A 113,465-nucleotide genomic window follows, 5' to 3' on the forward strand; every position below is an offset into this window, starting at 1 on the left:
GGCCCAAAACCACAGACAAAATAATGTAGCATGTACCTTTTTTTTTCCAGTAAAATGTCAGGTGATATTACAGGAACACAACAGACCCCAATGTAGTCAAGGGGGTCTGTTGAGTGCCTCTAAGTGAAGGCTCTATCCATGGCCGGCATTCCATGCTTATGTTCCCATGATGGATCAGGAAAACGAAACACCTGAGAATAAAATTAACCTAGCTTTTTCACTGTATGCTGACTCAAACTATGGAACAGCTGGGTTATAGCAGTCAGACCCTCCACCAATCACGTACTGCATTTCCTACTTATAGTGCAAGTCACAGGCACTTAGTCACTACTCCAGAGCAGTGGGACCCTGGGAAAGCTGGGTTATAGCTGTTAGTAGCTGCTGCTGAACAGTGGGAAAGCTGAGTTACAGCTGAACTGAGTGGGGCTATGACATACATTATAAAAGTGGTGGTGAACCTGTGGCACGCAGAGCCCTCCCTGCTGGCACGTGCCAGTGGCTGCTCACCATGGTAGTATTCACTCAGTGGCGCTGAGACGTCAGCGTGCATCCGGGATCCTCCTTCCCCTGTCCTGACGTTTCCTCTATGGTTCCACGAGAGCAGTGGGAGGAGGCGTCCAGTGGCCGAGTGCACCTGGGATCAGTTCCAGCAGCAGCGCCGAGCAGAGGAGCAGCGGCACTTCGACGAAGAAGAAGGGGTAAGTATATGGGTCTCAGGAGGGGCACTATTACTGCTGAGGCTGATACAGGGGATACTATTAATAATAGTGTCCCATATATTGGCCCCAGTAGTAATAGCATTACTACCAGGGCCACTGTGGGGCGTCACCATTACCGCTATATGTACAGCATTTATACGCAATGCCACTAAGCAACACAGCAAGAAATACAAAATATTAAACAAGTCAGACTGCGCATGACAGTGTGCATTAGGTACACTGTCATGCGCTGTGAAAAATCACTGTCATATGCAACCATACACCAACTCACACAGCTGCAAAAAGCTGCATACAACAGACTGATGTGAGCCTGGCCTTAGGAGATTGAGGCCGCCTGCACTCGGGCAATCCAGATACAGCATGAGGATCCCATAGTGGAATGGGTCTCTGACCCTGGCCAGCGACCCCCGAACCCCCCCCCCCCCCCCCCCCCCATACCTTCACTTTCTGTATTGAGGATGACTGCAAACACTTGCTGTCGGTCATGCCCAGTACAGATTTTTTTTCCATATTTGTTTTTCCCGCGCCGTCACAATGTCAAGTGCACTTGAGCTGCGGGTCGGACAGCTTCCATTGACTTCAATGGAAGCCGTTCGTGTGGAGTCTGCACAAAAATAGAGTATGCTGCAATTTTAAATACGCTTGCGGAAATCACAATCCGCTAATGTGAGCGGACATGCGAATGCTCTATTTTTTCAATGGGTTAAGAATGATGCAGATGATCTCGCAGGTGACTATTGCGGATTCCGCAATCGAAATCCAGTCGTGTGCAGGCAGCCGTAAGCAGTGTTTATCTAGGCAGTTTAGCTTGAACCCCCGCTTCACCCCCTACAATTTCTCTTTATGGCTGCATGAAGAAAATGTGTGCAAAATGCACAGTGCAATCAGTCATTCCATCGACATCTGCCCTTGGGATAGTCAGGACATCCCCAAACACATCTAGTAGACTGCTCCTACTGAAATCATCAGGCTTGGCTAACATTCATGCAATCCACATGGGCCCCTGTAGCCGTTTACAGACAGCTTCTCTTCCTAGCTCATGCATGCACACTTAAAAACTAGCGTGCCCGATCCTTCTATCCACCCGCATCTGAAGAAGCCTTAGTACCTACTGGACTAGAACGGCTTCCTCCACCCCCTGCCTAGGTATCACCAATGATCAGGTTCTTGTCTGATGAAAGATGTGAAGATGTGTTAAATGAAGTTTCTAAGTTTGTATTTTATTAAATTCCAAAAGAAATAAGAATTTTAAATGGACAAGGATGCAAATTTCCTTTTTCTTTTTATTGCAGGAATTAATGAAAGTTACACTTCAAACTGATGCAAGCAACATTAATAACCCAGGTAACAAACAACAAAAGTACAAATAAAACAACATGGAAATGAAAACGCACAGATGGTTCCAGTAGGCAGACTGGCATTGTGAAGGGCTAAGAAGCTGTCAGTGGGAACCAGTGACCGTTTTGGCTCAGGATTTACTGTGAAGGTGTGAGGTCATGATCCTTTGTAATACAGCAGTTAAAAGCAATGAAAAACATAAAATGATCACTAAACTAAAATTCTGAACTATAGCCAGGAAGACGGACTGCTATAGTCAGTAACAATATCCCAATTGTACTCTAAGGCTATTAGAAATAACCCCAGCACTACATAGGATGCCTAATGAACAGTCCTCTGGCAGTGGAGCTGTTAGAGCAGCAACATTTAGCACTTGTAATATAATGTACCTGCCTATATTGTAGTTTATCGCATTGGAACTATATAACAGACAGTCTAACAAATCAAATGGTCAGCTTTTTAGTGGGACATTGGCATATTGGTTTCATGATTTCACTAGTAGAGGGATTAATAGTTGGAAATGTGAAACTTATTGTAATGTTTTCTAATCCAGCACAAAACAGAGGAGATACAGAATATGTCCTTTAGAACAATTTAGAACATGCCTAAAAGACACGAAATCTGATAACATATTTAAAAGTATTAGAGTTCGGTCATAGCAAAAAATCTTTGACATAACATCTGCCGCATACGAATTTCTCTGCTAAATTATCATTAGGAGGGAAGCATATCTGCATAGCAAGTGTATGTGAAACAGGATTTCCACCCAAATTAAAATCATATAGAAGTAAATCATAAGTTAGAGCAGAAGGCAATGTTTGGCAATTAGGACTTGCAGTATTTACCTACACAGATATTGGTTTTGCATCTGGTTTTATTGAGGTGGCCATTTTTGAAAAAGTGCCATCCAGAAATGTAGCCATATTTGTTGGCACCTTTAACCCTTTGCAATCCAATTTTGATTAGGGTTTCCCAGGGGGCTTTCTCTTTTTGCCATTATACAATGGCGCCATCTGCTGGCTAGAGACAGTACTGTGGTATGTGACATGCTGGAGCGGCCCCTGACAACAGAGCGGCCAGTAATCTACAGTAAGAATACCCTACCGGACGTCTTCCGACATCAGAGCTGTACAGCCTTCAATCAGAATGTCTTTATACGTCAGACAATGGATTGGAAAGGGTTAACTTGGCGTCTCAGCAAACTTGCTTTGATATTGATAGAACATGGGGATAAAATTACAGATAGTGAAATGTCTGATAAGCCAATTCCAAAGTGACAGCCAATATGGCTGCAATTCCGGTTTGTCACTTTTGTAGAAACGGCTGCTAGAACTGAATAGTGTATTCCAAATAATTTTGTAAGGCTAGTTTCACACGGGCGAGGGCGATATCAGGCAGTGATTCAGAGCCCAATATTGCACTTTTCACCATGAGAAAGCCCTGTGGATGCGAGGAGGTTTCATGTGAAAACAGCCTTGCATCACTACAGGGATTCCCCTCATCCCCCGTGAAAGGATTTCCCTGCCAGCGATGAAGGGATTCCTCTGCCGCAGAGATCTCATACTGCTTTCATTGGTGCCGCTGCCCCCATTGAGAGCAATGGGTGACATCACAAAAAGATAAAACATGCTGCGATTTTTTTTTTTACCACGCAACATCGTACGAGTGAAAACACTGCAAATGAGAATGAAACCACTGAAAATGATTAGTTTCATAATTCTGCGTTTTCACTCACCATCACCCATATGAAACCGGCCTTAGTAGAGCAAACAATTTAGCAAATTAATTTGGTCACTGCACTATTCTATTAGGATTTACTAATATATGGTCCATTTTTTATATTTCGGGTGTGATACATTTTTTTAACCAATAATAAATCAAGCTTTCCATAGCCAGAAATGGTTATTTTTGATAATAGGCTTACAGATTATTGGCACATATTCTTTTATTACCCAAATTCTCTGCAAATCTGTGACATTTGAGATGTAAAAGCGAAAGTAAAAAACAGGTTAAGTACAAAAATACATTAAGATTTCTTCTAATCCTGCTTAGCAGGAGAGCGTCTCCAGCTTCTAACTTATAAGGATGCTATTACAAGACCCCTTCCTTCCATATTATAGATGCTAGAATAGTTCTACATAAAAACAATCAAGTAATGGCCTCTTATTTCTATAACAAATAACTATTTCAGCTGGTCTGGTTATTCATGTAGATACTGGATCTCCTAATATAGCCGAGGAAAATTTGGCAAGTTTTACTGCAAACCTACAAGAAATAGATGGTAACATATATAATTATGTAATAAAACACCTTGATATACAGTATACCTCCACAGACGGACAGAGAGACACACGCACATACACCATGAGTTCCAAAAGTCACAGCGCTTCATTGGTTAACCAGAAAGAATACAAGAGCAATTAGCAGCATATCTAATTCTGTGTTCTTGACAAGCACCCAGCAAACATGAAAGCCAGATCCTGCTGACTCTTCTAGAATCAAGAAATCCTGTTGGTGAACTTTTCCTATGTACATAAAATACTGAAAGATTTCACCGCTAGAGCCAAAGAAATGACTTTAAAGGCCGGCCCTGCAATTGGCTTAGGTAACAGTCGGAAAAACTAGGCTTCCTAAATGACATACTAGACCTGTAACAGCAAGCAGACATAAGGCATCAGAGTTTATCTACATCATACTGCGCTCTTCCCCCTTACATAACCATGTTATAAGGCACACTGCAGCAGTGTCACTGGTTGGGTTTCTAAGAACGAGCTACAAAACCCGTAACCCTTGGGAGCGAGAAATAAAAAGTAGGTTTTGTGCTTTAGCAGTTTACTTTTTTCCTACATGTAACAAGGGCACCCATAGGACGACATAAAAGTAAAGCTTCTATGTTTGGTGGCTACCTAATCGGTCACTAGTAACGCAAGTTACCTAAAGCCTAGTTCATAAGCAGGGAGTTTACTGTTGCAGGGGCTTAAATAAGACCATTAAATGGGTTGTAAACAGCAAACTGATTGATTTTAATTAATTATCGAGTCTACCAATGATGAACACATTAGGGGTTGTCCGGGTTGGAAAACGCAGTTTATATCCTATTACATTCCTGCAAAGCCCACTGATTGAACTGGAAGGAGTGTATTGCTTGGTTTGCCAAGTGACTGCAGTGCTTTTCAACACCCACTGCAGTGTCCTCTCACAGATTCCAGCAGAATACTGGGGGCTCCAGCTAAGGGATCCCCATGGTCAGCTTATCGTTGTTGAACATTAACAAAAAGATACTGGCCAAGGTGGACAATGTGAGTGCCATTCCCATGTATGCACATACACCTTCATTTTATTGTCAGGGAGGAGTTTTTGGATTTACAAAAATTTTAATAACCAGTGTGTTGCTTTTGACTTACAAACCTTCCTTACACGTTCCTTCCAGGAGACATGATAAAAAACCACGATGCATCTTGTATACTAGAACAATAAGACGGATGCTACATTTCTTTACCTTGGGATTACTGTATGATAAATCCACTTCATGTATAAAACAGTAGTTTGGCCTTCTTTTACAGAAATTCTAGATGCTTTTTTTTTAATAGAAAACCAAATGCTGCGACAACTATAGCCAACATATTTTCATGACATTTTCATAAACTAGCCTAACAAGGCTGTAAGGGACCTAATGTTACATTGAAAAATAAATTAGAATGACAACAGTTTCATTAGAGTATTTTTGAGGCCGCTTGTAGCGATAGGTTGTTTCACCTTTATAAGCCTCGTGGCCGAAAACTGCGGCAATTTGATGTAAAACTGCAGCAGCGCCGCACACAATTGCTATGTATGTCAACAGCCTCAAAGAGCCTAATTAAACTATCGGGCCGGCAAACTGCTATTTTGTGTACGAGCAACCTGACAATGAAAGTCTTCCGCTATGTTAGCAAGGCAGATTTCACAGTGGATTTGACATGAACTCCGCATCCAATTCGCATCAAAGTGTCCCATTGCTTTTAATTGGACTCTGTGCCACAGACTATGCGGCACACATTTTAAATTTGCATCATGGAGCAAAATATAAAAAAAAAATTGCGATCTCCGTTCTTGATGGGAAAACCCCACACGGTAGTATCCCTTTGAACTGGATTAAATCTGCATGCAAAACGAGGCAGCTGCATGTGGATTCAGTCCAGTTCAATTTTAAGGTGGATCCTATGTTGAATCTTTCTGATGCAGAATCCACTGTGTGAACATAGTAAGTTCGATCTAATGAGCGCACAGATTTGTATAGCAAGACTGGCTGCTTCTTTGTATCCCTGGTAATGGTTTTACATATGCATGAAGTCACACGCCACCTTTGGTGTTGGTTTTCTTACCAAACGAATATATAGTGTAAATAAGTGATTATATAGGTAGTTGGAGTGTATTGCCTATGGAGGATGCCCATATACATTTTTAAGACGACTATATGTAGGTTTAGGCTGTGTTCACATCTGTATTTGATGGTCTGGCAAAGTGGTATTTGACGGAAAGGCTGCATGCATTACTTTTTGCCATGTCAAAATGACGGGACGCCTTGGTGAAACCTCAACTGATTCCATTAGAAGTTATAAATGGTATTCACAGGGCAGAACTGAGCAGAGGCATATCTGCAGAAATGAGGTGAAAATGAAAAAAAAAACAGAACACGGACTACATTAGAACAGCACTGCCACGTGGAAGAATTTCAGAAGTGATGGTTTACCTTTAGGCCGCATGCGGAAACCGGTCCTGGCAGCAGCAGGTTCCGCGCGGATTTGCTTTTTATTTCTTCTTTCTGTACTGCGGATGGTCCGCACGGCTCACCATGGGACATGCGCAGTGGTCCTTATGCAAATATATAGGGGGTGCTAGGTCTTTGGAATTATTCTCCTTTAGGTCTGATACAGTATTAAGCTACTACTGCTTATTACCATGAGGTGATCAATAATGTAGATCTGCTTTTAATACTTTCATTAAATGGGTTGTCTGATATTCGGGGAAAAAGGTTTGCCACCACTTTAGTCTAAGGCTGTGTCTGTTTTTACATAGCTCAACCCATTTACATTGATGGGGCTTATCCCAGACACATAGTATGGATAAAAACGTCTGCAGGCTCTTTTTTCCCCAAAATCTCATATGCTCTTGAAGTTCACTTAGGAGTCTTCTTCCACAAAAAAGAGTCGCATCTACATGTAACTTTCAGGGGGTTACTTTGGGACTATTGTATGATATACTATCAATAAGAAAGTACAGAAGAAAAAGTTGCACTTGAATCAGTCAAAAACTTCACATGCCAATTACTACTAACAGTTCCATGACAAGAGACTATGTGTAGCTCCAGGAAATCCCATAGAGAGGTTTCATTTTACTACATAGTGCAGTGTAGTGTTGTTCACAACGTTCTAGAAGAAAACGATGCATGATCCTGCTCAGCTATGAAGTATAGGAAAGCTCCAAGTTAATTCCATATTACTTTACCAACAGAGTCATGATGGCCGCACTCCTCAAAAAGCAGTAAGCAGACTAATACACATTGGTTTATGGTTTTATTTATTAGTTTCATGGGGTCTAGTGTCCAATGTGACTAAGAAAACAAGAGGAAAGACTATTAGTCACAAGGGCCAGTTAGCCATATCCACATAAAGGCATCCAGGAGTGTTGCTGACTATTAGTATAACAAATGATACAGCATTTGATAAATTAGACAAGTAAATGACAATCAAATAGTAGTAGTAATTCAGTTTGCAGTCAAGGTACCTCAGATAAAGGGAAACATATGTCCAGATTAGTCTCAGAATATAGATATCGGACATCTCTAAAATGTTGGAAACACTTGTGGACATGAATATACTGAAATACATATGACACCCTTTAGAAAATGCTGCTGGCTGTACATGGGTGGCTTCCGGCAACAGAAAAATGCTGCTGTTTTTCATACAGGTTTTTGACCCAAAGCCAGAAGTGAATTAGAAGAGAATGGGAAATAAAAGGACTTCTAGTTCTCCTTATCGCTGGATCCACTTCTGGCTTTGGGTCAAAAGTAGTATGAAAAGCTCCAGTGATCTTTCCTACAAACTTAGGCTCACTCACACAAGCGTATTTTGGCTGCATATTCCGTATGTATTTTGTATGTACGTAATACACTGTGCTAAAACCTCATGGATTTACATTCAGATCTGTGTTTTTCACATGCGTGTATTACATGTGTGAAAAAAAACACAATGTCCTATTTTGGTGCATAATATAGTCACATTATAGTCAATGGGTGCATAAAATACACGCATAATATGCAGCCAAAATAGACTGTGTGAACGAGCCTTTAGAATGCATCTAAAACTCTCTATATTTCATGTAACTGCGAACGTTTTATTCAGACTGTTCTCAACGATTGTACATGACCAACCCATTGAATGTAACAAGTCAATCCGATTGATGATAGAATGGAAAATAAACACGACAGTGGCAAAAAAGTAGTAGCAAGTCTGTTGTATTGTAGCAGAATAACAGCATCACATGATTGAATGGCTTCAAGCAATGGTATGCTGCTAAGTGTTTGTGTTACATTGGCTAATGTCATGTAACCTCAAACACAATCATGGTGCTGAATGCATACTAGTAAGAGAATACCAATGTTATATTAGCAGAAAGAGATGCCATCTTTGTAGGCCAGGGCTGTTACCGCCATATATTCTGTTAGGGGTTATCTTAGCAGCATTAAAAAAAGAACTAATAGCATGCTAACAATGTGCAGAATGTACTTTAAATGTGCATTAACTATGTAGATCATTAGGAGAGTAAGGCAGCTTTCTCACGGGTAAGAAACATGAGCACCTTCTTGCGGTGAGTGACTGCTCCCAAGGACAGCTGCTAGCACCAGGGTTACCGTAAACATTACAAGGGGCATGGGAGGCGTTCCACCAGCAGCAGCATTTGATCCAATACTCAGTAAACACTCAAAATCGATTAAAAGGTACAATATTAAGAGAATATATATCAAAGATCTAGAACCGTGACAGTGTGATGCACCCAGCTCCTCCACAATGGAGCCTCGGAGCACTCTGTATCAACTCCAAACTTCCAAGATCACCTGACATACAAAGTAGATCCGTGGATGCAAACATTCTCAACAGAAACAAAAAGTTATAGATTCACTTGCATTTGGACCTTTAAGTTTCTGTACAGGAGTAATTTTATGTAAACTCTTCTAGAGCGATGGTAAAATATTGGCTACTGGCACACGGCCACAACTTCACACGGTGTTCCTAAGCAGCAATGGAAAGTCCAATCGAGTGCCTGCACTATAGACATCATCTCTATAGTGGTTTGATAAAGTATTCACCTATGAGAGCTGCACCTTAGTGATATGTACAAACTGTGCGCTGTTTTCCATAGCAAGCAATCCCTTCGCCGGTTGTTAGTTAACGGTCATTCTTTGCCCTTCTTTAATACATGAGGTCCTACATGCTGTGCTCATATGAAACCGCTGCTGTTCACCTGGTTACCTATAGCTATAGTATCCTTGCTCTCACATGCATCTACATCATCTACCAGAAAGGGATCTAACTCTACCCACGTTTGCATTTTCTGTATGTTAAACAGCAGGAATGTCTAGTTATTTTAAACCAATAAAATGAAATTGTGGTTTTTATAGCAGCCAAATAAATGAATATAAAAGACTCCTAAAATGGTTCTTGCATACTATAATGGCACGCAATATGGCGAGTAAAGCACATCATTTAAATATGGTAAAAGCTACTGTACCTAGATCACAGATCCTAAAAAGGACACTTCTTAGAAACAACTAGGATTACATCAAAGTATGTATTTAGGGGGTTGTATCATAATGGCAAGTTATCACCTATTTACAGGATAGGGGATTACTTGCTGATCAGTTGAGACTCCCCACCAGTGAGCTGAAGGACCCTCGCAATAAGGAGGAGACCGAATGGAGCACTGGTCGCAAAAGAGTGCCAACACTCCATTTACTTTCAATATGACTGCCGAGATTTCCATCAGCATGGTGGAAATAAATGGAACAATGATGGTGCATGCTCAGCCAGCGCTCCACTCATTCTCAGGTTAATGTAGGGGGGTGTGGGGGTGACCCTCACAGTAACAGATAGGGGATAACTTGTAATTTTGGTACAACCTCTGTAATGCCCCCTGGAGCAACTAAGCTAATTAAAAGAAAAGCTACGTAAATATCTCTATGGGAAACAATGCAGCAAACATACAATCTGCCTTATGTAGAAAACCAATTGAGACAAAAGGCAACCATTCATATCACCGCTTTCATCTCATCCATGGTAGACAATGGAACGTCTCATGGTCCACTCCTTCCTTGCTCTATGTAGACATGTGTTCCTGCAATGCGATTCCCCAAAACCTAGTGAAAATCTGTCCATTTTGGAGAATATTGGCTCTGGCCACAATTTATGACAATTATCTAATGAGAACAAACCCTTTACATGTAAATAGCTGAACTTCAAAAACACAGTAATTCTATGTACTCTGAGGTAAGAGTTTCAAAAGTGGCATCAATTCTTTTCTCCATTCCGATTGGCTGCCCAATCCGAAACCTGGCAAATTCTGCTGTTAATGTTTAATTTATTCCCAAATGGATCAGCATACAGGTATTTTGGAGGAATGAAACTACAGGTAAGACCGACAGGTAAGACTGCCTTTATCATCATTACATATCTGCAATTAGGATTCCAACTTTAGGTTTTGTTTTCCTTTATGCTACTTGCAGTCTGTGTTCACACAACGTTGCAGCCTGCCCCCTGAAGTTGCATCCAAGGGTTCCATCTAAACCTTCGAAAACAGAATTCCTATGACTCTGCTTGAGCAGGTTTCCGGTCCTCTCTGGCATAAGTGCCGGACAGAGTTATATAGTCAACTACGCTATTCTGTACAGTACAAATACCAGAAACCTCCTGAGGTGGAGAGCGAAGCTTGCAGCTGCTTTGGTCTCCACTTTAGTAATGACAACCTGTGGTTCCATCCAGAGTTACATCTGGATGCTGTTTTTGGCAATCCAGACAACCCTCGGCACATATAAACGCTGTGTGAATTCAGCCTAAGAAAAATGTGGTTTTGAACCTACAGTTCTGTGGCAATTAACCCTTAAACGGATGACCTGTGTTAGTTCACACTAGTAGCTAGGGATGTGTTGCCTGACAACACATTAGTCTGCAGGTAGTGCATCGATGACAACCTGCTTTTCTCAAAGGACGCGGATATTAATTTGGAAAGGCACAGCAAAGGCGGGGAGAATCAGCTTAATAGCATTTCTCCCAATGACCCGTATAGTCTGGGTTTCCTAATGCAAGGGAAATCTACTTCTGCCACCCCGACCTTTCTTAACCATGAGGTACATTTCAGCAAACAATTCATTTTGCTAATGTTGTGGTGGTAGGAAATACCGGGGCAGTGGTGAACCGGTACACCTGTGTGGGTGTTGCAGTATTGATTCCATCACTTCGGACTACTGTCTGCATTTTAAAGGAATTCTTTTTGTTTCCCAAGCATCATCTAAGGCAGTGTTCCCCAACTCCAGTCCTCATTGACCCCCAACAGGTCATGTTTTCAGGATTTCCTCAGTGTTGCACAGGTGATGTAATTATTGTTGGTGCTTCAAACATTGCACAGGTGTTCTTACTATAGGATATCCTGAAATCATGACCTGTTGGTGGACCCTGAGGACTGGAGTTGGGGACCCCTGATCTAAGGGTTATGGCATCTTCTCACGAAGTAGTAGGAGATGGCGGATAAGCAAACAGTCCATCAATACTGTGACAATAATGTTGCAATTATTTCCCTACAATTATATTTGACTGCTGAGCCTCTGTGTATGGACAGCAGGTCAATGTTTTTCACTAGGGAATAATGTGGACATAAAAAAATAAAAAAAATTGTATTGATTTTCCTTAATGATTCCACAGCAAAATAAGTTTCTTCCAAAGCGGGTAATGCTATAAATCTCTGGTTTACCAGGAGCTCAAGGGTGGTTTTAAACACAAGAAGAAATTGACTGGTGACCTTACTCCAGTCTTTATTAGCAGTGCATTGGTGCCAAATGTGATGATAAGAGCAGTCTGGTGTCATGCCCTAGCGTGGATTTGTGATTTTTCACCAGTTTCTGGCACTAGTTGCAGTCAAATTTACACACACCCTTCCAGTGGAGCCCTGCCTACTTTTTTTCTGGTTATGCAAAAAGTTGCAACTTTTTGGCTTTTTTTTTTTGCAAAGTATAACTTTGGCATAAAAAAGCTGCAGATGTTTGCTCGAGTTATGCTGCATCCTCCACAGTGTTCTTAGGCAAATACCCCAAATTTTCAACAGGACTTTTTCCAGAATATTTAGCTTCGTTTTTTTGTCAGAAACTGCCGTGGCCAGATATGCTGTGGGCTGTCAATAGCAAGTTATGAAACACTACAAACAATGCAGGTTTTCTGTGGCTTTTCCCCCTCACTTTTGGACATTTTTTTGTAGGGGCTTCATGGCATTTTTTTCAAAATGCAGCATGTTCTTTTCCTAGGCGTTTTACTATAAAGGGAAAAAAATGCCTTAAAAAAAAGTACATTAAAAAAGCCATTAGAAACACAAAATTCATGGAGTTTCTTACAAGCTGGGAAAAAAAATGTGTGAAGGAAGCCTAAGGGTACTATTATACATAGCATCTTTGTAATGCATTTAAAAGCGCATTTGGAAAACGACTTGCAAAAATGCATGTGCTTTATGAGAATGCATATCCGCAGTTTTCCAAATGTGTTTTTAATGCCTTTTTGGACAGCAGCCATGGGGCATAAATCTTGTGTGGCTGATCCGCAGCATTTGCAGTAGCAGCATAACAAATGAAATGAAACAAAATATCCACGAGCTATGAAAAAAATCCAGTGCATTTTTAGTTCGTTGTGGATTTTCAGTAGACTATTAGCAGGAGAAATTAGAAGTCCTATCTGCTGCTTTATGCTGTTGTCCACTGAAGGCCAGTTAGCCAATCTGCTGGTGCTCAATACCACTGGGAGTTAGAACTACTCCCCCACAAGTTGCTTTCTTGCTCAAGTTAAGCAGAAAAGTTTTTCTTTAACTTTGTATACAGGTTATATATTCAAATAAAATTCGCTGTTCGTGCTCCCCTGCACTAAGGATATTGTGTACGTGTAAGGGTCAGGGTATCAAAAGCATTATCACGTTCATTTGTGGATGAAAAGACTCCTACTTTCAACAATATGTTAGGTCTCCAATTCTTTAAATATTATTGCAATCCCGTAACCTTTGCCACTCTGGAAAATCGTCGGATACCACTGAGAATTATCGCAGCGGGATGCAAGCCATGCCCCTGCAGCTTACCTCCTCCCGGCTTCTCGTTCTGCTCTGGTGCACAGCTGCACATGCGCAGACCAGAGCCGGCGCGTCACCAGTGATGTTTCTGTGCGAGTCTCTCACAGAAATAGAACATGCCGCGATTTGTTTACCGCGTGAGTTTTCACGTGCTAAAATCACGGCTGTCTGCATAGGATTGCATTATCTAATACAATCCTATGGCAGCGGGCGAAAATTCTGTGTGAAATCCTGCTGCGGAATTTCCGCCCGTGTGCATTTGGCCCAAGTTAAGTACCCAAGCTGTGCGACTCTTGTGGTGTGGCATCCCCGCAGGACAGATGCCCCATTTTGACCTGCAATAAAAAATCCCAAGCATATCTGTAACTATACTTGTTAATAAAAAAATAATATATATAGCAATGACTCTACTATTTTCCCATTAATGGAAGTGAACGTTCCATGGATCAGACAGGAGTACATAGGGACCAATAACACATGAAATGGTCTTCCAACAGGCTTACTATTGAGTAACTTTGTGCACTTTACAGATGTTAAGTTTAAATTGTCTGTGCTAACTTTATGTGACAAGTTACCGCATGGTAAACCATTAAAAAGTTACTATCAACACAACACTGGCTATTTGAGGGCACAAACTGTGGCAGAGACCATGGTCTTAATATGTTGAGTAAATGTAAGCTTTGCTGCACCTGCACAACTCTGAAGGCTCCCTTTCCTTTGTGAACAGACGTATGTTACGCACATTAACCAGGTCAGGCCCACACATTACAATGATCAGAATGTTCTTTTATTGTGTTGTGATGCCAACTAATGTCTCAGCTGCAAAGTCTAGAACTGCAATTTTGGAATATAGAATCTCGAAAAAGGAACCATTAATAACATTTTGAAACAAATGTATTTGCCAACAGCAGTCCAGAGTCCATAAAGTCACTAATGCCCATTTAAGTGCATGGATACCTTGCAACCAACCTGTATCATGACACACACATAGCAGCAAGCGTTACATAGTAAAATACACATTTTCTACTATACCCTAAAATAATATTGTGCATTACACATATATGTAAACAGAGCTTTGAATTGTCACAAAAGTCATAATACATCTGTTACAAAAATAAAGCCTTTTTGTCTAGATTAGTAAAAGTAACTGTACCATTACTCTATGAGTGGAAGCCATTAGCTATTCACAAGGTGCCATACCATTTATGGCATTTTTGGGCCTGTCGAAGAGAAATACATAGGTCAGCTCCAAATGGGTCTTAGAAATGTTAATTGTATGTTCTTCCTGATTAAGGAATCAAATAATGCTGGATTGGCGATGACTGACAAGGCATAGTCAATCTGTGCTGGTCTGCGTAAGTTCATGATTTCTGTAAAATGGCCCATATGTATTTAACATATTCAAAACACAATTATTGCATCTCCTTATTAATTACCAATTCACTAAGTTATTTGGACCCTAATTTCATACAAACATGAAAGTTCCCACTATGGGATTATTTGACAAGCTCCCCGCCGCTATATAGCCTGGAGCTTAGGCTCAGAGTTACAAACCTGACCTATGTTACTGCACAAAGAGGAAAAAAATAGCATTTTGACATTGCAATAGTGAGCACAAAATAAGCTTGCATGAAGAAAAAGATGCAAATCCTCATTTTTCTCAAAAAATGAATAAAATATACTCCATGTCAAAATACTGAAAAGGACAATAACCTGAAAAACAGAATACAGCACACATACCCGATAGGCTGGAATTCCACACTGCGTTCCACTGCATGCATTTAATACTCTGCCCACCTGTGACAGCCAATGGTAATACAATGTTTTCACCAAGACCGTGCAGCTATTGGTTGCCATGGTTGGATGGGGTTTCGAATGCATGTGGTAGAGATACCGGTGTTTACTAATCTGCAAGAATAGGAATCACTCATCTGTCTATGAAGGCCCATTTAGACACAACGATTATCGCTCAAAAGCCATCTTTTGAGCGATAATCGTTGTGTCTAAGCGTGCGTCCATCATGCACTATTCGAACATTGCTAACGTTTAGCAAGCTAAAAGTCAGCAATGACTTATCAGCACCGTGCGCGGAGCTCTCAGCGGGAGACGGTGGATACTATTCTTTCAGCTGGTATCCGGCTTGGAGCTCTCAGAGATCCGAGAACAAAACAGCGGTCAGCGCTCCTGCTGTTCTCGGAGCCATCAGCTCAGCGGGATACCAGCTGATCGCTGCGAGAACGAAGCAGCTGTATGCAGATGACAGCGCTCCCGCTGTTTTCTACACACAGCAGCCGCCTTCATTTACATGCTAATAAACTCTCAAGTAGCCAATTAACTACTTAAGAGCTTATGCAAAATGATCGCTCAAAACTGTCACTCAAACTGCCGTTTGAGCGATTTTTGAGAGATCTTTCCATGTAAATGGGCCCTAACACCCTAAAGTGGATGGGCACTGTTTATCTGGTCTCTCATTACAGATAATTTAAATCAGATTTGTCATAAGAGTACAGTATTCTGTTTAAGGACAGCGTATTATAGTACGGTAGTTGGTCCTCTGGGTTAGAACACAGCACAGAAAAAACATGGTGATTTTTATATAATAGATGCTCAGAAAGAATATAGCAGACTCTTGCTGTACTCATCAGGGGTGCAATGAAGAGAGTGCAGACTGCATGAAAGATTTGTGTTAAGGAGAGATACAAAAGTGTCTACTGAATGATGACCGTTACACAAGTATGCTCACTTTTACACACTGTGCTTTTCAGAAAACCCCAAAACGTTTAGTCCGGTGTTAGCCAGTAGAGCAAAGTGTGATTGTTCTCAGTGAGAGAAACCAAGTAATCTTGTAGACATGATACCTCTTAATGGCTAACAAAAATACATGATGTTATAGTGAGCTTTCGAACTTACACAGGGTTCAAGAGTAGGTTGGAAAGCTCGCTATAACATGATGTATTTTTGTTAGCCATTAAATGGTATCATATCTACAAGATTACTTGGTTTCTCTCACTGAGAACAATCACATTTTTCAGAAAGCAGTATTAAGTCCAATTTAACACAAGTGTCAGCGCAATTATGCGCACATTTGCGCAACGGGTGTTGCATATCTGTGTGCATGTATTTTACAGTACTCTTTGTGCATGCAAAAGAACACACAACCATGCTCCAATTTAGTGAAATAGGTAGTTAAGGTAAGTAGCTAAATATGTACTATTTTTGCGCGCAAATTTGCAAGAAAATAGAACATGTTACGTACTTATATGTACAAATGAAATATACGGACAAAATACGCTTATGTGAATGAACCCATTGAAATCAACGTGTTCTATACACTTCGTATTCACTGCGCAAATACATTTGTGTACGCAGGGTATTCCCTTCTCAATCATGGAAGTGAATGGGAGTTGAAGGGACAGTATCAACAAATCTTTTGTATTAATTAAAACCAGCCTCATGGGCCATTCACACAACGGACAGGAGGGGACCCATTGCCTTGTATGGAGACTGCTCTAGACTTGCTGTGACCTGTGCAGGGAGGGGAGTAGATAGTCACAGCTTTCACCTATTGTAAATGGTGGCTCATGTGTTATCTACATGTAGGTGTTACCTATCAGTGTAATCCTGCCTGTGATGTTAGTGAGATGACTGCTGCAAAGTTTTCTCTATAGATCAGGAAGTGTCAGATTATTATTAGGCTGTGTGGTCAGTGTGAAAAACTCAGGATTTTAGTTTTTATTTAAATACAGATTGTGACCGAAAGTTAAACATATTTTCTAAGAATTTTTGGTGATTTTTCTTTTTAACACAAAAATGTGATTTATAGAATGGGTCATTTTTCAATGACAGTCCTTTTAAGTAGACCCCGTAATACAGCAAGTTATGTGGTTCTCCCACCTTCCAAGTCACAACAACAGTGTACCTCACTGTACTCAACTGTTTTAGCAACTCCTTACAGCCTGATACAGAGAAGTACTGATTGGTTGAGATGGGAATACCCTTTTAATATCCAACACTATCAATTGGGACGGCATGTGTCACATTAACACTGAAGATTATGATGCCATTCTGTAATTTATTATTGTAAATGTAAGTGAATATTTCAATAAAGTACTAATAGTTCCCATTATAGACCACTAGTTCTCAAGCCACGGTACGCTTCAGACACCCACTTGTCCATCAATCATAGTACTATTCTTTAGTGTACAGTGATTTTCTAAAACCCAGCTATACCACCATGATTAGTGAACAGAGATAATCCAGATAAGCTCTGAAAGAAGAGAACTACTACCTGCTCAGAGTTTCATCCTGGCCTACAGAGGATGGACAAAGGACAACTCTTGCTTTGTAAGGCGGCCTCTTTCTGCCTATATGCATTTGCATGTGTAGCCTATGTTTGTGGATTTCTGTACATACTGTCCTTGTGTAATCTGGTGTGTACATATACTTTGAGATGTGTGCATGTTTGTATACTTTTTGATATGCCTCCTAAAAATCAGTGTTAGGAGCTGTTCACATATTGCTGTTTTCTTAAATTTTCTGTGTTGTAGTTTTTGAAAACTCCAGTAAACACAGTGACCAAAGCATAGTTTGTGAATAGACCCCCAAGGCTACAGCCACACTTGTGGAATTTCCGCTACAGATTTTGATGCGGATCTGAGACAAAACTCACATGTGATACTGTGATTCATGCTATAATAATGCTTTACAAAGCTAGGATTTCCATGTATCTACTCCACACTATGACTTATGTCTGTTTTGTTATATAGTTCGGGAAAACTTATAATAGTAGTACCAGAATAGACTTATCAGCTTCCCACAGGATACGTTATAAAAGCCTGAAAGGTGGGAGCTCTCCGCCGAAACCCCCACTGATAATAAAATTAGGGTCCCACAAAACCCTCTTATCACTGCAGGCCTACTGCACCCACCAAAGTGATGAGATTGAATGAAGTGGTGGTCGCACATGCGCGGTGCCGCTCCCTTCACTTCAACAGGGCAGTCCTACTGAAGATGAATGGATCATAGCTGCACATGGGCGACGGCTGCTCCATTCAATCTACTGCGCACTGCAGTAGGTGCAGCAAGTCTACAGTACAAAAGGGGAAGGGGGGCAGGACTCCCGTTCGCAGGATCAGTGGGGGCCTCAGCAGTGAGACTTCAACGATCAGATTTTCATCACCTAGGTGATTAAAGTCTATTCTTATACAACTCTAATAAGCAGACCGAACATCAAAATCTGCATGTGTACACTGGATTCACTGTTGAACTCACCTCCTTATTTGCAGGAGGCGAAATTCTCTAACAAACAAACATACTCCGGATTTAAAATCTGGACCGCAGGTTCATTTATACAGCTAATTATTTTCCACAGCTTGTGGGTGAGATCATCCACATTGCTTGTGCTATAAAATACTGTGGGCTTTCCAAAGGCAATTATAATGTGGGAAATGCTCAGTGTCTGCGCTATATGCATGTGTACCCAACACTGATTCTTATGACAAATTAAAGGGGGATTACTAACAGACATTTCTGGGCCGATTTCCTTTTTATTTGATGGTTTAAGTAAGGCTGTGTCAAAGTGAAGTGGACCAAAGGTATAAAACGGCCCGAGACTCTTAAATTCCAAGTTGGGACACTGTCTATAATGTAAATAAAAAAGGTAAAAACAAAAGAATGCAATGATTTGGAAATCTCATAGAACAATATTTTAGTCACCATAGAACAAAACACATCAGAGGGTGAAAAGGATACATTCTTTGATTTCATTTAAAAAAATTAACTCATTTAGAAATTGATGGCAGCAACACATCTCACAAAAGTTTCATATTGATTTCTGGTGCATTTCTGAGCTCATGCAGAGATTTGCATTATAGAATCCTTCCTGTTTGAATGCAGTGCACATGAGGACCACAGATCTCGAACACTTAATATCGACCGTTGGCCTTGTCCCTTGTGCATAAAACTTTTGATGAGGTCATGTATCGTAGATGGCGGGATATTCAAAATCTTCGCAATTTTACGCTGAAATTTTTAGGCGCAGTTTTTCACAGATTGGTGAATCTCTAACCACATTTGTTTTCGAGAGACTCTGCCTCTCTAACATGCTATTTTTTTATACACAGGTAACTTGGTAGAAAATTGACCTTCCAGCTGCTTTTCATTAGTAACTCTAGGCTGGGTTCACACGGGACGGATTTGCAATGTCTAAATGTTGGGAGTCTGATCCCTGGGATTCCACTATATATCTGAATATGGGTCCATTTATACCCCTTTCTGTCATCACAGCATGAATAAAGAGTAACTAACAGCTGAGCCATTTCTATAGGTTTTCAATAACTTCAATTGCATTTTTCTTCCATTCTCACAATTATGGGATCCCAGCATTGGACCCCACATATTAAATATTTATACCATTTCCTGTACTTTGATTATACTGTAAGTGGCTGCATTAACTGTACTGGGTGATGGTAGTAACCGTACTATATGTAGGTGTAGAATCAACTATTATATATATGAGGCACCATTAAGCGCACAATAGGTGCATATTATATGGCATTATTAATTGGAGGAAAAACTGAACCTCAACAGTGACGTCAACTTCTTGCGTTGCTTTTTACTCTCATTGTTTGTGGTTGGTTTATGCATTCATTTACGCTGATGGCAACATCACAGTGTATTATGCTGCCAGATAATTACATTTGCTTAAAGGGAAGATGACCATTAATTATACTGTCCAAACTACATGCAGCATGTTCTAGAGCAGGAGGAGCTGAGCAGATTGATATAGTTTTATGAGAAAAGATTCAGCATAACTTGTACTTTCTTCATTTACATCTCTACTTATTCTAAGCTTAGAGGTCCAGTGGGCGGAGCCATCAGTGATTGACAGCCATTTCTGTAGGCACACCCATACGGGGAAGCACTGGATAACATTTTCAAATGTGACAGGTTCTCTTTAAGACTGCGATAGAATGTAGCTTTAGGGGTACTTGGTATTAATTTCTTTGACTACAGGGTACTAGGCTTAGAAATGTTGAGAAACCGTGGTATTGATTATGGATTGCAATGATAAAATTTGCTCTCCACTATTCTGAATTACTGGATGTCCATTTCATATTTCTAAATATGATAAACGGCCAGTAGGGTCTGTTGCCCTCTTAAATGTTAGCTTGTTAACCTGATAATTTCATTGGGATCTGCCAATTGGCAGCATTAAAAGAGAATTCCCTTTAATTTCATAGTGGTACAGGGGGACTGCCACACTGCATACCTGGTACCCAGGAGATCCAGAAATGTGTGGGAGTTGCGCTGTGGAGAGGGAGACAAAATCCTATATTTGGTGGAGTTTTCTACATACCCATAGATTCTGGATGCAAGTCCTAGCTCTCATTAGGCAAATGTAAGGTAGCGCTATCCCTAATGCTCCAGAAAACCTTTTTTTTATCCTCACCAGTTTTTTCAAGTTTAAGACATCCTTAGCAAGCTACCTTCTTTATGCAGCTAAAATGTCATTCCTCATCACTGGAAGTGTCAGGATCTCCCTTTTTTGGGGGAGTGGTTCACTCAACTACCACTCTTAAATACCGTAGAATGGAGAAATTGATAGCCACAATATTGGCCTCCCTTGACCGATATTCTAAGGTATAGCGAGACTGGATGGTATTTCAGTACTCCAATGCATATCACACTATCCCAGATTGAACTGCGCTCAGCGCTTTTCCAGTCTCCCTCTTCTCCAGGGACGACTTCACTCATGTATTTCTGGCCTGCTCTCCACCACTCTAAGGCTGTCTCTGTCCATTGACGTTGCGCTTTAATGCCACGGGAGAACACTAAAGTCATCGCAATGAACCTATAATAATGATAAATTCATCGCTGAAAATCGTGGCATGCTGCAATTTTTAGACTCGAGCGGAAAATCGCGATGGATTTCCTGCTCTTGTACATCGGTCTGTGCTTTCCGTAGTTCTTCTATGGAAAGCGTTTCAAGCATGATCCGCGTGTAATTTATCGTGGCGGATCACGCTATGAACTATCGCCCGTGGACAAGTCAGCCTTCTATAATACAATAAACTCTGATCCTGTGAAGTCTTCCTCTTTCTCTCTCCCATGTCTTTACTTGTAATGCATAATTTTTTGCCTAGACTTAGGCCTCATTCCCACAAACGTATTTTCACTGGGCGATGTAAGCGCAGTGAATGGAGTCAATGAAAGTACATCGATCCATTCATATTAGCATATATACATGGCGTGTAATAAGTGCGTGAAAAACCCCAAACAGCATGTTCTATTTGACTGTGCATTACGCGCATACAGCCCTATTGTTTTCTATGGGTTGCGTAAATACATATTTGCCTTGACATAGGCAAATAAGTCATTACCCTTATTATCTTCTGATGACAATTTAAATTAATTATTGCTTTTTTTTCTTACAAAACCCAAAATTATACAATATTGAGCCAGTAATGTGACCCCGCCCAAAATCAAGCAGTTATCTTTCATAACTTTACATGGCAACCATTTTGAGTTGCGCCAAAAAGCAACACTAAAGACCTTTAAATGTGTGTCTACAGCAGCACCATGGTTACTAGTAAGGACATGATTACTGGGGCATTTATATATACACACAACACACTAGTAGAGGGCCAATGCTGTTTGGTTATCTTTTCCAACCGGTAGTGGCCCGCTCGTTAGCAGACAGTTCTAATTCTGGTCATTATAAGGGTGTGTTTAAACCGCTCAATCACAGACACATTTGTACTCTATCTTAAATTTCATGGCAAAAAGGAGCAGGTAGTGAGTGAAGTTTCTGAGATCAGCCACAGGTGCCAAAATGTATGCCACCTAGGTACATCATCATTCGTTGGGATGAGCCTTGGGCCTTTTAGTATGTACTATAGAAGGCCTGACAGAGGACTAGAAGGTCAAGTACCGCTGTGGTATAAGAGGACATGTTAGGAGCTTTGGTAATCTGCTTATTTAGTGTTATGTCATGACTCACGTTGAATCCTTCTTAATTACATTTATTGTGTTGCAAAATATGAATCTGCTTATTCTATGTATGGTTTAATGATAAATAGTGAGGCATATACTTATACTGGCACTGCTTAATAATGACAATTGGATCCTGCGGGGCGCACTGCAACTACCACGTTGCACTTATTCCAGCTCCGTGATACTTTCTATAAAGAAGTTATGAAAACCTTGCCACATTTCATAATTGAAAAAGCCATACCCTGTTTTTCAGACACTTAAACTGAGTTTTCCAGGCAGTTAGTATAGATGACCTATCCTAAGGATAGGTCATCAAGAGTTGGTCAGCTGCCGTCTCCCAACCAATCAGCTGCTCAGACACTTGCTGTCAGGGCCACAACACACTGGGTAAGGCCTCGTTCACACAAGTGGTGTTTTAGCACATTAGAGGCAAGCAAAGAAAGGGCTTCTATTAGAACCACTGGTTTACTATAGAACCGTTCAGATGAAGGAATTTTAGATGCACTAAATACTCGCACCCAACAAAGATAGAACATGCAATGCTCGCATCTAAAGGTCCGTGGTGCATGAAAAGATAGGACCTAACCTATCTTTGGTGCGTGCTTTCCATAGACTCCTATGGGAGCTGGATAGCACACGCCTCCAATAGTGTGAACGGGCAATTTCCCGTTTAACTACCCGGCAATTTCCCGGGTAGTTAAAATAGCTGGAAATCACCCGTTCACGAGATCTTTATTGCAGTATAGCCACAATCTTTTTACGTGCCTATGCTGCACTAAAACAGCCCTCATGTGAACGAGGCCAAAGGAGCAGAAGCAGGTAGCTCCGACCACTATGTAGTGGTCAACACTGGTCAACTGCTGGCCCCTAAACAGGGGGTCAGAGTGATGTGCTTCTGCTCTATATCCTGTGTGCTGTGGCGCTGACAACAGGGGCTGGAAGAGTGAATCTGCTCGGGACCCTGAGCAGCGGACCCAGCTGATCAGCTACTGATGGCCTATCTTTAAGATAGGTCATCAATACAAATGCCTGGAAAAGCCCTTTAAGATAACATCACATGCGAAGGCACTATATGCCACACAAAAAAAATATTTAAAAAAATAAAAATTAGTCGTCGGAAAAGGTCTTCCCATTTAGATTTGGATGGAAATTTGCAGTATATTTCACTTAATACAATGTATGTTACCTGCAACAATTCAGTGCAGGCTTTCCTAAAGATGTTATGGGTGAAGGTACCCTTGGGAGGATTAAGTAATAGAAAGACCAGCGGTTTCCATTTTTAAAAACTTAAACATAAAGGCAAATTTCTCCCAAAGTACATGGCTACTAACTTTGTCACTTGGCACAAGCACTGTGATATAAGATGTTGGTCTGCTATTCATAGGACTGCAAATGAACCGAGTGCATTATCATCAATTAGAGTGATCATAAGCCACTACATTACTCTCAGGTTATTATAATTCTACTTGTGATAAGGCAACAATGCATGAAGCTAAGGTACAAACATCATGGGCAGAGCAGCTAGACTCAGCCCTTCATCCAGTCAAGTCAACATAAACTAAGTGTATTCCAAAAAGACGGAACCCGCACTTTTACACAATTAACTTACTTTAAAAAAAAGTAGAAAATGTATAGACTGTGATGACTTCTAACAAGCTGTAATCTGTCTTACTGCAGTGTCCAGCACCTCACCGCAAAGGCATGCTCTACGGCCTTGTGAGAACATCGGATGATAGTATTTGGCGTAGACAAGAAAAGGCATCGACCAAGTGCTAGGGATCACAACTGGACCACATCTTATAGTATTGCCCAATATTGATGTATTTATAAGAGCCCTATTATTTACTTCAGTAAAACAGAAAAATGATGAACACAGTATAAAGAAACATACTAGAATAAGAGTTATCAAAATAAGGACAAAGACAATTGTATAAACCGACAGCATACATAAATGTCCATAGCCACTATTGTAGTCAATCTAACCTGCACAAACTAGTTTTATATATGAAGCTCACTGTATACAGGTAAAGTTACCTTTTCACGGGACAACTGCCTAACTATAGCTTTTCCACTTATATAGGAGTGAAAGTCATTCAAATGAATGGAGGCGGAGCAGGTCGGATTTGTTCCAGCCCTCCCGCCTTCAGTCACTCAAACATTGAGCGGCTCCTGTTTACACGGACCGGCAGCCGCTTGGTTCTTAGTACTGCTACAAGCCAAGTAATTCCGACAGGCGAGCGGTTTCTCGCTCAGTGCCCTGTCAACAGTCGCATGTACACGGGACAATTATCGACGGAATTCACTGTTTCCAGCGAGAATTCGGGTACCTACAGTGTAACATATTGTATCTGCATACATATAATACACACTTACATATGCATCTTTTTAGATAGTCTAACCTGCTCCTTCATTTATTTTTCCAATTACATAATTGCAACCTCTTCCATATACTCTCAAACAGACATACGATAAACTCAAATTCTAGACCATATCCTTCACTTTCCAAGAACCGAACATCTTTCTATATGTAGCGTATAATCAAATCATCTTGGACTTGTCGACTTCACATACCAAGAACGTTATGTGTGAAAGTAAAAAAATGGTACCTGCCATGTCTACCAGCAACCTGTGTATCATGTCTAAATGTTGAGGTTAAGATAACCATAGCCATTCGATAACTGAAGAGCTTATAACTAGAAATGGGGAAATTTCATACAAAAAGAAGAGAGAGTTTTATCAGAATTAGTACAACTGAAGTGAGTTGTCCCAAACAGCTAATCTGACTGTAGCGCTAACATTTCAGCCACCTTTTTGAAAAAAAAATAAGCAGGAATATGATTTGTTGCTATAGCAATCTATTCCACTTTCATTTGCTGGAATTTCGATATTCCTTCAGACCTGATAAACACTACAGACTACCAACAGGTCTGCTAAGTGCATGCAGGAAGTGTCTGACAAGAAAAGGGGCCTTGTTGCCTATAGCAACTAGAGCTTAGCTTTCATTTCTTAAATACTGCACAGTTGTTGGTTGCTATGGGCAACAAGGCCAGTTGTTCTATTAGACAGATTCAACCCCTCATAAGTAATACAAATGTGCCACGACTGATATTTAAAGCGACCCTTCGATTTTGGGACAAACTTCTGCCCCAGGACTGGACGGTGAGTGGTGAATATTACTTGCAGCTGTTCTTCTAGGCAGTCTCTCCAAGCTGCCAATTCCATGGTAGTTTTTGGGCATCGAAGATAGCCGACGTAATCCTCAGACTACCTAATCTCCACAGTGCATTGGCAGTGTTAGAGTATCTGTTCTCTCATTGGCAGCAGCTTCTCATGTGAATAGTACTGGCCCATCAGAGGCAGTGCACGGTGTGCTTTAGGTAGTTGGAGAATGGCTGCAGCCACCTTGGACAGGTGAAAACAAGGCCCAAAACTGGTGGATCAGATAGACGGCAGAGAAGAACAACTGTGCCAGGACAACAACTTCACTGGCACAGACTTTTGTCCATAAATTGGAGGGTTGTTTTAATAGAGCATACAGGATGCATTTTAGGTTTAGTGGTTCTTGGCAATGCAATATGAAATTCTACTTGGCAATCAAAATGCCTAAAGTACAATTACTTACAGTATTCAAAAGTGTCTATGTGAAAGTTTCAAGAGCTCAAAAGAACGGCATATTCAGATGTAGTTTTCCCTATGGCATAAATCAAAGTAAAATTGACATTTTGAAATAAATGCCAAATTCTTAATTAAAATGGGATTTAATTTTGTTCAAAAAGGTTTCCAAATGCATGAATCGAGACCAATGACATAGCCAACTAAGGCCTAGAACAAAATGCACAAAAGGTTTACCATCCACGGAACTAGATGAGAATGTTGCCTCATACACACTTGCTGACTAGAAGGCGAGCTTTGAGATATACGGGCCTTTCCTCTACTTGCCTATCTGTAATTTGGGGAGAAGGTTGTACCATAACACATTTTTTACGTCAAGCAGGAAAAAGCAACTCTGTTGAAACGCGCAATATCCATTGTCTGGGCCATCTTTGTCCATTGAAAGTCCATGTAATATTTACTTAGCAATAATAAATATGTTCCTTCATCCACCGAAGTGAAAGAGATGATAAACAGTGGCAATAGTATTTTTTTCTTGCCATCAGTCACATCAGGTTTTCATATATAATGTAAGGAATGGGATGACAAATACGTGTGAACATACCTTTAGTGATCCTTCAATTAAAAAAAACACTACTGTATCACTTGACAAGCACTCCAATCATTCACTTTTTTTGCTCTGCAGGGGGCTTTTTGGAGTTTCTAAATCATGCACACAAAAAGATATAAATGTGAAGCTTGAGGCCATTTACTTACAGATCATTTATTGCAGCAACAGCCTCCAGGTGATTTCCAAAGAGCAAATAACTGGTGCAAAAGAGGAAAAAAATATCCCCTGGAAAAGTTCTAAAGCTTTGTTCGGTTTATGCATTGCTCCAGATGTACAGAAATACAACAACATGATGCAGAACACAGTGAAAGAAGGAAGAGAAAGGTTTACAGACAAAGCTCACTGACCATGACAAAACTAAATCCATAGAAGAAGTAAATGACATAGGCCATCTACAGGAGGCAGCACGGTTCAAACCCCTTCACTCCCGCAGATCTGCTAATTTTGAGCAATGTTACAAAAGTATAAACTGACAGTTTTCTATTGAACGGGAAGTATCAGATTTTCGGACTAGACACAGTTACTCAATATTTCATTAACAGGTCAAAACTAAAAGTACTTGACTAGATTTAAAGAGATTACATGGGACTAAATATATTTAAGAACCTATCCTCAGGGCAGATCATCAATATCAAATTGTGGGGGCAAATACCCCCTTTAAATTAGGCGTTTGAAGACAGAATACACTGCAACACAGGCAAATGCCACAACCTCTTCTCTAGTCTCTGAAATCTCGATAATTGGTCACGCGGTGTATGTGCAGCTCAATTGTATTCCAGCTAATGGAACAGAGCTGCAATACTAGACATTGCTGTTACCAAACATCCATATTTGGCTTAGTGTGGAATGAACAGGCTGCGGCATTCACCTGAATGCCGCAGCCTCTACAAACAGAAGTTGGGGATTGGGAGCGAGACCTCCACCAATCTGATATTGATGACCTATCCAGAGTATGGTCATCAATATTTTAGAATCCCCTTTTAAGCATAGGTTCACCTGAAATACCAATTTACTACTTAGGTTTATTATCTTCCATGTACCTTGAGTTACAGCTCGTATAATCATCTAGAACTGCACTGAGAATTCTGTAGGCCGCTCAACTAAATCCTTCAAGTCTCAAGCTTTGCACAAAGCCTCTTCCAGTAATGTGCAATCTCTCTTCTACAGGGAACCGTACAGTAATATGTAGTGGGGGGCAAATACTCTTGGAGTGCAAAACAAAGTACTGCACTATAGCAGCTCAGCAAAATGTTGTTTTTGCTTGTTTGAATCATATTTAGGGAGGAGTAAAGTACAGTTTCAGTTGACAAGCTGTATGAAGTGAACAGCAGAATTGTGAACGCACCTCTTGGCTATAATATAGAATGTAACTCTGGATCAGTACACTATAAGTAATACTATGTATTTAAAGGGTTACATTATATTATTGTTTTACTATATCTATATGTAAACAGCGAAATGGTGTTCAATGGTGAACTTACACTTTAGGCACTTTTAATTAGGGTCCACTGTTCCCCCTATAAGCCAGAGTGGAGAGCACTGTATAGTTGGCTGCAGCTTCTCCCAGCTCATTTAAAGAGTAGCTGCAATATACAAGATTATCCCGATGGGAAAAAAAAAAAAAAAAAACTTTAATTTTGTAGCCCATCACAATTTCTGTTTCTGAAAATCCATAAACTAGACAAATCCGACTTCAAACTACACCTGTTGTTGCTAGATTAGAACCTGTTCACATCTCATTTGTAACATCCGCTTAATGTGTATGTTGGGAAAGCACTTGGCATACACACTAAGCATCTCCATTAGAGTTCCATTAGCCTAACAAAAGGCCAAAGGCAGAATGAATAGTGTTGTAGACTACATTATTACATTCAACACTATAGAGGAAGAAGAAAAGGTTTTTTGTTTTGTTTTTTACAGTGGAAACCTACAGGTCACGGATGCCAATGTATGGCATCCATTGGAGGCATATGTATAATGTATATGTTCCAGCATATACATTGGATGGAGGCTATTAAACGGGTACAGAGCCTCATCAGAATTGTTTTTCTTCACGCTTCTTAAAGGAGTTTTCCCATTAAGCTAAATAGGGCTGAAATGATGCATGATTGTAAAAATGGGTTTTTAATAAACTTCTATTTTGGGAATTGCATGTTTGAAAGTTATAGACTTGTCTCTCCTCCATAGGTCTCCTCTGCTTGAAAATGTAGTTACTGCTGGCAACATCCACTAGCAGCAATCCAGTTTGGTGGGCATACATGCGAAGTACAGTTTATACATAGAGGAATTGTAGGAGATCAACATCTTGTCGGTGACCCATAAATACCCATCCAAACTTTCGGAGGGAGTAAGCTGTACATGGGAACATAAAGAGTACTAAAAAGTGAGTTCATCATTAAAAAACAAAACAAGGGTCCTTTCAAGAAGTATGTAGTCCATGCATCATTGAACCTATTACCTACATGGGAAAACCTTTTTAATGAACAGTGTATCAACATAATCAGAAACAGCAACTATCCGGTAAAGCTAAGTGAATGTTATTCCATAGGAGTGAGTCTAGACGGCTGAGGATATCAGTGCAGCATCATGTGTTTCCACATCACGCCCATCATGGCACCAACATGCGCCCACTTGATAGGTTGCAATGTCATAGAATGCCAAGTGACAGCAACACTGATACTTGCCATTTGAAAACTGACCATCTAGTCACAGCCTTATGAAGTTATACCTTGTGTGGTTCCCATTGGCAGGCAGTGTTCCCTACAACTGAACCATGGCAATGAATACCAATTGAGTTCGTACCAAGTGTGAGGTGATAAAACGCTAATTCTGCAATGTAACAATCTGTAGTTAATAACTTACTGATGGCTAAATATATAAGGGGATAAAGATTTTATCTTTGGATTACTATATTGGTTATAAAAAGCATGACAATTATATTACTTTAGTTATGTATGTCAAAACAACTTAATAGGAAAGAAGGAAAGGAAAACATGAATACACAAACCAAGTAACTTTTTGGTATCAAAATAGCACATTAAATTTAAATGAATATGAAAATAAGTATTCCTTGGGTATATCTTTCTATCTAGAATCTCTATTATATCTAGAAATACACTGCCTCACAGAGAAAACGCCACACCATGAAGGTTTTATACAATTTGTAGGGTGTGTTAAGACCAACTAGTTGTGCAAATTGCTGAAGCTTCGGGTCAACCACGTGATCTCCGAGGATGACAATGGGAATACCAGTTTGTGAAGCTAACTTTAGTGGTGTTGTCAACTGATAAAACGCTTTATATAGTATTTTTGGGTCCGGATTAGGCAGCGAATATGCTACTGACAGCCATTTCAGTGAATAGACAAGTTTGGGATACGCACAGCTGGTTGGTCTTTGCATTGTAACATGGCAGAAACGTAACGAGATTCAACAACTTTGAGTCGAATCCGGACACGGCACTCAGCAACGCAAAATGGGCATCATCACAGTGGCACTGGGGCATTGGGACGAGCGCCACAATGTACAGATCAATGCATGTGGTGTCATGCAGTAGCGGCTCCACAATCCTCGCCTGGCGACATTCTGCAGGGTGTACTGACGGATTTTAACTCTCCAATATTGGCAATGACAAACTTCTCAAAAATTGGCAGATTACATGCCATCCATTCTAAAGACTGCCCCATAAGCCACACCATTTTAGTGAATATCAGTGTGATATTCAGCAACTGTTTCAACAATGATGATCGCCGAGCGAGGGTCTAGAGGCGATGTGTCAATCGGAAAGAATATTGCAACATTTTGGAGCAGCACATTAATCTTCAACATGGAGTCATGGTGTGTGGTGACGTCACATCACCAATCTCCTCTTGGATGCATGAGGGTCATATTGACGGTATGTCATTATGCTGATGAAGAGCTGCAGCTTAAAGTTCTACCATATGTTCAAAACATACAGAACACCATTTTAAACAACATAACATATGGTCCCACACAGCGAATTTTAGCAGGCATGCTTTGCAGGATGTCCAGATGATCTCCAGATCTCCCGCTGCTTTACAGCGTTGCTTCAGTTAATTGAGTTTTGTGGACCTTCATTTACGTACCGCTCTTTTAACAGGTTCTGTCACAGCATTTCAATTGGGTTGCAGTCTGGACTTGGACTGGGCCATTGCAATACCTTGATTCTTTTTTCCAGCCATTCTCAAGTAGATTTGCTGGTGTTCTTCGGATCATCACCCTGTTGCATAACCTAGTTTCAGCCAAGCTTTAGCTTTTGGATAGAGGGCCTCACATTTGGCTCTAGAATACTTTGGTATTCAGAGCAGTTTATGGTCAACCCAATGACTGCAAGGTGGCCATGTCTTCTGGCTGCAAAACAAGGCCAAATTGTTGAGCATTTAACATTCTAACTGAGGCCTTTAGAGTCTGAGATGTAGCTCTTGGGCATTTTGCAATTTCTCTGCCACTGCATAGTCTGATCTTGAGGTGAATTTGCTGAGACTTCCACTTCTGGGACGATTGTCAACTGTCTTGAGTATTTTCTACTAGTGAATGATCTTTCTTACTGTAAATTGATGGACTCCAAATTATTTGGAGATGGCCTTATAACCCTACCCAGATTGAAGTGCAGCTTTTCTAAGATCATTGCAGATGTCTTTTTTTTTTCATGGCATTGTGTTAACACTTGCATAAAAGCTCCAGACCACCAAACTGCCAAACGTCTGCTTTTATAGAGATGTCCATACTTACTGATAATCAATCCAGGGCGTTTGAGTAGCAACACCTGGCTGCTACTTACCCTCAACTCCTAAGAAGCAGTGAGGGTGTGCTTAATTTTTCACACACTGCTTCTGCATTTTGGCCTAATCTTTGTTTTGAGTTTCAATTCATTTCGAGCATTTCTTCACAATATGGCATTTTCTCTTGTGAGGCAGTGTATTTTATTTATTTTTATAATAATTTAAGCTGCTTATCCATGTTTAAAAAAAATCTTACACTGGACCTATGTACATGGTGCATAAAACCAGCCAGATGCATATGTGGTGTTGTTAAAGGTGTACACGCCAATTATACATAGAGGATTTCATCTTTAGAAGCCTATAGCTATTTTAGTAGCATGTTATGGTGGATGAATTTTTAATATCTTCAAGCCTTTCTTAGGGAGCAGTTACATGACCACATTCAGTCCATTTTACATCTATACATTGCCCAAAATGGGAGTGAATACTGTAGAAGCTTTTTACTTCTTGTTTTTGGCAAGAATATGCAGATGAAACATGGACTGAATATACAACTAAACACGGCTGTAGTGTACTTGATGCATATTACTTATGGCATGCACAAGCTATTGATGAAATAAGAATATTCTATGGTTAGGTTCACACCTACTGATACCGGCATGGTAGAAAACTGCAGTAAAATAATGTGTTTCATATTGACACTGCAGTTATTGCCTACTGAGAAAAATGTGAAGAAAATGACATTGCTCTGGTTTAAAGGGAACCAGTCAACGTGGTTCTGCTACTCTGAGTGAGGGCAACTTAAAGTAGTGACTGACCTGACAATTTCAGCAATCTGTCACTTCGGCCTCCCTCACACAGGCATTTTTGTACAGTGCTTAGCACTGCTTTTTTAGCACAGCGCTAAACGCCGTACAATGCTCCCATTCATTTCAATGGGGCTGCTCACACAAGGCTGAAAATGCAGCCATTTTCAACACCGCGCTTTGACAGTGTTGCAGGTTTTATTTTTGGCCATTTTCAGCCCTGTGTTGCCCATTGAAATGTATGGGTAGCAGTTTCAGCAATGGCGAAAACGTGGCACAATTTGGCACCGCGATTTTGGCAGCACTAAACGCCTTAGCTACACCGCCTAGGTAAAAAAAAAAAAAAAAAAAATCAATACTCACCCTACAGGTGATGTCGCTGTCCCCGGCGGCGCTCTCGGGACTCGTGAGATGGCAGGGGAACTTTTTCTCTGGTGCGGGAATTCAAAATCCCCGCCTCCAGCGAGAGATTACTCTGATTGGCCGAGTGGGCTGTCACTTAGCAGCGCTCAGCCAATCACAGCTAGCACTGGATGCGTTCAATCACAGCCATTCATTAATTGAATGGCTGTGATTGGACGCATCCAGTGCTGACTCTGATTGGCTTAGCCGGCTGTCACTCAGCGGCACTTAGCCAATCAGAGCAACCGGCCAGCTTCACAAGGTTCCGACAGCGGTGCTGGGGGACAGCGACTTCACCAGCTAGGCGAGTATTGATTTATTTCTTTTATCAGCAACCTTGGCTGGGTTATCAGCTGTGCTCAAAACGCAGCCAAAAAGCTGACATAACGCATGCCAGCGCTGCTGAAACCGGGCATAATCTGCAGTTAACGCAGCGTTGAAAAACACTGCGTTTCTGCAAACGCCTGTGTGCGGAAGGCCTTATGGTGCAAACACAGGGCAGTAAAAAACCAAGTAGCAGGTACCAATGCAATATCCGGCCAAACAAAGTAGTGCCTGTGAACTATGGCATGCTTATCTGCTCCGTATTACATCGATTCTTGAAAAGTACTTCTCCATCACAGATACAGTGTTCAGTAAAGTAACGTGAACACTTCTGACAAGGTGTACTAAACAAATGAGGTTGGTCCATATATGAAAATAAAACCTTTGATTCAGACATGTAAAGCATAAACAGCAAAGCATTTCACTACTCACTGACAAGAACACAGTACTTCCCGTAATATTTCTGGGGAGACGTCACTATTTGGACACGATCATCTCATAGTTAAGGCTTTCATTTATTTTAATCCCAAAGTAGCCACAGGGGCCAGCAGAGTTCTGCAGGCCTCTTTGGCATCGCTGGGTTTAAATTAATTTATGCTTATTGCACTAAAATGAGAGCAAAATAAAACATATATATATATTTTATGAGACAAAATAGGAAAGAAAATGTTTTTGTTGCTTAAAAAAAAAAAAAAGAAAAAAAGGAAAATAGTAAAAACAACTATGGTGGCAGAGAAAAGGTTCTGAAATAATTAAATTAGTGTTATTAATCTAATAAATACATTTATATATATATATATATAAAAAAGTACTAGAAAAGCTTACAATACCCACACAACCATGTATACGTTACATGACTCTAGAAGAGAAGGTGTCTTCCCACATCCTTTTGAAGTAGTTTCCAATGTTATTTGGAGGGTGAAAGTTAAGACACTCCCATAATGTACGGGGATGGACAACAGTTTGCAGCATACTGAGTAAGGGGATAGTTAACAAATAGTTTAATGAGTGGGATGTGGGATTTTTCAGGGGTGTTTCCTTGCTTTTTGCGCAAGAATAAAATGTATACATAGCAAGAGAGATACAGTTTGAGAAATTAGGCCATAGTATCTAGACTAAGACCCAAGAAGGGCCATGTGCTAAGCTTTTCCTATCCCAATGCCAACATGTGTTGTTGCACTGCAGGGGGTAAGTGGCAATATTCTTGTTGTAATAGCTGAAGTATATATCCAGTCACTTGCATGACCATAGTACAAGGCACATGCAATACCTGCTTGCATCTTGTTAACTAAAACGTCCCAGAACGAATAAAAGGGAAGCTCTGAAGTACATGACCTATGAAAATGAGGTTGACATAGAAGGCAAAAAAAAGTGGGACCTGAAAATGAAACAGATGGTGCCACAAATAGAAATCCTAGTTTTTTTGCACAACATCCACCTACTTCGTATCCACACAGTCGCACACGCATGTATACACATATATGTAACCAATAATTAATTATACACACGTGTGATACATATAAATATACCTGGGCACACAAGGGCTGGTTTCTACATTTAAACACCTGTGCATCTAGGAGTTTCACCAGTCACTCCGATATCAGCAGAATGGGTTGAGAGGTCAGCAGTAAGTAGATCAGGGGTTAGTCATGGTAGCTAAGACAATATTATACTGACAGCCTTGTAAAATGACTACAGCGAGTAGAATAGAACGTTATGCTGTATACCCACGTACCGGAAAACAGAGCCCAAGTGTGTACAGATATGCAAACATACTCCCATACATCCCTACGGTATTTCTTTTTTTCTCTTTTTTTTTTTCTTGCAAAGACAGCTAGTGCTGCAGAGCAATTTGAGGTAAAGGCATAAAAGGGTTAAAATATTGGAAAGTAAAAGAAACACAAAACGTAAGCAGTGCACCCAAGTGGAGGCTCCATTACAACGATCTAGCAGTTGGCTGGTTTCATATTGCATAATAGTGCTGTGTTCCACAAAAATCTTCTATTCCCAGGATCAGCCCTCCCCTCAAGCATTGGGCCTGGGCTTCAGTGCAAGCCAGAAGAAAAGGCCTGGGAGAGAGGAGGGCAGGCGAATGTGAACCACTCTACTGGGCCCTGAAAACCCACATGAGATCAGGTTCCTTGTTGCAAGTCAAACCTGTGCATTTTTAGGGTCAATAGTTGGTCTCACGCGAAGTACATGGTACGTAAGGTATCCTGGTGAATTTGCACGGCCTTAGCAAGGGCTTGTGGGTCCCGGCCATTGCTTTGTCCAGATACGTGGCTTCCTTCAGCACTGCAGAATACAAAATAGAACTTGGCTTTATAAAATATCGTGTGGCTAATTTAGCACTAAATATCAAGCATTACTAAAATCAGGGGAAGAGGATGAATGGAACCCTTCTATGCTAAGTATAGCAGCTCAATCACTTCGAAAGACATTGGAATAGAAAAATCTCAATTTATTAAATAACGGGAGGGACGGGGGCGGAAAAAAAATACAGCCTTTTATTGTTCATTTGCTTCAATATACAGAGAAATCCGAAAGATGATCCTCAGATGTTTTTTTTAGGGATATCAACATCATTTTCAGGTTAATTTGCTTCTCTATATTTGCAACCTGGTTTACATCAATACATCTTGAACAAGAGATCAAGTTACAATTCATAACATGCTGGAGAGAGTTAGAAGGTCAGTGTATCAGTCTGATGTTTCCATGGAAACCAACTATTGCTTAGAAACGTCATTGGCTGATGGCGGCAGCTCCATTGCCATGGATACTGACCAGCAGTATGTAACGTAGGGAAAGATTCTGGAAGACTAGACCAGCCTTGTACCTGATCCAATCACAGCTCTCGTCTTCCACTTTATTATGGGATTGGAAGGTCATGTACGGTCATTTACTACACTTTGACGTTAGATCTTCAGAAGAAATATCAAGTATAAGAAAATCTAACTCTGCAATGGATATCTTCAAATTAGCCAAATACATGTGAACAGCCATGTCATCATTCCACTGCGTCCCATTGTGTGACTCAATGTAAATTATTGGGGTTTTCCTGGGCTCACATATTGATGAGCTATCCTTAGGACAGGTCATTTGTATGAGAGCAGTGGGAGTCCAACACCTGGTCTTCTGCCGATCAGCTGTCTGGGGAGGCTGCGGCGCTCCAGCCTCTTCACTGTATACAAGGCACATTGCCGTAAATTTCGTAGAGGTGATGCTTGATATTGCAAATCAATTCAGTTCACTTAAATGGGACTGAGCTACACAAAGGCCATGTGACTGATGAATGTGATGTCACAAGCTAACCTAAGCGCCGTGGCCTCTTCAAACAGCTGGATTAGTAAGGTGCCAGGAATCAGCCCTCCACGAATCTTATATTAACCACTCCCAAGGACAGGTCATCAACATTCAAGTCCCCAAAAAACCTTTTAACCCTTTGCAATCCAATTTTGGAGTCAGGGGTTCCTAGGGGGCTTTCTCTTTCTGCCATTATACAATGGCACCATCTGCTGGCTAGAGTCAGTACTGCTGTATAGGACATGCTGGAGAGGCCCCCCGACAACAGGGCGGCCAGTAATATACAGTAAGAATACCCTGCCGGATGTCTTCCAACATCAGAGCTGTATAGCCTTCAATCAGAACGTCTTCAGACGTCAGACAGTGGATTGGAAAGGGTTAAGCTTAGCAGCTAACAACTACAGGAAGACTACGATTCTGAACAGTAGAACCAAGATGATGGCAAAACTGAAAAATAGAGAACAGCGAACAAATACGAAGAAAGAAGGTTGTGGGGGTTAGTTATTTTACCTGTCATGTTCTTTGTCCACGAGATGGTACCTAGCTCTGAATGCCACAAGATGAGCATAATAGGCAGGTGCAGGGATGGAGACTGATCGCGTGCATCGCACATATGTGTGGCACAGCTGGTAGGTCAGCAGCTGGAGTTCATCAGCAGTGAAACAGTTATCATCCCACAAGACATGATAGTGAGAAGGCCTGCTAGTACCCTAAAAGACATTTGGAATATGGGACACAATGGAAAAAAAATAAAATAAATAAATAAAAATCGCAGAAAAGCAAATAAAAAATTCTGATTAGTTCAATTTTTTAGAATTCAAGATTAGCGACTGAATTAGTCATATCTGAAGGGCTGCAACTAAACTGGGATGTGTCTGGTTATTTAACAATAAGACATGCAACCAGCATGGAGACCTTACATCCTAGTTAGAAAAGTGGTGCAACCTCTTCTAGTGGCCTGGAAAAAGGCACTACATAGCACTGTTTATTTAAGGGGACCAGTAATATAATAAAAAAAACCCTAGGGGTTAATCCGAGTCAGTTTACACAAGGAATGCAGGTGACCTAGCAACCAGTTAGGACGTTTTTATCCAGCTGCACAAGATGGATAAATGCATAAGGACTCCGATGAGACAGGTAGCCTCGGAGCGGACATGAGAAGTGACAAGTCCAGAGACTCCTTGTGCCAGTACTCCTTCTCTACGAAAGGTACTACAGGAGTCAGCAAGCCCAGAGTAATGCTGACTATTAGGCCTCATGTCCACGGGGAAAATCGGGCATGCTACGGATTCTCCATGGAGAATCCGTAGCGGGTCCCTCCTGCCCCGCGGACATGAGGGCTAAAAATAAGAATTACTCACCTCTCCACACGCTCCGGATCCTCCCTTCTTCCCGGCCTGATCTTCTCTCCGTCGCGGCCGGATCTTCTTTCTTCGGCCCCGCGGATGTGCTCGGCACGTCAGCTGCGTGCCGCGCGCATGCGCCGGGCCGAAGAAAGAAGACCCGGCTGCGAAGAAGGGAAGACCCGTACCGTCCGGAGCAGGTGAGTGTAATTCAGGCGCGGGTCTCCCGCGGATCCGGACGGCTGCCATAGAAACCTGCGGGAGCCGTCCCCGCGGAGACCCGCACGAAAATGGAGCATGTCCGGACTTTTTCCTGCACGCAGGACCCACGCCTGCAGGAAAAAGATGACATTCGCAGGTATTTAACTACCTGCGGGTGTCTAATGCATCCTTATGGGGTGCAGATCCGCGTGCAGGAAAAACGCTGCGGATTTAAATTGTTAATTTGCCCGTGGACATGAGGCCTTAGTCTGACCACTATTGTCCGTAAGACGAGATATTCTCTGCTGGATGTACATCTCTTATCGTAGCGAGACTCTGGCTGCCCCTATCCGCGTGTCATCCTGGATACGGACACCGTGGGAAGCTGACTGCAGGAAACTGCAGGAGGGGCAACAGGGGAGCTACCGACAGGCAAGGTTTAACCCGGTCCGAGCAGATGTGAGGAGCGATGACTTCATAGATTCCCTGTGCAAGTACTCTCTCTCCATGGAAGGTACTATGGGAGTCAGCAAGCCTGGAGTAATGCCGCACTTAGTATGTGACTCTGACCGTTCCCTGTCCGCGCGCCGTCCTGGACACGCGCACTGTACCAGGGCTGCCTGCAGGGGGGACTGCTAGAGGGGCAACAGGGGAGCTAGCAGCTGAGCAAGGCTTCAACCTGAGCCAGGACCCACGCCGAAATAGGGCACATTACAATTGGGGAAGTGGGGAGCATTTTCCTTCAATCACAGCCCTGTCCCCACCGGACCCTCTGCACGCAAAAAAAAAAGTTAGACCAATGAGCCTGCAGGCAGCAACACATCTTGCCCACCAATCTTTAGTGGCGAAAGAACACTGCATAGTAAATACGCGGCAGCAGTAACCAAATGCCGCCTGGCTACATACACCAGGCCCTGTGCACACTGCAGCTGCCCAACACTGCCTCACTGCAGCCACCCATAATGCCGCACCGCGGCGATCATCATGCTGCATAGCGCAGCACTAACGCCACCTGGCGGCTAGCACTAACGCTAGCAGTAATGCCGCATAGTGGCCAACCAATAATGCCACGCAGTGGCCAACCAAGAATACAGCACCGCAGCCCATGGCTAGCAACCAACTAGCAGCTACACATAATCATGCAAGCGCTGTGGCCACGCATAATATGAAGCAATGCAGCGGCCTGCTGGCCAACAGGAAAAAAAAAAAAAAACAGCAGCAGGCCCCTACACCTCCCTGCCTGCATCAAGGAGGGGCCAGCAACACAACAAGAAGGGAGAGACTCGCCAAAGAACCCACCCCAGCACCAGGGAAGATCCTGCACCTGCCACCAGGCTGACAGGTCTCCCCCTGCAACACACATCGAGCAGTTCATGAACCTTGCAGAGGGAATGAGGCTAGTAACTAACGCCCACGGTCGCGCGTCAGCAGCAGGCTACACCATTGCTACGCTGGTGGGGGAGGAGAGAGGTGTGGAGGGACTATGGTGGATACTTGGGATACTTACCTTCCGCCGAGGTAGAACGTGCTCCTCAACTCCAGCAGAGCTCATATCCCCCCCTTCCCAATCGCCTGCCCCTGCACGGGAAGGGGATGCGGACCGCCCGGAAGAAAATAAGAATGGGGGAGCTTTATGGCTGGCGGGCCACATGCAGGTAAACCTGGATGTTCCTCCCTTCCTTCTCTCCTAGTGGCAGTAGCTATACCCAAGGTCAAAGCGGTGGCCCCCAATGATACGGATGAGAAATACCACAAATTGTAAACTGAAGGGCTAATGATTACATTGTGGGCTATGTACATAAATGGTGGATTTTTGCCAATTAATATACAACCCAGAAAATCAGGAAAACTAATTTATAAGGTTTTATAGCTTGGGTGAATATAGTCTGCCTAAAGCCTCACTATGCTTTCTCGACCTCCCCAACAGATACCTGTGATAGCAGAAATACAACATAGCCGAACTGCCAGAGCTTCTATGGCTATGACAAGTAAGGTGAGGGATATTTATTGTTGCTGATTTGCCAGGCATACCGCCGGTTTGGTCTGAGTGGATGTTAGAAAGCATTACTTGATTTAATCTAGTGGCAAGAAAAGTTAGAATTTTGTAGTCAACATTGACGAATGAAATTGGTCGGTAGGAGTCGTAGTTTATAGGGTTTTTGCCGGGCTTTAACAGCGTTGTAGGAAGAAGGAGGGACAAATTCCTCCAAAAGTGCTTGTTGTAGTGCAGTGGTGGCGAACCTATGGTAGGCGTGCCAGAGGCGGCACACAGCCATTGGCTGCTCACCATGTTAGCGCCCCTAGCTTCGGACTGGGAGACCAGATACAGCAGGACGGACCAATGGCCCTGGCAGGTGAGACATGTCCCTGGCGGCATACTCCCTCACCTTTCCCTGAAGGTCTTCACTCTGCCTTTTCAGTGTCCCTAGCGCACTCCCTTCTTCACTGCAGTGGCAGCCCGACATCTTCCCTGCCTGCTCCGCGGCTGCGACTGGTCCCCCGCTGTCAGTCCCAGCGGACCGGCGCGCTCCCTTCACTGCAGCAGCAGGCTGGCATATTCCATGCCTCCTGCGCCGCTGCCAGTGTCTGGCGGCGGGACTGGTCCCCCGCTGTCAGTGTCCCCACTGGGTTGGCGCGCGGGAGAAACATGTACAGTGGCGGCATGCAGGCTAACAGAGGGAAGGCCAGTGGCGGCGGGGGCACATGATCAGACACAGCCAGCATTGAGTGGAACAGCGGGGAGCACTGTGACAGCGGCCACAGGGGAAAGGGGGGCCCGGGAGCGCACTGTCATGAGCGTGACAGGCTGGGAGCACAGGGTCAGAAGCGGGGGTGGCCGGGAGCGCTGTGTCATGAGTGTAAGGGGGTACTGGCGTAACCCTGGAGGCCAGGCAAAAAGCTTGGCACAGGCTGCTGCTAAAACCTGCTTGCAAGTAGCCAATCAGAAGCTAGGGGTGTGACAGGGGCGTCCCTGAATGGAAACCCTGTCACACCCCTAGCTTCCGGTGGTGACAAGATATACCATTACCGGAAGATGGGGTACGTATATGGGTCTCGGTGGGGAAGGGGCGCTGTTACCACTGGGGCTGCCGTGGGGAAGGGGCGCTGTTACCGCTGGGGCCGCCGTGGGGAAAAAGTGCAGTGAAAGTGAAAGCGGGGTCGAATCTTAACAGCAAGATGATGTCTGATCAGTATAAGAAAGGAGGCTGCACTGCATGCATGTGAGAGTGCTATATATATAGGAGACATCCAGAGTGTGACAGGTAATCAAGTGAGGGGTGCAGGGATGGAAAAAGGTTTTCACCAGAGTGGCCCTTTGAATAAACCTTAGCATATTTAAAGTTCAAGAGGCAGAACTCCCTCAATATGGCAGTCTGAGTCTGCATTTTAATGTTTTTGCGATACATATTCTTCCCTGCACAAAACTGAGAACTGCATATGTAAAGACATGATTCACTGTAATACCTTTACTCATTCTGGATTAAATCATAAATAATTGTTTGCTATACCGACACAAACGAAGCCAAAATCACCTGTATTCCAGCATGGCTGCAGAGGTAAAAATCAAACTCGTAAGGATGTGTTATATCTGTATCCACAGTGGTACCAGCTGGAATATTTCCACTTCTGCCAACCTGATGCAAAGAAAAAAGGGAAAAAAGAAAGTGAGATAACATGGAAAACTGTGTACAGTTTTGGGCAGCGGTACTCAAGAAGGACATAGCAGAACTTGAGTGTGTTCAAAGGTGGGCAACTAAAGTAATAAATGGAATGGCGGACTACAATACCCAGAGAGGTTATCAAAATTGGGCTTATTTAGTTGAGAAAAAAGATGGCTCAGGGGTGACCTAATAACTATGTATAGATATATCAGGGGACAATACAGAGATCTCTACCATCATCTATTTATACCAGGACTGTGACAAGGGGGCGCCATCTACGTCTAGAGGAATGAAGGTTTCTGCACAGATATAGAAGGGGGTTCTTTGCTGTAAGAGCAGTGAGACTATGGAACCTGAGGACGTGGTGATGGCAAATTCAATAAAAGAGTTTAAGTGGGGCGTAAACTCCTTTCTTGAGCAATACAATATTACAGGCTATATAGTCACTAATTACTTCACAGAGGTGTCGCTGATCCAGGGAGTATTACGATTGCAAGACCTTCATTCGAGAGGGATTTTTTTCCCCTTAAAGGAGACTGGCTTCTACCACACTGTAGTTTTTTTCCTTCCTCTGGATTAACATTGTGTCTTTTTTCAACCTACCATACTATGTTGCTCATGCTTACATACAGTTTAATGGCTTAAGACATTAGTGACATTAAGGCTTCATGTCCACGGGCAAAAGAAGAATTAAAATCCGCAGCGGATTTTAACACTTCTCCTGCCCGCGGATCCGCATCCCATAGGGATGCATTGACCACCCGCGGGTAGATAAATACCTGCGGATGGTCAATAAAAGTGATTTTAAAAAAAATGGGGCATGAAAAAATCTGGACCATGCTCCATTTTCGTGCAGGTCTCCCGCGGGGACAGCTCCCGCAGACTTCTATTGAAGCCTATGGAAGCCGTCCAGATCCGCGCGAGACCAAAATCGGAATTTACTTACCTGCTCCGGATCTTCCCTTCGCCGCGGCTTCATCTTCTCTCCGTCGCGGCCGGATCTTCTTTCTACGGGCCGGCGCATGCGCGAGGCACGCAACCGACGTGCCCTGCGCATTCGACGGAGAGAAGATGAAGCCGCGGCGAGCGGAAGATCCGGAGCGGGCGAGATGTAAGTTTATTCTTATTTTAAGCGCTCATGTCCGCGGGGCAGGAGGGACCTGCTACAAATTCTCCATGGAGAATCCGTAGCGGGCCTGATTTTCCCTGTGGACATGAGGCCTAAGAGTTCTACATCAAGATATAGCAGGGCTACATCAAGTACTTACACTTTGTGATGTATATGCCCTTTTAAAAGAGATGCAACTACACAGTTGTGGGAATGGGGAGCGAGAGGGCTTACGGGCTGTGTACATTACATTTTAATGGAGATTCAGCATGTATGTAAATTAACACGGAAAAGAGGTATACCAACGTATGCAATTGTAAGCATACCTCCACATTTTTATCAGTGTATACGTTAAATGTACAGCCATACGTTTCCCTACTTTTGTGTCAGTATTTCCATGAAAGAGTATCAATATTTTTTTTACTATGAAGTATTTGCTTTAAATAAAGTTTTGCAGTTTAAATTATTTAACAGCTATTAGAGAACAAAAACATATACATTAAATGTATGGAAAGTAAAACTTTGTTTCCATACTGTATGACTCTTACTGACTATGCTGTAAAAAAAAACTCAGCATGTCAAGGATACAATGGCTAGAATAGTAGTAATAGAGCTTAGTAGACTCGTAGCTTTCAAATGAGATTTCCTTTAGGCAAAGGAAATATGGTTTTCTTAAGTTTAGATTTTATTCAGGTTTTATTTGTGGTTGTGAAAAGTGTGAATATTTCCCTAAGCAGTGAAGGGGTTAAAGGCATTCATAGTAGGAAGATTTGGTGCACTTTAGGCCCATACACCGAACAAAAGAAAGAAAGAATTCTCTTATCTATTAAGCTACCTTTGGCCTATGGAGTCTCTGTCTCATAGCCGTCCAGTGGTTCACTCTTTACTGTTACTACTTCACACAATTCACTTATGAGAAAAGAAAGATGGGCACAAAATCTTATAGAATCCCTACTTTTAACACAGTTTGGATTTCCTAAGGCTGTACTTTTTCTAAAAGCACGATTGTGGCAAAACAGGGCTGCACTTACACGTCTTTTACGTAATGTGATAATGGCTTGGCAAGCCTGAAATACTATGCTGTGATTAGATCAGGGTTTCTCAACCAGGTTTCTGTGGCTCCTTGGAACCTATTTAGGGTTTCCCAAAAAGACAGCAAAACATGTCACTTTAAAGGGGTTGTCCCACGATAGCAAGTGGGGTTATGCACTTCTGTATAATGCACTTTGTAAAATACATTGTGCATTAAATATGAGCCATACAGAAGTTATTCACTTACCTGCTCCGTTGCTGGCGTCCCCGTCGCCATGGTGCCGTATAATTTCAGCGTCTAATCGCCCGATTAGACGCACTTGCGCAGATGGGTCTTTTCCCTTCGGCTCGGCAGCAACGGCGTTCTGGCTCCGCCCCCTTGTACGCGTCATCGCGTAGCTCCGCCCCATGACGTGTGGCGATTCCAGCCTCCTGATTGGCTGGAATTGGCCCGTGTGACGGGGCGGAGCTACGCGATGACGCGTACAAGGGGGCGGAGCCAGAACGCCGTTGCTGCCGAGCCGAAGGGAAAAGACCCATCTGCGCAAGTGCGTCTAATCGGGCGATTAGACGCTGAAATTATACGGCACCATGGCGACGGGGACGCCAGCAACGGAGCAGGTAAGTGAATAACTTCTGTATGGCTCATATTTAATGCACGATGTACATTACAAAGTGCATTAATATGGCCATACAGAAGTGTATAACCCCACTTGCTGCCGCGGGACAACCCCTTTAAGGCTTTGTTCCCACTGTTAATCATCTTGTTCCATTGGGTTTTAATCCTGTGTCAAAAATCACATTCCCGCCTTCTTACATATGTAAATTTAATAGCTAGAGAGGTATTAATAATGTAGTAATCCTCATCATCTTCATCTTAGGACTATATGATATTTTTTATGTTTTGTTGTTTTTTAGCAGGGGGGGGCGAGTTCACACACAGCAAAATTGCTGTTGAATTTCACATGCCAAAATTCTGCAGCAAAGTACAGTACAATGTAAGTGAATGGGGTTTTAATAAACACCATTTACTCACACGGAAAAAAATCTGCAATAGAAAAAAACAGTCCTGCTGTAGATTTTTTAATCGTCATCATGCTCTGTCACTATGAACACAGGAGAATTTTTGTGCAGATTTCCATGAAGATAAATTCTGCAGTGTGCATATACCCTTACTGCTGTCAGTTACCCCGCCTGCATCTACTCTAGAATACAAAGAAAGGAGGCGCTACACTGGACCAAATTTTATCACATTGACCACTCCTCTTTCTCAGACCACCAGGTAAGCTTTAATTAATGTAAAAAAAATTTTTAAAATCTACGATGCGCCTCAGGCCACTCTCACAAGCAGCAATTTTGATTGCAGTGTTTTGATGCAATTTACTGCCATTTCCAGACAGTGTTTTTTAATGCACCCCATTGTGATGGGTGATGAGGTATGTAAAAAAAATAAATAAAAAAGCAGCCTTTATTGCTCCATGTTCATAAAATATAGAGGATCTTGAGCAACTCTCCTCACCCGTAAGAGCTGACTCCATGGGAGAGAATTTTCTATAGTTCTTGGATGGTGGCTGTCAAAGTGGAGGATGCTGTTCCTGTCGGTGGTCTTAGTAAATAAATCAACACTCAACCTATCCCTTGCATTGATAATTAATGTATCCAAGAATTGGATACTTTTAGTAGATTAATTTAACATAATTGGAGTTTAGGGAGCATTGAAACCTCACCAAATACTCAATGGAAGCCCTCCATAACACAAAGAGGCCATCAATAAAACAAAACCACGACACCATCGACCAATATGAAGAAATTTTTCTTCAAAATGGCGCATGTACATATTCGCATAAGTAGGTGCGACATTGGACCCCATGGCAGTGCCCTGCCGCTGCTCGCAGCACACCCCCCGATGTTGGCGATGTGTTTATGACAGGAGTACTATGTTCTATGTGCCTCTTTGGCAGCCGCGCCTATGCATGTGCAGTTGGCCCTTTTTGGATCCTTTAGCCCTCCATACTTACAAGTTTGATCATGTGACTGCTGCATGTGATGTGTCACATTGAGATGCTGTTTGGGATCATTTTGGCATGGAGGTAACTAATTAGCAGTGGAACACAGTTGTTTTCTTTGTTAATTATGTTCCAGGTGTAGTATATATTATATATTATTAGTTTGGGGGCGGTTACATGTCTGTGATTGGTGGAGTCCTTTGTGTTAAGTGTTATTTATACTGTGTTAATCAGATGTGTAGTCAGGCTTGAGAAAGACTGCTAAAGTCGAAACGTTGCCTGTATATTTTATGAACATGGAGCAATAAAGGCTGATTTTTGATTGAACACACCGCTGATGCTACCACTTTTTGCAAACATTTAACTACTGAGGGTACTGAAGGTTCATGGTCCCCACTGTGGCTTGATACTTCAGCTGATTTCTTGCATCTGAAGTGAGTGCTGCAGGATTTCCTTTGCTTTGGACTGAGAGCATTATACTGTGAGTAATCACAGTAAAAAAGCGCATGTGTGATAGTGGTCTTATAGTCCAAAAAAAGGCAGTACAGTAAAACCTCTATTTTCGTTGGCTTCTACTTTCGCCGGTTTCCAGTTTCGCTGATTTTTCAAGGCACAATTTCACTTCTAGTTTGGCTGCTTCTACATGACCTCGCTGCTGATGCGATCCATGGATGCTCCAATCACAGCCATTCATGGATTGCTCAAATTACAGTCATTCATGGATGAATGGCTGTGATTGGAGCATCCAGCGCTGGCTGTGATTGGCTGAGTGGGCTGTCACTCAGCCAATCAGAGCAATCTCTTACTGGAGGCGGGAGATTTCAATCCCCATTACCGACGGCACCTGCAAGGTGAGTTTTGATTTTTTTTTTCTCAAGTACTGTAGCTAGGGTGTTTAGCGCTGCCAAAAACGCGGTACTAAGTTGTTTCGCGTTTTCGGCAGCACTGAAACCGCTGCCCATTATTTCAATGAGCGACGCAGGGCCAAAAACGGCCAAAGATAGAGCATGCATCGTTGTCAAAGTGCAGCGTTGGAAATGCTGCGTTTTGACACTTGTGTGAGCAGCCTCATTGAAATGAATGGGAGCGTTGTACGGCGTTTAGTGCTGTGCTGAAACAGCAGCACAAAACGCTGTACAAAAATGTGTTTTGGTGTGTTTTTTGGAATGTCTAAAGCAAATTAATTGGATTTACATTGATTTCTATGGAAACAATTGCCTCGAGTTTCATTGGCTTCAAGTTTAGTCGATTGCTTGCGGACGGATTGCCAACGAAACTAGACGTTTGACTGTAATTACTAGGCCAACACAGACCTCTAGAACGGTTTCAACACTTCTCACTTACCCTTTCAGTTCGATCTGCACAGAACAACCTTGTATGATGCCTCTTCTGTACCACAATGTAGGTGATTCCAGGCTGGTAATCCTTCTCCAGACTAATGCAGGCTTCTCTAATTGCTAGCAGCTCATAATACAAGACCTGCTTAACCAGAAAAACATTACAATTGTACCACTTGGGCAGTAAGGACTGAGAAAACCTATATTACTTGGCTGTACCAGGTTTACACTGGTTAAGGGAATATTTCTCCATACACTTTACTCCCACAGCCTACCCGTACACCTATTTCTTGGTACTGCTCTGGAACGGACATTTTCATAAAATTTACATCATGTCACAATGATTTAATAAGTGAGGAACTATACAGCTTTGCTGAAAATCCAACATCCACACACCATAGTCTTCTACTCATGTCCTGAGGGATCTCAGTGATTTATGGCAGTGCAGCTTGGTGGTAATGGTGGTTCATGCAAGAACCAAAAAACAGTTCCACTGACCTGTCTGAACTGTCCTTCCGAAACTCCGTCACGGTAAAAGATGATGCGTGTGGGCTTGAAGCGCGTAGACTTGTAGAATTGGATAAGAAGTTCTCTCACCATGGAAGCAAGGTCATGGATAATTTCCTGCCGCGGTCTCTGTACCCGCACTGTCGCACAGTATCGACTTGGGTGGGCATCCATACTGCCTACAACCTAATACACATCTGGTGTTAAAAAATCAAACTAAATAAATCTTCTCAAATCACAGTATTGTGGACAAAGTAGAAACTTGAAAAATCACCATAATAGTGTACTTACAGCAGCAATTGAAGGTTTCTTGCCATCTCCAGCAGGTGGATGAGTGACGTCTGCGCCTAAGAAAATGACTGGTTGTTGGAACACAGACGGCCTAAATAAAAATATACACATGTATGAAGTAACATATAATGACTTGTAGGAAGGAAGAAAATTTCTGCTTCATGTTTCCACTGCTTTTCATCGTTAGCCTTGTCAGGACGCCTTCCAAATTGATAGGGATCTTTTCTAAAATGGTTGACCACCCCTGCAACTCCCCTGTAATCCCAACGTCAGGCGTCAAGCCGATTTTAATATAAGCTTTCAGTAGGCATGGACAGCCATGTAATACAAAGACCAGCCAGGCTGATCAACGTTGGAGCCTGTTATATGGCAACTCTCTTGTCCTGGCTCAGTTATATGGCAACTCTATGGTAGCTCATAGAGTGGGGGTCCTGACAATCTTCATAAGCCAACCACTTTAAGCTGCTGGCACGTCCCATTTCACTACAGGGGAAAGGACGTAATACACAACACCCATGGTAAACAGAGGTGAGTCCTGTGCATGGACAGCCTCTATGGCACCCAGGTTTCCAGGCATCCCTTTTAAAGTTTTTAAAATAATGTATAAAGATAGCAATGGCAAACGTAACCTATATTAAATAAAAATCCAAGAGTGAAAAAGTTAGGGGTGGTTTCACACTTGTGCTGGGGGGGATTCCACTTCCTTGCACTGTTCAGGGAGCAGGAAAAAAGGAATCCCCGCAGCTGAATAGTTCCGTTTCCGGACGGAGCCAAACAGCACCTGCAGGACCCATCGACTATAATGGGGTCCATCAGCCTTCCATCCAGCTACCCAGTTTTGGTTTCGTATTTGCAGCTAGATTCAATGGAACCACAGGCCAGAGGTACCGACACAGATGTAAAACCACCGTAAATCTCACTTTCAGCAGAGTCACCACAAGAAAAGAAAGTTATGCTTTTTACCGTTGATGTGGTACCAAGATATTGTTAATCCCTCCCAGTTTGACGTTGATTTTTAGGCACAGATTTGAGAGAGTTTGAGGAGATGTTTTTATTACATTCTTTACTTGGACGCACTGTGTAGCCATTCCCAGTAATGTGTCTCCAACTCGCTTTACCTCGGCTAGAGGGAGAAATAAAGGCCATTACTGAATTTAATGGAAAACAGAGTTTGTTTTCTTTACTCCTTTGCCACAAAAAGACTGCTTCCCAGAAAATAAGACACTGTCTTATATTACATTTTGCCCTAAAAGAGGCTCAGAGTCTTATTTTGTGGGATATCTTATCCTACTTACCTAGCAGGCGCCGTCTGGGTCTCTCCCGCTGGTCTCCGCAGGCTTCCTTTCAGTTTGCAGCACCAATAAATTAAAAAAAAATCACTTGCTGGTAACGGGGTTCGTTAAACCCGCCTCCAGCAAGCAATTGCTCTGATTGGTTCACGAGTGCTGCGGCTCAACCAATCACTGCGGCGCTCGATAAACCAATCAGCCATTCAATGCAATGGCTGTGATTGGTTCATCAAGCGCCGCAGTGATTGGAACTGCAGAGCCCAGCAGGAGGGAACCAGACGTGTCTGCCAGGTAAGCATGGTTTTTCTTTGTTTCTCATGTAGTGTAGCTACGGCTTATTTTTGGGGTAGCGCTTGTTTTGAGTTTCAGCCTGCATAAAAATAGTTGTAATTTCATTCACTTGTCGTTAGGTTTTAATGACTCATGCTGCAGTGGACAATGGCTTTTTCTTTGCACTAATTAAAAACCTCCTATTCCTCACAGTAACATATACCCACCTGAGCAAACAACATATACAGGGTTTACTTAGCTAATGAGGGAAATGGCGAGGATTTCAAATGATAATCTTTATGTGTAAACGCTCAACATTTGAAAGCAAAAAAGTTGTTGAGTTGTTCGATCAAACGACAATTGTTGCGTGTAAATGGGCCTTTAGTCTGCAGTCATACTGACTGCAGGGAAGGCTTTCTGTGTCAACCCATTGTCTTCCACAGTGATATGATCAAAAGTGTCAATGGGTTGCCATGGCAGCCAAGGGCCTAACAATGGCGACAAGGCCTGCCAAACCTAGATTAAACAATAATAAACACTTCAATACAGTAAAGCAGTGCATTATATAAATGATCAGAAGGGTAGTCTATTTAAATTCCCTATTGGCACCAAAACATTTCCTTTTGCTTACTTAGCTTTTTATGTTTGTTCAAAATAAAAAATAAATAAATAAAAAAAAATCTCTATATAAAATTGTATCACATGAGTAACAAATTGTACAATAAATGTAATGCATTACTTATCCCACACATTGTGCAGTGCTAAAAGTGCTCAAAAGGTTGGGTGCACCCCAAAATTACACAACTGCTTCACAAAAGGTCTTAAAATGTTATTAAACGTTTTTTTGTCCCTTTTTTTAATGGCTGTGAACTATAAAACAAATACATCTTTATTAGTCCTCAAAGATTACATACCATATACTGGTGTCTTTCCTGGCAGTATGACTATAATCAGCTGGAGACCAGAATATGTATTTTTGAGGTGTCTGAACATTGGCTCCACGCTGTCCGCGCCCTGCGCGTATTTACAGAAGCATGGCTGGCCCTGGATGGGCATCCCAGCATCTTTTGAAATCTTTCTCAATTGGTCAGTGAATCCTCTGTGAGAAACAAAATGAAAGGGTCAGAGATGATTAATGTATGCTATCAATACTACAGCTGTCATTCCAGAATCAGCACAAACATAATAGTACCGGATACAAACAGACTCGAATATTCATGGTTAGCACATATGGCTAAATTGAAATCTAGTAGCTCCAATACTGTTGCAAGTGAATACTGCACCTTAACCTTGCACAAAATAGGACTTCCTTAAAACACTGTACAAGTCCAAGAGAGCAGAAAGTTTGTCCGCCTCCTCTCCAAACATCAAAATTGGTCTTTATCGTCTATGAACTATATACCTCCATAAGCTATGGAAGTAGTACTGGTCAGCCTTAAAAGTTTAATTACAAGTGATTTATAACATTTAAATAATTACGTCAAATAAAAATTCCTAATTTCTAATTTTTTCCATTACTTTACCATAACGCTGTTGAAAATGGACAGTTCATTGCTATCTGTTACCTCTAAGCCCAGCCCATGAAATGCCTTACTTCAAGATTTCTTCTCTGCACTGTCTCTGCGTTGCAAAGCATGCGATGGCCCACATTTTGATCTCCACACCAGTGTGAAACTGTTTTCCCCGCATGTCCCAAACCCCGTGGCTTGGAGTGGCTACTGTGCGATTCTTCAAAGGAAAGATAGAAAGAGAAACATAATGTCCTGACAAAAATATAGCCAATGTTCTTTACATTTATCAATCTTCCAATTTACATGTTCCATTATTGTATCCCAAACCGCTTTATTGTGTTTGCAGAAACTAATTACAGCCATATAAGTAATGCGCAGGATGTAACCTCTTTACCCCCCAACGCTATTTATTGTCATAAGAGGACCACGAAATAGTGACCTATTATGTCATATGAAGCCTTAGGACTATAGTGCCAGAAACAATAGACAGATATATCAGAAGATCATTTCTACAGATTGTGCCAGGGGAGTCGAGCATAGATTGCCAAGGATTTCCAAAATCAGATGGCTCTATAGGGTGCCCAATCTCACTTTGCATCATTCTAGAATTTCATTTACTACAACTCTTTGACAAAACATAAGGTAAGAGTCAATGAAATGATTTTTTATTTTATTTTTTTTAAAGAAAGTTTCCAGTGATGGAAATATTTGAGCTGTGCCACGGAGAAATGATCGCTCTAAAATCACTAAAAAGCGATTGTTTGAACGATTATCGTTGCGCCTAAACGCATGGCCATCATGCACTTTTTGGACACTGCTAGCTGATCGTTAAATTCAGGCCAACCTAAAAATCGTCCTTCAGCCTTATCAGCAGTTCTCCACAGGGAGTGCTGATAGCATTGTTTCCCGTGGAGAACAAAAGGATCTGAATGCAGATAATAGCTCTTGGGCTATTAACTGTATTCAGCGAAAGGCTTCATTTGCACCCTAAATAGCTATTAAGAAGCTGAGTAGCTACTTAATAGTTTATGCAAAATGATCGCTCAAAGCTGTCACTCAAACTGTCATTTGAGCGATCTTTGAGCGATCATCGCTCCGTGTAAACAGGCCTTTAGAAATGGGCAATATTGCAACTCCATGTGATATGCAAAAGATCTATGAATTAAATAAGTAAATAATGTCCTTTTATATTAAGAACCTATATGCAGTAATGACATCATCTCAGCAATATGCTAAGATTGCAGATTATGGCTTCCTTGCACTGGAAATATGGAGGACGTGTCTTTCTGAACGTATTTCTGAAGTTTAAAATGAAATCAGTACAATGTAAGTGAATGGAGCATAAGAGCACAGGCGGTCTCTTACCACTTGCACAAACATATGCTTTACTTCTCCATTTTGGAGCTGGCAGCCTTAGACCTTATGTCCACGGGCAGGTCAGATTCTGCATGCGGGAGCCCCCAGCGGAACCCAACCCCTGCCTATGGCCGAGGACCGTGCTTACCTGTCCAGGTCTTCACTGCAGATGTGTGCGGATGGGCCACAGATTTTGCAGGAAAGCAAGAGTTTAAAAAAAACCAAAAACACTCCACTGCGCATGTGCGGCGGCGCTGACCAGCACTTCTGCACACATCCGCAGTGAAGAAAAGAGAAGACCCGGACAGGTAAAAGAAGTCCCACAGTGTCCTTGGCCACGGGCAGGGTCAGGTCCCGCTGGAGGTTGCCGCATGCGGAATCCGATCCGCCTGTGGACATAAGTCCTTAATGATTCTGTGCTGTTCCTACCCTGACTACCCCTATTCTTCTAGTTTATCAGCTATACACCATGATGTGACATGAATGCCATGTGATTGTGCCAATGTGACATCAGTATGATGTGAGGCCTCAATAGGCTGTCACAATCATGTTACATAATAGATTTGCAGGTATAATAAAAAGAATAATCATAGAAGAATTTAAGAAAATTTCCTTAACACAACAGTGCCATCTGCTGGCTAAAGCCAGTGTGTGTGCGCCAGAGAGGCTCCGATGAAGTGGCTGGCAATAGACAGTAGGAATACCTTGTTGGACATCTTCTGACATTGGAGCTGTACAAGCTTCAATCAGAATGTAGGAAGACAGTGGATTGGTAAGGGTTAACATCAAATTGGGAAAAGGACATCTAAAACAGAAAGCTAAACCTGCACTACTGGATGTCAAATAAATAATAAACTATATATAAACAACGAGAAATTATTGAGCTAGGAGATATCACATACTCGCCCTCCATATTGTAACATTGGAGCTGGAAGTACTCTTCCTGTCACATGAGCCATTTCGTCCCGCACTTTAAACTGGAATTCTTGAACAAATGGGTCAGCATCATAATTTGCACTTCTAACCTGAGTGATACATTGAAAAACAATGAAAAAGCCATTACATTTGCGGTAATTGTCACACTACTAAACTAAATAAATCATTAAATGCAAAACCTGTCGTGATTCAGACACCATGATCTACATTATGGAAAAACCACTGACAGGAGCTAAAGGCAAAGGGCAACAATCCTTCCCTTATACGGTGTATGTGGGATCTACAAGGCTGCCAGAAGCTGGAAAACTGAGCAGAGTAAATATTTTACGTAGGCAGCAGGCTTCCTTTACTCCAGCCCAAACAAATAACTCACCAGCCTGCTGATCTCTTCCTGCCTGTCTGGGGCAGACCTGGCTGTTGCTTTGATCATAGTGGAGGTCTGATTGTCAGTCAGCTTCTTGATGCAGCGCTGGCCAGCTACAATATTACATACCTGTGAGTGAATTGCAACAAAAATAAAATAAAAAAGTGTTTTAAAAAATACTAATCATCCCATCACCATTTAAATAAAAGTAAATACATTTGAATAAAAAGTATTGAAAAAAATGAGAATAAAAACTTTCCCAGAAAGATTAGCTTAAAGAGAACCTGTCAGTATCTATGAGCTATGAAGTTATAAGCTCACAGAAAAGGGGGCACCGAGTCCAGGGGTGTGATTTCTATACTCACATACCTTTGTGTTGCCCCTGCAAAGCTGAGTATATGCAGTGGACTCAGCACACACTGTCCAAAACTTTAGTTTATATGGTTAAAGGGGTTCTGACATAAAAAAAAAAAAAATTTAATTACTCACCTTGCCTGGCCAGGACCGATCGCCAGGCATGTCCCCTCCAGCCGGCATCTTCTTCTGTGGCTTGTAGAAGCAGAGCAGGGGCGGTTAAAATGACCGCTTCCTGCTCTGCTCCGTCCGTCAGCCCATTCCGAGATGAATAGACGGTCCACCCACAGCAAGCACGTCACAAGCAGTGCTTGCTGTGGGCGGCCCGTCCGTCCTGGCTAAAATCCGAGATTCTACGTGTGCGCAGTGGAGACGCGGCCCGTCCTGACTCCTGTCAGAGGGCACCTCTACACTGCGCATGCGCGCAATCCCGGAGTGGTGCGGCTCGTGGAGGAAGAAGAGGAAGAACAGCGCCTGCTGGGAGATGACCCCCTGATGACAACAGCAGCTGAACACAAGTTAAGTATTATGTTTTTATGCCTTAACAGCCATTAAATCGTGGGTTCCCTGTCCATTAGGCAGACCAGGGAAGAATGGCTGTTAAAGCATAAAAAAATTATTCATGTCAGAACCCCTTTAATAGGAACTAACGTCTTACCCTTTAAAGGCTATGAATACCTTTGACATGGAAAAAAAAAGGGTTTGTTTGTTTTTTTACATACTTTATTGGTCACCTCGATTTTTCCAGTTTTTATTGATATTTACACAATTTACTGTTTTAAATGTACTTTAAAAATGAAAGCACAGATAGAATCAATAAGGTAAGATGAACAAAAATAATTGATTAACTTTAAAGTGTCAGAAATGTAGATTTAAATTTGATAAAGCAAAGCAGCCACCTATAGCGGATATAACAGTTTTACACAATTCAGGCATTCTTTCCACAACTGCATTCAGATCTAGTTCAGAAATTTCTTGCCAACATTGTTGCAGAAGTTCCCACAACTGTGCTGCATTTGTAGGTTGCTTTACTTTCACCCTTCCGTCCAGTTCATCCCAAAGAAGCTAAAATAGGGTTTAAGTCTGGAAACTGTGCAGCCATTGCATTCTTTGAAACCTACCAGCTACTATTTGTCTTCTTAAGTAATTCTGACATAACCTAGAACTAGATTTTGAATCATTGTCTTGCTGTAATATGAACCCCTAACCAACCAGGCGTACATCAGAAGGTATGGCATGGCACTGCATGTTAAAATACTGTGGCAGCCTTTTTTGTCCAGTGTGCTAGTTGTTGTTACATACTTGGGAACCATCCTTTCACCTACTCAATGGCATACATACGTGATGTACCAAAGAAGTTACATTTTGATTCATCAGTTCATAAGATCTTCTTCCACTCTTCAGTAGTCCACTGGAGGTGCTGCTTGGCCCAGGCAAGTCTTTAAATTTTTTTTATTTTCCAATCTTAGAATTGGCTTTCTTACCCGTCAAACCTGCAGATAGAAGTCTTCTCTACACAGTTGTAAGGGAAACTTGTTTATTTTTTGCTGCATGAAGCTGTGCTTGAAGATTTTGTGCTGTGTGGCGCCAATCATGCAAACTGTTGACTCTCAAAACTTGTCATCTAATTAAGTAGTGGCCTTTGGTCTGCCAGACCTCTTCCTGTCAGAGTCTAGTGTCTATGAAACTGTACTGACTGCCACCTTGGCTTTCTTGGAAACTTCTTTTTGGAGAAACCAATGCATCCAAGGGTTAAAATTGTCTGTCTTCTTTGGTTAATCGTCTTTTTCTTTCAATTATGATACAATGTTCTGTCCAAATCCTACCCTAGATAGTGTTGTAATGCAGTGTGTTCAAACACTAATAATATAAAATCAGAGGGTTTGAAAGTAATCTCCAGAAATTGAGACACCTGTAGAACTAGTTTGCATCCAATTTCCAACCATAATTTGCTTCCTGTGCTGCAGAGCAGCGGTCCTTGATGTGTTCCCTGAAAAAAGCCCTTGGATACAATCATAAATTCAGACTATTGTTGCATTTCGGGTTAAAATTTCATATTTTTAACTTACTTTGGAACCTTTGTACCATTTCACATTTGCTGGACTTGAACTGTGTTAATGTAAAAAAAAAAAACTGGAAAGATTGAGGTGTTCTAAAACTTTTGACCGCTACTGTATTTTGGGTACCTTGATTCAAAAAAATTACATGAAGTTTCAGGCTGCAATTTCCATTTCTTTAATTATTTTCAGAGCTCCTGTTATTCAGTTTCTAACCTTTCTCATGCCAGCATGTCTCACCCAGTAATGTGACAGACACTAATTGTGAGGTGTAATACTGGGTTGACACCATGTACAATTTCCACCCCCTATTGTCTGCTCTTCTCGGTACAGTTTCCCTTGTACAATAAAGTCCGTGTGATCTGCTCTACCCAAAGACTTGGATGCTTCCCTCCCTCTCCACAATGTCAGTCACACAGATCACTATGTGAAGGACTTGCATAAATTCTAAATCAGCCAAATGGTAAAACATTTTTAATGAAGACCATATAGAAAGCTGAAGAAAATGGGTAAGCTCTCCTAACTCAGTGCACTGGCTCCAGACCTCTAGGAACAAACACAGAATCAAAAGCAATGCCAGCACCATTCTGTATTCAGAAAGCTTCTTATTTTGGATTTAAGAAGCAAATGAACAGTAATTTAGTGCACATGTGTTCATATTCTTTGATGTAATAGGTAAGTATCTGTTAATGGTCTTGCGTCTTTTATTAGTTAAGTGTACACTTTTTCCACCACAATTTTCATAATTATGGCAAATAAAATTGAACTTCAGTAAAAGAGTCGAGTTTAACTATGAAAAACTGCAGTACAAAAAAAAATGTTACATATAAACCTACCCTTAGGGTGCCTTCACACTTGCGATCACGGTATCGCTGCGTTCTTTTTTAAGGTGAATGTCAATAGGACTTTCTAATGTTGAAAAGGCATTGCGCAAAAACTGCAAAAACAAACTTACAATTTTTGTGCGATGCGTTTTTAACATTAGAAAGCCCTATTAACACTTGCGTTAAAAAAAGCAGCGATATCGCGATCGCAAGTGTGAAGGCACCCTAAAAGTGATGCTTTACCCATGTATTAAGAACAATTGTGAGCATAGACAAAGACCTCTACGCAGTTGGAAACGTCAGGTCTTCTATTTATGCTTTATAAATAAAACGTGTTTAATAACGTCACTATCTACATATTCTGGTAGTCAAAGAAGGTAGTCATGAGGAATTTGTGGCGCTGGATAGGTCTCTAAACCTTGCAAGGGACATGATAAAGGTGAGCATGCTGTGGGTATGATCTGTTTGTAACCCATGTTAGGCCTCATGTCCACAGGCGGATTGGATTCTGCATGCGATAATCTGACCCTGTCAGCAGCGGAGTCCGTGCGTACCTCACATCGGCTTCCTTTTTCTGTGCTGCAGACGGCCCACATGGCTTGCCACTGGACATGTGCAGTACAGATTTTTTTATCAACCTTTTTTTGTGGAATCCGCAATGCCAATTGCGAAGAGGCCGCGGATCAAACAGCTTCCATTTACTTCAAAAATCCACCCGTGGACATTGGGCCTTAATGGGAGATCAGTCAGGACTGCATATCCTTCCAAAAGGAGCAATTTTGATAACAGAAATGAACTAAGTGTACTGTCATAATGCAATTCTGTAATAAAATGTATTTCTAAAAGTGGAGAACCAAGTTAAATATAGTAAACCTGTTGCTCATTTACAAAGCATTTACACATCACTGCCAATTCATCCATATAAAAGATCAGAGAGCAATTAGGCAGAGAGCGTAGGACGTCTGTAAAATGAGTGAATCAGCAGCGCTCCTTCCCCTAGGCGCTGCCGATTAACACATGCCTGGAGCGGCACCACTTCTTTACATTTTAGTAGTGTAGCTTGTACCTACCGATAAATTTGGAAATGTAGCTGGTCATTTGGGTTCTTCCAATTAAGTTTTACGTAAAGAGATATCACAGGTTTTAACAAGTGAAGCTTATTCACTACATGGTGAAAATGTTATGTAGAGGACGAAATGTGTCCACAGATGTGTGCCCTGTTATAATATAGTTTGAGCATTGCACGACCAACCAGGGCAGATGGTCATTCTTTGGAAATCAATGAGAGTTCCCATTCAGTGACTGCAAGCAGAGATTTTGTAACCAATGAGAAATAGATACTTAACCCTTTCCAATCCATTTATTTTTTTCTCATCCATTCTCCCCAGCTCCAAATAAATTGGAGCTGGGGAGAATGGATGAGAAAAAAATAAATTTTCCCTTCACCCTCCTGATCTGACAGAGTTCAGGAGGGTGCAGGTGCTCACTACACCGTGGGGGGAATGCGGAAGTATTACTTCCGCATTCTCCCTTCTGCCTCCCGGCTCGGTGATCATGTGATAGCCGGGGTCAGGTGACACCTGGCGGTCACATGATTGCCGGGGGCGGAATGCAGAAGTAATACTTCTGCATTCTCCCTTCAGGCTACAGACTCGGCATTCATGTGACCACTGGGGGTCAGGTAACACCGGCGGGGTCACATGATCGCCGTCCAGAATCTCCGTGCATTACATAGCGCTAATGTGTAAGGGATGCACCCCTGCACTGCAGTGTCGGACCTGTCCCGACATCGGAGCTGTGGAGGAAAATGATGATGTCGGGGCAGGCCCGACATTGGATTGGAAAGGGTTAAAATATACTGGGAAAATGCATTTAGAACTTTACTTTAAAATGTAAAAGTTGTACAAAGAGAAAATCTGACATTCATAAGTATAAACTTACTTCTAGAGGCAGGTATGTGTGTTTCTGTTCCTGTCCAACTTGCAGACAGGGCAAATGAGGATACTTCAGCTGGAGATTATACTTTTCCCTAAAGTATTGAGCGACTGTTCTCTCTACAGTCTGTCCATTCTCCAGCTGTAAGGGGAAGCTAGGAGGAAAAGAGGAATCAGTCTAATTATACTGAATAGGAATTCTAACTGGGTAACCTATAGAACAGTTTGTCCATAGAGATGTACACAAATTATAGCGATTACCATAAGTGATCTTTATATAGCTTACTACATTCCTACCTCCAAAACATCAAAATCTCTCTAACACAGGTTGTATATCAGTAAGGCATGGACTCACTCCCAATATTAATTAGAAATTGGGGTTGCCAATTTTTTTACATATATGTCATAATCAAAGCGGACCTGTGTTATTACATCCATTGATCAGGACTTCTCATAAGATAACCAGAGCACATGCAATCACTTCTGCATTCACTGAGCACTGCACACAACTGCAACTATAAGTTTCAGCCGTCTGGAGCTTCTGCCGACAGACTTTCCTCCAGTGCAAATGCTTATGCACAAGAATAAAGTCACTCATTGCTTGCTGCGAAAATGCTAATCAGGATGAATAACCTACTAACAGCAGTAATCCATCTATTGAAAAAGTAAAAAAAAAATGGCAGACCAGAAGCAATTTGCATTCACCGCCATCTGTCATATCTGCACCCTTAAAGCCATATCCTAGGAGTGACCTTCATATCAAATACATGACATATGCACTGTATGGTCATTTTATTAGGAAGTTTTCTGTGGATCGCTTTCAGTATGAATCCACATCAGAATGGGAAATTAGACCGATTTCAGCAACTTTGAACGAGGCCTAATTATTGGCGTTAGACGGACTTCAATGACTATCAATCTTGCAAGTTTTTTGTCATGCAACGGTGTCAGGACTATATTGAGAATGGTGTGAAAACCATCAAGTGAAAGCTTGATCCTGTGGATATAGACAACTCCTGACAAAAGGGGTCAAAAGGAGGAGGTCAATGATCATTCTGAGCAACGGGCAGCACAAAGTCAAGCAAATTGCAGCCAAATACAATGTTGGTGCTCTAACTCATGTGTCCGTTTTTCTTTAGCGCAGACGGACTATATCAGCAGATGACAAGTTGAAGTGTCATTGCTGTCTAAGAAAAACAGAAAGGTAATACTCCGGTGCCATCTTCCACTCAGGCTCCAATATGTAATTAGGTCAATGCAGCTGAACTGTAAAACAGAACATGTATCTAAAGTACTTAACCTTCCCGCCTTATATCAAAAAATGTCATATTATGACTTTGGTGGTCATTAATAAATTGGTTTGTAAGCCAACACCACAGAACTAGATAAAAAGTGACAGGAAAAAGAACAGAATCCATTCAAAAGACAAAATAAAAAGTGATGTTCTCTACAGCACAATGGTCTCTAATTAGTTTAGAAAATGAAAGCAGCTTAAAAGCTGCAGACAATTCCACCAACTTCCATAAAAGCCAGCTATTTCTCTATGGCATATGCTACCTATTGAAACACGAAATCTTATCCAATCGCTTACGTTTGATGGCTGGCAGGCCTCCTCGTCACATTGCAAACACGGTATTTCCGTCTCATTGTTCCACAATGAGTTACTTCAACCTTCAGACCTGTACCAAGGAGATATTCTGGTAAGCATGTGAAATGGAATTAATAAACATGCTGGAAATGAACAGCAAATCCATCTAGCGCACCTCCCAATAAAGAGGTACAGACATTCACACACAGTTTAAGATTTACCGTTGGAAACTTTTAAAGTAGACCTGTTACTTATATGTGCGGCCCTTCATTACAGCAACACATTCACGTAAACGGTCGCTGTGGTGCTGGGTCACACTGTAGTAATAAATGGGCAGTCATTTATCTATAGTAAACGTATTTTTAGGGTGCGTTCACATGAAGCAGATCTCGGTGCAGAACACGTCACTCCATGGACTTTCGTCTGAAACATTCAATTAAAGGGATGAAGTCCGCATCTACATCAAAATCTGCAGAATTAGACGCAGAGTTTAGTGCAGATTTTCTGCTAAGAAGAACATGCTCTATGTGAATTCACCCTACAGGATGAATGTGACTGAGCTGTTCTACTAGTCATGTGCCTGAATAAAGAAGGGACGGTAGCGTTCCTGTGACAGCTACGGCCTCTTTGTTTTTAGAATCAACAATAAAGTTTATTAAAGATACATCACAGAAGGTACATGACCAGGTCATTAACCTACCGAGGAAGACAAGGATATAAAAGAAAGTTGAACATAACAGAATGAACCAAAAAGGCAAATAACACCAGCACCACAGTTAGAAAAGCAGTACAATATCCTTATTATAAGGCCGCCTGCAGACGAGCAGGACCCGACCCCAGCGCCTGCAGGGAGGAGCGCGTCCTTACCCGCACATGGCGGCCCCGGCTCTTTCATGTGCTGGCTGCTGGGCAGCCGGCGCATGCGCAGACCGGAGCCGGCGGCCGGTGAGTGACGTTTCTGTGCGAGACTCTGCGAGCCCCGCACAGAAATAGGACATGCCGCGGTTTGTTTGTCGCGTGAGATTTCGCACGGCCAAACCGCGGCTGTCTGCATAGGAGTGCGTATTGTAATGCACTCCTATGCAGGCTTTCAGTGGCGGAAATCCCGCTGCAGGATTTCCGCCCGTCTGCAGGCGGCCTAACGGTAGGATAATAGGAAGTATTCTAAAAAGAAAAACAGAGGCGAAAAAAAATGTCAAAAAAAAGGGTATCAGCAACCCAAACTATAGGTAGTATATCAAAGGTTTAATGTGTCTGATATGTGCCAGAGAGAAAATGAGACTAACGAGATTTGCAAGTAGGAATATTGGCTAATTATAATAAAATCAATAAAAACATAAGCCTGATCTGCAGGAGAGGGACCAACAAATAGAAGGCAAATCTTTGTGGTACAGAAAATATCATCATACAAGAACTTACAAATCTGTGCAAGACCAGCCCAGATCAAGTGGAGAACTTGTTATTCTGGTCAAGACCCCTTAAAAGGGCTAGTAAAGAAAAGCATCTACTATTTTACCCAACTTTTTATGACCATATCTACAGTATATGTAAAAGCCGATAATAGCTAGAACTACTATGCAAAAGTCTCCCTTTCCAATGCGATTAGAATTTAATACTTCCACTTACCCTTTATCTCTTTGGTAAATTTTACCCGGTGAGAATCGGTCAGAGGTCGGGGTTGTTCATCAATGTTATGAATATCTAGAACTTCACACATGAACTGAATAACTGGTTGTGCTTTGTAGAAGGCAGTGGCAGAAACTGTGAAGAAGCAGATACAACACAAGTGTGGTTAAGCAGGGGACCTCGAACTAAAAAACAAAACAACAAGTTTGGGTACCATCACACATAGCGGAAATGTTGCAGATTTTCAGCAGTGGAAAATCCGCATCAAAAAATCCACTTCGTAATCCATCGGTGTGGATTGTGGGGCGGATATGCAGAGGATTTCACTCTTTCAATAGAAGGGGGTGGAGTCTACTGTGGATCTGTACAAAAATACTCCGGAAAAATGGTACAGGAAATATGCGGCATTTCCACTACAAGTAAACGTACCCTTAATATGAGAGGCTATTTGGCCACCAGTGGGGTTTTTTTTGGCCACATACAAGCAGATGACCCTCTTCTGTGTGCAAAGTCTCATCTGCAGTCATCTTCCATCTTTCTTTACCATCCTGCCCAATTATTCATCAAGGCTACATTAGGAACCTAATTGCTGCTGCTAGTGTTCACTTATGGGGAGGCATTCATATGTTTCATACTCCAGCAGTTTAGGATTGCAAAAAAATGTTGTGCAGCACAGCTCTGATAGCATGCGTTCACTGCAAGAGATGCAATACTGGTCCTGCAGTTGCAAATAACACACGTGACAACCCGATTTATTCTATATAGTTTTCTACAGTGCGCCCTTTAATCTGAACGGGAGAAGCAGATGAAGCAAGATGGATTTTCCAAACCTACTCTCCAGTGAGATAACTAGACCATGATGATGAGAATGTAATGTATGACGGCAGCCACGTGATACCAGTATGGAAGCATTGTAAGTGAAGCCTTGTTAATGAGCCACGTCAGTAGGAAGTGACTGTTCTAGAAATATTTTTTATGCATATTTCTGACACGTTGTCTAGTTTAAAAAAAGCCAAGTAATGGAAATCCCCTTTCGATACTATGGGCTCTGTCACCACTGGGGCTCACCATTTTTAAATTCATCTATTAGCAGGTTTTTGGTGAGTGGGAGAAAACCAATGCAGAATATTTGAACCTAGGACCCCCGTGCTTCAAGGCAACGATGCTAACTACCGAGCGTATCCAAATGTCACCGTTATACAGTAGCTACAAAAGAACATTTTTCATAGGACTATTTAAAGGTCTAGACAAGGTTTTCCCATTGAAGAATTAATTCACAGATCACAAAAGGAGTCCCAGAAGGAATTGTAAAAGATGATCGCTGATATGTGACAACCGCAGCACTCCAGAAACCTAGGGCTGAATAAAAAACAATGACCATTGTGAATCCTTGCAATCATTGCTTATGCAACACCTGATAATCATGCCACTAATTGGAATACCCCTCATTTCCAGGGAACTCTCAAACATTAAAATAAACTATTTTGGATGTTCCCTTGTGTAGATACTACCAAAAAAAAGCCGGGCCTTCTGCTTTTGGGATATTTTCCCCATGGAGTTGAAGAGCCTAGGTTATACCTCCTCTGCTCCGAGCTGCAATCTGTCATCTGCCTAAATTTATTCGGCTTCATTACTTTTGATACTGAATAGTTGACAGCTGCACGTACAGCATGTCACGCCAGGAACAGTCCAACACTCATTGGCACAGACCTAGAGCTAGAAATTCCCATTGTTTCTATTGCTAGTTACATTGCAATTTACCATTAGTTTCTACATTCCAAGCACCAAGTCTCCATATCAACAAGAATGAAGGTTAGCCATGTATGAAAGCCACAGGAGGCAAGGTCACCCAATTACGGATCTATGCTGCCATGTATGAGGTGTTTGGAATTTACACACTTTTAGGTGTGTACACAGGTTAGAGGTGGAAAAACACTCAATGCATCCAACACTGTAGAAAACCTTTACATTTCTATGATAAGAAAACTAGGTGATGAGAGCATCAGACTACCAATAACTTCCCATACTTGTGATAGAGCCCTCAGGCCTTCTTCACACGAGCTTGAAATGTATGCTGTATTACCAGTGCAAACAATTTGTAGCTACTAGAACCAATGCACTGCTATGAAAGCATTCAGACGGGAGAGTTTCAAGCGCAAAAAAAAAAGTCACACCTAAAAATAATAGGACTGTTAGGACCGGCGGCTCTGGGGGTCTCCGTGTCCACACCACCGGTCCCATCACCCGAGCTGATCAGGTGCGACGCAGGGGAGCTCCGGTCTTGGTGACCTCCCCTGGCCGTCGGGGTCACGGACACTGGCTCCAGGCGCATGCTCCTGTGCTCAGGGGACGGCGCCTGGGTAATCGAGTTACTGGGGATGCCGTCCCCATTGCCATGACATCCTGACTAGCATGATCTGCACTTGCTGCTGGATGTCTGGATCTCCGCACTCGTTGCCTTATGTCTAGGTCTGGTTGCTGGCAGGGCCCCGTTAGCTGCTGGGGCGGGAGTTCTGACAGCATTTAAACGTGCCTGTTTCCTCCCAGCATTGCCAGTGTATGTTTGTCTCTAGACTACACCCGCATATTTGGATTGTGCTCCCAGCTTTTGACCCTCGGACTTTGGATCCGACATTACTTTGCCTGACCCTTTTGTACCTCGTACCCTCCAGTTGCCGACTCGGACTGTCTGACTCTCCTCTGTGTTCGTTTGTTTCCAGTGTTGTCTGTATCGATCCCGGTGCCCCGCTTCGCTAATGAGTGTAGGGATCGTCGCCCAGTTGTCGCCCTGGGGCTTAGCCCAAGGGGGCAAGTAGGTAGGGACAGGGGTAGTGGGTTGTTTTCAGGGAATCCCATACCCGGACATCAGATTCCTGACAAGGACATGCACGATTGAAATCCCCCAACTGAAATTCATAGCTGCATGCAAAGATAAGACCTGGCCTATCTTTGGTGCGCAAAGTGCAGAAGCCTCCATAGACTATTGGAGACTATGCAAGGCAGTCGGCAAAGGGAGATTAATTCCCCAGCAGCGCAATGCTGGGTTTTCCCTGCAGGGGGAAAAGAAGGAAATCCCCCGCAGCGCGATGCCAGGGTTCGCAAAAGTTATTAAACAGTTTGATAACAAGCAACAGGAAGAAGACTTTTAGAATACCATTCGACCCTGAGGGCTCATTCACACGAGCGGGAAATTCATGCCGAAGTTAGCCATGCAAACTGAGAAGTATGCAGTTGCTGGAGGGGACTGGAACAGCCAGGGATCAGATCAGGAGAGTATAGCTTTAAAATGTTATAGCTATACCAGCCTGAAGGGAGAAAAATGTGATGGAGAACAACCCCTTTAAATAGTCCAGCAGGGCCAGAATAGGCTGGGAAAATTGGATGTGTTCATTGGCCCTTTAAGAGGCAGGAACAGTGCAAGTACACTCCCTTTGTGTAAAGACATCAGCCAAGGGAACGGATGCAGCATCTTCCGCCTAGTAGCTGAAGGGCCAGAGAATACAGGTCTCGGCTCTAGCCCACATACCTTAAGTACTTCATCCAGCACAGTTTCAATTTACTTTAAAAAATGGTCTGACCCCCTTTCAGAATTTGACCTCCTAAAAAAACAGCTAAATTTGCCATGGAAAGCTGTAGCCAGCCAGGCATTCGTAGTCAACTATTCAAGAAATGCAATATTACATGATGGTCATTCAGACGACAGGACTAATGACGATTTTTGAAGGTAGACGCTCATACAGGGAAAGCTGCCCATAGCTTGTTGGGACCGCCCGCTAGACTTATAAAGTGTTCATAGATGATAAATATTTAGTCACACTGTGATCGCACCAGGGGTCACAAGATCGGCATACCCCAAGGCCCTTCTAGTGAATGCAGTGCTGTGCAAATGCATGACCACAGACTGGGAGTGATGCCCCGGGCTATCACCATAGTGAATGAAGCAGTGGTTATGCATGTGCACAGCCGGTTAATTCACTAAGGGGTGCGCTGTTCTTGTAATTCCTGTTGGTTCCAGCGATCAAACACCACCGATCTTATGTACAGGTGATAAATGAATTTGGTGGGATAACACCTATATGCTCAGATCGAGCAAGTCATTTATATCAATAACATGGAGGCTACCCTGACAGTTTGTATGTACCACGTAGCAAGTTCCCTTTAACCCTTTCCAATCCAATTTGTAGCCTGGTTTTCCTAGGGGGCTTACTCTTTTTCTGCCGTTATACAACGGCACTATCTGCTGGCTAAAGCCAGTACTGCATGAGGTGACACGTTGGATAGGCTCCGACAGCAGAGAGGCTGGCAATATACAGTAAGAGAACCCTGACGGATGTCTTCCAACATCGGAGCTGTACAGCCTTAAATCATGTCTTCAGAGGTCAGAGTGGATTGGAAAGGGTTAATTCTTCTGCTCATCTTCGTGTCCTTCACTTTTCCAGTCTTAATGTTGTGTGCAACGCTTTTGCTTTATAACAGCTACCTACTTTCAAGAGGACAATGCAAAAGGGAAGCCTGCTGTTTGCATGCGTTCACTGGGGAGTAGGCAACAAAACTGGATGAATAGAGACCCAAGAATGCAGCTACGTAATTGGAGGTCTCTTATCCAAGAACAGTGTCTTAAAAAAACAAAACAAAAAAACCTGGCGGAGAAGTAGTGAGTCATGACCATTGGCCGGGCTGTGGGGGCTTCACAGGGTTTCCAATTACTCCTTTTAGAAGAGCTGGTTTAGAAACAATTACATTTGAAGCAAGAAAACCTTTTCGGTTATATCAGAAATAAATCGGTTATAATTATCGGCCATGATTGAGATATGAGCTTTGCTATATACCTTATAGCAGACGCCATGTAATATAAAGAAATACATTATATCCCTTTTACAATATTATGTTCCATTTCTACGACTTCAACAGTCTATTCATAAGATAGTCTGCTATTCCCTGCACTACTGGCGAAGTGAGAAAGTCTGCTAGATAAACAGATTCTCCACCCACACCTATTTCCAAATGTTTGGCTGAACAGCCCGGCTAGCACATGCTCCCACAGCTGGCACTCTTCACTGCCTCCTATCTTCCGCTGCACATACTTGCCAAACTGCCAACATTTTTAAATCATTTCCAGGGATATTTGCTGCTGAGCGGGGGCATCCAAGTACTTCATGTATCATACTGTCTGTGTGGATACTGCAGCACTGGAAGCCACAGATATAGCATCATCTATAGTCTACCATGGTGTAATTAGCTATACGAAAAGGTCTTAAGCATGTATGATAAGTATACAGTCCTCCTAATATGATATGCAGTATATAAGGAGAGGGATCTTGTAACAATAAAAACCCGCAACAAATCCGCTACATCTGAATGTAACCTGAGACTAAAACTAGCTGAACAGAATTATCAGCGGGGGTAAAGCTTTAAGATATCAGTGGCAACTGGTCCTACTGTCAGGTCAAAAAAAAAAGGAGATCTGACATTTGTCTATAGCCTGGTTTAGACAACGATTATCGCTCGAAAGAGGTCTTTTGAGCGGTAACCTGTGTGCGATGAGCGATCACTTTGCACTCCGAGTGGGGGATGCAGAAGACAAGCGGGTCCACTTGTCTTCTGCATGCAACTGTGCTCTGCTCCGAGCGCTCAGTTGGTATGAGCGGGCTATGGAGAACAGGGCTGGACCGCTGTGTTCTTCATACCCAGCCTGTCATCAGGGAGCGGGATACAGCTGAAACAATAGTATCAGCTGTATCCCGCTGTGAATTCCTGATAAGGCAGATCGTTCTCTTTCAGCATGCTGAAAAAGAAGATCAGCGACTGGTTAATGAAGACTGCACGATGTCCGTGCAGTTAGATACAACGATTATCGCTCAACAGATGGCTTTGAGCGAGAATCGTTGTGTCTAGATCAGCCTTAACTTTAAATCCAGATAATGAACAATGATCACATCATAACAAAAAGGATGGAAGTTTCCAGGAATCTGAGATCATCTGGAAAACAACCAAAAAGCTGATGTTTTGTTCCACAGAGTGAAAATTGTTTAGTGCATTTTGATTGAAATCTCTGAGTAGGCCTGGATCTGGATTTCTCTTGCTCAAAACTCAAGCAACCTGCCCAGGAGATGAGACCTGATCTGCTTTAGGTAGCCCAAGAGAGCAAATATATACTCTATGTAAAAAAAAAAAAAAATTATTAGATATCTATCTATCTCAAGTCCCTAGAAGGACTTTTAGTTTAGCAGCAAAGCTCTCCAAGCAGTTACATCTCAGGCAGATATGCAAATGATTAGAGTTTTGCCGTGGTTAGATGAATGATCTTGCCAACCGAGGCTTCTTCTGTGTAGTGATCTCTTTTCCAACTCTTATAGAGCTTGTTGACCGCTAGACGCCTCTACAAAGCAATCAAAGAAATTTTGCCCAGTTCAAGTTTGAGAGGCGGCATTATTGGAACATGAGAAGCTGGATGGTTGCATCGACAAATAGAGCCTCCATGCCCAACCATATCACATCTTCGATCCAAGCTAGAGACGGTAGAAGATGTGATACTGGTGGGCATGGAGGCTCTAGTACCCCGTTGTACAGCCTCTAGCTTGGATAGAAGGTGTGATACAGGTGCGCATGGAGGCTCCAGTACCCTGTTGTACCGCCTCTAGCTTGGATACAAGATGTGATATGGCCAGGCATGGAGGCTCTAGTACCCTGTTGTACAGCCTCTAGCTTGGATAGAAGGTGTGATATAGGTGGGCATGGAGGCTCCAGTACCCTGTTGTACCGCCTCTAGCTTGCATACAAGATGTGATATTGTCAAGCATGGAGGCTGTAGTACCCTGTTGTACCGCCTCTAGCTTGGATACAAGATGTGATATTGTCGAGCATGGAGGCCTTAGTACCCTGTTGTACCGCCTCTAGCTTGGAAGTAAGATGTGATACGGGTGGGCATGGAGGATCTAGTACCCTGTTCGATCCAAGCTAGAGGCAATAGAACAGGGTACTAGATCCTCCATGCCCACCCGTATCACATCTTACTTCCAAGCTAGAGGCATTACAACAGGGTACTAGAGCCTCCCATCAAGGGGTTAGTTTTTCACAATAACTTATGCCTTTGCTCTGATATTTTAATCACTTACTTATATTAATGTTACAATAACAGAGAATGTTTTATTCGATTCTGACAACTCCTTATAGGGGACTTTTTTTTTTTTTTTTACAATGAGTGTCTGTTGTAAAAGGAAATACATACATTGATCTGTATATTGCTTTTTCCCCTTCTTTTAAAAAGGAACCTGTCACTGGTTTGTGGATATTAAATCATTTGCACCAGCAAAGCAACCAAGAAATGCACATTTGCAACGTTACTGTGTTTGTCACGGAGTTAAAAGCAAACCTTTAAAAAGCTAAACGTTTCTCACGCTGCCTGTAAATGCCTGGTGAGCAGTCCAGTTGGCGGCACGGACAGTTTTCTGTGAGCTGTGTACCTCCGCTAATGCCGCTCCTTTCTCATTTACGAGCCAGGAGACCCGGAACCGATGCCTGCGCAGATGAATCAACTCAATCTGCCCATGCAGCGGTCCGAGCTCCCAGCGCACGCGTCAGAGCTAGAGCTCCAGGCGGATGATTTGGAGAACATCTCAGGTCAACATAAGGGGTAATAAGCGCACTAAAGACGGTCTAGTACATCTCCCAGACTGCTCACCGGACATTTACATGCAGCACAGAAGACGTGAAAACCTTTTGAAATGTGGCAAAACACCACAGAGTTTCCTCACAAACACATGGACTATTTTTTTCTTTAAGAAACTGTGAAAAAGAAAGTAAGCGCCTTCCATTTTTTTTTTTTTGCTGAAGTGAAAAACATTAAATACAGTAGTTAAAAGAAAGAAAAACAAAACAAAAACAGATAAGTGGGATGCATATCGAACTGCACACAGATGGGAAAACATCCGTTTGTTTACCTAAGTGTGCACCTAGCCCTACAGCGAATATGTGGTTTTACTTGTATTACCAAAAAAATAAAAGAATTCATGAGAAATTGTGCACCAGAATTCTGGCATTAAATCGTACATATTTTGCGCATATCATACTTACATAAAAATGTGAGACTTTCCATTTTCTCCTCCATCCTTGCCACTGATCATAGGGTGGATGGGGCTTATTGAAAGGGGCAGTTTTACATGCAGCTCAACATACTTCTAATATTATACACTGGAAGCTGGTAAAAGTTCTAGCACAAATCTGGGACAGCCCTAAGGCCTCATGTCCACGGGGAAAATCGGGCCAGCTACGGATTCTCCATGGAGAATCTGCAGCGGGTCCCTCCTGCCCCGCGGACATGAGCGCTGAAAATAACAATAAATGAGAATAAACTTACCTCCCATCCGCTCCGTTTCTTCTCTTCGCGGCGGCGTCATCTTCTCTCGTCGCGGCCGGATCTTCATTCTTCGGCTCGGCGGATGTGCATGATGACGTCGGTGACGTGCCCCGCGCATGCGCCGGGCGGAAGCAAAATGATCCGGCCGCGACTGAGAGAAGATGGCGCGGCGCCGAAGAGAAGAACCGGAGCGGGTGAGTAAAATATGATTTTTGTGTCCCACGGATCTGGACAGCTTCCATAGGCTTCAATAGAAGCCCGCGGGAGCCGTCCCCGCGGGAGACCCGCATGAAAATGGAGCATGGTCCAGATTTTTTCATGCTCCATTTTTTTTAAATCACTTTTATTGACGATCCGCGGGTATTTATCTACCCGCGGGTGGTCAATGCATCCCTATGGGGTGCGGATCCGCGCGCGGGAGAAGAGTTAAAATCCGCTGCGGATTTTAATTCTTATTTTCCCCGTGGACATGAACCCTAAAGGGTGTATGTAGCGGGCTCGGTAGCAGAGTCCGCTCCACAGCTGACAGCCACTAGTCACTGTCACGATCACAGCTAGCTAGGATTGTGGCAGTTAACCATTCATATGCCACAGTGAAAGCTGACTGTAAATCTAAAGAGACAGTAGAATGGAAAGCCTCCTTCATGCCCTATTGGCACCACCTGCAACATGATTGGTGGCTAGCATGGCGGCTCACAGCCCACTGAAGGCCACGGGTAGGGCTTTGTATACAAAATTAAAAAAAAAAGGTTTTATACTTCAATACTGAAGTATTTCAGCATATAGTAAAAGCAATCAGATGATCACAAGTTTAAGTCCCCTTCGGGGATTAATAAAAGTGTTAAAAAAACCTCTACCTATAATAAAAATAAAAAAAAACAAACAAAAAAACCCCCACAATCTAAACAATTGAACTCCCCCCCCCCCAAATATTTGGTATCGCCGTGTACATAGAAGTCTGAACTATTCAAATATCACAATAATTCTCAGACACTGTGAAGAATGTTAAAAAAAAAAAAAAAAAAAAGTACAGGATGCCAGACTTGCAGGTTTTTTCTTGTTATCCCAGCTCCCAAAAAATGTGAATAAAAAGTGATAAATAAAGGCGTAGGTTTTCTAAAATGGTACTAATAAGTAAAGTTCCCCTTGCAAAAATATAGCCCGATCGACGAAAGAATAAAAAAGGTGAAGGGTCTCAGAATATGGAGATAGAAAGCAATTATATGTTTGAGGTTAAAAAAAAAAAAAAAAAGTGACTTTTTAAAAGTAGAAAAATATTTTTTAAATTTGGTATCACTGTAATGATACTGACCCACAGAACAAAATTCATGTCATTTTCACTGCTCTATGAATGCTGTAAGAACCCCCCCCCCCTTCCCAATAAAAAAAAAAAACGGCACAAATGACATTTTTCATTTCTTCCCATTTTTCTGTACATTGTATGGTATCATTAAAAAATACAACTCGTTCTACAAAAAAAAACAAAAAAAACCCCCAAAGCCCTCATATGCCAATGTCAAGGTTAAAATAAAAAATGTATGGTTCTTGGAAGGCAGCGATGAAAAAAAAATTAATTAAAAAAATGAAATCTTTGGTCCTGAAGGAGTTAAGACTGCAGTAACTGCAAGGCAACCTCCATAATAGAGACACCCACACAAGTGGATTACTGAATAAACATCCTCTTCCAATCTCCAGCAAACTCCTGTGCCTCTGCAGAAACCAAATAAGGGGCGCAGATGTACCGGCATAATGAGGGTAATTAACGCCGTCTACTGTAAAGCTTCATTTATAGCACTGGTCATCTCATATGAATAAAAGTAACCTTATAGGCCCCCTATGGCTCTAGGGCCCAGGTGTGACTGTACCTGTGGTAGCCCACTCTAGTTACACCCCTGGTCATGTTGGAGGTCTATCCAGCCTTGTTATAGTCTAATGGACTCTAGAATTATAGGTGCAAATACGTCTAATATGTAGGGTGCAGCGCTCAACGAGAGCATGCACTTAATACTCCAAGTACCGTAGATATGTTGGTCAAACCAGAGAGGCAGTATTTATTATGCCTCTATTTTGCTAGAATCCATCGGAGAAAAAAAAAGTCACTTCTGTCCAGCCAAAAAAGACAAACTAACAGGGGCAGAAAAGTAGTAAAAATGGACACCAAAAGGTTCCGACTGATCTACTGCAGCCTATGGTTCCGTCCACTTGTAGCTTCCAGCATGGAAGACAAGAACCAAGACAGAATCTGCGCTGCATCAAAAAAGTTACGTCAGAAGAACCTTATTTAAAAAACTTTTATACAAAGCATTTTACCAGAACTGGCATAAAAAGGTTGCACGTTTTTGTGCAATTGAGATTTGAGTGCACATTTGTAAATTTTATGCTTTCTGCCATCATCGCCATTAAAAAAAAAAAGTGGGCAGGGCTTGTCAAGATGGTACATGGCCAACCTGATTGACTTCTGTATAATTTGCGCCAGAACCTGGCATATGTTTCCGTGTGGGTGCATGGAGGCGCACAATATGTCAGTTCATGTATTAGGTGCATCACGTGTTAGGAAAAACAAGCCCGGTAATGAAAATGCCAAACTTAGTACATTTCTCTATGTTTTTACAAAGCTGAATAACTTTGTAAATGCATTTAATTAAACCCTTCACAACCAAGGACACAAGGGTACGTCCGGGAATGTCGGGGTATGTATGAAGAGAGGTCACGGGGCGACCTCTCTTCATATAGCACGGGCGTCAGCTGTTTATTACAGCTGCCACTCGCGGGCAATAGCTGCAATTGGCTGTGCGGCTGATTGCGGCTATTAACCTTTTAAATGCCGCTGTCAATTCTGACAACGGCATTTAAAGCCCCCGAACCCCCCCCCCCCCCCGCGGTGAGATCGGGGGAGTCGCGCAGGTGTCATGGCAGACGGGGGCCTTCTGAAAGGCCCCAGGGCTGCCTTATCAGACTGCCTATCAAGCCAACCCCGCAGGGTGGCTTGATAGGCTGCCTGTCAGAATGCAGCATTACGTTATACTGCAGAAGTGATCAAAGCATTGCATGTTGTAGTCCCCCAGGGGGGCTTAAAAGAAAATGAAAAGAAAGGGCAATAAAGTTTTATGAACTGTAAAATTTATAAAAGGAAAAAAAAAAAGTTTAAATCACCCCCCTAAAATCACAAAATAAAAATACATATTTGGTATCGCAGCATCCGTAAAAGTCCGATCTATCAAACCCGCGCATTAATTTTCCCCGCATGGTGAACGTTGTCCGAAAAAATAAAAACCGCCAGAAATGAACTTTCAGTTACCGTGTCTCCCAGAAAAACGCAATAAAAAGCGATCGAAAAGTTGTATGTATTCTGAATCTGTACTAACGGAAACTACGGGACATCCAGCAAATAATGAGCCCTCTCTCAACTACGTCTAACAGACACTGAAAAGCAAAATTCCTGTGGACAAAAGAGCAAAAAACTAGATCCACGAACAATGGAAAAAACCTGATTGCAACATGCTGGTCGAGGGTCAGAATTTGGAGCAAGCAGCTGGAACTGATGAACTCTTCCCATCAGGTGACAAAAGTTCAGGCTGGTGGAGCTGGTGTGAGGCCTTGGGGCCCCTTTACACAAAGTCCTTATTGTTCTTTATCATTGGATCAAGTGAAACTAACTGATAATCGGTCATTGTAAAACACTGCCAGCGACTCAATGATGGACAAGAATTGGTTCATTTTTTAGGCATAAAAATTAAACCAATGATCGGCCTGAGTAAGCAGGTCCATGTACGAACGACTGCCTGTTCAATGTGAATGGAGGTGGGCAGCCAGAAGAGATCTCCGGCTCGTTCTGCCTCATTCACTGAGCGATTATCGTTCCTGTAGGAAAACACGAGAGAAATGACCGTTGGGATGACAAAGCACCCTTATTCACACAAGACAATCTAATTTCAGTGTGTGAAAAACAGATGGATTTTAATGCATGTGTATGTCTGTGTGACATCTGTATGCACTGTGTGTCCATTTTTATTTATTATTTGGTCGGTGTGTCATCTGCTTTTTATTTTCTAGAAAAAAAAATCTAGAAAAAAAATTAAGCTCTTCAGTTTTTTTATTTAATTGCTTAACCACAAGCAATGAAAAACGAAGCGCACATGGGCGTCCTCGATGCAAATGTTTTTTTTTCTCTTTGGGCACCCATCGACTTGAATAGGTGACGATCATCCGGTAAATTGAACCAGAATAGGACATGCTGAGATTTAATTTTTTTTATAGTCTGAAAAAAATAAAACACATATGTCTGTATAGCCCTATTGACTCTAATGGGTCGGTGTGCATGCCCTGTGCAGTCAATTAAAAATATGTAGAGCACATGTGTAAAAAAAAAATTGCTTGTGTGAATAACCCCCATTAGTGTAGGGAATATTTTCTTGGCACACCTGAGTCCTCTGATGCCTGTAGATGGGCACTGAAATTGCTGCAGTTCTGAAAGACAGATGTCCAACGCGCCACTAGATGGATCATAGAATTCTAGAATGGTAGCGTTTGAGGGGACCTCGAGGGTCATTGGGTCCAACACCCTGCTCAGTGCAGGATTCACTAAATCATCCCAGATGTCTGTCCAGCCTTTGTTTGATCACTTCCTTTGAACACTTCCATTGAAGGAGAACTCACCACCTCCCATGGTAACCTGTTCCACTCATTCATCACCCTCACTGTCAGAAAGTTTTTTCCCCATTGCTTGTCTCTTAGTAAAACTGGCCATTCAATATATACAGACACTGAAAGGAAGAATACTTGAAGATTTCAACTGTGAAGCTTGAATAATGGTGAATGCAGTTGCTATTAGGTACCCTTTTTATATGGAATGATACGTTCAAAAAAATAATTTGATCATGTGAACAAGGGCAATGATTGGATGATGAACAAAAATTCATTTACTTATCGTTTATTCTATGCAAGCATAAAAATAATCATGCGCACGTTGTGGCGTCTGAACAGCCTTCGCTTAGTCATACACATTTACTGGTCAGTGAATGTGAATGACTGAATGATTAATTTGCCTTTATGAACCTGCATCGTGCAAACAATAAATCGCTCCACGTAGAAGGCGTCTTATACACACTATATCTCAAGAGTGGGTTAAGATAAAGGTTTATGCAGAATAATTCTGTACCTCTGTAAACACATTTTATTGAGTAAAGTGACTTTTATATGGGCCAATTATCTGGCATAAACCTTTACCCAAATTTTTGATTGCCCAATCATAGGTTGCCAATGGTGACTGCATCTTTACCAGCTAATCGTGTAAATGACAGATGTGCCGCCGACGATGAAGATACCCTATGAGGGCAAACTATCATATTATCAATTGTTTGGTCCCCTAATAGATTCTGCAATGGCCTATGTGAAGACCAGCCAGACGAGTGCCAAACTCACTGATCGGCGCTTGGCATTAGAAGTGCACTGCTCCATGTAATAAAAAGGACCCCAAGTAAACTGCAGGCACATATTAAAGTGGTAATTAAAAGACATCTGTCAGTGTCTCTGTAGCTACAAAATCAGAAGCAAGGCAGGGATGCCAACATGGGAGGGGGGGGGGGGGGGGGGAGAGGCTATACCTACCTCACCCAGCTACTCAGCCTGCATCAGGGCTCCAAAATCCCCTTTTCCAGCTGCCATGTATCATATGTAAATCCCACTGCATTGATCCAGTGTGTAGTAGTAATACTAAGGCTGCCTTCACACTGGCATGAAAGTTGTGCGAGATTTGTGCGTTGCAGGCTGCACAAATCTGAAACCCATTTTTCTGAATGGGTTCATTCACATTAGCGATGTTTTCCTGCATGGTACTGCAATGGGATGCTATGCGAGAAACACATCGCAGTATGTCCTATCTTTCTGCAAAAATTGCCTATTATTTTCAATGGGGCCGACAGCAGCAGCAACGGCCACATTGAAAGCAATGGGAGAACTCTGCGATCCTCTGCTGCAGCTGTGACAGCCGTGTGGGGATTCCCTTCATCCCCTAAAGTTATGAGGGGCTGTTTTCACATAAAAAACGTCTTCCATCCACAGGGCTTTCACATGGTGCGGAGCGCAATATCAGGCCGTGAAGTATCACCCGATATCACCCTCACCAGTGGGAAGGAGCCCTAAGGTGTTACAGAGCTCTACATAGTACCTTTCACCACGGCTCCTATGTAGTTGCTACGTGTGCAACTTTCTAGGGTAAAGGCACAAAGGTGTCAAACATATGCCTGATGTACCCAAGAGTCGCCCACATCTAGGTACAGGCAACATCTAGATACTACAGAGAAGCTACTATTAGTACTGTAATAGAATTCAGTCAACCTTCAATACAAACCAATACGCAAAACCCATTGATGTCTTGTAATAGTTACCACCTTATTTGGCGGCAACGTACAAGAGGTCACCGCTTCTTACCATCTATATTAAGCATCATTTTCCACATGGCAGGTCTAACAGACTGATGAAATCCGAACCAGACTTCTCTTCCCCCTCCTAGAGGGTGGTCATAGCCTTCTGGAGCAGAGAAGAAGGAACGTCCTACAGGGGTGTACCTAAAATAAAACCGCAATTAGTAATGACAACAACATTTTCACCCTAGAAATGAGTAAAAACAAACATCTTTTATGAAAAACCCTTGATCTGCTTCCACCTTAAAGTGAATTTGTCCCAAATGACAGACTACACCGAGCAAGCACCGCATACAGCAGACTACACTAGGTTCTGGCGCTGCAGCACAAAAACAGATTCTATGGATGCATGGCTACAGCAAAGAACGCGTCCCGAAGCTGCAATCGGGGTCTCCGTCACAAGCTTATGCTGCCGTCAGGTGTAGCTGCAAAAAACTAGCGACAGGTTCCCTTTAAACCCCTTTAAGGACATGGCCTGTTTTCGGGTAAAGGACGCAGCGATTTTTGGCAGATTTTAATCTCCATTTTTCAAAAGCCATAACTTTTATATTTTTCCGTCGATGCAGCCTCATAAGGGCTTGTTTTTTGCATGGCGACCTGTAGTTTTTATTGTTGCCATTTTTGGGTACATAAACTATATTGTAAAACTTTTATTTATTTATTTTTTATGATCGTACGGAGAGAAAACGCATCAATTCTGCCATAGATTTTTGGGGCTTTTTTTAAAGCGTTAATCATGCAGCATAAATGACACATTCCATTTCTTCTGCGGGCCAGTACAATTACAATGATGCCAAAATTCTTACTTTTTTTAAAGGTTTTTCCACTTTTCTGCAATAAAAGCCTTTTTTTGGAAATATTTTTTTTCCTAAATCACTGCATTCAAAGTCCTGTAACTTTATTTTTCTATGTACTGAGCTCTGTGAGGCTTATTTTTTGCGAGATGAGCTGTAGTTTTTATTGGTACCATTTTGGGGGACATACGGCTTTTTTGATCACTAGAATGCTGTTATTGGTGAGGCAAAATGCTATGGTGCAATGTGTTCCCGTAGGGAACTTGCACCATAGCAGCTCTGATCACTATAATAAGGCATTGCAGGACATCTCTCCTGCAATGCCTTATCGCTTATTACAGCAATCACAGGCAATGGCAATACAGGATGCCTGTAGGTGGCATCCTGTTGCCATGACATCCAGCCAGGCTCTCTGCGATTATATCGCGAGAGTACAACATCGCAGAGGGAGTGCACTCCCTCTGTGAATCCTTCCCATGTCGCGATCTACATAGATCACGGCAGGGAAGGGGTTAACAGCGGGGGGGGGGGGGGGGGGGCATCTCCGCTGAACCCCTGCTGTTGTAGCGGAAGGCTGGCTATCAGGGACAGTCGACTCCCGCTGCTGGATAGCGCAAGATCGCTTATGACCTCGCGCTATCCACGTGATGTAAGGGTACGTCCAGTTGCAGGAAGTACCCCGCAGCCACGACGTACCCTTACGTCATATGGAGGGAAGGGGTAAAAAAGGGCTGTTCCACTTCTTACAATTGGTGACTATCCTCAGAGTGGGTCATTAATCTAACTCACGCCACAGGATGTATATGTATTTCCTGGGTGCTCAGAGTTTGTATGGAGAGCCATCTTAGATGGCTTTGACAGCCCAAACCAGCCACGACCCGCATACATACAAATCGCAGCTAATGACCCTTTAAATGCTTCATTCACTATTCAGGGTCCTGAAAAGCCCCTTTATGATGAGATTGTGAGGGCCAATATGTTCTTCTGCCTATTGAGACGGGCTTACAGGCCAATTTCATAGAATGCCTGCAGAAATACCATATAATCTCATACCAAAGTGTTTCAGTAGACTGTATAAGTGATCTAACAATTGCAAGTACAAGCCCCCTATAGAAACTAAACAGGGCAAAAAAAAAAAGTTGTTTTTTTTTAAATAACCCCTTCCCGCAACAGGGAGTAAATTTACATCCTGGGGATAGCGCAAGATCACTTATGATCTCGTGCTATCCAGCAGCAGGAGCCGGCTGTCAGTCATAGTCGGCCTCCTGCTGCAACAGCAGAGGTGCATCGGAGATGTGCCCCGCGTAGTTAACCCCTTCCCTGCCGCGATCTACATAGATGGGAGGGGTTCACAGAGGGAGCGCGCTCCTTCTGTGACGTCACCGGGCTCTCGCGATATAATTGCAGAGAGCCCGGCTGGTTGCCATGGCAACAGGACGCCAGATACTGGCGTCCTGTATTGCCATAGTCTGCGATCGCTGCATAAGCTATAAGGCATTGCAGGGCAGTAGCCCTGCAATGCCTTATCACAGCAATCATCAGTGCTGTACTGTAAGTGCCCCAGAGGGACACAAATTGTGTAAAAAAGAAAAAGGGAAAAAAAACCCTTTAATAATCTGTGTCCTATTAGCATTAGAAAGTAAAAAAAAAAATTAAAATCCCACATATTGGTATTGTCGCATCCGTTACGACACGTACAATAAGTTGCACATGCTTTTGACTGTGCACGGGAAAAAGCGTTTAAAAGCTCTAAAAAACCGAGGCAAAATGCCTCAGTTAAACGCAAAGCACAATAAACGTGATCAAAAAAGCTGTATGTACCCCAAAATGGTACCAATAGAAACTCTAGCTCGTCTCGTAAAAAACAAGCCCTCCTAGAGTTCCGTACATAAAAAAATTAAAAAAAGTTACAGGACTTTGAATGCAGCGATTTAGAAAAAAATGTAAAAAAAAAATAGATTTCTCAAAAAAGGGTTTTTATTGCAGAAAAGTGGGAAAAAAAACTAAAAAAAAATAAGGATTTTGATATCAGAACCATATTGACCCGCAGAAAAAAAAATGGATTGTGTCCCTTATGCTGCATGATTAATGCTATATAAAAAAAAATCTATGGCAGAATTGATGCGTTTTCTCTCCCTGCTATCATAAAAAGATTAATAAAAGTTTTATAATATAATCAATGTACCCAAAAATGACACCGATAAAAACTACAGTGCGCCACGCAAAAAACAAGCCCTTATTTGGCCGCGTCGACGGAAAAATAAAAACGTTATGACTTTTGAAAAATAGAAAAGAAAATCCGCCAAAAATTGTTGCGTCCTTAAAGGAGATGTCCCGAGGCAGCAAGTGGGTCTATACACTTCTGTATGGCCATAATAATGCACTTTGTAATGTACATTGTGCATTAATTATGAGCCATACAGAAGTTATAAAAAGTTTTATACTTACCTGCTCCGTTGCTGGCGTCCTCGTCTCCATGGAGCCGACTAATTTTTGGCCTCCGATGGCCAAATTAGCCGCGCTTGCGCAGTCCGGGTCTTCAGCTTTCTTCTATGGAGCCGCTCGTGCCAGAGAGGGGCTCCGTGTAGCTCCGCCCCGTCACGTGCCGATTCCAGCCAATCAGGAGGCTGGAATCGGCAGTGGACCGCACAGAAGAGCTGCGGTCCACGAAGGTAGAAGATCCCGGCGGCCATCTTCAGCGGTAAGTATTGAAGTCACCGGACCGCCGGGATTCAGGTAAGCGCTGTGCGGGTGGTTTTTTTAACCCCTGCATCGGGGTTGTCTCGCGCCGAACGGGGGGGGGGGGTTAAAAAAAAAAAAACCCGTTTCGGCGCGGGACATCTCCTTTAAGCCCAAAATAGGCCATGTCATTAAGGGGTTAATTGCAAAAAATAAAAAAATTAATTAAAAAGAATCAGACATTTTAATAATTAAAAAAAAAATTAAAAATTAAACCGTATCACCAAGTCCAATCCGATTTATTGAATTGGTGCATTTATTTTGCACAATGAATGCCAAAAAAGAAAAAAAAAAAAAAACACAATGTGAGAATTAGGTTGTTTTTTTTGGGTCATTCCATCTCCAAGAAAAAAAATTCCTAAAAAGCAATCAAAATGTCATATATACCCTAAAGTTGTACCAAAAAAAGCCACAGGTCAACCTGCCAAAAACGACCCCTCACCTAACGCTACTGATGAAAAGATAACATTAGGGTAGTCCGTAGATGGTGACAAAAGTTTTATTCTAAGATATCATTTTTGAATGTAGCACAGCAGAAAAAAAAAAAATAAATAAAAATTGGTCTAGTTGTAATTGTAGGGACCGCAGAATCAAGTTGTTAATTTGTCAGTGTGTACGTCATAAAAACAATTCCCCCCACCCCAAAGACAGCAATATTGCATTTTCATCTCCACCTACTTCATGGATGGCAGATGCCGTAACACTACATCAACAGCATGGACAGGGTTGGTGCTTATTGGCTTGTCCAGTTCCAACGGTTCTGGAAGGGACCTCCCAGTAAGTACTTCATGCAAAAGGTGCCAGCTTATCCTAGAGACAAATTTTATGGAGACCTTGAAGGGACGGTCTTTCCCTCCTTCTCCTGGCAATGTTACATCCAAATCCACCTAAAAAATGGAAAAGGTTTGAGAATCAATAGTTCATGCGAAATGACCAATAAGAGCGATTATTTACTCACAAAAAGCCCATCCGAACTATTGTTTGTTTGACGCCTATGTATTTCTTTAATAAAATGGTTCCCTTCAAAAGGTGAACTTCATAGCAACCAATCGGTAGAGAACATATAAACGGCTTTCCATCCGCAAAAATGACACATTTTTATTTTGGATGCTGAATAAAGTTGCATACATATGATCCATTCTGCACACACAACTAGTCTGATATTGGGGTAGCCCGCGAATCCACCTGCGAGGAGGTAGATAAAAGGCCAGATACCTTCTAAATGTGGTGCACATCCGTCAGGCCGTTTTAACTCCATAGTTATGCTAAAAAAATTGTAATAATGGAGGAGTTGATTTCCACTAAACCAAATTGGACCTTACACAAAGTTATAGAACCAAACGAATTAGCCTCTTTTTCACCTTGGAGCTGGAGTTATTGTTCGGAGCCAACAAGGCATCACATATATTAACATGATGAGTCAATGGGTGTTCAGACCTGTCAGACAGCCTTCTTACATAATACACAGCGCAGTAAGATGTATTACCTCTCCCTACAACCAGTAATCCAATCGAAAATACCCAATGTGATTAGAACTACTTACTGACTATTGAACAGAGGCCAACTACTTGTATAACCAGTGTACAACCCCGCAGGACTCACCCCAGTAGATGCTACAGGCAGTGGATTGGCGGTGTACAGGCTTCTTTTGCCATCGTACACTGGTCGACGGTCACCAAATATGGTGACTTTGAAATGCTGGACCATGGAATCAACAACCTCCCTAGTGAAAGAGGAGAACAAAATTATTTGGTGGAGGGAAATGGAATCAAATTGTTAGTTAGAAGTCAAACAAGACAAGGGCCATCATAAGGAAGTATCTTTCCAATGATGAAAATCTGTAACGATGCAGCCCCACCACCTGGGAGTCCATGCACCCACTACGGATACATACCTGCCACACTGGATTACTAGGGATCAGTTTTCTTCTAAGGGGTATGAAATGTTGGAAGCTCCACCCCCTGCAATCTATGAAGTCCTGGGCGATGTCATTTACATCTATTCCAATCACTTTCCTGCAGTTCAGCCTCCCGTCCTCTACTAATCACATAGAATCTTGATTTTTAGATTTTATCCTGCTTGGTCTTCCTCTACTCAAAGCATCAATCCCATAATGCTTCAGAACAAAATCACATGACCAGCCAAAGCCATGTCTACCAGCTAAGGAGGGAGCCGTTATAAATCGCCAGCTATATTCCCCTAAATAAGCTAGAAGTACATAGTTAGGGAGGCAGGACTGTGCTCCCTGTGAAGAGCTTGTGTGGAACAGTCCCCGTAATTTCATCATACAGGACTGCAGTTGCACATGGCGCTTTGATAGCTCCCGAATCTGCATGGAAATTACCAAATAAAACCCACCTACACACAACTGCTATTATTAACCCTTTCCAATCCAATTTGTATGCCAGTTTTCCTAGGGGGCTTACTCTTTTTCTGCCGTTATACAACGGCGCTATATGCTGGCTAAAGCCAGTACTGCATGAGCTGACACGATGGTTAGGCTCTGACAGCAGAGAGGCTGGTCATATTCAGTAAGAGAACCCCGACGAACGTCTTCCAACATTAGAGTTGTACAGCCTTAAATCATAATGTCTGCAGAGGTCAGACAGTGGATTGGAAAAGGTTAAGACTTCCTCTGCTTTAAAAGTTTGCCAAGACTAGAATAAGAGGGCTAGGTATAAACTAGGTGTAATATTAGGGCCACAGAGCTCGTCTGAAGTTGGGGAGCGGAGTACAAACCTTGACCTCCTGCTTCTGTGAGTGTATAAGGGGTAAGTGTGGAAGGGTAAGATGCAAGTGATGCAGCTTCCCTTTGCCTACATGGTGGCATCTTTCAGTGGGAAATCCTGCTCAAGTCTACCTCAAACCAAGGTGTGAAAGCACTCTTGCGGTCATCCCTCTCCCCTGCACAGCCACCAGTAACCGCAGACGACACAATAGCAGTTTCATGTTATGGCACCATCATTATCAATCAGCAAGAGGTGATTTGGGGCTCTTCAGTTTTGAGGATTTAGTAAACATATGTGCATGTAGACATAGGCACTTGGGGCAAGTATGGGCACTGCAAATCTAGAACTTTCAATTTAAACGGTGCGAAGCCAAGACTCAGCCTAGGTCACATCTTTAGTCAGAAACAATTTTTGAGTATCTTTTTATAAAAAGTTAGGCATCAATGTAAACTTGTGGGGAAGGGTTTTTTTTTTAACAGTATGCCACTATGTTTAGAATAGGATTTTCTTAGTTTTCTATTTAAGTTTTACTTGTCCTGGCAATGAAAGGATTGATGCAAGATAGAACATAGATATTGTTTAATTTGGTAACGCCACACACTACCAATACACTGTGGGAAGTAGTCTGTGACAGCGTCTGCCATCTGGATGGCCAACAACCGGATTGGAGGGATAATAGAGAACAACTACAACCCCAATCCATTGCTAAGACAATTGTTCCAAAACTGGAGGGCCACTACATTTTTTTTGGTAAATCTCTTAAAATATATGATGTGCTATACGTCAAAATCCCAGGACCTACTGTGGCGAAGTTTACGGATTCCACAATGTTACTCATTCAATGGACAGCACAGTAGTATTATGCCAAAAATGTGCACAATAATATCTAATCCAAATACTGATGTTACATAACACTCATTTGCATGAATATTCAGCCACCCTGGCATCTCTATAGCTGTGGGAGGAAAAGAGCTAAACATGGTTTGGGTTGAATTCTATGTCGTGCCATTCAAAAACCATTCCGATGTGTATTACCTGTTAACTCTGCGGGGACATTTGTCTGGCTTAATGTCCACCTCATAGAGGTAGACGTCAATCTTTGGGATCTCCACTTGAAAGCAGTTGGCCAGCAGTTTGATGGGCTTCCCCATGGTGCCATAGCCAGGCCGTCTGGGCACCACAAAAAAGGGCTGTGCCCCCACGGGTCCTGCAACATAAAAGCAAAGTGGTTAACTCCAAGAGGTATCAAAAAAATACATTTGCACATACCCTATTAAGAGATTCTGAAATATAAGATAGACTTTAGGCCCATTTAGACACAAAGATGATCGCTCAAAAGATGGCTTTTGAGCGATCATTTTGCATAAACTGCTAAGTGGTACTAATGCCTATTCGTACCAATTGGTAGTGTGTGAGCTGCCGGAAGCTGTGATCAAGAAACAGACCCGCTGTTCACTGAATACATCCCCTTTGTTCTACCATGCCAATTACAGCTGAGAATGTAATCACATCTCCCTGGGCAGAACAACTTGTGGTCCATCCTATCAGCTGTTCTTCCGAAAGACGGATTTCATGTCAAACTGAAATCCATCGTTCAGCAGAAAAGTGAAAGATGGGAACCTTTACATGCAACGATTATCGCTCAAAAGATGACTTGAGCGATGGTCGTTGTGTCTAAATAGGCCTTAACCCATTCAGGACTCCATTATTGTGGAGAAAGGTCACCTGAAATGACTGACTTTGGCCATTTTGGTTGAGCATTAGCTGCAATATGAACGCAAATGATCGCTCATGACGACTGATGTATGTCAAAGATGTGACCTCTCTTGATGAAAAACCTGGGCCTTTAGCGGCTGAAATTGCAAGTGTATGGCTGATTGAGCCATTCTGTGCAAGCCTGCAAAATAAAGAAGCAACCCATACTCCTCTATGAAGGTTCCCCAAGTGAAGGAGTCCCGATCCAACACATTACAGAAGACTGACATCTTAAATGATTGTTAATTACAACAACTTTAGCTCTTGAAATCCGATTTCCCATCATAAAAAATAAGAAACCAGCTTACACTCACATCTCCAAGTCTCAGCACTTGAGCATTGAGGTCTGCGATGGGCTGCAGCAGCCCTTACACAAGGACCAGGCACAGAGGACAGGGCAGTAGAGCAAGGTATGGGGGATCCGGGAGAGGAGAGTATAAATTGGTTTGTTATTTTCTAGGATTGGTAACACATATTACACACACAACATCCGCTATTGTGATGGAGACTGAATACTTGTCAAACTTTCACAAATCCCTTGACAAAAGAAGATTTGAATCAATCAAAAAAAACCTATATTCATTTATTACTTAGTGGCACGGACCCTGGGCCATGGGGGCCAGCAGAAGTCATCTGGCTGCCATGGTAAACGAACAACACCTCGTCATCTCATTGCAGGTGGGCCATTCGGAACCTCTGGACATCAATGGGGGTGTTAAAGGGTCAACAGCCGTGATCAGCGTTCAAGCAGATTGCAGCTGTTGAGGGTGTCAGTTGTCAGACAGCTAGCACCCGCCATGCATGAAGTGGAATTGGGAGCCGATCCTACTGCATACAAACACTGCATGTCCAGAACGTAAATGTATGTCCTGGAGTGTAAAAGGGTTAAACCATCCATTAAATGCACTTTTCCAGGACTCATACAAAACTAGCTAATAAGGCAGGGGATGAAACAAAATAACACTTGGCTGTTGAATGTCCTGCCACTCTAGCACAGCACTCTGGTCCCGCAGGCTACTGCAGCAGTCATGCCCCCTGCAGCCAGTCACCGGCCTCATCAGTCATGTGCCATAGATGGCAGCATTACAGGTGAAGCCAACCATTAGCTGCAGTAATGGTGAGGACCTTGGGACTGCTGCAGGAACTCACAAGACAAATGCAGCAAGGACCAACAGGTGGTTACCCTGGGAACCAGCAGGGGAGTACTGGATAGTTTATAGTTTTATTCCACTTCCTGGCGTTACCAAAATTCACTTTTATTGGCTATCTGTAGGATAGGTGCTAAAAATCTTACCAATGGGGAGAGTCTCACCACTGGGACACCAACTGCTGCAATGAGATCGCAATGAATGCAGAAATGGCTGCACATGCGCATCTGGTGCTCCTTTCATTTCCATGGAGCTAGCGGAAAGAGCCAAGAGCTAGCATTCGACTATCACCGGCAGTCTCCTTGACACTGAATGCAGCTGCATCGCAAATGAGCGGCCATAGCTCCATTCAATCTCTGCACTGTGGGAGGCACAGAGGGGGCGCCGTCCTCTGGGTGGGTTGGGGGTCTCAGCACCCAGACTTATCACCCATCCCATGGATAGGTGTCAAAAGGTTTATTTTGGTATAACCCCTCTAACAAGTTTTTCACAAGTTGCAGAAAAGCTTCTAAGCATCATAAGAAAGTAGAAATCAAGTTATTAAAAACTTTAAAATATTGGTGGTGCTTTTCCGTGATAATCAACATATAGGGCAGGTTTATTAAATAAGAAACTGTCTAAAAGAAAAAAAATTGTCTTAGTTGCTCATAGCAACCAATCACAGCTCAGCTTTTGTTTAAAAAAAACAACAAAAAAAACTGGTTGCTATGGGCAACTAAGACTGTTTTAGACATAACTCTTCCTCATAATGTTTGCTGTACAAAACCAGGCAGTGTCAGAGCTGCAAGATGATTATTATTACTAGTATATATATATATACACAAACTTGATGTAAACAATAGTTCATCTGATGACGTCCCCCTAGATTGTTCCTTATCACAGTTATAGACTAAAATGTATATACTTTAATGGAAATTTAACTTAAAAACATGAATGGGCTCACACACATGCGTATCGCATGGACGAACAAAACAACCACACAAAAACACAAAGGTCGCCTCTTCCTTATCTCAGGAAACTTATGGAGGCTAGAAAAATCAGTATTGATAAAGGACTCCTAATGTTATGTCCTCTATTTTTTATTTATATCACATAGGAGGTAGGAGGAAGGCTCTATCTGCTGTAGGGCGCCTGTAAGTATAATGCCCCCCGCAGAGTATTTTAGGTAGGGAACCTCTTCCTAACAAAAATTCGCCCCTCTGTGATTACAGTATAGCGCTTAGCGCATGACGAGATGGTTCAAATAGGAGAAACTCCAAGAGAACTAGACCCTTATGCGCAAGAATTACGGCGCAGACCAGGGTTATTCAATTGCAGTATGCTCGGCTCAACGCGTTTCCCCACACGAATGTGGTTCATCAGGAGCACAAATATTTTGAAGAAAGAATGATAAATCAGGATGATAACTGATTCTGCTTTTTGTTGTTTTTTCGTGATAAATAGATATTTTAAAATATTAGAACAGGGTGGCTTGGGAAAGCGCAATTTATGTGCTCGATCATATATAGACTGGATCACAGCATCTGATTTATTCAGGACAATTTCGAGCACTAAATCGCCATGGCGTGTCTCTATAGCCAAGTTCTTGGGAAATCCACACAATGGATAGCTATAGTGACAAATAACAGTACAGCTAGGGCTGAATGCGATTCACCACAAAAAGCCCACAAGTAGATCTTGCCCAGAACTAGGTATTGATTGCCGCAGGCAAAAGAAGTTGTTACAGAGATAAATGCAACAGCCCCAAAAAGGCTAATAAGCCCTAGAGATTTTTTTGACCCTTATTTGGAAAAAAAATACCTTAATATAACCCATTTCCCCCATCTATGCAAAAAGAATGCCACAAAATTGGCATTACTACGTTTGTAGTCAAAGTAAAAAGGTAAGCATTTTATTCAACCTGAACACCGTGCGCAGGGAAAAAGAAGTAATATAGAATCATGGCCAAAACTGTTACATTTGCATATCTCTGTGCGGAATAAATGAAATAAAGAGTCATCTTAGTGCTACAATGTTGTGATTCATACAACATAACTACAGCTCATCCCAATAAAAAAAACAAAAAACAAAACAACAACACACACACACACACACACCAACAACACACACACACACACACCAACAACACACACACAAACACACAAACACACAAACACACAAACACACACACACAAACACACAAACACACACACACAAACACACAAACACACACACACAAACACAAACACACAAACACACACACACAAACACACAAACACACACACACAAACACACAAACACACACACACACACACACACAAACACACACACACAAACACACAAACACACACACACACACACACACAAACACACACACACAAACACACACAAACACACACAAACACACACAAACACACACAAACACACACAAACACACACAAACACACAAACACACAAACACACAAACACACAAACACACAAACACACAAACACACAAACACACAAACACACACTTAGGGTGAATGCCCATGGATGGAATCGCTACGTGTTTCCTGCTGTGGAAAAATGTGTGTAAATTCCATAGCAATTAGATCTATTGAGCCCAATAGCTTTCTGCCTGCCAACGCTCACATGTGGAATTCTACTGCGGATTTCTGCAGCAGGGAAAAAAATAAAAAATTGTGGTATGCTCTATTTTCCGCAAATGTATGCCGCAGGAGGTCTCCACTAATATAGCATTAATGGAGACCGCAGAAATCCACGATCACTCTCAGGCACTTCTTTGTTTTTAATCGCAATACTCCCGCGGCGTAAATCTGCGGGCGTATCGCGCGCCGCTCGCAGGAGTCCTTAAACCGCTCTGTCTGTGCTAAAGTAGTAAAACATAAAAACTGATCACACTAATCATACTAAGCAGCAGAATCCCAACTGCCTGAGTCAACAGCTGTCTGATGGAAGAGTTAGGCCCAATGTGCACGGAGGGTTTGAGTTGCGGAATCTACGCAGGAGATCCACAAATCACATCGCCCGTAGAGATTCGTGGGCGTCTACAAATGGATTCAAAATGCGGATTTGATTTGCGCGCAGATGACGATGGCAGATTCCGCAATTTAAACCCAGTTGTGTGAGAGCAGCCCTAGTCTGTGTGGTTAGGCCAGCCATAAATATATGGACCCGGGCCGTCTTTTCCATGTAACCGTGTCAAGTTGCACAGGAGATGCGAGTGAACAGATATTTACTAGTCAATTGAGACAAAGAAGCCGCCAGATTCTGATGTGGCTACTTCAACACATTTTATGGTTACTGGACTTTTGTTAATATGATAACTAATCCAATAAATTCACATCATTTGCTAGTTATCCAAAAATGTTTTTGTTCTGAAAAAATCCCTCTAACGTGCTGGCCACTAGGGGGCTCCCTTCTAACTTGGTCAACTTCCATTGGCTGTTATGTGACATTGCCTCTAGTAATGCCCAATGATCTTCTGGGCTACTGCGGACGAGTGTAGGCCTATATGTGCTCTGAGAGCGGGATGTGGTTGAGCTGCGAAGGGAGTGCCATCACATGCCATCCTGTGCATTCTGCTGTACTTTTCCACACTGCTGGGCCTGTTCACATTGGCGCGGGACACACCTGTGCCATGATTGAACTGACTCAGCAGCCAGTTAGCTCCCGGTGTTGTCAATTAACATTGCAAAATTGTGCAGTTCCATGCGTGATTGTGTGTGGATAGGGTAAGCATTTGCGCACCCCCATAGACTCCTACGGTGCCTTGAGTGCGCAAATGTGAACAAAAATAGGAGTATGCCATGTATATTTTCGGACACGCAAAAATATAATGCAAAAACGCTGAATGTGAGGTAACCCAGTGGGATCAATAGGTTCTATTGTCTGCACAAGTGATTGTGTGTGTGCAAAAAAAAAAAAAACGCACGTCTGTAGGCGCCCTTTGATCCAAATTTGGACGTTTGCAAATGGGTAAACTTGATCAGAAATCAGAGCCATTACAATCAATGAGGCCATTCAGAGAAGCCATTTTTCCATGTAATAAAGAGAAATCCCTCATGTCCTATCCTGGTCCGTGTCATGGAAGAAAGAAGGACCAGCACCAGAGTTATGGGTGGAGACATGGGCTGGCCTGCCGCAGCTAGAGGGGGCGCCTGCAGCTCCGGATTGGCTGCCGAGCTGAGGACATTTTCTGAAGCCGCTTTTCTGGCCCCTACTCTGTAACAACCAGCAAGCATGTCCCTCCTCCTTCTCCTGGCCTTGCTCGACTACTTCTTCCCCCACACTCTCCGGCAACTCTGTGCCTCCGGCTCCCGCTGTACTGTCCCGAGCAGTTCTCAGACGCTGATATAGCGGGAGGCCCGGTTACCACGCCGTTAGGCCTGTTGTCCACAGCTAAAATACATTTAAAATGCGCAGCGTGATCTGCGCCCCATAGGGATGCATTGGACACCCGCAGGTAATTAAATACCTGCGGATGTCATTTTCCCCTGAGGCGCGGATTGCGTGTGCGGGAAAACACCCGCAGCATGCTCCATTTTAGTGTGTGTCTCCCGCGGGGACGGCTCCCGCAGGCTTCTATTGAAGCCTATGGAAGCCGTCTGGATCGGCGGCACACCCGCAGCTGAATTCCTGCTCTCTGGCACGGGAGAGCAGGAGTTCAAAAAAAAAAAAAGAATGGACGGCGCATGTGGGCGGCATGCTGTGGGTGTGCCGAGCACATCCACCGGGTCGAAGAAAGAAGATTTGGCCGCGACGGAGGGAAGATCCGCAGCGTCCGGACAGGTAAGTAATTCTTCTTTTTAGCCTCATGTCCGCGGGAAAGGAGGGACCCGCTGCGGGATTCTACATGAAGAATCCGCGGCAGGCCTGATTTTTCTCATGGACATGAGGCCTTAGGCGCTGGCCAACTGGGAGATCTGACAGGTCAGGGATGGGAAGAGAGACAGCGTGCCACAGCCAGCTTAAAAAAAAAAAAAAAGAAAGTAGATGTCACACAGGGATGTAAAAAAAAATTGGTTTTTTTTGTTTTTTTTTTTTAAATAGCAATGCAAACGCACACAGACGTCCCACAGACATGCATTAAAATCAATCCGTTTTTAATTTACCACGATCGGATGAGTGCATGCGAATTACGTCTCACCTACACTTTGGTAGACTTGCCAGTTACTTGTACCTAAGTCTTACATTCATCATTTGTGAAGAAACCATATGGGGGGGGGGGGGGGGGGGGTGAAAACCATCTCCAATTCAGGTTTGCAGTTCCATCTAGGAGGTACGGTCCCTTGAGAGTAAGGAATGTCCTAGTGTTCAATGTACCTATATAGAGATGCAGTGTTAGGACACATTGCTGTAACATGAGCTCATCAGCGGGGGAATTTCCTAACCTGAGCCTACAGACTCTTCACTGTAAGGGGTTTCATCCTCCCACCTCTATGTACTGGAGCGTATACACTGCCACATAAAGTATTCTTCAGTGTAAGACCAGCGGAATATTCTGCACGCTCTCATTTACTGGATACAGACACCCACAAGCCAGTACTCAGAGCTCAGCTTCACCATGCAGGGGCCGTTCCTTCGCACGGATGGGTACAGAATTTGGTACAAGCATATGTGTCAAGTATCTTATCTAGATGGGCCAGAATCCTGCAGAACGATCTCAGTGCCTAGTGAGACCTATACCATAAGGAACTGCTGCCGCTCTGAAGACCAGCGCACTACTAGATGGGTGTCTCTAATAAAGTGGCCATTGTAGAATTAGATCCAATGTTTAATTGGGAATAAATTTGTTATGAAAATAACCTATTCATGAAATCCCCATTCTGAGGCTTTACTCACACAGGCAAGTCCAGGTTGTGCCTAAGAGTCTTAAAGGCCTGGTGCATGGCACAGCATATGGTCCACCATCCGCCTGCTGTCCGACCTGCATGGACAGCGCACATTGTACGTCCTATTCTCATCCGTGCATACAGAGGAGGACAGGACATGCAGCATTGGTGTGTGAGAGAACTCACCCGTGTGTATGGCCTAATAGTATAGGCTATAAGCAGTCCGTGTGCTGTCCATGAAATACACGGGCAGGATATATTTGCTTTCACCATGATTCAGAAGTCCGTTCTGTAAATGGTATGCTTTCCCCTAGATGTCCCCTTAGGCCTGTGGTGATAAACCTATGGCACGCATGCCAGAGGGGGCACTGAGAGCCCTTTCTGTTGGCACGCTCACCAACGCCTGGTCACCACGAAAGGGATTACCAGTCTGTGTGCCACAGCTCCTCAGCTGGTAATCATTCAGTGGCTTTGCTATAGGTGCCCAACTTGACGGCAGTGTGCGCTCCAGGATCCTCCTCCCCTGACCTCTCCTCTTTGGTGCTGCAGGAAGGGAGGAGGAGTGCGGGCGCACACACTTCCACCCACAGCAGCACTGAGCAGAGAAGACATGGAGGAGATAAGTATATCGGCTTTAGGGGGGTGGTGGTCACTATTACTATTGGGGTAGATATGGGGGACACCATTACTACCGGGGCCAATGTCAGGGTCATTATTAACACTGGGGCCAATACAGAGGACACTATTACTACTGAGGCCACACTGTATGCAGCAGCGTACTTCACGCTGATTTACAGTATGTCTACACATGGCAGAAATGCTGTGGAACTTCAGCAGCAAATTATGCAGCATTTCTACATGCAAAACAAAGTCCATTGGTGCGGATTTTGACTGGAAATCAGCTCTGTATCCACAGCAGATTCCATTCAATGCAGTGCTCCCCCCTCCCACCTCCTCATCCTCCTTAGGGTTCAGGTGTGGTGCAGCTGGCCAGGTGAGGCCAGTACTGGCTGCTTGGGCGAAACCCCCCCCCCCAAAAACTAAGAACCGTTCATGTGAATAAGTCTATTTAAAAGAATGGCGTTTACATTCATGTACATCACATCGCACAAAATTCACGCAAGAACATCGCTTATTTCCGTGTAAGCTAATTGTAACTGATTGTTTAAAGGGTTTTTCACTTACAGATATCACAACTATACTGCTCAGTCTTGCTGCACATTGTCCTACATGATGATATTATGTCTGTGTGTTAGTGACATTCAGAGACCAGAATGTGTAGTGCTCTGTGTACAGTACACAGAACAGCTGGGCTGCTGGCACCAGTCCCGATAAGATTGACAACCAGGGGTACACGTGGCAGAGGGAGAAATGGGAACATTTCGGCTAAGAGTCACATAATTGCCAGAAATTGTGTTAATCCTCATGCACACAGCAGGTCCAGATACCAGCTGCAAAATCCTGCATAGAATCCGGCCCTGACCGTGGCAGGTGACCCTGCGTACCCGTGTGTGCAGGCAGCCTTTTTCGCGAACCTGTCTTCAGGCTTTTCTGTACTGCAGATGGTCCGCACGGCTCGCCATCATACATGCGCAGAACAGATTTTTTTTGTTTGCTTGTTTTTAACTAACTCCCGCTTTTCCAGTGGAATCCGCAGCCCATGCGCAATGTCAATTGTGGACAGGCCGTGGGTCGGACAACTTCCATTGACTTCAATAAAAGCAGCCCGCAGGAAAATGGAGCGTGCTTGACTCGTGTGCGTGAAAAATCATTTTTCCATAGCATGCCATGGAAGGTTATTGCTGCGGAATCGAGAGGCGTACCCGCTCCAGATTCCGCAATGCAAATCCACTGGTGTGCAGCCGGCCTTATTCTGAAAAGTGTATTCCATTGCCTGTTTTCCGTGCGGTGAGCTCCTGTGCTTCAGTAGGGCTCTCGGAGTATCGTCCGCCCCTCCTCCCACCACACAGTACTCTTCCCTATCCCTTTGAAAAGCACACTGAACTTTCCCTGATCCTGGCCTCAAATGCCTTCTGTACAGAGAGGCGAGTCAGTGAACCAGAATGAACCGCATGCAGTGAAACCAATGCTTCATGGGGGCCGGCCAGGCAGCACTGCACTGGCAGGAGCCGGCAGTCCCTACTGGGAGCACTGCAGGTCAGCGGGCATCACAAGCCGCTTACAGGTGACAGGCTGGATGTGGCCGGTGGGCTGCCAGCGCTCAATGTGGCCAGATGGCAATTCTTACTGGGTTTTAGGTAATTAAACAAGAACCAAAAAAAAAATCTTCTATTTGCATTTCTGCCACTGCAGATTTCACCCCTATACACGGAGACCGATCTCATCGCGGGACGGAATCCATCACAACCGCATTATTGTTCAAGAATATGGAACCTGATCACACCTCTACTACTACATTGGTACCGTGTGCAATGGTTTATGTAACATGTCAGCCAATGTCATTATGGTACAGATCACAAACAGTTAACAGAAACCCCATTACTAGCCCGCTCAGCCATGATGGCCCTCCGATTAGTCCGTCAGCGCAGAGACTCATTTTTCAGCCGTTCAACATATTGCTTTGGTGTAATCACGGCTGGTGAAAGGTGTGTGCAAGACCCCTTATTATATAAGACAGTGTGCTTACAGCCCTAAGCCCCATTTACACTGATGAACGACAGTTTGAGTGACAGTATTGAGCGATCATCTTTGCATACTTTATAGTAGCTACTAAAGAGCTATGCAGGTGGTGCGGGACACAGCTGCGAACTACGCAAACAATACAGCTGTTCTGCATAAGCAAACAGCTGCATTCTTCTCCGCGCTTACAGTTAGCATCCCGCTGTGACCTACCAGAAGGACACGAGCTAAAAAGAATCTAATCAGTGTACCGACTGTGATAACAGCCTGCACCGCTGATAAGAGTTCATCGCTCAGTTATAGAAAACTAGAATTGAGCGAGGAACGAATCGTGCACAAAAACTGCACGATGTCCGTACATTGAGACCCAACGGTTATCGCTCAAAAGACGGCTTTGAGCGAATTTTGAGCGAGACTTGTTGGGTCTAAATGGGCCTTAAGTCACAACAACGTTTTAGCGTGGCTATTCCGTCACAATAAAACATCGGGTGAACATCGTGGCCATCTGAAGCATCAGATTCCAATGCGTTTGTTCAGGTGCGCAAAAGCGTCCCGGCCGGAAAAAAATAGCACATAGACTGCAGATTCCGTCTGGCTGCTTTTACGCAGCCAAAGATAGGTCTTGACCCATCTTTTGGCTGCAATCACCTGGCAGCTCCCTTAGAAGCCTATAGGAGCTGCCAGCAAGGGAGGGGGAGGGACTTAAGCAGCGGCTCGCGTTTGCCAACAGCTCTTATAGGCTTCTATTGCCACGATCAGCTGACTAAGGGAGAGGAGAGAGTTTCAGGCTTATACACCACACCTGAATGTGAATGGGCAAAAGGTGAGATTAACCCGCGGCTTTCTCTCATTCATGTGATTTTCGGCCACAATATGGGTGGCCAAAACTCCCAACCCCCTTGTGAAAGAGGTCTTAAGAAGTCAAAGGAGAAAAAAAAAAAGCAGAAAACTTAATAAGAATTGAGTTAGAGAGCCTTCACACTTGCAACAAAAATCACGTCATTTTTGCGCGATGCAAGACGGAGTGAAAACGCTGAATTATGAAGCCCGCGCTTTTCAATGGTTTCCTTCACGTTTGCGATGTTGCATGAAAAAAAGAAAATCTGTGGCATGGCCTATCTTTCTGCGTTGTTTTATCTCCCGCGTTTCCAATGGAGCTTCCTTTTTATCGCATCGCAAAGCACAAACTTGCCATTTTTGTGTGATGCGTTTGTAACGGTAGAAAGTTCGACTTTTGCGCTAAAAAAGCACAATACAATTGCAAGCGGCAGCAATGTTCTTGTGAGGAAAGGCAGTGCTGGCGCTCAAAAATCACAGGAAAAAAGACAAGATTTTGGTGCGATTTTCTTGTGACAAATCAGCGATTGCCAGTGTGAAGGAGCCTGCCTAATGCATTCGCTCGCCTGCCCTGAAGGGTTAGCGGAAACTAGCACAACACCTCAGCGCTTCTCTAACTGCATGGGGAATCTGATGATGCAGCGCAGGTCATGTTTGTATAGCGCATACATGTTCTGGAGCGCTGTACACAGATACTGGGCTCTATCCCCATTGGGGCTCACAGTCTAAGGTCAACACCATGTTGAACCGGTGTTTGTAAATACCGACTCTGCCAGCAGTGGGTGTACTGCGCATGCCCGCGTGGTGCGACTATCAAATCACCACCCATAGACAATGTATTGCGCATGGACAGGGTTGCATACGCTGCCTATACCAGTGTATGTGTGGTACACAGAGGAATAGAGCGTGCTGCCGTCTATTTCTCATGCCTATCGATACGCTGTGTCTACACGGACATGGCCAGTGACTTTCATTGACGCCATTCCCCGCATTTTAAGCGTGCAACACACGGTGTTCAGATAAACGCCGCTCGAAACTGCTGCATTTCACTGCCACTTCAACCACCTGATACGGCGTTTAACAGCACCCACTTTCCCCGCCAAAAAAACGGCACAGGGAAGCGTAAGGCTAACTTCACACGGGCGAGCGCGATATCACATATTTGCTCATGCGATGTCTGTGCGTCAGCGGTGCGTTTTCCTGCCAAGTACCATCATGGCTGCAGCCTGCGATTACCTTGCACGACAGACAACAGGAGCTGCCGATCGTAACAACACATCGCACGCTGCAAGGCAATAAATCGGAGGCTCCATAGGAAAACATGGCGAGAGCACATAGCGAAACGCAGAATGATAGGACAGACCGCAATGTCCAAATCTTCCAACACGTGACAGTAAACATCACACATGGGAATGAAGCCATTGAAAATGATAGGTTTCAAAATTATGCGTTTTCTCGCATAATTGCGTCGCTCAAAAACCACAAGTTTTTTAATGCGCCCCATCATTGTGATGGGTAATGAGGTGTTAAACACGAAAATGCTGGAAAATAAAACCGACAGCGCTCGAAATCACAGCGTTAGAAACACCGAGTGTGAGCGCCGGTCTGTGAGGCCCCATTGAAATCAATGGGAGCATCGTACCGCGATTAGCGCCACACTTAGGATGCTGCGCTAAAAAGTGGCTTGTGCGAGAGCGGCCTTAGGGGCCATTTAGACAAGCCGATTTCCCATCTGAACAAGCCCATGATGTCAGAGCTCACTGGTTACACAGGCAGATACATCGTCGGCTCGGTCACACGAGAAGTCGTTCGCATTCGCTGTATAAGTGACTGAGAATGACCGGTATTAAAACCGAACGAGTGGCGACGAGCCGAAGCTATTCATGCTTCCACAGGATGCAGGAAAAGCGATTATCGTTCGTTATTGGCTGTGTTTACACGGAACGATTAGCATTCGCTTTCTCTCGTTTAAACGATTTTTTTGAATGATAATCGCTCCGTGTAAAAGGGCCTTAAGATCGCTTACCCCCATGACCGCTGCAGCCGATAGGGACGTAATCGGTGGCGTCCTATAAGCCTGGCGCCACGGTGAGTATATTGCTTTTGTACAGTTTTGTGCTCGGGGACCCAAAACTATATTAAAGAAATGGGGCAGTTAATGCTCATCAGCTGTCAGAACTAGAAGGCGGCTTCACACAAGCAAAACAATAAAATCTAAATCACGCGATATTTGTTGCGTTGTGAGGCGCACAATTATGAACCCCATTCTTTTGAATGGGGTCATACACATGAGTAATGTTTTCCTGTGTGGCACTGCACCCATTGATTTTAACAGAACCAGTGGCAGCAGCGCCAGCCCCATTGAAAGCAAAGCAAGTACTCCGCGATCCTCTGCCGGGCGGTGACAGCCGTGTGGGGATTCCGTTCTTTCCCCAGTGATAGAAGGCTGTTATCACATGAAGACGCCTCACATCCATGAGGATTTCACAGGGATGGCGAGCGCGATATGGGGGCAGGATTCATGGCTAGATATTGCCCCTGCCCATGTGACGTGTGTTTTCCGCAGCACTAAAGCGCCATGTACTTTACTGAGGCCTCTCACACTGCATACAAACGCAGCAAGACGCTACGTAAAAAACACAGCATTTTTATATACGCTCATGTGAGAGCGGCCTAAGAGGTAAACTGTCCTGGTGGCCCCACAAGCCACCGGAGAGATGACAGCTGAGCTCTGATTGGTTGTTCTGGATGCATTGGACACCCGCAGGTAGTTAAATACCTGCGGATGTCATTTTTCCCGTCAGGCGCGGATCCGCGTGCGGAAAAAAAATAGACATGCTCCATTTTCGTGCGGGTCTCCCGCAGGCTTCTATTGAAGCCTATGGAAGCCGTCCGGATCCGCGGGAGACCCGTACCAGAATTAAACTCACCTGCTCCGGACGATGCGGATCTTCCTTCCTTCCCGGCCGGATCTTCTTTCTTCGGCCTGGCGGATGTGCTCGGCACGCCGGCAGAGTGCCGCGCACATGCGCCGGGCACATCCACCGGGCCGAAGAAAGAAGATACGGCCGGGAAGGAAGGAAGATCCGCATCGTCCGGAGCAGGTGAGTTTATTCTGATTTTTAGGCCTTATGTCCGCGGGGCAGGAGGGACCCGCTACGGATTTTACATGAAGAATCCGCGGCGGGCCTGATTTTCCCCGTGGACATGAGGCCTTACTGGTAGACCGCATGTACTTATCTATAGGATACACCATATACGTCTGATGGGTGCAGGTCTCACCAATCTCTAGAAGGGGTTTCTCCAACGCCTATCCCATAAGGCACGGCAGCCATGCTCAGCCTAGCAGGCTGCGCTACCATGTCCCCATAACGGACTTCACTGTCCGCAGACACATAGCATATTATCTATTGTCTATTACCCCTCTCCTTGTTGATCCAGAGGAAGGCAAAAAAAAAAAAAAAAACCCGATGAGGCAGAAGCCAATTCAATTTACCCCAAAAGTTCCTTTTGGAGTAAAAAGCAGTGCGGCGTTACAGCGCTGAGCCCCACAACAGCTCCCTGTTTATAATAGAAGATTGTATTACAACAAAACCTCATTCTGACAGCCCCAGGTAGTCATAGTGGGACGTCCACTACAGGAAGGGAAAGCGTCAGCAAGCTCTAATGCTGATGGATCCCACTGCAGTGCTTTCCCAAAAATAAGACCCTGTCTTTTATTAATTTTTGCCCCAAAAGAGGTACTAGGTCTTATTATACTTAGGCACAGTCCAGGTCCCTCCCACTGCTCTCCGGAGCTCCAACGCACTTCCTGCACTCCTCAGCCGCCCCCACAGGATCACTTCCTAGTTACAGGATTCATAAACCCACCTCCAGTAAATGATGGCTCTGATTGGTTCTTGAGCGCTGCATTGCTTGGCTGAGCAGCGCTCAAGAACCAATTAGAGCCATCGCTTCCTGGAGGCGGGATTTATGAATCCCATAACCAGGAAGTGATCTTCTATGGGCGGCCGAGGAGTGCAGGAAGCACATCAGAGCTCCGAAAAGCAGTGGGAGGGACCTGGACCGAGCCAGATAGATAATGTATTTTTTAATGTAATGCAGCTAGGGCTTATTTTTGGGGTAGGGCTTATATTTCAAGTCTCCCTTGAAAATCAGGGCAGGGCTTATTTCCATGGTAGGTCTTATTTTCAGGGAAATAGGGTATCAGAAGCAAATGTAGACAAAGCGGAGGAGGGGGAAGTTTAGGATGATCACATCATTGTATACGTTCTGGGACACACGTGACAAAACATCCGTGTAGGCGAGGTACAGGACCCAATGTCCTTGCAATATATTTTGTATGGACATTGCCTATATAACATACACACATACATAGACCAAGCTCTGTGCAGCAACACCCCTAGCTAGAACGCGCCCCATGGCACAAGCCTATTGGTCACACTGAGGCCGCCCATCCATTACTTAGGAGACAGCCGTGACATCTGCTGCCCCCAAGCCAACCATCAAACCTCAGCAATACAAAAGTACTGAAAAACTTCAGTTATGCCAAAATACCGCCAGAAAAGGGGGCTCATCCATTAAAATGGTTTGTCCACAGTGACCAATCAGAAACCAGCTTTTATTTTCTAGTGAAGTTTAGAAAAGGAGCGCGAGATTCTGATTGGTGTGACAGTTTGGATGAGTGACCGGACATGCGGGAGAGTGACCGCCAGAGATGACCCAGCACACAGCCCCTACATAACCCCGGGCCTCCGCAGACGCCTCTTTACCTGCGGTTCCGATTTCCATTCATGGAGGTCTGTGTCTGGCTGTCCTGAATTTGAGGATCCCAATGTGGGTTGGCGAGGAGGGACGGCGGGTCCGTTATCCGCTGCACTTGCTGGTTTCTGGCGCTGCTGCACCCACTTCTGGGCTGGCACTCCTGTTCCAGCAGGCAGGCACTAGAAGAACTGCTTGCTGATTGGCTGCACAGGGAGTCCTAGCTTGGAGTGCTCTCCTGTGATTGGCTAGTCACCACAGCCCAGTGGACAGTTGTCACCAGTGTAACTTGTTGTCACACCTGTAGCTTCAGGTGGCCGGGAGGTGTGCGGACACGCAGGTCTACGGCTGACTGGCCGTTGCCTTAGAGATGGCTGAGTCACCTCTTGGTCCTCATCTCTGTCACAGCTGCTCTGTGAGTGAAGTGCTGCTCGCTGATTGGCTGTCCCCAGCTCTCGCCCCGGGCTCTTCGCTCGTGCTCGCTCTTCCTATTGGCTACTCGCGTTACCTGTCCTCTACTCCAAACTAGCAGCGGCGAGTCGGGATGAGAGGCGGGCTGTGATTGGCTGGCATCCCCCACCACCACCTGAGCGGAGTGAGGACAGCCGGCTGTGATTGGTCGTCACTGGCTGTTGGTGGGCCACTTGTAAAGACGGAGAGCGGCGCACAAGGGATTGGCTAAGAACCAGTTCAACTTCCACGTCAGCCGTCCTTCTTCTCGGCTCACTCGATGATGGAGCAGCGGCCGCCGGCAGCGCCTGGTCCTCCAGCTTCCTTCACTAATGAGGAGGAGTTAGCTGCTTCCCTCCTCTAGCCCCCTCCCCTGGAGGCCGGACGTAACGTCAACAAGCACTCCAGTGCCAGGAAGACTCTCCTCGCGGTATTACGGCGCACCGCAAACGTCACTTCCGGATACACAGTGTTCCCTAGGTTTGCGCTGGGCGTGTCCTGCAACGCAGGAGGGGAAAGGGCGCGCGCTTGGCGCTGTTGGTCTATGCTGGGCTCTGCTTCTGCGTGCGCGTGTCCGTGGCTGCAGCGCGTGTGTACGATACTACTGCGCATGCGTATAGTCTCCGAGCGCGCTGACCGCCTTACAGACAGCGGAGAAGCAGCTGTGAGGGGAGGCTTGCTGGCAGCACTTGTCCTGTCGGGTTTTTTCATGTTCACCTGTTTGTAGTAGAGGGGCATGATTCACTCCCATTTCACGTCTAAACGCACCATTGCTCGCTTTCAACCAGCGCTAAACGTTAGGGCGCATTCACACAATTTTTGGCATTATTTTATGAAACACCTTAGTAGTTTTTTTTTCTTTTTTTGCCAGGTTTTACTCAACAAATGTCTTCATAGTAAGCAAAACGTAAAAAAAAAAAGCTGCATGAAAAAGCACATAAGCACACGCGTCTCCCCATCCCCCCAAAAAAGGCACAAGTACCTTCTCTGCCAAAAAAAAAAGGCACACGAGCGCGCGCCCCCCACCAGAAAAGGCACACGAGCGCGCGCCCCCCACCAGAAAAGGCACACGAGCGCGCGCCCCCCACCAGAAAAGGCACACGAGCGCGCGCCCCCCACCAGAAAAGGCACACGAGCGCGCGCCCCCCACCAGAAAAGGCACACGAGCGCGCGCCCCCCACCAGAAAAGGCACACGAGCGCGCGCCCCCCACCAGAAAAGGCACACGAGCGCGCGCCCCCCACCAGAAAAGGCACACGAGCGCGCGCCCCCCCACCAGAAAAGGCACACGAGCGCGCGCCCCCCCACCAGAAAAGGCACACGAGCGCGCGCCCCCCCACCAGAAAAGGCACACGAGCGCGCGCCCCCCCACCAGAAAAGGCACACGAGCGCGCGCCCCCCACCAGAAAAGGCACACGAGCGCGCGCCCCCCACCAGAAAAGGCACACGAGCGCGTGCCCCCCACCAGAAAAGGTACACGAGCGCGCGGCCCCCACCAGAAAAGGCACACGAGCGCGCGCCCCCCACCAGAAAAGGCACACGAGCGCGCGCCCCCCACCAGAAAAGGCACACGAGCGCGCGCCCCCCACCAGAAAAGGCACACGAGCGCGCGCCCCCCACCAGAAAAGGCACACGAGCGCGCGCCCCCCACCAGAAAAGGCACACGAGCGCGCGCCCCCCACCAGAAAAGGCACACGAGCGCGCGGCCCCCACCAGAAAAGGCACACGAGCGCGCGCCCCCCACCAGAAAAGGCACACGAGCGCGCGCCCCCCACCAGAAAAGGCACACGAGCGCGCGGCCCCCACCAGAAAAGGCACGAGAGCGCGCGCGCCCCCCACCAGAAAAGGCACACGAGCGCGCGCCCCCCACCAGAAAAGGCACACGAGCGCGCGCCCCCCCCCCACACCAGAAAAGGCACGAGGGCCCACCCCACACCAGAAAAGGCACATGAGGGCCCCCCCCACCAGAAAAACCACATGAGGGCCCCCCCCACCAGAAAAACCACATGAGGGCCCCCCCCACCAGAAAAACCACATGAGGGCCCCCCCCACCAGAAAAACCACATGAGGGCCCCCCCACCAGAAAAACCACATGAGGGCCCCCCCCACCAGAAAAAACATGAGGGCCCCACCAGAAAAACCACATGAGGGCCCCACCAGAAAAACCACATGAGGGCCCCACCAGAAAAACCACATGAGGGCCCCACCAGAAAAACCACATGAGGGCCCCACCAGAAAAACCACATGAGGGCCCCACCAGAAAAACCACATGAGGGCCCCACCAGAAAAACCACATGAGGGCCCCACCAGAAAAACCACATGAGGGCCCCACCAGAAAAACCACATGAGCGCCCCCCCCCCACCAGAAAAACCACATGAGCCCGCGCCCCCCCCACCAGAAAAACCACATGAGCCCGCGCCCCCCCCACCAGAAAAACCACATGAGCCCGCGCCCCCCCTCCCCACCAGAAAAACCACATGAGCCCGCGCCCCCCCCCCCCCACCAGAAAAACCACATGAGCCCGCGCCCCCCCCCCCCACCAGAAAAACCACATGAGCCCGCGCCCCCCCCCCCACCAGAAAAACCACATGAGCCCGCGCCCCCCCCCACCAGAAAAACCACATGAGCCCGCGCCCCCCCCCCCATCCAGAAAAACCACATGAGCCCGCGCCCCCCCCCCCACCAGAAAAACCACATGAGCCCGCCCCCCCCCCGCCAGAAAAACCACATGAGCCCGCCCCCCCCCCGCCAGAAAAACCACATGAGCGCCCCCCCGCCAGAAAACACACGAGCGCCCCCCCGCCAGAAAACACACGAGCGCCCCCCCGCCAGAAAACACACGAGCCCCCCCCGCCAGAAAACACACATGAGCCCCCCCCCCCCCCGCCAGAAAACACACATGAGCCCCCCCCCCCGCCAGAAAACACACATGAGCCCCCCCCCCCGCCAGAAAACACACATGAGCCCCCCCCCCGCCAGAAAACACACATGAGCCCCCCCCGCCAGAAAACACACGAGCCCCCCCCGCCAGAAAACACACATGAGCCCCCCCCCCCCCCGCCAGAAAACACACATGAGCCCCCCCCCCGCCAGAAAACACACATGAGCCCCCCCCCCGCCAGAAAACACACATGAGCCCCCCCCCCCGCCAGAAAACACACGAGCGCGCCCCCTCCGCCAAATAAAGGGGAAATGAGCGCGCCCCCTCCGCCAAATAAAGGGGAAATGAGCGCGCCCCCTCCGCCAAATAAAGGGGAAATGAGCGCGCCCCCTCCGCCAAATAAAGGGGAAATGAGCGCGCCCCCTCCGCCAAAAAAAGGGGAAATGAGCGCGCCCCCCCTCCGCCAAAAAAAGGGGAAATGAGCGCGCCCCCCTCCGCCAAAAAAAGGGGAAATGAGCGCGCCCCCCTCCGCCAAAAAAAGGGGAAATGAGCGCGCCCCCCTCCGCCAAAAAAAGAGGAAATGAGCGCGCCCCCCTCCGCCAAAAAAAGGGGAAATGAGCGCGCCCCCCTCCGCCAAAAAAAGGGGAAATGAGCGCGCTCCCCTCCGCCAAAAAAAGGGGAAATGAGCGCGCCCCCTCCGCCAAAAAAAGGGGAAATGAGCGCGCCCCCCTCCGCCAAATAAAGGGGAAATGAGCGCGCCCCCTCCGCCAAATAAAGGGGAAATGAGCGCGCCCCCTCCGCCAAATAAAGGGGAAATGAGCGCGCCCCCTCCGCCAAATAAAGGGGAAATGAGCGCGCCCTCTCCGCCAAATAAAGGGGAAATGAGCGCGCCCCCTCCGCCAAATAAAGGGGAAATGAGCGCGCCCCCTCCGCCAAATAAAGGGGAAATGAGCGCGCCCCCTCCGCCAAATAAAGGGGAAATGAGCGCGCCCCCTCCGCCAAATAAAGGGGAAATGAGCGCGCCCCCTCCGCCAAATAAAGGGGAAATGAGCGCGCCCCCCTCCGCCAAATAAAGGGGAAATGAGCGCGCCCCCCTCCGCCAAATAAAGGGGAAATGAGCGCGCCCCCCTCCGCCAAAAAAAGGGGAAATGAGCGCGCCCCCTCCGCCAAAAAAAGGGGAAATGAGCGCGCCCCCTCCGCCAAAAAAAGGGGAAATGAGCGCGCCCCCTCCGCCAAAAAAAGGGGAAATGAGCGCGCCCCCTCCGCCAAAAAAAGGGGAAATGAGCGCGCCCCCCTCCGCCAAAAAAAGGGGAAATAAGCGCGCCCCCCTCCGCCAAAAAAAAGGGAAATGAGCGCGCCCCCTGCCAAAAAAAAAGGGAAATGAGCGCGCCCCCTGCCAAAAAAAAGGCACACGAGCGCGCCCCCTGCCCTCTCCGCCAAAAAAAAGGCACAGAGCGCACTCCCTCCATCCCGCCAGAAAAAGGCACAGGAGCGCTCTCTGCCCTCTCCGTCAAAAAAGGGCACATGAGTGCCCCCCCCTGCCAGAAAAGGCACACGAGCGCACCCCCCCATCCCGCCAGAAAAAGGCACAAGAGCACCCCTCCACGCTAGAAAAAAGGCACATGAACACCCCCCCCCCAGAAAAAAGGCACATGAACACCCCCCCCCAGAAAAAAGGCACATGAACACCCCCCCCCCAGAAAAAAGGCACATGAACACCCCCCCCCCAGAAAAAAGGCACATGAACACCCCCCCCCAGAAAAAAGGCACATGAACACCCCCCCCAGAAAAAAGGCACATGAGCACACCCCCCCATCCCACCAGAAAAAGGCACAGAAGCACCCCTCCACGCCAGAAAAAAGGCACATGAACACCCCCCCACTAGAAAAAAGACATATGAGCGCGTGCGCCTCCCCATCCAGCAAAAAAAAAAGGCACGAGTGCCTTCTCCGCCAAAAAAAGGCACATGAGCGCCCTCTGCCCTCTCCGCCAAAAAAAGGCACATGCGCGTCCCCCCCTGCCAGAAAAGGTACACGAGCGCACCCCCCCCTCCGGCCAGAAAAAGGCACAGGAGCACTCCTCCACGCCAGAAAAAAAGGCACATGAACACCCCCCCCTACCCCCAGAAAAAAGGCACATGAGCGCCCTCTGCCCTCTCCGCCAAAAAAAGGCACATGAGCGCGCCCCCCCTGCCAGAAAAGGCACACGAGAGCACCCCCCCATCCCGCCAGAAAAAGGCACAGGAGCACCCCTCCACGCCAGATAAAAGGCACATGAACACCCCCCCCACTAGAAAAAAGGCACATGAGCGCACGCGCCTCCCCATCCGCCAAAAAAAGGCACGAGCGCCCTCTGCCCTCTCCGCCAAAAAAAGGCACACGAGCGCACCCTCCCCCCTGCCAGAATAGGCACACGAGCGCACCCCCCCATCCCGCCAGAAAAAGGCACACGAGCACCCCTCCACGACAACACCAAAATTATTAAAATTAGTCAGTCTTTTCCACAATACAAACAATAAAATTTGTTAGAAATTTTTGATTTTTTTTTTTTTTTTAATATCAGTCCTATAACTTTTTTTTATTTTTCCATGGACAGAGCTTTGTGAGGGCTTGGTCTTTTGCATGACAAGCTGAAATTTTTACTGATATACCGTTTTGGGGTGCAGCCTAATTTTTGGTCACTTTTGTGTTTTTAGGAGGCAAACTAAGCATTTTGCTTTTTTTTTTTACGTTTTTTGCTGCAGGATAAATAAGGTGTTCAATTTATTGTAGGTCGTAATAGATAGGATATCAAATATGTGATTTAATTTTTTTTATACAAAAACAGGAAAGGGAGCAAAAAAGGGTTTTTTGTTGGTTGGTTTCTGTGTGTCTTTTAGTTTTACACCATTTTATTTTTCATGCTCCTGTAGGGGACTTGAGCCATAGAAGCTACATTTGCAATGATAACACATTGCATTGCTTCCGTACTACAATGCCTAATCGCTCACAATATCGATCATAGGCCATGGCAGGCATGGAGTGCTGATCAAGTCACAGAGGGAGCGGACTCCCTTAGTGAATCTTTTACATGCTGCAGTGTATATTGATTGCACCAAAGGAGTAAGGCCTCATGTCTATGGGGACAATCAGGCCCGCCGCGGATTCTTCATGCAAAATCCCGCAGCCGATCCCTCCTTTGCTTGAACATAACGCCTAAAAAGAAGAATTACTTACCTGTCCGGACGCTGCGGATGTGCCCTCCGTCGCGGCCGGAACTTCTTTCTTCGGCCCGTTAAATGTGCTCAGCACGCCAGCAGCGTGCCGCGCCGCATGCACCATGCACTTTTTTTTTTTTATAACTCCTCCTCTCCCGTGCAGGAATTCAACTGCGGGTGTGCCACGGATCCAGATGGCTTCCCTAGGCTTCAATAGAAAGCTGCGGGAGACCCACACTAAAATGGAGCATGCTGCGGGTGTTTTCCCGCACACGCACTCCGCGCCGCAAGGGAAAATGACATCCGCAGGTATTTAAATTCCTGCAGGTGTCCAATGCATCCCTATGGGGCGCAGATCATGCATGCGGGTGACCCGCTGCGGATCTGTCCCCGTGGACATGAGGCCTAAGAGCGGGAATGAATGTTCTCCTCGACCCATACTGTTGCAGTGGGACGCCGGCTCCCGCTCTGGTGTTGCACAGGCTCACTTCTGATCTGATGCCATCCACAGGATGTAAGTTTTATGTTCCATTGCATTAAGTGCCGCCTCGCCAGAATACAAATGTGCTGCCTGTTGCGTTATGCCAGCTTCACACGATCCGGTTGCAATCCAGAGTGGATTCTGGCTGTGAAGCTGGCTGGTGACCCGCTGTACCTGTCATTTCTGCATTGCATATGACCATGGCGGTTCGCCGTCGGTCATGCGCAGTATAGATTTTTTTCTTCAATATTTGTATTTCCGACACTGCCCCTTAGCGATGTTAATTGCGAATGGGCTGCAGGTTTGACAGCCTCCAGCGAATTCAATGGAGGCAGTCTGCAACAAAATAGAGCAAGCTGTGATTTTTCCTCTGCTTGCGGAAAATGCAATTTGTGCCTGCAAATGTAAGCAAAAAACCACAAGTACATGCCTTACAATGAATGGCTGAGACCTGCCTCTGATTGGCTGAGCGCTGTGTCCAATCACAGGCAGCACTTAGCTGTCACTCAATGAATGGCTGAGTGCTCAGCCAATCAGACACAGCTCTTTAAGGAGGCAGGGATTTTAAATCCCCGCCTGCTGAAAGAGCTTCAGAGCTGTGTCGGGGAGCCAAGCAGCTAGACCCAGCTGAGCCCCGGCAGCAGCGGAGAGGTGAGGGAGTATTTATGTATGTATATATATATATTTTATTTATTTATTTTTTTAACACAAGCTAGGGATGATTTTTAGGAAAGGGCTTATATTTGAAGACCTTCCCTGAAAAATCACTGCAGGGGTTGCCGCCATCCCATGGCTATCAGTGGGGCCACCAGCAGCAGCGGCGGCCTTATTGAAAGCAATGGGAGAAAATCGCAGTCCTCTGCCACAGCTGTGGCAGGGGATTCTTTACTCCCCACGGGGAGTCCCCTTGTCACTGTACACTGTGACAGTGCTGTCACAGTGTTTAGTAATGAGGGGTCTCCCCGTGGGAAATATTTACACGCAGCACCGACCTTCCCAGCACGCGGATGTCCTGACCTTTGCAGGTGCGCGAATTTGCACGCCTGCAAAAGACGAACATGTGAACACACTATTGGGAACCAAAGGTTCTAATAGACGCGCTGTCTGTGCTCATGTGAACAAGGCAACATGCAGCTGCCTTTGCAGTTGTCAGTTCCTGGTATCAGAATACAAGGATGGAGACAGAGGGAGTGTCAGGCTGTTATAAATACTGCAGCGCCATGTCAGCTGTTGGGTAGCAGCAGGAGTAAGAAATTGAGTTCATTCTGTGTTGGGCCAGAGCTTTGGACTAGAGGGCGAAGAAGGCCACTATTGGTTTGTGGAGGTACAGAGCAGACATTCTTACTTAAGAGGCATGGAGGTATTACTTTTTAGGGACACAAAGTGAGCATTACCACCTTGTAGGGAAGCACCAAGGACAATTACTACTATGTTGGAGTTACAAATCAGGCATTTTTTTCTTGTGAGCACGATAGGGGGAATTTATTACTCCGTGGGACTACCTGTACTATGGGGAAACACTGAGTTGGGGGGGGGTAGCAGCAGCATGGGGGAGTGTGCAGAGATGAGTTGTGGGTGGAAGAGACCGCGAAACAAAAGACAGACAACATTAGTGAAGACTCACTCCTGATCACTGGAGGTAACTGCACTGTAATCATTACACTGTGCAGCACATTTTTTGTAACAGATAAGTAGATAGTTGGCTTATAGTAACTTTAGTGCACTGAATTCAAATATGATATCCGTTTTTTTTTCTGCAACGTAAGGTTTTCCAGTTATGGGGAATAATGTAATCCAATTGCCGTGTAATTTATTTTGTGGAAATCTGCCTATACAATTAGTCCAGTCGGCTAACCATTAGGCTCGAGTCACACAAACGTATAATCGACTCAGTTTTCACGCCGAGCCGATATACGTCGTCCTCATCTGCAGGGGGGGGGGGGGGGGATGAAAGAGCCAGGAGCAGGAACTGAGCTCCCGCCCCCTCTCTGCCTCCTCTCCGCCCCTCTGCACTACTTGCAATGAAAGGGGGCGGGGTTAAGTTCGTAGAATTAGCCCCGCCCCGTCCCATCTCTCCCAATTGCAAATAGTGCAGAGGGGTGGAGAGGAGGCAGAGAGGGGGCGGGAGCTCAGTTCCTGCTCCTGGGTCTTCCATCCTTTCCCCCCCTCCCCCCCTGCAAATGAGGACGACGTATATCGGCTCGGCGTGAAAACCGAGCCAATATACGTTCGTGTGAATCCAGCCTTAACCTTGCTTGATAAAAAGAACAAAAATGATTGTGCAACTATTTGGCAATCACTGTTACACACGACACACTGACTGAACATTATGAGGGTAGGTTTATGTAACACATAGGGTATGCTTCCACGTGGCGCAAACACTGCGGATCATCCACCAGTAAGTTGTAATTAATGAACTGTTTTTTTGCAGAACATTGGTTAAACGTAATAGAATCAAAATCAATCATAAAACAAAAATACATGTGTAGTATCGCTGCCTCCGTAAAAGTCTGATCTATCGAATTAAGGTGTTATTTACTCCGCACAGTGAACATTGTCTGGGGAAAAAAATTAAGAACGCTGGAAATGTGCTCTTTTGGTCATTCTGTCTCCAAGAAAAAATGCAATAAAATGTGATCAAAAAGTAGTCTGTATTCCAAAATGGCACTAATGCAAACTACAGGGCGTCCCGCAAGAAATGAGTCCTAGCACAACTATGTGGATAGAAAACTAAAAAAGTTATTGCGTGCAGAAGATGGTGGCAGAAAATAATTACAATAAAATTAAAGGTCTCTGAAAAAAAATAAAAGTAGTAAAAAGTAGTAATCGCACTGACCCATAGAATAAAGTTATCATGTCATTTTTGTTGTAATTTGTGGGTTGTAGAGACAAGACTCACCGAAAGATGGCGGAATTATTTTTTTTCTTTCATTTTACACCATTTAGAACTTTTTAAAAGTTTTTTAGTACACTATATGGTACATTAAATAGTACCATTAAAAAAATACAACTCGTCCCACAAAAAACAATCCCGCATGCAGTTACGTTGATGGATAAAGGAGTTAACTAAGGGGTTAAATAACTTGAAAATGGGACGTGCTGCTATTATTCAGTTTTCTCAGGGTAATCAGCAGGTTTCACATTTTTAAAAATTTGTTGCACAGTGTTACTGTAGAACTGGAATATAGTAACTGCATTAGTTAAAAGGTATATTAAAAGCTGACGTGCTATGTTTTAAAAGGTGTGTTGTAAATTGTCTTCATATATAATTTTTTGGGGGGAGGGGGGGGGGAGAAGGTGTCCTTAATCTTTTAAGGCCTTATCAGCAGCCCTGGCCACTAGTACTGCATCAGGGGCTACTTAAGAGACCCAGCGATGCAACAGAAACATGCAGGTGGACCACGGCCCCCCAGGCTCTTGTACTTTCTTTGACTGCTAATCCAACCTTAATTCTGCTGCCTAGCCAGCCCACCTGAGCCCCTATTATTCCACTGTATCTGCCAATGCCTTCAAACGTAAAGACTAGGTTGTCTATAACCTGTCCCTCCACACAACTCGGACCTAATCTCAAGTCCTTGGCATACCTCCTCTGCTCTGCTCTCATTAGTCTTGGCCATCAGCTGCTGTATTTGTTCCCTTTGAAAAACGGAAACTAAAATAAAAACGGAAAGATTTCCATTTTTAATGAAAACACGTTGAAGTCAATGGGGAACAAAACAAATGTTTCTCAGCTTTAACTTTCGTTTTGCTGCTCCTCAAACAGAACAGAGAAACTGAAATGCTTAAGAGCTAATTCCCACAGACAGAAATCCGTGGCGTTATTCTGCAGCTGTTAGGTTCTATTGAACACAAGAGCTTATTGTCTTGCAATGTTCATTCTGTGGAATTCCGCATTGTGAAAGAAATCGCAGCATGTTCTATTTGCCACGGAAAAACACGTGGCCGGCTTCCATTGTAGTCCATGGAAGCTGTCCGTCATGCGATACTTCTGCTATGAGCACAGCAGAAGTATCGTGTGATTACATGTCATTGCGTCATGCGCTGCAGCTTGCGGGACAGGACTATCGCAGCGAATCCAGAGAGGTGAGTATGGGGTCTTTGTGGGGCGCCGTGTTGGACTCCCCTGTGATATTTCGCTGGCAGAGTCAGACACAGCTGTGGGCAAGAGGCCTGAGTCTAACGCCAGTGTGAATGAGCCTCAAGAATGCTTTCAAAAATAAGTGTTAATAGTTTTTTTTGTTAATTAACAAAATGCAAAGTGAATGAGCAAAAAAAAAATATGTAAATCTCATCAGCATTTGGTGTGACCACCCCTTACCTTCGAAAATGGCATCAATTCTTCTAGGAATACTTGCACACACTTTTTGAAAACACTCGACAGGGAGGTTGTTCCAGATATCTTGGAGAACCAACCACACATCTTCTATGGATGTAGGTGCTCTAATCCTTCTATTTCTTCAAGTAATCCCAGACAGACTCGACAGTGTTGATATCAGGTCTCTGTGGAGGCCATATCATCACTTCCAGGACTCCTTGTTCTTTATGCTGAAGATAGTTCTTAATGACATTAGCTGCATGTTTGGGGTCGTTATCCTGCTGCAGAATAAATTTAAAGTCCAATACAGTCTATTTTTTAAAATTATTACTTTGCAGTATATTTTTTTTCACACTTGCCTAAGTGCTCATGCTCACGGATGGAGCAAGATACACCCGCAGATTTACGCCGTGGGAGTACCACGGTGGTAAACAGAGACCCTACTGGTGATCGTGGAAAAATGCACGTTTAATACTTATTAATGGAGACCTCCACTGCGGAAAAACACTCCCAAACGCATGTGAGTGCTGATAAGCAGAAAAGCTATTAGCTGCGTTATTCCGCCACGGGGAATGTGGAAGAAATCAGTCCATGGGCATTAGCCCTAAAATGTTTACTCAGTACTATAAAAGCCTGTCACTCATTTAGTTATGTTTATTCTTGTCTTATCATTATGTATTGTAAACCACCCAGGAATAAACCCCTTTCCCATCCCAGGATGTACATTCACGTGCCAGGCATGCTGCGTTTGTATGCAGTGGGATCAGGAGCCAATCCCACTGCATACACAGCAGGTGCCATCTGCCTTTGACAGCTGACACCCGCCGGCAACAGCTCCAATCAGAGTTTACGCTGATCGCGGCTGTTAAGCCTCTAGCCTCTTAGTGACTACCCATTCATGTCCTGGGTGTCTGGGCTTTATTCTACAGGGCCATGAAAACACGTTGGCCCTGTAGAATAAAGCCCGGGGTCGGGGAGTGTGTGTGACAGCTCCCTGTTATCTGCTACCAGAGGTTATGTTTGAGTTCTCACCGGGGGCAGTGGTGAGCAGTTCCCAGTTACGTGATCACCATAAAAGTTTAAAAAGTTAAATTTTTATATCCCCTCAGGGATCCGATCCATGAGGGGAGATAAAACTACTTACCCAAGGCCTCCAGTATTATCTCCCGATGCGATCTTCTAGCACAAACCTTCCCCTTACACAAAAGCCTGGGAAGCCATGGGACAAACAGTGGTATCCATTTTGGGGTACAGGTCTTCACGAATATGTGTGATTTACAAAACAAAATCTGTTTTTAAAATGACACAATTGCCAAAAAAACTAAAACCATAAGTGTTTCCTTTGCTTAGATTCATTAAAAACTGTGGGTCAAAATACACAGTACACCCCTGAGTAAATACATTAAGGGGTGTATTTTTTTTTTAAGTGTGGCCATTTGTTGTGGTATCTATCATTCTGACACCTATGAGCCTTTGTAATCTTAAAATATTCATCAAATTGTAATAATTAATGTTAAATTTGTAGATCACCTAAATGGTTAAAAAAAAAACTAAAGTTTTTCAGAATAAAGTGAGCAGGTGGAAATCTAAATATCAAAATTTGTGCGGTTTCTTTGCACATAAAAAAATTAAGTACAGCAAAAAAAATTACATTTTGCAATGCTGTAATCGTACTGACCCACAGAATAAAGATTTTATTTTTTTCACAATATGTACTTCATAAAAAATGGCAAACAAAAAAACATGTTATAGTGAGCTTTCAAACTTCCTCAGGCTGTTACTTAGTTAATGCACATTCTCTCTCCTCAAAACTAGTTTTCACACGGCTGAGAATCTCTTGTGAGATTTGTACATTGAAAAACACACAAATCTCACACGAATATGAACCCCATGTTTTGAATATCAAAATGAAACCTGCAAATCTCACAAGGGTGATAAGTTATTGAGAACAATTAAAAATATCTACCTTGCCCAACTTGTGTGGAAGCCAACTAGAGGGAGAGCCACTCTGGACTCAGTATTAACTAACAAACCAGACCGAATAATAGGGGTGCAGGTTGAGGGACACTTGGGAAATACTGACAGCTGTCATTCAATAGGAAGCCCTATCAGGGAGCGACAAAAAAACTAAACTTTAGTAAAGCAAAATTTGATCAGCTCAGAACTACTAATCGGTAACATTAATTGGGACAATGTCCTCAAAACTAATAGTACAGGCGACAAATGGGGGAAGTTTAAAAACATCCCAATTACCTTATGTGAGCAGTTCATGTCATTTAAAAAAAAAAAGAACCACAAGTAGAAGGAAATTAATGTGGCTCGACAAGACTGTGAGGAGGGCAATAAACAAAA

At 44.0% G+C, this 113,465-nt stretch overlaps 1 protein-coding gene across 1 annotated transcript; it reads right to left on the bottom strand.

Moving 5' to 3' along the window:
- Positions 1-33,732: 33,732 nt before the first annotated feature.
- AGO3 (argonaute RISC catalytic component 3) lies at positions 33,733-100,559 on the bottom strand. The gene is made up of 19 exons (XM_066574986.1): positions 99,802-100,559; positions 83,872-84,043; positions 81,710-81,830; positions 80,786-80,994; positions 76,582-76,718; positions 61,797-61,931; positions 60,174-60,261; positions 58,590-58,737; positions 53,423-53,542; positions 53,016-53,138; positions 50,841-50,974; positions 50,161-50,345; positions 48,651-48,810; positions 47,688-47,778; positions 47,388-47,582; positions 46,897-47,031; positions 41,278-41,379; positions 36,711-36,910; positions 33,733-35,192 (listed from the first exon to the last, which is right to left on the bottom strand). Exons 1-19 carry the CDS (start codon positions 99,818-99,820, stop codon positions 35,084-35,086), a joined length of 2,583 nt encoding a protein of 860 aa, XP_066431083.1. The 5' UTR covers positions 99,821-100,559; the 3' UTR covers positions 33,733-35,083.
- Positions 100,560-113,465: the final 12,906 nt, after the last annotated feature.

This window comes from Eleutherodactylus coqui, chromosome 1 (genome assembly GCF_035609145.1).
Source record: "Eleutherodactylus coqui strain aEleCoq1 chromosome 1, aEleCoq1.hap1, whole genome shotgun sequence".
Taxonomy (NCBI): Eukaryota; Metazoa; Chordata; class Amphibia; order Anura; family Eleutherodactylidae; genus Eleutherodactylus; species Eleutherodactylus coqui.

What these genes read in the sequence shown, in the direction of transcription:
- AGO3 (XM_066574986.1), bottom strand. An exon ending in CGGCATCTGCCATCCATGAA is followed by an intron (nt 76,719 to 80,785) that starts GTAGGTGGAGAT and finishes GTTTTATTTTAG; the next exon opens with GTACACCCCTGTAGGACGTT. An exon ending in AGGCCTGCCAGCCATCAAAC is followed by an intron (nt 58,738 to 60,173) that starts GTAAGCGATTGG and finishes TTTTCCTCCTAG; the next exon opens with CTTCCCCTTACAGCTGGAGA.